Raw genomic sequence first — 143803 nt, 5'->3', positions numbered from 1 at the left:
GCTGAATTTTGTTAGGAAGTTGGACTTAAGCTATGCAAAGTTTAATTAAGAATTTCATTATCCTGCACACTTTTTTTACCTCATATCATGCTGCAGAGATGTAGGATGACACAAATATCAGAGAAATAGATGAAATAGACAGAAATAGAAAAAAATGTTTGTTAAATCACAAATCTCAACTACTTTTTCTCTTTAATTGTCCCAGATAATCAGAAAACTGGCTATTTTTATTTTTCCACAGTACTCTGGGCTGGTTAGGGGGAAATATTTGACTCACAGGGAGCATATCCTCCAAAGGGATTGAGTTGGTGGTACTTTAACCTTCTCTGTATTTTATTATATCTTTAGACCATTGTAGAGATGCAGGCAAGCAGTGTCCCTATTTCCTGGCTACCTCTGATGATCTGCATGGACATAGAGAATACAATATCAGTGGAAAGCCTGTGCAAAGGATGAACAATCCTATAGCAATCTATAGGAATTTGGTTTCTTTTGAGACACAGAGGGGTTTTTTCTTTAAATTCTGGATTTGTTAACTATGTTTATATATTTACAATACTGCACTCGGAAGATATTTACTTTGAAAAACTAAACGTGAGATTTCAGAGATGCTCTTTCTTTCTCTTCATTTTGGGATTCAAATAGGGAAAAGCAAATCAAAACCAGAACAGACATCTCCTGAGTACGCTTACTAAAATGAGAGTGAAATTCAAGCAATAGTAATGTGAAAAGTCAAAGATATTTTTGGGCTTCTCGTTTGTAAGGCAAGTACTAAAAAATCAGAGAATCCATAGAAAGAGTGCATGTTGATTACCTGGATGGAAAAACCACATTCCAGATAATGATCTAGATATTTTTGAAAACTTGTGGAAATGATTGTCATCCTGCATAGTTCTGGCAGGAACCTAAAGATCAGTGGTATCATGAGAAATTCTGTTAGATGGAGAAGGAAATGGAAATGGAACTAGTAAGGCTGAACATTATTGTCTCCCTAACTACTTTTTGAAAAGTTCATCAGAGACTCGGGAATCATGTTATGTTTTTCAGATAGCATTTTATCTTGGACCTTTCCTTTCCAGGACTCCATGCAAGGTGCACATGTTGGATACTTTCTTATGTTCATCTAAGTCTTGAACAGTGTAAAAAATGTTCATAGGTGTACTTAGTAAACAAAATATTCAAAACTGCTGAAATCCAGGGCATTACAGTACCTAATTATTTTAATTCTTGTGACTAAAAGGTGACCAAGGATGGGTTATCTGCTTCTGCTTGTTCATGTTGAATTGAGTTGGTTTTCCAAATAGCTGTAAAATGTGATGCTAACCCCTTTAGATCCTATTTCTTGAATCAAAAGAACTAGTTCCAGAAGTAGCACAACCCATAAATCCTAATTTTTTGAGATTTGCATTTTTTAGTTACTTGATTTTTTTTGTTAAATCAAAGCTACCTTGTCAACTCACTCCTTACTAGACACCAGTAAACAGATTACAGAGTAAATGTTTCTGGTTAGTGAAATATGGCTCTGACTTGAGCTCTCCAGTGAATAGGCAAGCAGCACAATCTCTATCCCATGTGCATCTTTTGCTGGTGTTTATGCAGCCTTTTCATTAGAGAGAATGCTGATAACTGAGAGTCACTCTGCCAGCCATTTTCTTGTTTTCCTAAAATGTGAAGCAAATTTCTATCTTCATTAGTTCATTCTCTGTCAAATTTGACTATAACTGGACTATGGGTTCAGAAGTTTTTAAAGAAAACACACGTCTGCAGCAGAAGACTGTTAAAACTTTGTTTCCCATAGGACATCACCAGGATACATAGACAGACACATATGGACAAAAGGGTTTTCTACTCCAAAGTGAGATACTTGGCATTTGGGCACACTTCCAGCTTCAACCCAAGCTTTCACTTTCTTTCCAGGCTTCATATCTTTATCTTAATCTGTCCTTGTAAACTCAGCAGTGTGCTCTGGACTTGAGTGCTGTTAAAAACCACCTGTCCTGTCCCCACCACTTTGCACACCTGCCTGCAGTCTCTTTGGTCAGAACTCCGCTCCTGCTTCCAAGAAGGAAAATTCTTGTGAACTGCCATTTTGGTATCTGTGGTATATAAAGTAACTTCAAGTAGAACAGGTGCACCACACTCAGACTGCAGGCAGCCTCATGAAGTTGTCATTGTGCTTACACAGCAGGTGTGCTGCCAGAGGTATTGAGCAAGAACACAAAGACAGGGAAGGGCATCTTAACAGTATTTGGTTGTAATGAGATTCCAGATAAATTTCAAGTGGATGATATCCTTTTAGCCCACATGTGAACGAATATTTGCACCCTCAAAATTATTATATCCTTCATTAGTTTCCTAGTTCAAGTGAAATAGATGAGGTAGCTGGGAGAAAACCTATGTTGAGAGAGAAGCTACTGGCCTCTTTTACAGGCAGTTGCCAGGAACTCCTCATCAGTATTTGTACAACTCACCATTCCTGTCTCCTGCTCCTCATAAACATGGATAATAAGGGGTACAGCACATATCTTATTGGAATTCCTATGGAGAGCAATTAAAACTTTGAAGATGTAAATGTTTAACATTGTTTATAGTCCACTTGGAAACAGGAAATGCCAGAAATTACGTAAGCTCTCTAGATATTAATAACTCCATGTAAGCATCTGCTTCTCTTCTTGATTGTTTGGCAGTACCTTGCACAGAGGTACCTATCAGAGAGCATAAGGCTCTAATTCTGAGTGGTAATCAATGGTGGCAGCCTGATTATAAATGACACTAAATGATAATCTGAACCATTGACATTTGTTGTGCATCCATAGCCAGGGCTGTAGTTCCCCATCCCCCTGGCATTTTTCTCTTAGTATGGGAATAGGGAGGAGGACTCTTTCTCTGGACATTGTTTGTTATTTCCTTATTTTATCCTCTAAGGAAAAATAAATACAATCCAGAACAAGTATGCATTTTCTATCAAGGAAAAACATCAAAAGGCAGCAGCAAAATTAGTATTTTGCTGCAGTTCTCACAACAAAGGAAAGGATATGCTGATACTTGTCTGATGATAGGGCATTGTCACAGGAAGAAGTGTTAAAAAGATGTGATATGAAGCTATAGAAATTGCTGAATGTTTGACAGGACTGTATGGAGTTTACCTAGGAGTTCTTACAGAAGTAAGGAATGAAATAGCTATACTGGCAAGCAAAATTATGCTTTTTATGGTTCAGAAGATCTGCTTGGCTACAGAGTTGCCCATGTTATGTTGTTTTTCTGAGGAAAACTTGTGAAGGAGATACTCTGAAGCAAATCATTAGAGGTAGAATTAAACAACATTGTGATGTGAACAGTGTAATAAAAGTTGAAATAGTCCTGCCTCCTTAAATCCTACTTCTGAAATTAAATTCTTAGTTAAACTAGTGGAGCAGATTCTTGGCTGCTAGGTTCTCAATCAGTATAAAAGAGCAGAGCCCCCTGACTTCTGTGGTTTGAGGCCAAGCTTCATAGGCTAGGGATGAAACAAACCATTCATGAAAAAGAAGTAAAGTTTTCTAAATATTCAAAATTTTTAAGGGCCTTGTTAGATGCTATTAAGTAAGCCTGAAGTCAGCCTGCAGAGGAAGTCCTCAGAAGGATTCAAAATTGGTTTCTAGCTACAGAACAAAAGTCACTTTCTTATTCAAGCAGCAAAACCTGTTGAAAACACACATTTAAGATAACCTGTACTAGGGCAAACTAGGAAAATTCTAGAAGAGCTAGGGTATGTTATATGATATGATATGATATGATATGTGATATGATATGATATGATGATATTATATTGCTTCTCCTTCCTACTGTTGACTGCACACTCCTGCAATTTTCTCTTGTGCTGACACAAGCAGTGACACAGCCTTTATGAACTGACTTGGCTCATCCATTATAAAAAGAGAAGACTACTCCAGCAGCAAATCCCAAATAATGATGGAGCAGACACGCTCTAACTAAGGCTTGAAGGAAAGTGATCACAAGCTGCAGTAAAGTTAACCTGTACATTTACCACTGGTGTTCAGAAGAAATTGGATGGTGCTCAGAAGAAAGCTTCTGTGAAGACATCTTTTGTTGTTGCAAGGTGAGAGAGGAGTGATGTGGGGAATTTTCTTCAAGAGTCACATCTGCAGATATGAATTACTTCACAAGATATCTGGCTGAGATCTACCAGCCTGTAAGACACAAGCTGTGCATGGTTACTAGAGGAGCCAATGGCCTCCAGCCTTCTCCTTTGCTTCAAAAGAGCCTGGATTTCCCTGTTGGTTTGTATCTCCAAACTGCTTCAGGATTGCAGTTTATTATGACTTGGAGTATTAGCAATAATCAGAATACAGCCACAGCCAATCCCAAACAGATGGTAGCCCTATTTAACCATTCTAGGTTAACAAGCCTGAGCCATCACAGGTACACAGTTCTGACCACACAAATCCCAGCTCTCATACACAAATGGGGAAAGTCCTACTTGTACTTTAAACAAAGCTTTCACAACTTATATGTCCTGCAAGTCAACATGGACACTGGTTTTTGAATGTGAATCATTCAATGGTAAGTGGATGCTTATGTTCTTAGAGAGACTGATCCTAACCTGCTTATTGATCAGCAGGCAGGCAAGACAAAAATATCACTGCTAGTCATTTTTTTGGTAAGATGAGAATTTTACAAGAAATAGTTACAGACAGTGCTCCAAATTTTGTTCTCCAAATACAATATTGGTAAAACCACCAACTGTCACAAGTTGAAAGCCCCATCCTTTCCTAGGCACTGAAAAATTGGCCCAGTAGCCAACAGGGATGTAGCTCTGTCTGCTTCTGTTGTGGCTCGTGCCCTGAGTCATACTGTGTACAGGAAAAATATTTAATCAACAAAAGAGATGCCTTCTTTCTGGTGTTGTCCTACCCATGCAGGATCACAAGCGCCTTCATTATAGTAAATATGTTGCTCAAAATCTCAGTTCTCTCACCTTAAGTTCTTTCTGAGAATAGTAGGCACCTAACTTTTTGTGTTTTTCTGGAAAATTAAGAGTTGACAACATTACTGAAGCTGAAGAAAAGGAAACAGACTCCATGACCAATTAGAAATTATTTTAATTTTTAAATTAATTTTTTAAAAGCCCTGCAGTGATAGCTTAACAATTTTATTTTTTCCCCTTTCTTAGCTTTACTGCTCTGTGTTCATGATATATATAGAACAATAAGTAAAACTCTAGTGCCCAGAACGTGAAGCTAAAAAATTAACAAAACCAGTCTGATTTCCAGATGTGTACATTTCCAAAGGAGGCTCATGACAGCTATCTGTAATCATCAGCTCTGGAAACCTGTCCTACATACAGAGTCATAAAAAATGACTTTATATTTTCAGTGTATCTATGTGTTGATACTTAAGCACACAGATCAGATATGTTTATGCAATCTTCAGTGTCTTTTAATACAGTGTTTGGGACATTGGCTCTTCTCTGCCAATTAAGTACTGTCCAAATTTGCTAATTTAGAAACATGAGCAATTTTTCAAAAAATATTTGCTGGTTAAAATGTCTTAGACTTAAAAATTCTAATAATAGTTTTAAAAAACCCCAAAGCCAACCATTCAAAGACATTTAAAAGACATTGAAAATTTGGTCAGTCACCTCATAATTGATGTACAAAAAAGAGATCAAAAGCATTGCAGCTGGGCTTGCTCACCCTTTGCTTCTGCATTTTGTAAATTCAAAATGACTGATATCAGACACAACCTGGATTAAACTAGGGGTACAGAAGATTAACTAATATTTTCTTTGAACATTTGCGTAGTCCAAAGACAGGTGAATATCCCTGCCATTGTAGATAGTGCTTCCCCTGTCAAAAGACAGATTATTGAAAGTTTGAAACTGAATTACTGATCTTAGAAGTATTTGTTTCCTTAGGTGTTTTACTCTTTTATTAGAAGCTCCATTGTAAGGAAATGGATTCAACACCAGAGATTATTAAAACAGCATTTGTATCAAAGTGTAGTGATAATTTTCTCTCAATGTAGCTGAGAAGATGATAGATGTCTTATGTTGGAACTAGGCTGTGGGGAGAAAGTGTCCACAGCAAAGAGCTGTAGACATAGATAAGTAGCTTCCAACAAACCAGGACAATACTCTTTCAGTCCTTCCATGTGTTACTCAAAACATAGGTTACAAGGTAGCATTGCATTGTGAGTTGTTTTGAAAATGAGAATGACCAGACAAGGCCCAACTTTAAAAGGTGTGTCTAGCACCAGGTCCAGTTTTACACAGGATTATTGCAGTGTAAACCCTTTTCTATTTTGCTGAACTAAGGTGCCATGAAAAGGTACAAAATTCACTGAAGTACAGTACCAGGTAAATAAAAAAGCTTATGAAAAATAAGGGAATAACCAAACCTTCAGGAATCAAGAGCCATGACCTGAGAAGTAAGTACAAGAAAACCCTAGAAATGAAACTAGAAAGCCAAAGAAGGGAACTTTGTGTTAGCCGTAGTCTCTAAATAACGTAATACGGACTATATGATTGCCTCTTACTCACCTAAGCCTCTTCCTTACAGAGTACATGCAGTAAAATAAGTGTGCAGTGTACCTTTCAGAAGAGATGAAAGAATGAAAGATTAGTGACTATGGTTCCAGGTTGCTCTGTATGTGGGAAATGCCAATGTTTCACTGTTCAAAGCATATAAAACAAAAGGTGTGCCAGCTTTGTCTTGCCAGAAAACTTGCTCATATGGAAGATCTATTCCACCTTCTCTTTGTATCAAAGCATTATAATATCTAGTAATTTTTACTGATTATTCTTTGAAGCTCAGGTCTGTCATTTGGCATTTGTCTCTGTGATGTTGTACTGTGTTGGGGATATTTGTGGCCAGGTAACACTGAACTGGAGCTCTCACCTAGTACTGACAAAAATAATTATGGTTATCAAGAAAAGAGTTCCAAACCTGGGTTGAGTTTGACGAGATACTTTGCCTAGAAAAACAACAGAAAATATTGGAACTTGTACTTTGCATTCCTAAGTACATGAATTTGCTAACTTACCAACATGCCTTTTGGCTTGGATTGAACCAGTGTGATTATTTCCTCAGTTTTTGGTGCGATCACTAAATAGAAAGTTCACTCCTTATTTTCCCTTAGTTTCGATCTCTACCAGTATTTTCAGTGTGACCTTGAACACTTCCATCCATGCTCAAGCCTCTTTTTATGAAATGAAGACAGTATTTAGTCTCTTTTATAAAAAGCTGTGAGATATGTGGAAGAACACTGTAGGAGATCTAGATTACATACAGTCATCAAAGCGAGAAAAGGATTCTTGGGAGTGGCAGTCAGTTTTCACTCATACTTTTTTGTAAAGATATTTACAGCTCTTTTGAGCTTTAGACAACTATGAACCAAATAGAATAGAAAATCACAGAAAACAAAAACACTGGTAAAGTACATATCATTAGCTACAGTCCTGCTGGGTACATCTCTGCTGGTATTGTTAATCACTCCTTCATTTATCATCCTTTAGAAAACTAAAAATAGATCACAGAGGGATTGCAATTTTTTTTTTCTTTGATGCTTTGAAGGAAATTGATCTGATGTGGACTGAATAATGTGTTCTCCATTTCCCAGGGAATAACCCTGTATCTTAGAGCAGGGTCTGTCTCTCTAGACTGACTCTTTCATTCAGACCTCCTTCACACACCTTACTGCAGGCTAACATGAACTCAAGTCCTGGAAGGTAGCCAGAAATACACCTTCCTTGCACTCTGAAAATAAGTTATCAGAGAGCTGATAAAGACTTTTCAATACAGTCTTTCAGGTCTTTATTTCAAACAAGACCTGACATACTCTTTCATCTTCATGTAAATATGCTTTTTTAAACATTATCTATAACTCCACTTCAGGGCCATCTTATTCTCCTTGAGATTACAGGTGTAGCCCATAAATCCCCACAAAAAAACCCACTTCCTCTTGCAGGAGCCATGTGTTGCAAGGGATTATTGCTGAAATGTGTGCTGTCAGTAGTACAGGCCTAGGCAGATTTCAAATTCAGCCAGTGAGGATCTTCTGGTTTTAGAGTATTACCTTAAAACCTTCTTTTCTCTTTACTTTTTTCCCCCTAATCTTATGGGGACCCTGATATCTCTGACTTTTAGGTCACTGGAATCTGAGAGCTTATCCCAGGGAATACCAGTGTATGCTTGTCCTCATTTTACTTTTAACCTTGGGCCTGCTACTGCCCTCCAGACACGGAGTGCGATGGAGCTCTGACCTTACTGATGCAACCATCCTAATGCACTTCTGCTATCACCCAGGCTTGGAGATCTTCAAAGCTCTGATCTGAACTGACCGGCACAGTAACAAACTAAGAGTTACATTTTATTTACTTGCCGATGGAATAAACCATATTCTGACCAGACCCACACTCTGGGTCATTCCACATTAAAGATAAAGCTAGCAGAACCAGGAGACTACAGACATCAAAACCTTGATAGTAGCAGCTGCAGTTTTATCTCAGTATGTACCACCTCAGTAAGTGTAGAAATACAACACTAAAGGAAACTACTATTAAGAAATGTGCTGTGAATCTTACTGCTTCCACTCTGCTCCAGCAAACAAGCCCCAGAGTAATACGAGACCAAGTTCTCATTTTTTCCTGCATAGAATTGGGGTAAGACCTGATATTGTTTTATCCAGAATATGGCTTAAGCTGTGAGACTTCCATTTCCTCTTCAAGCAGATTCTACAGCACAACACATAGTTCAGTGTTCCACTGACTTTATTACAAAAGCATTTGAGGTTACTGGTGAAGTTCAGTACTCAGATAAGCTTGATGAAGTGTCGAGTCAGTTGACAACGGGAAGAGTTTTGGCTGTTCCTCCTTGCTAGCTGCATCCAGCTCCCAGCCTTCAGTTCAAGTCATGTGGAGTTACGTTCACAGTTGCTGAGGATTCTAGAGCAGGGGGGTTATATCCACACTGCACTGCTGCAGTGCCCTGTGAGCATAAGGCAGATACTGCTTTCTATGATGGTCAGTGTTTTTCCAGCCTGACAGTATAGCAATTTCTTACATGCCACCAAAATTGTATGCTGCTTGCCTTAGGCAGTGTAAGTGCAGGTACAGCTGTTTTAAACATGCAAAACTTTCTTGGATATGACTAAAAGAGTATGTATGGCAAACCTGATGCTGTCTTATCCAGAATGGCTTTTGAACAATGAGCTACCATCAAAATTATGCTTTGTCTTATATTAGAGGGAATTGATTTTCCATCTCTGAGAAAAAAAACCCAGATGAAAAAGCCCAACAACAAAACCAACCAATCAGAGGAAAAAACCCAGCGTAAGACCAAAACAAAACAAATCTAAACCCACAAAGATTACATAAATTAATTTAATAGAGACATCAAGGAATCAGGAAAAGGAACTGGATAGGGAGCTGAACAATTCAGCCTCAATCAGTACCAGCTGAGAGTTTTCCCAGATATCTTTCTGGAAAGAAGAAATAAAGGAACAGTCTCTAGATGAATAGATTTTATATGGGACAATTTGTAAATACAAAAATACTGCAGTTATTCATATTAGTATAAGCTGTGAGCAGGGTGTACCCAGCCTCTTGACTACCTGAAACACAACACCTTTTATGTGGTGGAGAAACAGAAGGAATACAGGAGCAGCAAAGAGGATCAGGAAGGCGGAGTTTTCCAGGGCTGTTCACAGGCAGATGATAATGCTAATCGCCAGCAGCTATTAGGCCATTATAGGTGGAGTTAGGATAGGTTAGCCTATGGACCTCAAGGCAATTCAAAGCTCACTGAAACACTTCTTGGCTCATTTAATGCATTGTGTGTGGGCCTGGATACCCAACAGTCTCTACCTGTGCAATATATTACCTGTTAATATATTATCTGTTGTGCAAGAACTGCACTTAGAATGCACAGTCTGTTCAAGGACTTAGCTAGGCCACCCCTTGTTTAAAGACTTTGAGAGTAGAGGGGAGTCAGTTTCTTTCCTTATAATCAAGTCAGAGTAAAATCAACTCACCTTTTAAAATGACATGTATACAAATTATTAAAATGGTGGCTTTACCACAAATGACACCCTTAAGACAGACTCATCCCTGAGAATAGATTGAGGCAGGATTTAATTGTAAGTAAGATGTAAGTAAGTAAGCAAGATGACCCAATGATAGCATGTCTTCAGAGGGAAGATTATTATTTAATTTTTTATTTAGTAACCACCATTATCTCATGGACAACTTGCAGAAGGATTTATTTTTGACATGTAGACATAAAGTGAATATTCATCTGATATTACTACTCTCATTAAAATGAATTAATAGGTGATTAAAAATAATTGGTTTTTTTTCTGTGGTTATATAATTGTCTTTTAATGGACCTGATCAAATAATATAATGGTAAACTCTACGGTAAAAACAAATAGAATCAAAACAAAAAATTTCTCTCCCAATATGTTAGTTTCTGTATTGTATTTTGTTATTAAAAATTTTCAGGTTTTTGTGGATAAATTCTTCACTCTCTCTACATATTGTTTTTCTAAAACCGAGAGTTTACTATGTTTTACAATTTTATTCAATACTAATTTTCAGTTTAGAGTTATAAAAGCAGTATTCCAAAACTGAAGAAGTGGAATAGTTGATAGGCAGTATTAAATACAAAAGATAAGACACTGTTTGCATTGATCTACATCAAACAGAAGACAGGTATTGGCATATGTTCAGTCTAAATATTTGCTTTTTAGAGACAGACCAAAATTTTCTTAGATTAAGGATTCTTAAATTAAGGAATAAAAGCATCATGGAAATAATAATGAATAACAGGTAAAAGACAAGGCTTAAAAGGAAAAAAATTCCTAACTAGGCTGTCTCTATTTGCAACATGTTTTCCTCATATGATTCCATTTTATGAATCAAAAGAACTACCTCCAGTTTAGAACTTATTATGCCATGCATAATGATTAAAGTAGAAATATTAAAATAAATCACCTTTATGGAAGATGCTGAATTTTTTCATGGTTGTGACAATTTTTATTTTCTCGTTCTCCTAGAGAAACTGCAAAAATCTCATCAACCCATATTGTTCCTTCAGAAATTCTGCAGAGCAGTATGACAAAGTTCTCATGTGCTGGGTGTTCATACAGTTAAAGTTTAGGGTTGACTATGGCATGGAGCTGTGTCAGGAGACGTTCAGGTGTTATATCAGGAAAAGGTTCTTCACCCAGAGGGTGGTTGGGCACTGGAAAAGGCTTTCCAGGGAAGTGGTCACAGCACCAAGCCTGACAGAGTTCATGAAGCATTTGGACAACACTGTCAGGCACATGATGTGATTCTTGGGGTATCCTGTGCAGGGCTGGGAGTTGGACTCCATGATCCTTGTAGATCCCCTCCAATAAAGGAAATTCTATGATCCCATATTGCCAATCCCTATTCCCCTTTGAGAGTGGAATCCTGCACCAAAATTACTGTATAATCTCCTGGTGTTTATGGTGTCAGTATGGATTTCCAGTAGTTTTGTTGTCATGGTTCATCATTATTACACTGAAGTTTTCTTTTCTGGGTTTCGCTATCAGTAGCACTATGAAATAGTTGTTCTGGGCAAAGTAAGATACAACTTTATCCATAGTGATGTCACACAGAGCAGTAACAGTTTGGCCTGGTACCTGAGAAGAGGCCTTGACTCTTGGGTTCACAGGAGGCAGTAGAGGGGTATTAGCATGGAATGGTAAGAGCTGAGGCACAGGTTGGTTCTGAAAGTCCTAGCCTACCAATGATCAATTAAAGAAACAGAGACCTGAAGGTGGGCAAAGCCCTTTGCATGATTAGAAATGCGCCGAAATTGCAAGTATTTCATGCACATAAAACAAGTAAAGCATAGTAAACTCTGATTTAATGTGGAGTTGTTGAGATTAGGAAAGAGAAATCAAAATCAACATGGCAAAGGAATTTGAATGCTGATGATTTACTCCCTCTGTTCCCTGTCAACTAAGTGGAAACCATCTACTTTTGTATCCAGAGGAGCAATTGAGAGCAAGTGTAATACTGGGGGAAAGGATAAAAAGTAAGAAATGTATGTTCAACCTTTTAAACTGTGTTACTATGGAGAATTTTCTCCTTATTGCATTCTTATTTTTCTTTTTCATGGCAATAATTAGACTGGATTGATAAAAGTCTTTAATAAGTCTATTAAGATTTCATTTATACTATTGATAAATCCTTATCTTTATGTATAAGGCGTATTTACTTTTACACATAGGAGTTTGAGCTTAGCATGGGTTAGGCATGGCTCTTTAACAGAATTTCACACATTGTGGCTGGAGTTACCTGTTGGTAAACTCAACTAAGTGCCAGGGAAAAGCTGTGTTGGGACACAGCACTCCTGTGCACTCCTGGAACACCAGAATAAACTCCTTAGATAAAGGAAGAAGATTTTTAATTGGTGGCTGACAAATCTAACTTTGAATTGCTTGCTGTGACAACAAAGGAGGTAATTTACATATTCTCAATATCATCGTAATAACTTCCCACGTGACTCTTCCTGATTTCCACTATAGCTTTTTTCCCCTATCAAGCATTATGAAGGAACACTCCCTGAAACACATAAGGTACAAATCACAGAATCACAGAATCAATAGATTAGAAGAGACCTTCAAGATCATGGAATGCCACCCATGCCCTAACACCTCAACTAAACCATGGCACAGACTGTCACAACCAGTTTTTTTTTAAAACACAGCCGAGGATGGGGACTCCACCCTGATGAATCCAGTTCTTTACCACTCTTTCAGTGAAAAACGTTTTTTCTAACATCCAACCAACATTTAACTTGGTGCAGCTTTAGACTGACTGTGTCCTCTGGCTCTGTCAGTTGCTGCCTGGAGAAAGAGACCAACTCCCACCAGACTACAACCACCTTTCAGGAAGTCGTAGAGAATGGAATGGTTCATGCATACTTCTCTTTGGTACTGGCTCTATCTCTTAGAGTTTCCTCAGTTCTCCATTTAGTTGCTAGTAAATTCTGTTTTACAGGTACTATGTGCATGCATGTGTGAAGCATCGTGCAGGGATTTAGTAATTTGAGTTTCATTAATTGTGGCAAAAACAGTGAATGAGAAATAGCCCCAAAAATGAAAGTATGTCTTCATCCTAAACATTCAGTTTATTAATTTTTCACAAAATGTTAAACATAACTAGAAGAAGACTGAGTACTATTGTTTCTTTTATTATTTAGGGTTACTAGTAATACAGAGAGGCTTTTAATTCTTAATGGCATCTATTTCTGTGGAACATCTAGATGAAGTTAGTCTCTCTAGTTTTTTCTGTCTGACACTGATCAAAAACAATAATAAGACTATTCATACAGAGCTTTTAAATAAATGTTTATATATATCCTCTGTATATAGGCCCATTAAAGATGGCCAGTATAGAGAAGCCCCTTAAATAAAACTCTCATAGTGCTAGCTGCTGCAGAGAATAATTAGACAGGGCTAGGAGGAGATAGGTGGGATAGCAAACACATGTAAGAAAAGATAAGGCACTGAAGTGATATTCATGGAGCCTTTGGGTTCTCAAGGTGTAAAGATCTGTGCTCTGTATTTTGACATACCTTAAAAAGCCAGAAACAGTCTCACAGATTTTCATAGTGTAAGTACTAGCAAAATCTGTTTATTTGTTTATTTCTCACAATAGAAAATTAAAAGCTGGATGATGCAAGTAGTCTAAACTGTTCCTACAGAATATTAATGGGGCTGCTTACTCCTGATAGACATGGATGAACTTATTTAATGTGTATAAAATCAGGAATCTGTTATAATATCTGTCATAATGAGCACAAATCTGTGCTAGTCAAAAATCAGGTTCTCAACTAATTTAAGATTTGAGATACATGTTCTTGTTGCTTAATTGCAATTCTCCAATAGAACATGTGATTCCAACAAATATGCAAATAAAAATTATTTGTAAAACTAATCAGTGGTGATCATGCCACCTGCTCCCTCACCCTCACCCCCACCCCACCACTGCCCCCAAGTATTCTGGAGACTCTGAATAAAACTTTGAAAGATGACAATTTTTCAACAAGGTTAAGAACAGAAAATGTGCAGAAGCTGAACTCACAAGCCTATTATTTTTCACAAAATCAACACTGCTGGACTGCCAAAACCAAGTTGTTCTCTACTGCTCCTTCTGGTTGATCCTGCGAACCGTGACTTCAGGGAAAACACGTTTGTAACAGGAAGAGGAGGGAGGATGAAGCTTAGATGAAGTGAAGGGCAAAATGTGGAAGATAATGAAACTTCCTGAAAAGCCTAAGGTGTTACTTTCCTCTGGAAATAAATGATCCTGATGGGAGATGACATTCAAGCCTGCTGAAGTAGAACCTGCCCAGGACTAAACTTGACCGCACCCATGTCTTTAATGTATGATTAACGAGCCATGACAGACACACATCAGGTTAGTGAGGCTGCCTCTAATAAATGGAACATTTTCAACAAAACTCCCTGAATAATGATGTGCACATGATAAGTGCTGCAGATATTGTATTTAGATAAATGCAACCAGACATGAAGAGTGATAGGAATTTGCTTTAGGGGACTGACTCATTTATTCAGGAGAAGGAAATTATTATAATATATTCTTTTTATTTAGTATTCATGGACAATCAAAAAAATTATATCTGTGTGTTAGGCAAAGCTATTATATGCTTGAGACTTGTGAAATAAGCCAAGCACATGGTAGGGCACAAGACAGAAAAAGCACAAATCCATGGGAACTTGTTGCTCAAGGCAGCTCTGGTGTTTATGGTTAAGTGGACCTTTTTCTGGCTACCCTGATATATAGCTAGAGGCTCTGGCCCTGTTATGGCATGCTTCTATGCTGGCAGCTATGAAGGGTCATGTTAGAGAAAGGAAGGTTTTAGTACATGTTGTAATCCCATAATGCATATACATGAAATAGAAAAGTATCAAGGGAGCCTGCAGCAAGGGCCAAGCCTTCTAAGCCTTATCTTTGCTTGCAGTTACTTGGGTTTTGAATAAATTTGCTTTGTTTGGAATAAAGAGACTAACTACTTATCTCTGCAGTGGGACAGCATAAGAGATGTTTGCACTGTTCTCCCTGTTTCAACCTCCTGATTCTCTTACTTAATTATAAAATCCAGCATCAAAGGCCAGATGTACCCATGCAGCTCAGGCTGAAGGTACAAGGGAGTTCTTCATAGCCAAATTGCAACAGCATGCTGTAAACCCATTCTTAGCTGACAGGCAAAGATTTATGGCCCTTCTCTTTCCACCACTCATTAGTGTGTAAAGGTCCGCAGGGGAGCATTCCACTGTTTGGACTACTGGATATTGTCCTTCCACCATTTAAAGCAAGGGGGTTTGGAACTTGAAGGAGAGTGTTTGTCTGAGGTGTGGGCAAGAATATAGGTCAAATGCGGGATGGCACATATAAGCCTAGCTGGTAAAACCAGTCTCATCCTCTTCTGGAGACAGTGTGCCATGGTTGTTTGAATTTGACTTCTCTTTGCACTGTGAGTTCAGAGTCTTTGAACAAAAGTTTAGCCTCAGTCTCAAAATAATTAAGGGAATGCCTGTGACTCTTGCACTCTTGAACTTCTTGAAGAAAACAGCTTCTAGTTCCTAAACAAGGATCAGGCAGCTGGCTGCAGCATGCCTTCAGTCTGCAGAATTACTCTGCCCAGCAAAGCAACTGAGCTTCTCTAAACAGTTCTCTCCACAAATCCTGTTTAGTTTTCAAAAGGCTGTCCTTCTAGTTTGTTTGCAAAATCACACAGTGAGAAAAAAACACCAAAGGAAACAGCTGTTACTTTGATTTGGTAGGTCTCTGCCTTCATCAGGATTGCTATTAGAAAATGCAGTCAGTAAATTTAGGGCTAAAATTCTGCCTGAGGTTACATTACACGAACATTCATATTTAAAAGCCCTTCTGTTCCTATCTAGTTTGTTGCTATTGCAAAGGAGGCACTTCAAAAGCCTTGGGCTCCTAAACTAGTTTTGGATTTCATTGTACAGGAGAGCCTTTAAGACACTCACAGCCTTTACAGGCAAATGAAAACCTACAAGCTGTTGTGTCAGTAAAGTCCTGTTGGTTCACTCACTGCAAAACTCTTGTCAAAATTTGCTGAAAGTACTCTTAAGATGAGTATCATGACACGATACTGCTAGTACACCGGGGAGAACTACAGGAACACATTTGCCAGAGTATCTCCATATCCAGGCTGGAGAAACATATGTGCCTCTGAGAGGAACCACAGAGTGCTTAGGAGTCTGAAGAGGCCGATAAGCTCTTGGAGAGATTTTCCATAACACTGAAATAGTTCTCAAAATTTGGCTCTTTCTTCCTGGAAAATTCCTTACATTTGCATCTAACAATTAGATTGTTAGTTCCAAAATTATGCCAGTTTCAGAACTCAGCTGTCCCTTGCCCCCTCTAGCATGCACTACCTTACAAATCAGATGTCTTTTTTGGCTCTTTAGTGCTGAAAGCAGGATTTTGCATTTCCCTTTTTGGTTTTGGTTTTTTTTTTTTTTTTTTTGGTGAGTCAGGGTGGGGAGGTCTGGTTCTGCAGTGTATCTCTTCCAGCACTCACAATAATGAAAGAGTTCTCCACTGAGGTTACTTCAGAGATATTACACAAATGTAGCGTGCTGCTTTATTACCCAGCAGAATGCAGCCACTTCTAGGCTGAAATGGAGGAAGCTCTTTAACAGCAGAACACAGAGGATATATAAGAACAGAAGACAGCTGAGCTAAGAAGGAGAAATACCCTAAGTGCGCATGACAGCAGTGTGTGCCTTGTGCAACAACAGCCTGCCAACAGTGGCTGTATCTAGAACCAATAGAAGCTCAAAATCAATCTGTTCTAAAGCAGCTAGTACCTGGGAGTTTTGCTAAGGAAGGGTGAGGAAAGGCAAAGTCCATTCAGTAAAAGCAAATGCTCTCAGTACAAATGAGAACTCACAATCTTCAGGGGAAAGCTTGGAAAGATCAGACATGTACAATGCGAGGAGTGGTTTCAGCAGAGTGGATATCTGCTAGATACATGCTAGATCAATGAGAAGTACAGCTGCTTCTAATGCACAGGTATGTGAAGGTCAGGGAACTGCAGAATTCCCAGTGCACAGTCGTCCTTTATAGAACACATTTTGTGACTGTCTAACAGGACCTTCTGGTATAAACAGAGCCGCTGCAATTATGATACAAATACTTCAGGGAAAAGGTAGAGACATGCTTCCTTGAATTGTTTCCTGAGTAATGCTAAAGTGAGCAGGCATCTGGAAGAAGCAAAATCAGGGCAACAGACACTTTACTTAACACTGTCATCTCCTTTAGTTTGGTCACTTGCATTCCAGTCTCTTCCCTATTTAAAGTGTCATGGCATATGCCCATGTAGCTGCAGTACTAGGAACACTCTACATTAAAAAAAACAAACAAAAAAAAAACCCCAAAAAACAAAACCGCAAAAAGCAGATGACTCCAAGTGATATTTATTAAGTGGGTATTGTAATCCCCTTCTGCAGAGATGAGATGATTGTCTCAGCAAGCACAGACTGAGATAGACTGGGATAGACTGAGAAATATGAACTGCATGTGCTCTACCTATTTGTATCAGTCAGACTTCATCTCTTCATAACACACAGCAAGATGATGGTTTTGTATCTCTCCAGAACAGAACTACCTCCACCTATCTTTCTTTGTTATAAGCAGTTCACTAGAGATATGGGTTAAATCTGTCAACTAATGATGGTGAATCTGCTCCCCTGAGCTGACCAGGGTGTAGTTTTGGAATCTGGTTCTCATTTCTTGAAACTGTAAAAGATAAGGAATCCATTCAAGTTCTGGGATATGACAGATGACCATTTAAGTGTTGGCCTGCTATACTGCAAACTTGTCATGATTTTGGAGATACAGCTCTCTAAACAAAAGGGAGCTGAGGTGAGAAAGTAGCAGTAGAGGGGAAAGTTAAAGCTCCCCTAAGGTAAAAGGGATATTCAATTTCATCTGCTAATCCAATGGAGAGAAATGTTTGAAAGTAGATACTGCTACAGTAGTGTTGTTACACAACCGCCTGGTGTGAAAGCTTAGCCCTTTTCTCATGTTTTTGTATGTACAAGAGATACAGATCCACAAGAATTTAACCAAAGCACATGTAGCAGATGCATGACTCACCCCTCTTTTGCTACAGAATTAGTTCAGTGCCTGTCATGTGTCAGCCTGTTCTATGAAACCACTTCCTTAATTTACTTTGTCTCGATGTCACGGCTTAATCACTTGGTGTTGAAACCAATCTGGGGTTACAATAAGTCATTCACCTTATGTTTGAAAGCAGGCGGTATACTCAGAGCAAATTAGAGGCAAATTTTTAGCCTAGTATCCATATGACTTCATCAAGAATAATGTGCTGTGTTGCAGAACAGATTTACATTATGTAGGGCAGATTTTTTTAACAGCTCAGCACTAAAAAGCTCAGAGAAATGAAATCGTCAGACTTCCCATGCAGCTCAATCCCCACTAGGCATTTGCATGGTTGGGGGGATATGAAAAGAGCTGCACCCTCTCTTCTCATAGTGCAGTGAACAGAGCTCAGCAAGGCATGAGGATTTAGGCCTAAAATCTAGCACTTTTGGGTTGCCAGATGTGAATTGAGGCCTGTATTTAATTTCCATTCTATGACTCTCTTGCATGCTTACCTTCTTTTCTCATGTTTTTCCAAATATTCCTCTGTGACTGCCTGATTCAGTTGTCAACATAAAGGATATGTGAGTAGATCACGCTTACATTCCAGTGGCCTTCCAAAAGTCAAAACAGTGGGAAAAGCCACAGCAGGAAAAAGTAAGTTTGACAGAAGGTAAAATCAGCAGCACCATACTTAAGTAGCTGCACTGAGGCATGATCCATCATAAGGTCATGAAAACAAAGCTGTGCTTTAACTAAACACACTTAATGGAGGGTCTAATTTTAATGGGAGAGGTCAGGCCAAACTTTTGCTGTGTAACAAGGATAACAGGTCCTAACAGTAAAGTTAGCTTGCAACTTTACTGGTATCTAATTGGTAAACTTCAATTCCTAACAACTGAGATTTTCAGATGTAAATCGGGTGAGATTAACTCCTCTCTTACTGGTTTCAGTAAAAATTTAACCATGCATTCAAGGAGCAAAGCAAGGTGAAAAGTTTTCTGTAAACCCAATTCTGAACCAACATTCTGAAATGAAATGCTAATCTGTCTGCCATTTGCCACTTTGGACTGAATTTAACATCACCTGCTCAAGTTTAAGGAAAATGGATTGTAAACACTTCAAGCCAGAACTTACTTTCAAATTGTTCTGTGAGGTATCTAGCACTTCTGAGGGTGCTGTAAGACAGAAGTGGTATGCTTTTAGGAATGTCCAAAGGCCTGGACAAACATGACGGGTTTTTAAATAATACATTCTTTCCTGAACAATTTGAAGGTTCATATCAGCTTTACTTTTCCTCCTCTACCAAAATATACTTGCAGCCCCCTGTGCTGTCTTCTGGGGCAGCTGCCTTTGTTTCAATATATTCAGGTTGCAAGAGGGCACTTTGTTTTATGAGGTTAATCACATTTAACTTCCTTAGGAGTAGCATAGTACCTGGAACAATTGTTTCCGAGGCATCTGCAAAGAAAACTGGTAGACCCAGGAACAAGAAAATCCAAGTGTGCAGTTAACTTTCATTATAGAAGAAACACAGTCCTGTCAGTCTTTGAAAAAAGTAGATGATCTCTCTACACTGAAAGCAGAATATGGAGAGGATTCACATAGGTGTAATTGATACACAGGTTTAGAAAGCTCCTGTATTGAGTAATGGCATGATGTTTTTTACATGTGGTTACTGTCACCACACCTACTCTACTTTAAGACAGACAGTTAAATCAGGCAAAGGCCTAATACAGAGTCAAATGCATGTTTCAAGGTGAAATATGCCAAAAAATCTCTTAAATGTTGTGTTTACAAGGGGCAGAAATGGTGATGTAGGATGAACCCACAAAGATTTTCACTCATATAGCTTTATGTACATTTGTAAAGCAGCTGCAGAATTCCTGGCACTGCATTTCTGTTTGAGTATAATAATGACTATATCCTATCTCTTGACATCCCAAAGCTCAAAGCACCAGTGTTCTTTGTGCTCTGTAAACTGTAGTACCATTTGAAGCTTGAAATAGATGCAGCACGTTATTCACACTTAGTGGGAACTGAATTCCAGAGGAGGGAGAGGAGATGAAGACAGACTGTGAGATGCTGCAAGCATGTCTCTATTACAGCACCTGTGCTATGCCACTATTGACAGTAGCCACTCTCCTCCTACTTTACAAAACAAATGCCCCCTACAGCACCGCATGAAGGAAGACAGCAAAAAAACTGGAGATTTATTAGCGTCCCTCTGAGATTTTAAGTTCCTTGTGTGGCTGTTTACAGAGTAGGCAGCTGCCCAGCCGGAGCGCTGTGGTCCTGCCCGGGGTAGGATGCTGCATCGCCCCAGTCACACCTCTGCTGGCTGGCCCTGCTGACAGCACAGCAGCTGGCCCGGGGCACCCCTCTGCCCAGAATGGTTGTCGGTCCCTAACCACGGTCCGCCGGGAAGATGCTTAGGACTATGAAGTCTAGCACCTAAGATGCTGATTATACACATAATCATACATATGCACACTAATTTATGTGTATGAGCGTTGGTGACTCTTTTTCACACGCTGGAAACTAACATGGAGGTCAAAGCCTGTCTGAGTTAGCACCAAAATGAATTACCCACAGCTCCTTAAGGGAGATCGTAAACAACTAAAAAGTAAGTCTAAAGAGACGCCGTCTGTCACCTCAGAGATGAAAATCTGTTCAAATACCAATAATTTACTAAAGTTACTAAATACAGCCTTACTGCTAGTAATGAAGGTCTACACTGGGTGTCATAAAGGAAAGGCGGCCACAGCCGGTGCCGGGCTCGGCGCAGCGCTTGGCCGCCCGGAGGCTGGGGCTGGGTTTGGGATTGAGCGGCAGCAGCACATGTGAGCGAAGCACGGCTCGGGTGGGAGAGGCAGCGCCCGACACCCCCGCAGCCCGGCTGGCGGCAGGTCTCCCTGAGAGAGGGGCTGCTGGTGGCAAGGCGGTGGAAGCAGACCAGCGCTTCCCTGTGCACCCCCATCGCAGCAGCTGGGACGGCTGCGGGCAGGCAAGGGCAGGCACGGGGCTCCGGCCGGCCCGTCTCCTTCTCCCCAGCCAACGCACGTACCAAACAACTTTTTTCCTATGGACGAGGCTTTTCGGGAGGGAGAGGGTCCGGCAGAAGTTGGGGGCGCTGGCTCCGTTGTGCTGCGATAGCAGCACCCCCTGTTCCGCAGTCGGCCCATCCCCCGTCTCTGCCCGTGTCCTGCCCCCCCGCGTTTCCTGCCCCCACCCGGGCCGCCCCCCCGCGGGCCAGGCGGGGCGGGGGAAGCGCTTCCCGCGGGCGATGACTCCGAGTTACTTTTCACCTACTTGGCGGCGGCGCTGGCGGCGGGGTTACTGCCGGTCAGCCTGCCGGGCTCCGCAGCCCGCTCCTCCGGCCACACAGCCCGGGCCCATCTGCTGCCCCAGAGCCCCCCGGCCCTCAGCCTTTCCCCCGGGCCCTCAGCCTTTCCCCGGGAAGCCACGCAGCTGGCAGTGTCACTTTAGTAGGGGCGCGGCTCTCCCGTGCAGCAGGAGCGTGTCATGTTCGTCAGCTCTGCTTCCACGACCACCAGCTATTTTGCCAGCTGGAGGTAATGTGCTCGCAGTCCTCGCGCTGTGGATATCCCGGAGCTCGCTCATCCCGAGCGCTGGCACGGGGAGCGAGTGTTTTCGCTGCTCGCCGAGGGTGGCTGGAGCGGGGTTACTGCCGGTCATTGCCGCAGGGCGTGCGCCGCTCGCTCTCCGCTCCTGCAGAGCGCCTCCGATCCTGTAAACCATACTTCTGCATTTCCTTTAAACGCTGCTAGCAAAAGCCTAACGCAAGCCCGTCCTGCACCACAATTACCTTGCAAAGTAATTTTCAGTAGTCCCAGTGGTAACGCTGCCTGAATGAGTCTTCTGTTGGGGACAAAGCTTGCAGCAATACTGTATGGATTTTAGTATGAAAGGATTACTTCTACTGAGAATTTTGATCTTGGATCAACCAAAAGTGTTCAAAAGAGACTTACAAAACCTCCAGACTGACACCAAACCATTGTTTTCTGAGCTTGCAGTATAAGATGGAGAAAACAGTAAAAAGAATACTTTTCTGAGGTATTTTCTAGGAGTGAACTGAAATGTATGCTCACTGTGTTAGAGCTGGATAGCTCAACAGTGTTAAAACCACAGTGATGAGGCATGCACAGCAATTTTTAAAAAGAGCTAAGTACTTTGTAATGTGTTTACTGAGACCAGACGTGAATCCTGCAGCTGGGTTGAATTTTATGCTTGAGGAGGTTTAAATACATACTTCCTCTAGGTAAAACTTATCCAGTCTCAATTTGACCTTTTGTATTAATTCCTTAAATTTACCCTGTAGTCATCAGCTGGGAAAATCGGGTGAGGAGTTTGTTCTTTTGTATTGTATGTAGTTAGAACATAGCTGTTCCTACCTATGTTTCAGTATAAAGAATGGTAAAGGAGTTCCTAAGTGACCTGTGTACTGCAGATACAGATTAACCATGGGGACTTCTAACCTGGTGTTAGGAGTGTTTGCAGATATTTCTGACACTGTAATGGCTTTTTTCTTTTTAACTGTCTTAACAGAAGGATAAATTCTCAAAGCACAGCACAACAATCCTCCTTTTGGTCTCTAGAAGAGTCCAAATTGAAGGACATTTAATGCAAGCATTTGTAATACAACACATGTTCATGGTTTTTGTATACCACTCCATAGAGCAAATGTAAGTACAGTTTGTCATTAAACACTTAAAAAAGAAATTAACTAATATTTTTATTCTTTCATGAGGCACAGATTGGTCCTATTTAGCTGTTTAAGCTGTGGCATACACTTGCAGAAGCCATTATATTTGGATAGCAATGTAAAACGAATCAGTAAAGAGGTAGAATGTCTTCTCACTCTTAGAAGCAGCTTTGTGATTTGCTGTAAATGCTTATGATGTTCTACCTCGCTCTTGTGGAGTTTTTTTAGTGTGTTTTCCCTGGAATCCCCCCCATCCCACATAGAAAGTAAAAACTTTCTTTACTTCTAAAGCACTGATTGTCTTCCCTCTCCCTTTCTCTCTCTTAGTCCTCTGTTGTTACCAGGTTGCTGGATGATGTTTACTCGTCATCCCCATGCTGCAAAAAGGCACAAATACAATGAGGAGAAATAATTTGATTTGCTATAGGAAAGGAAGGGAGGTGGTAGGAATGTAACCATTCTATCAGCTTTACAGTCTTTGTGTTGTTTTCCCCTCCCCTTGCATTGCCCACAGCTATTGATGTAGATTTTCCACCTGCATTTGTTTTCTTTCATTTCAGGGATATTTAAGGGAAACTGCACAATTGCTGTTTACTAAGTATTGAACTGTCTGGGGGTCTATTAAGCATAAAAGTGAATCTTCTGACTTCCTCATGAATACAAAGTTTACCAAAGCTGTAATTTTTGTGTCCCTAGTGGGATAATGAGATTATCCAATTTACAGTTATTCACACAATTTTATTGTCTCCTGAATTTTGTAGTACCTGTGCACTTGCATGCATGCCAGTGAAAAAACAGTTTTCATATTTTAAAAAAAGTGTCAGCATGCTTAGGAGGACAGAATTACAAGCTAAAATTGGTGTAGATAAAACAATCTCTTGAAAAGGAGCATACCAGAGCTAGTATTACAGTCTCTTTCCAAAGACCCTACTTGTCATAAATTGTCTTCTGGGTCTGTGCTTGCAAGTGTTCATATTTTTTGTGCTTCTTTTTCATCTGCCCTTACTCTTTGTCCCTCCAGATCCCTCCAGATCTTTCTCTGTCTCCAGATCCCTCCTTGTGTCACTTCAGGGGTGGCTCAGACTTGTAGCTAGAAATTCCAGACTGCAGCAGTGGAAAATGTTGTGCTTCAGGCAAGTGCATCTCCTAATCTGTCTCACAGTGTGAAAATCAGGTAGACACATAGCACTTCATTCACACACACTCATTCCTCTCCTACTGTATTTTAAGATGGTTTTACATTTCTAATTTGACAGCTTAAAATATAAGACAACTGTTCTGGAGAAGGTTATCTTATTCCAGATGGTAGAAAGCTCATGCCCCTATGACGTTTCTGACACGACTGGACACGTCTCGTCAGCTTGGAAACTAAGCCAGTTGAGCTGGAATTTTATTGTAAACTGCATTGTCTTTAAAAATAGCACAGATTTCCAATTCAGTTTCCTTGCAAGTGTAATTGGATCCCTGTTTAATGGAATATTCATTTTCTGGCCTACATAGGCAAGAACTCCAATTATACCTCATGTAGAAGTCCTGTGCAGTAAACACAGCAGTTAGGGTCTTTAAGTCTTCCTTTTCAGCTTCCCTTTGAGAATTAAGAATTTAACATTAGGAACTAGAATGACACATTCTTGTCTCAAATGTGGTACTTTTTTGGTCAGATTTTTTTCCCCATTAGCGGGAATATCCCCATTAGCCTCTCCAGGCTGAAATTAAGGCTTCAGTCATGTAACTGGGATTCTATAAATGGATTTCTGAAATTATTTAATGAAATATATGAGGCTGAGTATGGAGCTAAAGGGACTTTATTTTTTATAAAATTTCACAGTCTGCAAATATAGTGCTTCAAGTATGAAAAAAATTCTTATATGCTGCAATAACTGTCTTCATATTTGGTGCTTACACAGTACATGACTACTAACTGGAAGTCCTATGCATTACTATAGTACAAACAATAAAATGTGTTGTGGCAGCTGTCACATGCAATAAATGAAAGGATAACAACTGCTTTTGCATCAGGATGGAGGTAAAATAAAGTAAAATATCATGATGAACATGAAGTAAAAAGGAAGATAAGTGGAAGTTAATTGTTGAAACATAAGTTTTGCTCTCTCAGAAAAATGGACTGCTCTATTTCTTGATTTTCAAATGGATGTCCAACATGTGATTAAACTAAGTGGTGAACATTTCTCTATATATGCAAGAAATCTGGGTACTTTTCTCAACTGAGCTCCCTTTATATTTGCTTTAAATGGTTAGACTGTCCTGCAGTGTGCACACATATGAAACAGATTGAGAGCCTGCAAGCACACATGCACTTGCATTTGATTGCAAGAGCAGAGCATTCAAAGAACGTCTTTTGGTCATGCCCAGACACTGTTTGGGATTTGTCAGCACAATCATTGGCCCTATACAGGTCTGAAATAACAGTGAGCTGCAGAAGCTTGGCTATGGTTGTGTCTTACCTTTTAAATAATTCTTCTATTAGTACTGTGCAGCTTTTCTTTTTTCATGCCAAAATGGTAACATACACTGATGACACAAAGAACAAGTTAATTTCTCTGACGTTAACTGTTCACTACAGTTTACAGTCTACCCTGTCTAAACAGCCTTGTGCTCCAAACAAAAGCCCTCCTATTGGAGAAGTAACTCTTTTTGACTTCAAGAACCATGCTGAACTCAATAATCTCTTCCCGTTCCGTGGCTGAGGAATGGAGAAGTTTAATACTGAAAAAAATGTAACAAAACAAACCTCTGCAGCATAGCAAGTTAAAAGCACATGGCTGCTTCAGTAGCAAAATGAACGTGGAGACCAGCCCTGTGCTTAAGGAAGCAAACATATTCATTTTTATTACAGTAAGAGCAGTATTATTACTTTACATCATATGTTCGCTATTTAACTTTCCCTTTGGAGCCTGTAGCATGCTCTGGGCACTATGTAAATAATTCTTTCAGTGTAAGAAATGCTGCTCTTTCTTTTTTTTTTTTCTTGTTTACTGTTGCTGGGTTTTTTATATGGTTACCTGTTAACTGTAACTGAAAGCCACGGTCTGGGTCTGAGACCTCGCTTTATAACCCCAGCAGGATGAGAATTCTAGGTAGTAAATAGATAATAAATGCATCTATTTAGGAGCTAGAAATGTGTATTGTATATGGGGTTTTTGTTTATTTTTTCTGATTGCTGTTAAAAAATATAAATTGGACATTTCAGTGTTGACTTGAATAAAATTCTGAATCATATGGCTGAACCTCTGCTCTTTTAGTTTATCCCAGAGGCTGCAATGCAATACAGACCCTATCAAGCAGTTTTAAGCCTTCTCTTTGTTCTCCTGATTTCAGTCATCTTGACACCAGTGCAAAATCATCACAGCTCATCACATTTTACCAGGAATCGTATTAGTTCAGCTATTCCTAAAGGAAATAGATGAAATCAAGGTAGAGTGGCCATGCCACAGAAACACCATGTAGGTTTAATGTATGCTCTTCCTTTTTCTATTCAGTTGTTGTGGTAGGGGGGGATACACATTATTCCTGCCTTTACATTACCTCATTATATGACATATGAATCTTAAATGTGGTGCTTGATCTAGTTAAGATACAGGATGTGGGTATTGGCTAGAATTATTCAATGGGCTGATGTCAGTGGCATTAAAAGAAAGGTGAAGCATATACATTTTTATAGGCCTGATATTAACACCAAATATATTAATGCAAATGGATGCAAGAACTCTGGGTTTGGCTGTTGAACTGCATACTGTGGTCCTATTTAATAAACAATGTAGAGGTTCTCTATTCATAAGTGATTTTTGACATTTTTCACTTGCTACCAAAGGGGTTCTCTGAACTGGCCTATAACACATTAAGAAGAGTTATGGTAAAGTGCACAAGCAGCCCTTACAGCAGTGCCCCCCTTGGAGTCACCTGGAACTTCGCAGAATGTAGGGCAAAATCCTGTTCCTGAAAAGAAGACAGGATGGAATGGAATGGAATGGAATGGAATGGAATGGAATGGAATGGAATGGAATGGAATGGAATGGAATGGAATGGAATGGAATGGAATGGAATGGAATGGAATGGTTTTGTGGAGATGTTTTGGTATCACTTCAACTTGTCTCACCTAAGCATGCCTGAAGGAAGAAACTGGGAAGAGAAGGGGCAGACACAGATCTTGTGTCTCTGGTGCCCAGTGACAGGACCTCAGGGAATGGCCTGAAGTTGTGTCAGGGGAGGTTTAGGTTGGGTGTTAAAAAAAGGTTTTTACCCAGAGTGTGGCTGGACAATGGAACAGACTCTGCACAGAAGTGGTCACAGGAGCAAGCCTGACAAGAGTTCAAAAAGTGTTTGGACAGTGCTCTCAGGCATGTAGTGTGATTCTTGGGATGATGCTGTGCAGGGCTAGGAGCTGCAATGATCCTTGAGGGTCTCTTCCAACTCTACTTATTTTGTTATTCTGTGAAGCTTTTTTCTCTGATTCCCAGATATTGGCTGGGGATACGATATTGATTGGAAAGGTTGTCTTTTAGGATAATTCTTCACTGACAGAGGGCCATGTTTCTGTTTCAACAGTAGCTGTATTTTGTAAGAGAAGTTCTGTCCAGTTCTAGGTCATAGGGCCATCTTAAAAAAAGTGATGCCCAAATCTTTGGTGACAATGTTTTGTATTTAACAGCACAACATTTTTTGTTCCATACATATACCAAACATAAAATTTATTTTGCTTTGCTTTGCATATCTTCACCCAATCTAGAAAGCATTCAACAGGCTTCTGCTCAGTCACTGTGAGAATAACAACAAAAAAAGGCTGTTAAAAATAATAAAAAATCCCACCCAAGAACAGCAGCATTTTCAGCTTTGTCTGCTACAGTGGAGTCTTTGTTGCCTTCTGAGTTCTGTAGTGCATCAGTACATGAAATCTCTGTGAGAAGGGAAGAAAGACCTACAGTTTCAAACTCCACCTGCACTGCCTCTGCTTTCTAAAACAGTGGCCTTGCCCACGGCTTAAAAGTGCACATCCAGAAGGGACAAACATCCTTTCATTTCTTCCTGTAAGTTATTTGGCGCTTTTTCTTTACATTATTTTTAAACTTCTCTTTTTTAGCCTGGGCAAAGTGTTGGTTGGGTGTTTGTTTTTTTGTTTTTGTTTTTGGGGGGTTTTTGTGTGGGTTTTTTTATGGTTTTTTTTGGTTGTTTGCTTTGTTTTATTTTGTTTTGTTTTGGTGGTTGTTGTTGTTTTTGTTTTTGTGAGGAGTAAGGGAGTAGGCGACCGAGGGTCTTTGTAAAGGATAGACCTAAACCTATCTTCTTTTACACACTGTTAGGGCATCTACACCATGGCTTTCCTAGCAGAAAAAATCAGATTATGTTCATTGTAAATTATATCAGACAGTTTCTTCTGTCCTTTTGCATCTAAATGTACATGCAAACCCCAGAATCACAGGGGCTCTGTGTGGGACTCCTCAAGAATTGTTACTAGTCACAGTCTAGCATGGGCAAGAGAGCTCAAGCTTTATCTTTCACTACTTACAGATCACTCAAAAAGGCAGCCCCACGTGCAAAGTGTTTATGACATCTGAGTCTACATATCTTGAAGCTGTCAGACAATAGTCCTCTGATTCCAAACCTGTAACTGATACAACTGCAAGAGAGGTATTTTCAGACCACGCTGCCGTGTCTTGAAATTATCCACTTCCCACTGAGTACAGGTCTTATTCTGTAATGTATCAGGAAGGTTTAACTGCCTGCCTTAGACAGTGTTAAGTCACAAAGCATGGGGCATCAAACTGGATATAAAAGAGAAGAGCTGATGGGTAGAACAGTTAAACTGAATACAGAAGAGCCAGACCAGTCAGAAGAGTTTGGGTGACAAAGACATCCTGATTTTAGGAAAGGGATGATAGAAGGCCAATTAATTTTGCAGCACATCATGGAAAAGGAAATGAAGCACGAAGAAGGCTTCATTTTCATTTTGAAAATGTAATTTTCGAATTTCTGTTAACAGTTGCTGGACTAATAGCAGAATGCACCTCGTGTGTGCCTGTGTGTCTCTAATATAACAAGAACTTTTGCCTAGACTGCTTAGGAGTTAACTTTCAAGCAGTTAATCTGCCAGCTGTTTGGCAAGCTGCAGAAGCATATCAAGAATGGATTACTATGGGTGATAAACATAACTTTGAAGGAATCCTAGGGTTTTATTGTAGCTTTTTTCTTCAGTTTTTAGAAACTGGGTATTTCAGAATGTTCAGCTGATTAGTCTTCACTAGGTCTCACAAGTCCAATTTACATTGAAATGAACATCCTTCAGGGGTTGAATCCTGAGCAAATATTCACTTAAAACTTGAATGGACAGTAGCTTATTCCGTGCATACTAAATATGTGCACAGAAGAATAGCACTCAGCTGTAAATTAACTTTCTTTCCTACTAAAAAGTAGCCTCCTTGTGTCGACAGGCTCTAAGTCAGTTTGCATTTAAACCAGCAGTATAATGGTCTATGGAAATGGAGGAATGTCTTGCAGTAATTAAGATATATTTACAGCCCGTCCCAGCGATTTAGTGATTGACTGGCTCCAAAAAGCAAACTCCCCATGTACATAAGCCAGGCTTTCATACTGATCTGGAATGATGAGATGTAGCTAAGAGCACCCTGGTTTATCCTTTCACAGACTCCACCTTTGTGTGCTGCTGTTAACTGGTGAGGAATGATTGTACAAGCTGGGCATAGGCAGAAATTAAGTTCATTTTGTAGGTAGGAAAAGTGTAGGAGAAAGTGTAAGGGAGGGTGAGGGTTGAACTGTCATAAACAAGAAATCATATGTTTACATGGAAGTTTGTTGATATTTCCTTTGGTTCTACATCTTTCCTGAAGATAAATATTGATTTGATGATTTAGAAACCAGTCTTGTCAAAGAGAAAAGAGATAAAAAAGGGTGCTCCAGGTAATTTGAATAGTTGCAATAACACCAACAGATGAAGAGTCATCCACTTAAAGCTCATTAAACATGTGAGTAATTAATTTAGCTTGTGAAAATTTTAGAAGCACAAACTTTGCTGTGAGAGAATAATTTTTAATTGTAGTTAATATTGTCCTGAAGCCATAGGCATGCAGGATTTGGATGCCATTTTTATGTCACAGAAGGAAGTTTTTCACTTAGATTGATTTGACAGGAAAGTTTGAAAAGGTTTTCTGTTTAGTACATGTATGTGAGGCCCAGGCTCTCCAGTGTAGACCCATATAGATCAATAGTAATGTTGGAGCTGATGGAATTGTTACTTCCAATTAGAAGAAAATACTGTCATTTTGATGCGCAAATATGTGAAAGGCTGAAATGAAGTTCACCAGTGGTTAGCAACTGAACTTGAACTTGGTTTTGTAGGAAAGATAAAGGCTGATTTTTTTTGTCCTCTCCTTCATTTTGTCTTTATACGGAGCTGAGCAAAACTTGACCTTTTCTGTAGCTAGTCTCCACCGAATCACTTCTCTTATCCAGATCAGCAGGGAGGAACTTGACTCAGAGATGAGTGACAGTGATCTGTGAAGTGTCAGAAATGGGGTGATATCTGTGTTGCTTTGCAGCCCCCTCTCCTATCCTAGTTGCATTCAGCCTTTGCTTCATGGTCATCCACAAGTCCAAGTTGGTGGGTACATCTTAAAGTAAGGAGAAAAGCCTGCCATCCTCTCTGTACCACTGCTGCCAAAACTCCACAGAATACAAACAGCAAGTCAGAGCTTAGCTGCCAGCAGCTTCCAGCCACCTAGGATGTGCCAGGGACTGTAAGGGAAAAGATGCAAATACAAAAAACTGGATGTCTGCAAATCAGTCCCAGGAACAAAATGCTGGAAGAACAAGGGCTTTGAGATTCCCAGTAAAGTACAGGTAAAATAAGTGTATGCAAGATTTGAATGCACTTGTGATAATTCAGAGTGTGTAGGGGAATAATATGCAAAGTGTATTACTACTGATATTTGAAAACACAGGTTAAAAACTAGAGTTTGCTTCACAGAAGATCCTGAGTTAGAAGGGAAGGGACACACAAGGATCATCAGGTCCAACTCTTCTAAGTAAATGGCCCATATGGAGATTGGAACCACAAATCTTTTTGTTATTACTACGGCACCCTGCTCTAAGCAAGTGAACTAATCTTAGGGTCATTTGCTTTTTTTCATAAAAGCAGCCTTATTTTTTCTTCACCAGTTTTCCTAGTGAACAATTTAGGCATCCAAGACTCAAATCTTAGACACATGCCAGAAAATTGGTCAATGAGGATACTCTCAAGAATTGTGGCCAAGAAATGTGGAATTTAAGTGACAAAAAGGTATGTTTGACTTCCGTTATTTGCTAATACCAAACAGATGGATTCCATACATCAAACTGGTTTTTTGTGCATGGCAGCTTATCTATCAAAACAGGGAGAGCACCTATGTACAGCACTGGATCATTAAAGTCTCCGGAATCAGATCTAGTTGGTGGGCGAGCCAGTAATTCCTATAGTGCTGGAAATTTTTAACCTGAAACACAGTGGTTTTCTTAAAGCTTTGATACCAGTGACAGTAAGCAGTCAATTTACTTTGACATTCTCAAGGTTGTAGATACTGTGAAAAAGGAAGAGGTGACACAAAACTCCTGACTGCTAACCCCCTACAAACATAGTTGGATTATTTTGCTGTATATTTTCCTATGAGAACAGGGCATTCAACCATGATGCCATATTTGGTTTGACACTTCCTCCAGCTCCTTTGTGGCAGTGTGTGCTGCTGAGTGTGATTCTGATATAGCAGCATGCAGGTGTACTTTATACTTAGGCTCTGCTCCTTTGCAGGGATCGACAGAATGGGAAGATTCCTTAAGAAGTAATTTTTTTTCCACCATGTTTTTCCAAATCAGGATCAATGAAACATAAACTTTTCCCAACAGAATAGTTAGCCAAATTTCCTCAGAGTACAGGGTGAAAAATTGCCAAGGGTTGACACACCAAGGAAATTAAAAACACATCAAAATAAAGGTAATGGTGTAAATCAAGACAGATTCCTGCTTCTTACTGTCATTCTGTGGAAGGTTGCAGGAGTGGCAGTCTATAAGAAGGGTTATAATCCAGCTGTAGCCTTCAGAGACACACTTGCATTGGGGCTGCTCAATGCATAGAGGATGCTCAGTTCTCCTTGAAAGATGACCCAAAGAAACCCTTGAAAAAATTTATGTGGTTTTCTTTTTTTTTTTTCCCCTCTGGAAGGAGTTTTTTCTTGCATAGGCTGGGTCACACTGCATACACTGATCACTGCTCTTTCTATGTGTCCACATGCAACAAGCTAATGAAGAACAAGCTAATTAGACAGAACTGATAAAATCAGTAATTATTTTCTGAAAGCTCTGATCTGTGGCTGATACAAAAATGAAGAGTTTATGTTTCTTGATGCATTTCCCGTTTGCTGTCTCATGTTCTTTCCAGCTCTTCCTAGATTTTTTTTGTTTGTTTTAAATTCCACTGAAACCATGGCAGCAAGGGCAGTGGAAGGAAAGAACAAAGAAGGTGGAGAAGATGGAATCTTTTCATACCTGAGTTTAGGGTAAGAATTTTTTTTTTTTTATTCTGTAGACAGCAGATTTTAATTCTTAATTTTTTGTCATTTTTACTTTGCTGGAAAACCCATTTTCCATTTTTAGAGGCTAGTTTGCAGGACAGCAAAACCTGTCACCAGGTATTTCTATAATCTTTGTTCTATCCATGCAGCCTGAGATTTCCCAGCTGTAATGTCCTACAAATCACACTGTATATAAGGTCATCATACATGATCTTATATACAGCAATCTATTCCGGGCACAGTATCATTATGCAGTGTTACGTGCTTTTATGTCTAAACTGTAATTGCACAGGGAAGTATATTGCATAAGCTCTCTGCTATCAGAGTTATTTATAATGCACACCAAAACATACATAAATGGATCATTAATATTACCTTGGAACAGTACCCTGATCATTGAGTATAATGTGTAGAAGCCAAAAGCAGGTGAGACATTGTGGCTCCAGAGCTGTAACTCTAGTGTCCCGAAGAAATTCTAGTAATCATTGGTAGCTTTAAAGGTACTCATCCATGAGAGGCTCATAAAATCTGGAACTGAAAACAAAATAGGGAAATGAAACCCGAATACCCAAACTCAAACACTTCCAAAATGGTCTTGGAGTGAAATTTTGAGCCTGTTACTCTGAATGGATTTTTTGAAGAGGCAAAAATTCAGACAAGCACATAATTGAGGACTAAAATAACTTGGCAGCATTTAAAGTCCATCCTTAAACTACTTTTCAGGGACAGTGAACTGCTTTACCTTTATGAGCTAAAGAGACTGCAGAACATGTGGGTGAACTGCATAGAATCTATCTATCCTGAGAGAAACACATTTAGCCAAATGAGTAGCAGGTTGAATCTGAAAAAGAGTCTAAACTTCTGTAGAAGTTTTTTTTTTCCTTTTAAAGTAGTAGAGTCAGTAAAGATAGCTAAGTCCTGTACAATTATGAGTTATACTTTAATGCTTAAGAAATGGAGGTAACAGCTAATACAAGAAATAAGAAGCCCCAGAATTATTACTTTTTGTGGAAGGTCTGTGTTGCACATCCAGAAGCATGTGCAGCAGGAGAGAATGACTGTGTAAAGACATGAGGACAGAGAAATGGAGGTTGATTGTTTTGTCCTTCTTTAAACAGGGGCAGGTGAGAATATACTGAAGCAGAGGCATCCAAGTGAGGAGGTCTTCTAAGGTGGAGAGAAACAGAAAGAACGTCTTCTGAAGGAGGGGCAGGATACGGATCAGGAAGTCAGTGAGTTTGGATGCTGGGCAATCACAAGGAAATATTTCACTTGGCCATGTCATGGTATAAAGAGGGAAACTGACCAAGAATGAAAAGGGCAGAACTTAGGCACTGGAGCCTCTGTGGAAAGGCATGATAGACTGTGAGTCCATTGAATCCCCTGGAAGTTTGTTGGTATCTTGACTAGTGGCTGTACAGATTCTGGCAACAACACTGGGGGCAGGTTAAAGGCAGCAAGAGCATTAGTCTCTCCAACTACCTCACAAAACGCCACAGTAATGCATGGGAGGGGTGAGGGTGCACTAGGGAAGATTAAATTCAACTTTGTCCTTTTGCTGCGGATGCTAGAGCGTTAGTTAACAGACAGAGAGAGAGAAATACATGTTCTTCACATAATGACAAAATGAGCAGAAGCAGGAACTGGCTCATCCTGAAGCAAAGAACAGGACTAGGTCTCCAGAGCAAGCTGTCTACACCCAAGATCCAGCCCCGGATGCCTGCAAGCAGCTAAAAAATGTAGAGGTCAAACTGACTGCCTTGATAAAAGTGCTGGGAATATTCAGAAAGTGCAGATATTTCAATGGGCCAAAATGTAACAGCTGGCAGAACTCAAGAGCTGCCTGATTTTTTATGTACAACAACAGTGCCAAACAAACCCCAATCTGGGCAATCAAGTTAGAGGAAAACAAATTAGGCTCTACAGAGCAGACTGAAAATCTCTACGTGTGAAATTCAACTGGCAGGTCAAAGCAGCTCTTGAAAAAAATTTGGTTTTAATAAAGATTCTCCATTTTGTATGATGGGGTTTTTCTTTATGTTTGAGGAAACCCAAGGCTTGAAGAATACCCCTAAAGCTCACTTTCAGACCACCTTTCTCCAAGTGCATAAAGAGAACAGAAGCAAAACCTCAGTATTTTCTCTGTAAAAAGGAAGCATAAAGGTGTTTCTTGCCTCCTGGAAAGCAAATCCTTGGTTGTAAGCATGGACGGAAATGATGAATTGCTGAATCCTGCAGAATTACTGAGCAGAAAAGCTTAGTAATGTGGAGTACTTATGAGCTCAGTAGAGGCAAGGAGATGGGAAAAGAGGAGGATATGGTTTTGGCAACAGCAAGGAAGAGTGACTCTTTCTTTGAGGGCACTTTAGTTTATGCTAGACAAGAGGCCTTTATCCTCCCTTCTTTTAAACATGGGCACAGGCTGCACAGAGACAGTGCAGATTCCTTTAGTTGGGGTATTCAGAAGTCATCTGGAGACATTTCTGAATGACAGGCTTGAGGGGACCCTGCTGGGGCAAGGAAGGTTGGACTAGATGACAACCAGTGGGGCCTTCCAGCCTAACTCATTCTATAATTGTGTGAGATGCTGCCAGAAGGCACTGCTCCAGCCCCAAGACTGCACTGCAGTGAGGCCAGGTAAAAGCCTCCCAGGGCCTGAGGATGGCTTGCTCCGACTATAACTTTTAAGGTGAGGGATAGCACACTTTCCCTCATGGCCTGTGGTCCTGCTGGGGCTGAAGCAAGCAGTACACTTACAGACTAGCTCTGTCCTGTCTCTCCTGGTTCACAGGCTGATTTTGAATGCATGATGGTGCATTTTCTTCCCTTCTGGAATGCCGTTATCTAGCAAAGGAAAAACATAATTTCCTAAAACTTATCCTCTTGCCACTAAAATTTGCACTGAATGTTGTCGTATGCAGCTTGAAAGCTGTGGTGAAAGTTTTGTTAATGAGAGACTAATCTCCATTTAAATCAACAGCTAGCACATCAAAATCCCAGGTACATATCTCCAGTGACTTAACTGGGGTACTCAAATCTATGCTGTTTATAAAAAAGGCTGAAACTTTTGTAGTAACAAACTCATTGTAAGAGTCCTGATTCAGGAAAATTGAGTTGCATAACAATTGATAAAGGATCTCAAACAGCCAATTTTTTTTTTTTTTTTTTTTAAAGTCTAAGAAACTAAAGTAATGCAGCTGATGTGGCATAACATTTGGCTGACCTCAAGGAAACTTTGGTAATTGACCATTTTAACTTCTGTCTTAGGGGCTTAATTTGGTGAAGTTTATATCCTGAATGATCATGAAGATTCACCCACCAGTACCTAAACTGAAGTTGGATGAAAACATTTTGCATCCTTTTATTTGGCTTTCTTTCCATTTGATCAGGCTCTATGTCTACTAGGCTTCATTTCTGTTTTGTGATGGAGTTTTTCCTCCTTGTTCCATGCACTGAGGATGCGATTAGCATATACATTTATAACTGGAGATATAAAGAGCAGAATTTTTGAAGCATTTCACATTGGACTTTAACATTCTGCATAGCTATCCATTCAGTCCCATGGCTGGCACAGAAACCCTGGCTCACACAGGACAGCCTATCCCAATACCCCTACCTGGCAATGGATATGTAATGCACTCTGAAACATTTCCACAGGAGTTCTGTTTTGGGCAAGTTTTTAGAAGATAGGCAGTAGCACAGAGGAAGGGTCAAACATTAAAAATACTTTTCCTGCTGCAGGCCATTAGGAAGTATACACCTGGAGAATCCGAGAAAAGCAAAAACCTTATATCAAATTAAAATTACTACCTTAGATAAACTTCCAGTAATTTAATTGTCAACTCCATATACTTTCCTTGCTCCTCAAACTATAGGTTAGGTCCACGGTTGGGAAAATCAGTTTATTTCTGTCAAAGTAAAAGAATTTTTACCACCTAAGTATTTAGCTGCATGTATATTTTACATCTAAAAGCAGTAATTTTGTTAACAGTGAGCTTCACAACCCCCTACTTCATATAGCTAACTGCAGATGTAATTTTACTCATATTAATGTTAAGTGTGTGTGACAAATTACAAGGTAATGCTTGTGATGATGGTCTCTCTTCTTAAAAAAACATCAGTCATGTGGCAACTAATCCACATGAGAAATGGCTTTTAAATCACCCTTCTTAAACTCAAGATAGCATCAAGAAGTGCTTCTAGTAATTGCTTAAACTGAGGCTTGCTCATATCTGAGCTACAATATATTTATATTTTATTTAAAGGACTTAGAACCATCTTATTAATGACTGCTGCCAGTTTGAAGTCTATGTTTATCTTGAAAGATGGAGAGGACAAGCACAAGCTCTTTTGTCCCTGTCAGGCACTGGGAGAAACCTGCAATATTCTTTGATTGGGAGGCAGTAACTTCCCAGATCCACTTCTTTGCATGGCACAGATAAGCACTTCAAAGCTTCCCCACTGCAGGGCACAGCAGATGATGTATTTAAACCTTCTGTTTCTTTGCAGGTGCAGTAACTAAACAGCAACTCTCTTACCTACTTTCTCCTGTAAATAGGATGGGAAGAAAAGCCTGTGTGGAAGGTTGCAGTAAACAGCATGTTGTAGTCACTTGCAGTCACTGGGCCATTAACCAAGCTGGAGTGATTAACAATCCCATGCTAGGTAATATAAATCAAAACGAGGAAGTTTGGGCAGAGCTTAGGTTGCTACAAAGTAAAAACAATGCAATTATTCTTTCTAGAAGTTAGGAAGCTCTTTCCAAGAAGACCTTACAAAAGCTGTTACCATTCTATGACTCAGACATTTCAAATCAAGGGAAAGTAAACCAAATCAGAACAGATGCTTGAAATACAGAATAATCTTCAGTGTGAGTCCCAAGAGGGAGGAATCTTGAAGCTATGTTTCTGTAACAAGAATGCCAAGTTAAAAAAAGAGGTGACAAAAGTTATTTGAAAAGTAATTTTTTAAAATGGAAGTATTGCTGATCTGCTGTCTTTCCTGCTTCTTGAATTTAGTCCAAACTAGATTATCTAGGGCTAAAAAGAACTTGGATTTCCAGATGAGATATCTTAAGAGCTGACAACTAAAGGTGTATTAAACTGTGGCTTTATTGCTGAAACCTGTCATAAAAGCCTTTGGTTTATACCAAGACATTTCTTGGTATGCTTGCCTAAGCCCACAGTCTTCTGTAGTATCCTGACATTAGGAAACATCAATCTTTCAGAGTTAACAATGGTGTGTTTTGCCTTGTAGAAGTTAAAAGTACAAAGAAACAACTTCCTTCTCACTTCCTCCTGTGAGAACACAGCGTGTTTTCCTATTTTCAGTTCCACCCCTTCATTCCACTACATAATGTCTTTTCCATGAACAGCAATTTACATGTCCTCTGACCTCTCAGTAACTGGTGCAGCTAACAGTCCCTTTGCAGGTCTGCAGCCCTCCCTTCCAACCAGCCTCGGGCCCTACTGTAGGCTGCTTGTCCAAAGGCAATGTAATGAGGGAATGGGATCAAGGAGCAGACTAGCTTTTGGAAAAAGACAAAGAATCAAGTCTTACCTGAAAGTGCATGTCATGTGAACTGCATATTGGGCATAACTGGAAGACCTTTAGTATTGGAAGCTGCAAGGGAAGAGGCCATGAACTCCTCTGTGCCAGTTACAGCTCCTGTCAGCTGGCCTGAAAGAGATGGAAACAACCCACTGCATGCCAAAACCTCTCCTAGGTGAAAGCAGCACATGGCACTTCTGCTCAAACATATTTGATAAAAGACCAGCCTCTAGGACAGGAGACACTGGAGAAAATGAGAATATCTCTGAGATGGAGGAAATGGAGGAGATAAATTGAAGGAAGAGACATGGTCTTTGAGGGAGCCACTCCATGCCAAAGAAGGGACATGCTGTAGGGAGCTGTGGAGGATTCACTGTGAAACAGTGGAATAGTAAGACAAGAAGCAAGCAACAGCAGAAAGAACCATTGAACACTGACCCCAACTGTCCACAATGCCCACCACCTCACAGAAAGAATTGGAGCACACGGACTGATCACTGATCATAACATCTATTGAAAGCGAGGGATGCCGAGACCAGAAAAAGGATAGGAGAGGTGCTTGAGCTTGGGAAGGAAGGAGAAAGGTCTTTCAATAAGAGTTTGCTTATGTCCGCCTTTTTCGTCTCTGTATCTGAATCAATAGTTGAAATTTTGTGTTAGTCATCAATAAATTAAGCAGGAAACCCCATGTGAGACTGCTTTATCTGCAAAGACCTATCATACCTTCCACAGCAGACAGAAGCCAGAATATTTGCTGTGCATGAAAGAGTCAGGAGGTACAAATGTCTTCGAGAAATCTATAGGAGTCACACATATTTGTCTGCCCTGAGATCTCAAACTACTCAAAAGTAAGAATAGTTATTCTTAGAAACTATTTTCAGGGTGGCTATTGACTTTGTACAGCCTACTCATTGGATCTAGCTGTGCTCCCTTCCCCTGTCATCCTTCTTGTACCATTTGCCAATGCTTGTCCTCTACTGACCTCACATCACTGCCATGTCACAAGTGGAAGCAAAACTGGAGAAACGCTATCCAGTGGTGTACAAGGATTCCCCACCATCCTCCAGCATTTTAACAGAACAAAAGAAATCAAGTGCTCTATTCACTTCTCATGAACAGCTGTATATTAGCTGTCTTACTGGAAAATGCTGTTCAAATGTTTTAACATTGGCACCAATTCCCAGAATTTAAAATATCCAGTGTTGCAAAAACTCACACGTTCCTTAGAGGAACCTAGGTTTAAATAGACATCAATAGCAGTGCAATTGCCAGCTCTTCAGTATTGATATAGCTTTGTTTCCACTGAAATTAAATCACTAATTCTTTTAAAAATTCCATCCAATATAACCTCTCTTTCAAACTCCTTTTTATGTGGGATGAGGCACAACTCTTTGTTGATTGTAAACTAAATATGCTCTTTCTCCCTGTGTTCTGACTATCCATGCAGAAATGCTTTGTTTTAGAATTTAAAATTACAATCCAGCAATGTTTGGAAATGTGTAAAATGCAAAGCTGTAGCATATGGTGAAAAACACACAGCTGCATTTATACACTAAATAAAGACCTTGTTTTCATTTCAGTTTCACCACCGGATGAAGGTACAAACAGAATGAATCTGTTGAAGTCAGTGACATTACATAGCAGGGTCACTGGGGAATGGTCAGAACCAGGAACTTCTTTATTTTGTCCAGCCCTTAGCCCATTTGTGAGATGTTGACACACAGATACAAAGGAAAGGAGTCAGGGTCGCTGTGAAAATGAATGTGTCATCTTTTATTCAGTGTGGAAGGGTCTGTATTATTAATTTGAATATTCACTGCTATCTATGATACTCCCATGCATTTTGTCAGATTACTATCTGCCTGAGCTCTCTGGAATTTGCTTTCAGGTGTTTGTATTTCTGTGCCACTTGAAAAAATACCATGGTGGTAGTCTGAGCATGGAAATAAAAGCCAGGAAACTCAAAGATACGGTTCCCTCAGTAACCATGTGTCATCCAGATTGCTCACAATAAGGCAAAGCATTAACAGCACGAACGATAACATCAACCACTTCACTGCAGAAGAGAAATGGCAGTGCATTATGTCTGTAGAGGGAACCATAATTCAGAGTTGCCTGCCTTTTGTGCATTACTTGTTTTCATTCACAGAGCTTTTTATACCTTGAAAATGCACTGCTATACTCCACAAATTCCACTGCATGATTTTACAGGGCTCCTGACATGTAACAAGCAAAAAAATGTGGAAGGGTTTGCATGATGGGTGGTTTCTAAGGGAGGACCCCACGTTGGAGGACACCTTCAGCCATCAGACAATATTGCTAAGACCAGGCCATTTCTCTGGCGGACAAAACACACTATCCTTCACTGTTTTTGTATTTGGAGCAATTCAGCTCGCTCACCGTCAACGGTTAAAAATAAACTGAGATTTGTTTTTATTAAGTTTGTGATTAGATGCAAATTTCTCCATAAACTGACACAACTGAGTTCATCCTTATTTGTGATTATCCAAGTGTTATCTTTCACCGTTCCTTGCCTTTTTATTGCCATAAGTGACACGGAGTACAGGACATCTGGTCCTGCTGAAACTGTTTATTATTGATTGATTGACTCCTTTCAGGCCAACACTCTTGGTGCACGCAGTACCTCTGCAGCTGTGCAGCTGGGGACGGACCCGTGCCCACTTGGTACCGGCTCAGCTCAGCAGATGCGGCAGCGGTGCAGCCCTGGAGAGGTGGGCGGCTGGAGCACACTCTGCTCGCAGGTAGCTCCGTGCCTGGGTTCTGCTCTTTCTTCCCACAGTCCCCGGGAACAGGAGCCCGGGGGGCCGGCGCGGGAGGCAACGCGAGGGGCTGGGATGCTTCTCGACGCACCCGGGAGCGCGGAGTTTCACAAAAAGCAGCGAGTGCTGGTAGAATGAGGAGCGGCGTCCAGCCGTGCGGGGCCGGGGCGGACATACCCATCCTCGCACTTTGTTTTTGGCAGCATTGTGCACGCCCACATGGAAATGGCCGCGCCCTTCCCCACACCCCCAATAGCAGTCGCTGCCGAAGGAAAATAAAAACAAACAAACAAAAAAATAAAAATAAAAAAGTGGCGCGGAGAACAGGATAAGACAAAAGGAAGTAATGAAAGAGCCAAGAGAAGAGGCGACAGCGACAAGACCCCGGAGGGAGGGGAGAAGCGTGCGGGGCGGCCCCGGCCGTGAAGGGGCGGTCTGGCCCGCCGGGGGCAGCTCCGCTCTGCGCCGCCCTATAAGAGGCACTGCGGGGCGGGGGCGCCCGGCAGCGCAGCGGGGCCGGCGGCGGGGCCGGAGCGGAGCTGAGGGGATCGCGGCGCGGAGCAGGCGGCGGCTCCCCTCGGGACCCACGGCTGCCGACCGGGGAGGGAGGTACGCGGGGGACGGGACGCATCGCGGGCAGCTGTCGGGGAGCTCCCCGCTTGTCCCCGCTCCGCCTGGAACGGGCGGCGCAAAGCGAGAGGGACGCGCGAAGGAGTGGTGGTGGGATGTTATTGTTTTGGGGTTTTGTTTGTTCATTTTCTTACTGCTTTACGGTTTTTGTCTTCCGACGTGGTGCTGCTCTGTGTGCCCAGCCTGTCGGCGCCGCGGTTCGGAGGATGGTTTACGGCGTAGCCGGGCATCGGGAAGGGGCTAATAGTGTTTGTGTGTGTGAGGGGCGTGGTTGTGCCTGCTTATTTTTAAAAGAAATAGGTACTTTATTTTAGCTTGTCCTGAGCGAGACGACTCTGCCTTGGCAGCGCCAGCGGAGGGTGGCTCACCTTACCGCTGCCTCTCAGCCCCGGAGGGTGCTGGAAGATAACGGGAGGGCTTTCATCCCTTCGCTCCTAAGCGAATCCTGTAAAGTGGGGGTGGGATAAGGGGAGGGCCTTGGGATGTGGGGGGAGTGTAAAAATAAAAAAATCGATGTGGCTGCCTTTGTGATGGGCAGGAGGCTCAGTTCTATGCAACAAATCGTGCTGCTGCGTGCCAGACTGTTGTGAAGTCTGGAGTGCTACACTGCAACCTATCATCAGACTGTTGTTACAACAGACGAGCTGCACAGCAGCCCAGATGCTTAAAACATGCCTGGAAAGATACTCGGATTCCAAATAAAAAGTTCTTATGAAACACCATTTTCCCTACTTGTATCCAGAAGTGCCCTCTTTCCCACAAGCTGTTGGCCTGGGAGATTCTAAAGTCTGTATAAAAACATACTTAAAGGATCAAAATTGATTTCAAGTGTATTGGAATAGACCTCGCTGAAGCCAGAGGGATGCAAGCATCTTCTAAATTAAGGCCTAAAATGAGTTGAACCTTTTTGAAAATTACCGCTGTAGATTAATGCATTAAAATTTATTTTCCCCTTTGAAAATGAGTAGGTCCTGTGGAGAACAGCCGTGTCTTGGGGATGTTCCATTAACAACAGATGGTCAAGCCTGCTGTCGAAAGGCTATTGTAAGGGAACAGTCTTGGTTTTGAAAGGGGGTCATGATAGTAAACATTCAATCCAAATGTTTTTCGTGCTTGGTGCTTGTGGCACAGCTTGACTCCCTAACAAGTGGAAATGGCAAGGTATACTGTCACTTTGCTGTCACTCAAATCAGTGTATGATTCTGTGATGACAGAGTAGGATATTAAGCTAAACGGGTAGTACCTGGGATTCTGCAGTGTTCAGCATCAAATAAAAGTGGTGTTGGTGGGTTGTCATTGTGCATATTTGAATTTTAATTTATGTAAGAATGAGTTGTGTGACGCAGTCTGTATCTGCTATGGGCAGGAGCTTGATGCCTTTATTCATGACGTGAAGCACCTTGTTCCTTGTAATCGTATTTAGTAGGGCTGATTATAGTAAAAATCAAAAGTTTGGTAGCATGGAACACAAGTGTTGCATAGTAGAATTTAAATTGAGCTTGTTGAGAATATTTAGCATTAAATAAAAAAATATTATGGGTTTTTGTGCTCATTATAGGTGATCTGAGGGGGTTACTAGCTGGCATCTGGACTGTAAGAAATCAAAATTTGCTATAATTTGGCATTAGCGTGTAATAATCCAGGAGCCAGCCCAAAACTATTCACCGTATCTTTCCTCTGATACATTGCTGCTGAAGGACATGTAGCCATGTGATAGTTATGAGACATAAGCACATTGGGTGCAGCTATATGTAAGACTGTAGTGTTTCCAGGAGTCATGGTAATCTTTTGGATATTAGCTCCAAATTTCCTCTGAACAGAGCTGCATAGGAGTGCTAGCAGGTATGTTGAAAGTTTCTTAATGGTCTCTTCAGGCACTGAGGCTGAGGCACATTTATAAATCAGTGTTCCATAGGCAGGTGCTAGCAAGCCTTTATTGTAATGCTAAATTTTTTTCAAACCCAAATGTCACTCAGTGCTGTATTGGTGTGATCAGAGACTTACTTGATCTGGCACCAGATTTGGTATCATCACTATGTATATAAAGAGTAGCTCCTGGTGCTGAACTATTGAAGATGAAGTGCTGTTAGCTTAATAAAAGGCCAGTAAATTTCTTTTGGCCCTTGTTCTAGGAGCAGCCTTTTCTCTAGCATTCCTTGGGCTGTATTTCTCCCTCCCTATACAAGGGTAAACTAGTCTGTGGTTCAGGAATATGCCTTTGTGATTTAAATAAAGTGACAGCAGCTCTTCTGTGCAGATTCTGTGTTGAAGCATTCTTACCTGTTAATCAAGTGTAATACATGTGTTTCAGAAAGGAAGTCTCCCCTTGCCTACATCTCTGCAAGGCTGTTCTCTCACCAGTGAGCTCACCTGGCAGAGTTAGACTCACAGAGACATAGCAGAAGGAGGAAGATACTGAACTCATCCATCTGTGGCCAAATACAATCTGCTCTGCTAGTGTTTATTAAGTGCATTGCACCACGCAGGCACAGTATTTCTTAGGGTGTGGTTTCTCCAGAACTTTAATCCAGAGTAATTGAAGGTTGCTAGTGAGCTAGTAATGGACCTGCTTCATTTCCCCTGGTCTGCCTATTCTTTTCTCTCCCTGTCTGTTTCATCCTTTGTGCAGACACTGGAGTTCACCAACCCAGGGTGAGTAATTGAAAACAAACTCTTTTTTTTGCGTGGTGGTTTGTTGTTGGGGGTTTTTTTTTCATTTTTTTCACCCCAACATCCTGTGTTCAGAGACTTCTCATGGCTTTGTAAGCACTGATGCCAGCACAAAGATAATGACAGAAGGGAGCAGAGAGGGACCCAAATTAACAGTTTGTTTGAGTAACCTTGAAGCAGGCACCCTCAGTGTTTGTGTAGGTCTTCTAGGCTGGGCAACACACCAAATCCTGAAATAAGTCCAGAGGCCATGGCTGACAAAACATCATCGTGTTTCTCTTTTGCTGGTTATTCTTGATGACTCCTGTGAGAGGAGCTAGAGTCAGAGTTTACTATGTTAGGTAAAACACATATATAAGATATATTTTCCTTGGTTATCACAGGCTGCTAAGGAATCTGCCTATTTTCTTCAGGTCTGGCATAGCAGAAATTCACTCACTCTAAGATAATGTCATATTTGTGTCAGCTAAGGATTTGAATCCTGAATGCTTGAAACTTTTTTTTAGTGAAGCTGATGAGCATGCACATCTGCAGTTACTGATACTAAGAGAATAGATAAAAGATACCATGGTAAGACTCTGCTTCTAGTGTTTAAAAGGTGATCAACCACATAAAACCCTGTAAGTTAAAATGTCTCATTCTGTAGTGGCATGTCTTGCTTATGTTGATTACACAAAAATAATACTGATAATTCAGAAGAAATATGGTGACTGAAACTACTCAGTGGGGTACCTGAAGTACCCTCTTCCCTTTCTTTAAAATATGTGGTAGCAAAGCTAGTCCTGTCTTTTTTTATCATTTTTGATTGGGAGAAAAAGTATTTTTGCTTGCTTCAAGGACCAAGAGAGACATAGTAGGATGGGAAACAGTTAATACAGCTTTTCTGACACAACAGGCTATCACTGTAGGAAAAAAGGGAGCATTCAGATCTTCATTTGTGGGTTATTAGCAAAACAAGCTTGATCATAGGTAATAAAAAATATATGTCAGTTTGAATGACATAAGTATCCACATACAAGTTGACCTTTTTCCTGTTCTGATATTTTTCTGGAGGAGTGTTGCTTAGCAAAGCTCTGCTTAATACAGTGAGATTGGTTTGCTTATGCTGACTTTGTTAGAGAACAATTGGAGTGGGACAGAAAAAGCAAAGAGCTCTCCTAAGATTGTTCTGGCTTGGGCAAGGTTTTTCTCTGTGAAAGAACAAAATCAGAGCCTTTTACCACACAGTTCAGAGATCATTCTGGCGATCTGGTTTCCTTGTTAGCAAAAAGCAGACAGGGTTGTATGGAAGCAGGTGGCCAAAACCTGTTAGCACTCTTCTTGCTTGACTCTGAAACAACTTGCAGTTTTACTAGCCTGTTTCCAAATGAGTGGCTGTTCCTGGGGGCAAGGAAGTGGGGCATGCATCTCATATCCATTAGCATAGTACCTGTTAGTTTAGTAAAGGTCAAAATCAAGCCATGTGGAAGGTCTCAGACCAACAGTCTTGGTGATGTAGGTGACAAGAGCAAGATTAGGGACCAGGAAAACTTGGATCCCAGCACCTCTGCCCTTCCTGTGATGACTTGAATGTTTTCTCTTATCTACTTTCAACCATTGTTCTAGTGATGGCATGACCAAAAATTTGTACTCTTTATGGTAGAAGTCAAAGTGTTTTTTCTCACATTCAGCATATCTCTTTTTAAAGACTTCAGGTTGTGTTGCTGGGTTTAAATCCAATATTTTTAGACATATGCCTGTTTTTGCAGTTTAATTTTTGTGCTTCAATAAGAAACCAGCAAATGATCATATATGTTCTTTGAGAGCTATATTCATGAGAAATATATTGATATTCTGGGGATCTATTGGTGGCATTTTTTTCTCTTCCTGTTATTTCAATTATGTTCCTTCAACCAGAGTTTGGCTGTGACTGCCAATTAAAACAGTTAGGACCAAACTTGAATGATTTAAAAAACCCAAGAACTCTCCTCATCCAAACTGTAAAGCAGCATTGAGCTTTTCTGAGTGCAGATCCATGGATATTTCTAATTGTGGTACTAGTACAGGTGCCAATGTTCAAAATTTCCTCTAAATGCAATGTTCTTATCTAATAAAGTGAATGAATGGATCCTGTACTTGTATTTTAATTCTGCCAATGGAAAAACTGTTTTTTAGTTGTTTGTTTTAAGGTATTTTTGATATTTTAATTATTCTTTATCCTAATAAATCAGAGTTGCAGTTCTTACTGCTTTGTTTCCCAACTCTGTCAAACCTATATTTAAATATTCATGTTAAAGTAAGCAATGAGTTTTTCTGTTATGTTTGGAGAGATCTAGACTTGCTTCTTTCTTTTAGCAAACTAATGCAATCACCTGTCCACCATAAGTCTTCATATTTCAGGTTTCCTTTTTCCCAGATTATTTTTTTTATTCTCCTGATTGCCAGCCTTTTCTCCCAGAGCTGCATTCCCTGTTCTTGTGATGTACTCTTCATATTCATCTCTACATCTATTCTCCCAGTTATATTGCTCTATAAAAACAAATACACTCATAAAATGCAGTTGTCTGTTGCAGTCTGTTTTGGCTCTAGTGGATCTTTCTCAACAACAGTAAGGATATTCTAAACTTAATGTAAAAAATTTGTTTTGGATCCTGTATCCATAAAAAACTTGCATAATTTCTCTTTGGTCACCTTGCTTTTTTGTAAGCTTTTTGCTTTTCCCACTTCATCCTACTTCTGCATGTGTCTGCTGCTTAGAGTAATTTAGTTGAAATTTAGTTTACCACATCTCTTCAGCTCTGTGCTTAGTCCCTTGAAACTTCAGGAGCAAGCTAAATGAGCTCTGTCCTGAAAGCACTTCTGAATTGTGAGGTGCAGCTTAGAACCTGAGCAAATTGTCATCCTTCTTTCCTGGATGTGCCTGTGCATGATGTTGAATTAGTCATACATTAGCCACCTTTGCATGGCTTTTGCTGCTGTGCTCACTCTAAGGATCCTGCTTCAGTGGCAGCAGTGCAGCTGGAGCTAAAGAATAGAAAGTGTGAGTAACAGGTGTTTGCTGTGTGGATCAGGCAAAACGGGAAGATTGGCACATGCTTTCTGGCAGTGCTCCGAGCTAACTGCCCTGTGCCACACCTGACTCAGCAGGTATGCGGGTTGCCTTATCGTGTCTGCCAGCTATTTTCATATTCTTCTATGAATAAATTTAGAGATAAGTGGTTATTGAAGTCTGTATGGGTTGCCCAGATTGATCAGAAATTCATTCCTCTTCAGCTGACACTCGCTGGTTTCAAAAGTGCTTGGGCATCTCTTTATCACTTTAGTGGATTGCCATCTTCCGTATCAGCACAGTTGGATGGTGGCCATGTGGGAGCTGAGGTCTTCTTGTGGGCTTCAGACTCCAGCTCTGCTCAGGCTGACAATGGCTGCTGAATACTGACCTTGCCAGTTTATTGCTTTCTTTCGTCAATGTCATTTCCTTTCATTGTGCTAGAGACTTTTTCTTGGCTGATGTTTTTCTGCCTGTTTCAGGGGATATTTTTGTTTCATCTGCTGTTACTTATAGCTGTGCCACAGATATTGTTGCGGTTGTGCAGATATCTGGCTTGACAGACAGCTTATTATTTATGCCTCTGAATCTCAAAGGCACCGCTGTAATGTTCTCTACTCTGTAAGCCATGTTGTGTTCTGGTCTGTTACTGGAAACATGCGCGGGTTTATGGCATGAGGTTCCCAAATGGCAGAGATGGAGAGGAAAATAACACTAGTTTCTTTTCACATTAGAGGGCAATTAGAGGGCATGCACTCAAACTGCAGTTTGGTCTTGTACTGAACACTGTTGGTGTCCTCATCTTGTCCCAAGATAAACAGCATGTTCCAAAAGAAAGTCCTTTCCAAAAAAGTACTTATGAATGTGATGACAAAGGCACAAGGCTTCATAACTTTGCTTGCTACAGGATAGAAAATGCGCCAGATGCTGCAGTTACTCTGTAGTACAATCATGGAGTATCTGCCAATGCTGCACTTTTTAAAACCAGTGTCTGGCTGATTAGTGTGACCAGGATGTCCTGTGGAAGGGGTGATGGTTGAAAGTGTTTATGTCCTAACATTGAGCACGTGGATTTCTTTTGGAAAAAGCTGCTTTCTTGGGGAGGTTGTGTCTTCCTTCTCAGCTTTGTGGTTGCTGCCAAGCAGAAGGTACCTTTTGCAATGTGAAATTCTTTACCCCTTTTTTCATAGTTGCAGTTACATTGTCTTTCAACAGGATGTGTCAAAAGCTGGAAAAAGTAACGGGGGCTGTAGCACAGCTTTTTGCAAACTGTGTGCTGACCGTACTACACTCGCTCAGAGATCAAAGCTTAATGGCACGAATTGAGCTCAAATGTCGCAATTATTATTTTAGCAGGATGTTCTATTATTTCTACATTCCACTAGAAAAGAGCCATTCTTTGAGAGCCAAAAAAAAAAAAGATCATCTGTTAATATGGACTATGGATTTTTGGACATTGGCCGTGATAAAGCAAATCACATTTTGTGTTTGTTTTTGCCCAAGAATGGACTACATTCTTGCCTTTTTTTTCTTCCATGGGGAAAGTAGGGGACACTCAGTGTAATGTTGGAAGTTGAAATGTTTCATGTATTTCACAACCTTCTAGTGGAAGGTATTCTTTTGTGAAATAGATGGCTGCATTTCATCTTGCATGTTATACTTTACACTTTAGCAATCCTCTTGCCTAAGTGCTTGCCACTGCCCTTTGCATGTGCATTCCTTATGGTAAGTCCAGCTGTGATGCATGCAAGCTTGACTTCTTCCATTGCATTTGAGTTGTGTTTATGTTCCTCAGTGAGCTCTCTATAAGCGTGCTAGAAGTAATGAGAGCCAGTTGTTGTGGTCATTCTGCTAGGCAGATACTGCTGACCTGTGACAGGTTTTTCAAAATTACTTGGCATGTTGTGTCACAAAAGAAGGTTGTAAACCAGCAGTCACTTTGGAAAATGTGTGTCTGTGTAAATGTCGTACTCTGAAAAATGTAGTCCAGTCTTTATTATGGAGCAGTTTGTAAGCTAGTGCTTTACTATGTGAGGAATTGTCCCATATATTTTGTTTCATGCTGGTAAGGATGGGTCCACCAGTATCTCAGAAGCACATCCTAGCAGTTTGGCTTTGACAGGAGAGACTAGTTAGATACTCTGAACGGTTTAGGACTAGAATTGTCAGTGCTCCTGGTATTAGTTTTGGGCCAGGTCTTTCAAAATCATCATCTACTCATCGTTCATAGTGGAGCATTCAGAGGAGCTCAGCACATAATATACTGACTTATGAAATACCCATTAGCTCAGTTCTCATGCCAAGGCTAAATAACTTTAGAAGCCCTTGCCGTTTTGCCTAAAGAATCAGGAAGCCAGATTTCTGCTCCTAACATGACTTTGTGTTGAGAGCAATTCATATCAGAGTAAGATCCAGGCTTGCTTCTCTGTATAGTACCTAGGGCAGCAAGTAGAACCTAATACTGGGCTTGGGTTCTGTCACTAGCTGTCTTCATAGCAGCAGTTCAAACAGGTTGTGAATAAGTGTTACATTGTTGACCTGTGCTATAAGGAGTCTTTTTCCATTAGTTGTGTCCAATATTCTGAGGTTGGAGCTTCCTTAAATAACAATGTGAAATTGTTTTTTTGGTGTTTTGCAGCTATGTGCATTCTGCCTTAAGGGCCTGTGAAAGAGTGAGAAGCCATGTGTCTTAGACTAGAGGTGGCAGGTTGCTAGAGGTATTCCATGAGACTGTTTCATCAGCTTCCTTGTATTTTGGCATTGTCCTTTAAATGTTGATTTTACCCAATTTTACATGCTCTCAAGGAGGGAAAACAAGTTCAACTTTATAGCTATGCTGAAAGCCATTTACTAGTTGCCTTCAGTATTAGTAAGCCCTGGAGAACAAGACCAGAATTTGTTTACTACCTAACTGTGGGCCAGGTAGTCAATGTGGGAAATAAACCAGTAGGGGATCTTGCCAAGAACTGCCTCTAAAATATTGTTGTTTGTTACCCTAATCAAATTCTTGTCTGCTGACCCAGAAGTCACTTCATTCCAGTCACTTTACTAGGAACAAGGAGTTGGTGTAAACTTTGTGACATGACCTGGGTGATTTTGAGGAGGAAAGCGCTTCTCACTGAAGGATTCTTTAGATGGAACAGAAAACTTTGTGTCCCATATTCATTTGGCAAAAGGGAGAGAAATGTCCTCTGTCAGGAGGTTGTGAAAGACCAGCTTTTAGTGTCTGTGTGCCTCTAGTGATAAGGATCCTGTGTCCCAGGCAGGAGCCCACAGGTCCAAAGCTCACACCTCCCCTGCTGATCCTGCACGGCTGTGACTGCTACAGGCTCTGGCAGTGCTTAAGCCAGGAGACGGACGTGTGGGTTCTGATGGTTTCACTCTAATCTCTGCTTTTGCTTGCTTGTGGCCTTAGGTGAGTTGCTTGAACTCTGTGTTGCTAATGCTTTTTATGGCACCTTTTTGTAACCCATTTCAGGTTCTTTGGGTTCAAAGATTACTTTAAAAGATCAGTACTGTTATTTGTATAAAGTTGACATTGCTCAGGTGGCAGTTTCCCCTTTTTCCTAGAGCTCCAGTAGATGTCATATGTTTTTTGACTGCTTGGAAATTTTAGAGATAGGAATGTCAGATTTGTTCCTTTGGGTTTTGCAAGCTTAGTGTGGCTTTAGATCACAGAATGGACATTACTTTTGGTTCTCTATGCGCTGCCTGTTTCCGCTGGGGATTTTATGTCTAATTAGGTCTCTAGCAGCAGGACAAAAATTGCTTGCACTTGCCCACAGCTGCTCTTTATCTAGCCTAATCTTAACATAATTGGGATCAATACTGTTTTTTTCCTTCTTGTTACAGCTATTGTGCTGGCAGGAGGGAAATCCTGGTGTTTGGCAGAGAAATGCCCAGGCACTAGACCTTGTTTGGGAAGTGAGGATTTAGTTCTGGGCTCTAAGGCTTAATTGCACCTCTGTTACACTAATGCCCATCCAGGCCACTGGTCCTCTGGTGGTTTGTCTTGTGTGGATCAGAATGTCAGGCCCTTCTGTCCTGCCTTCATATGCTGTCCTTAGAGGGATCTGCTCTCCACTGATGGTGTGCACATCGCTGAGGGACTCTAGATCTGGGATTTGCAGAATTCACATGGCTTATGATACTGTTTCCTTCACAAAATGCAGCTTGACACTACCTAAAAAATTAAATGTCAAGACATTTATCAGTGCTCATAAAGAGGACGATATTTCCATAGAAATCTGATGTTTATGTTTTAGTTCTTTTCTTCCAAAGCGAGTCTCATTTGACTTGATACTTGTGTAGACATGAACTATTGGAGTAAAGCAGATGTTCACATTTTTTGTCTGGGGCGGGAAACAAGTGCTGGGTCGTGTCTGCTTGTGAGAAAGGAAAGGCTCTTGTAGCCCATAAAGGCATCCATCAGATGCAGCTGTTAGATTGGTTCTTTCCATGGTCACTTGGTCTGTGGAGAGTTGCCAGTGGTGGTAGCTTCTGTTTTAAGGAAAAATCTAAGTGAGAGGACAGGGGCTGCTAGCTTAATTCATGTAGGCCACTGAGCCTTCCATCAACTGGTGAAAGTTTTTTAGCTCTGCTGACAAGGACCTAGTTTAAATTGTCTATAGTGTCTTGCCAGAGCCCTGAAATGTTCCAGTCTCATTAGGTTTGGTAAGTTCACTTTGTTCCCTCTTGAAATAGTGATTCAATTTTTTTTTCTCTAGGGGAAAGGTTTTTTTGCCTCCCCAAAGAAAGCAAACAGCTGCATTGTTTGCAGAAAGCTGCTTTTGAAGGCTATTTTATGTTTACTTAGTACTGACACCAGGCATGGGGGTGGGGAACTGATTTTCTGCCACTTGAGCTTTTTACTTGCTAAATATACAGATGTAGAAGTTCATTTGTTTAAGAGGGATTAGGTCTGGACACTGTTGGTGTACCAGCTAATGGACTTTGCAACAGCCATTCTGCTTTGAAATGGCAGCTAGCACCCTGCTAGAGAGAAAGGGCTGGCCAAAGGATGTGTTTCATTGTCATCATTTACAGAGGTTGCCCTGTAGCCTAACTTTCTCTTGAGTAATTTTCTGAATTGCAGAAAATGAGATGAAATTGCAGCTGTGTAGGCTGGGGAGGCTGTTCAGGGTTTCTGCAGCAGGGCAAAATGTCACGTGCAGGGAGTCTTCTGCAAAGGCAGACCATGGGACAAGTGTGTGGAATCTGTGCTTTAATTGTGCAGGTGGGTGTTGTGCTGTAGGGCTTTACGGGAAAACTAACAATATGGGGATGAATTCCTGCAGCTTTTCTTACTCTAGACAGAAAGCAGTATTTCTCCTTCAGGGAGCTCTGGATGAGTGTCAGGGGTGATCACTGATACCTACTGTTGGCTCAAACATTGACATCATCTTTTATGTCAATGATGACATAAAAGCCATCATTGGAAACTAAAGTTTTGGCACTGCAGTAGTAAATGGCAAGTTGTATTCCCCAGCTATGTTGAATTTATCAGACTGGTCTGAAGTGAAGATAAAGTGGCACTTTAACCAAGCTGGTAACGTTGAGTCAATCAGTTCTCTGCATCCCTGGCTTATGGTTCTTGCCTATTGTGAGCTGGAAGAACATCTGAAAGGATGCTCTGCCATTTCCCTCTGATATTAGTTTGGTGAGTGCTTTCTGATGGATTAGTAATTCAAGTGAACCTAGTTAACTTCTGTCAACAGTGAACCAAGTGTGTAAGCCTCTGTGGATGAAAATCAGAGGTGACTAGTAACAAACCTGTTCCCTGTTCTGTAACAGATACTGGCTGGGACATACAGTGTCACTGCAGCTGTCACCCAGCATGGCTGGAAGAACTGAATACACTTCAGGTTCAGGTGTTGCCTTCTTGGTAATTAGTCCACTGTTAGGCTCCATGCCCTTCTTTAATTCCAGGATTTAGCTGATATGCCTACATCTGGGCAGTCCTGGAAAGTCAGTATTTTTATGTAATTTGTAACTTTTATCCAGAAAGAACATGCCAGATTATTTGCTTTGTTCCCAGTCAAGTCTAGCTTAACTCCAGAGACATGAAGCAGGTTGCACAGCTGAATCTTCCTGGCTGTGCATTCTCCTGCTGGTCAGCTGAGATGAGTGAAATGATAAAATATGTGCCCTTAGCTCTCAACAGTTTGCTAACGTGATGTGAATGCTACAACCTCAGTATTTCCATGTTCTGGATCCTGTGGCAAGGATTCATTATCTGAATTTTCACTGATATGTGTTAAACCAGCTACCCTTTGATTTGGTTATTCCACAGACTGGTTGAACTTCTGTTTTGCCTCTGTGCAGGGTATTAAGGTGCAGGAGTAGAGTCTAATTCTATTGATGAGAACACCAAAAGTCCCTTTGACTCTCCATGGGATACTTTTTGCACTCTTCCTGTGGCACTTTATTCTTATGGGTTTTGATGTTTGCTTTAGTTTCTGGAAAGCATTGGAAATTAGGTTTTTGCAGAGATTTCACACTACCGGTGGCCTGAGCATGAAGTATGGAGTGGATATCCTGAACACCTTTCTGAAGGTGAAAAACACCTGTTGCATAACTACCAGTGACTGGAAGGCTTTACAGTCCCTTCCAGTCCTCTGCTTCTGTATGCCAAACAGTGCAGTGGCTGCAGGATTAGACTCGGGCAGCAAAGATTGTTTTGTGACATGGTGGGCAGCACAAAAAAAATCAGATGGAGGTCTGTGGCTCACAGACCAGTACCAATGTCCTTGTGGAAAAATGCTTGAAAAGAGTAATTATCTTAATGTTCTTAGAAGGATTTTTGTCCCACACTAGTGCTCAGTAAGAAGTAATCCAGGTTTCTCTTTAGAGTGAGTGAAAGTGTTGCCAAATCCCTTAAATACTATGCAGAAACTTAAGAGAGGAGGTAGTAGAGAGGAGGGGTAACAATATTCCATACTTAGTTTTGTTGCTAGGTTGATTGCAGCTTTAGATATTTCATATTGACATCGAGAGGAGGTGCTTCAAAGACCCCCCCCATATCCAAGGCTGTCTGCAAAAGTGTGGTCCATGAGCATATGTGCAGTCATTCAGCCAAGATTTTTCCTTGGAGATTCCCTGGAAAGGGTGGGCATTGTCCCTGCTGTGGATATGCCAGTAGCCTGCCAGGTGCCTTTCTCTAAGCATGTCTGGGAATTCATGGTCTGCCCGCCAGTGCATGCACTGGCAGCGTGCTAGTGTCAGGGTGTTCCAGCCAGCAGGATGCACTGGGCAGGGAAGGGTGGCTGTCCTGAGTGAGGAGCTGGGCATCTCTCTGTGAAGGAACATCTCTGGAGGTCCTGTCAGAGTTGGAGCAGCACCTGGCAGAAGGTAACGAGCCCATGCTGACTGCAAGCTCTGCTGCTGGCGTGTGGTATGGGGTTCAGTTTGCAAGGTTTGTAGGCATCCATTACCTGCTCTCTGGGTCTCTGTACTGGTGCTAAGAAGCAGTGTTGTCCTGTTGTGATACTACAGTGTGATCACCTACAGAACTCGCTGTAACAGGTTTATTTTTGTTAGCCATGTTAGAGAAATCTTTTTGTAAAACAGACCTACATTATTAAGACAAGTTTTTAATCTGCAAATCATTGTAATAATGGAATTTACTTTTGGATGAGACTTAAATTTGATAATGGTTCATCATCTCAAAACTCATATCCAGAATTTTTCGTCTAAGCTTATGTCAGTGTAGAACTGGTCAGAGCATTTCCTAGGAACGTTCCTAGCATGTTTATGGATTTTTTGGTAATCTTTTCAATACAGTTTGCAATCAGACATGCAGCCCTGAATCTTTGGGCTATGGTGCTGTTCCGTGGAACACCAGAATCAAAAGTGTGTGTGTTCCCAGTTTAACAGGTGTTGGGAAGAGTACTTCTCTTGGTGTGTGTTTGAATCAGCTGCTACTCATCCTCTTAATGCTGCTTCTGTCAACAGCATGTATTCAGGCACATAAACCAGAATTCATTTTAATGTGGATTAACTAAGTTCCTGTGCAGATGCTTACTGAGGATTCAACTGCTCTTAATTTGAAGTAGCCTTAAAATTCAGAAGTAAATTAGGATGTGCTGAATTAATTCTGAAAAAAAGGTTTAATGGCATTTAACTAATATAGTGAAAGCTCACCTTAGAGCCTAAAGATTGAGCTGGAAGGGTACATGTAGGAAGCCTGTACTATGTTCTTATCAGTTGCCACCGAAGAGATCAGTTTTTAGAAATTATTATAATTAATATTTTTAAATCCTGTTGTGGTCTCATACTGTACCAAGATGGTCACTTAGCACATCTAATTCACAACAGTCTTGGAGGACAGGTGGTTGTAAGACCTGAACACTGACTAAACAACAATTTTCTATTTACTTCATCTAAATGTTAACAACTCTAGCATCCTTCCTATTCACTTACCTTGAAGGGAATGGATATTTCTTCCTTGCCTGTTAAGTGCACAGCACTTTCTCCTACAAGCAATGTTGACTAGACTTCAAAACAAAAGCGTTCCTAATTTGGCAGTCAGTTTTTTGCCAGTATAAAAGTAAATGTGGCAAGAAGCTTTAAGAAAAAAAGGTAGGATCGTGTGCTTCAGTCTTATTCAGAGGGATCTTTAAATTGTTTTTCAAAACCTGTTATTTATTCTTATTCTCAGCTGTCCTTGCTATTGGAATTTCTGGGGCAGAAAATAAGAATTGTATTGAAAAACTCATTTTGTGCTTTGGAGATCAGAGATTAGAAACAGTGAGTCTAAATCTGAGTTTACTGAGACCCATGAAATGTGGCTGGAATGCATGGGGTAAGAAAGAAGGCAGTGGTGTGTTCCAAGGCTGCAAGGTCACAGAGTGCAGCCTCTTCTTTCCCTATCTTGTTGCCTCTTCTGTTTTGGATAACAGAACTCTTCTTTCAACTCTTTTCCTGTTTTTTTTTTTTTCTTTCACTAGTTAATGCCTGGCCACAACATCTGTACTGTACTGCTGCTGCTACACAAGGAGAGCTTCTAGTCTTTGCTGAAGGAAGATGGCTTTCTGGACACAGCTGGGATTGCTGCTATGGAAGAACTTTACCTACAGAAGAAGACAGACTGTAAGTATTAGCCCAAGGGTGTTTTGAGATCTTAAGTAACTGTCTTGTAGCTTACAAAACTATACAACTTTTCAAGAAAAACAGGGAAACATCCTGTATCTTAATGTTCCTCCTCTAGTGATCCCTGTTTGAGCAACAGGTCTGGCTTTGGAGCAACGCTATTCAAACTGGAGAGGGTGGTGGGTGTACAAGAACCAGGGGGTTTGAAGGTGCTCAAGACTTCTGTCCTGTGTTCCAGTGTGGGAGAGTGTTGGAGTACTGCAACACTGGTGTCAGATCAGGCAGTGAGGGTGCATGACTCCTGCGTGCAGCAACAAAGATGTGAAATGAAAACCCATGCTGCGACCTGCTCTGCTCTGTGGGTGAGGCATTGCCAGGCTGCAGGGATGTGCCCATGAATCTAAAATGTTTTGGATACTGCAAGTTGCAGCAATGGCAGAAGTGGCAGAAGCAGTAGCAGGCGTCTCCAGTCACTTTAATCATTGAGAGAATCCCAAACCTGCCATTTAACTTTACAACAGAAGATATAGATTAAGTGGCTGGCATGAATCATGTTCCTGTATCAGCATGAGGATAAACCCAGGCAACTGATGTTCTTCTGCCAGGGTGTGTTCTGAGTGGCTAAAGTACTGTCCTCACCATCTGTTAACAGTGTGGAAGTTTACCTGTTAAGAATAGTCAATACATAAGAAGAGTTCCTCCTTGTGATAAAAAGGGCACAGGAGTGTGGATTCAGTATGGTGTTCTTAAAATTTTTACCTTTAGATTGAGACCTCATAGGTTGCTATACCACTTTCAAACAGCTGAAAGTCTGAGAAAGTATCATATTGAACCTCTAGGGGTTTAGGGAGTACCTGTGTTGGCCAAGGACATGATTTGTGCAACAGGCTTATTCAGAGGATCTGCCCTGTTGGATCTGACCTTGAGGAGGTATCAGTAGGGAATGTGAAAGGAACACACGCTGCTGAAGTGGTGAGTGGAAAGAGGTCTCTGATAAGCTTTCTGAACCCTGCAAATGTCAGGATGCTTGCCAGCTGGTTGGGTTGGGTTGTTTTAGAAACTCAGTGTCACAAGGGAGGAAAGGCTATCATATTCACCACTGGTAATGGTCACAGTCCCTGAAGCCTTCACTCAGGTGTCTGAGGCTTGTTTTTATAGGACTTGGGTCCAGTGGTTTCAGAGCTGGAGTTAGTCCATTCTTAAATAAAACAGACAAAAGGGGCTCATGGCCTCTGTCTTTTCTTATGCATAAACAGAGCTGCCAATGATGACAAAATTTTTGTTTTGAGTGTCTTTGCCTTTGATGAATCTTGATCTCCCAGGACAGGACTGCCTACCAGAGGGGTCAGGAACTGTGACAACTACACTAAGGGAGGCTGTCTGCTCTCTGGATGTGGGTCACATCCTGGCCTTGTGAACAGCCTTGTAGTTTAGAAAAATGAAGCTGGGAAAGTAGTGTCCAAGCTGGCAATGACTCTTTAAGGTTGGCTCTTCTCAGCTATTGCCCATGTAGCCTAGGCCCTTAGAGTTAAAAGCACTCTTCCTGTCTTCTTGGAGGTCTAACTTTTGCGTATTACCAGACTGCCATTAGAAAATAGGGGAATTCTAGAATGTTGTGGGATTTTCTGGAGTGATGTTTAAATGAGGTAATTTCAGAGGAGGCTATTTCAGAGGAGCTGATTTTTACACTGAAAATGATGGCTTAGTAGTTTTTTGGTTTTTTTTTTTTTGGCAGGATCTTCTGAAAATAATAGAATGTTAGTCATTAAGTTTGGAAAAGACTTCCAAGATCATAGAATCCAGCCTTTGTTGAATACCACTATGTCAGCTAAACTCCAGCACTAGGTGCCATGTCCAGTCATATTTTGAACATTTCCAGGGTCAGCAACTCCTCCACTTCCTTGGGCAGCCTGTCCCAATGCCTGATCACCCTTACAGTGAAAAAACTTTGTCTGACCTGACCCCTGACACAGCTAAAGGCTATGTCCTCTGGTCCTGTCACTAGTCCCCTGGGAGAATAGCCTCCATCTTGCTATGACCTCACTTCAGGTAGTTGTAAAGAGTGTTTCTCCAGGCTGAGCAACCTCAGTATTGCATTGCATCAGGTGTGAAAAGGTCTAAGTTTAGCATGCATGTCATGTCAAGGTAGCTGTGGGTTTACTGGGCAGCAGAGGTGAATTCATGTCCCTTGGTGGTGCCAGAGAAGTGCAGTAGGGTAACATTTCTGGATCTGCTCAGCATTTTCTGGCAGCTGCTGTACTGGTTTCCCATCAAGTACCTCAGGGGGCATGAAACTGCTCATAATCTCGATTCTACATTTACTGTTAGTCAATGCGTAAAGGCCTGAGACATAGCTCATTTTTTTTGTGGCACTCCTTAGTTATGCAGCAGTTTTCTCATTAATGGTTCTCATTTGGGACTTACCTGAAGATGTCAGCAGGAGAAGCCCACTTAACAGGAAATGGCAGAGAAGGAGCAGAACAATTCTCTCACCATGCTGTTATCATGGCTGCACAGTTCTTTATCTCTTTGCTTTCCTGTTGGGAGACTGTTGTCCTTGAGTTGGGTTGTGCTGATGAAGTCTCTCTCCCAATTTTACTTACTTAGCGTAGAAATAGTTTGATCCTTACCCTTCTCATGAAAAATGTGGCTAGCCTTGGCTTCCCACTGAACCATCTCGTTGGCTGCTGTGAGTTTGGGCTGTGTTGCGAAAGCTGGGTTCAAAGCTCACCCTGATGTGTGCAGTTCAAGTGTTACTTTGTACTGGATAATTTCCAGCAACACTGGAGTGGGGGGAAGGAGCTCAAACAGGGAGAGAGGAAAGCAAAATCATGTTCAGGGGTCACTGTGTAAAAACATCTCTCTCCCTGGTTTCTTGCAAATCAGGAGACACTTCAAATTTGCATGGAAAGACTGGTCAGCTTCTGGTAGCTCTCTGCATTGAAACTGGACCATAAAGGTGGGAAGGGGAGTTGGCAGTGGGATGGGGTGATAGTCTGCTTAGTTCTTGCTCAACAGATTTCCTGTTGACACAATGTAGAGCTCAGTGTTTAATGGCATCCTGAATCAGGCAACTAGTACAAATTTGGCATGCTTTAGGGATTAACCTTGGTAAAATTAGGACAAATTTGTTCTTAGCTGAATTTACCAGCTGTGTGCGAATGAGATGTTTCTTCTTCAGCTCCAGATGGAGCAGAGATAGGTGAGGGGTTGGGTGCTTGAAGATTCATTTCATTATTTACCAGGCTGGTCACACAAAAGTAATAGAGGAGACTTGATTTTTCAATATCTACTTAGACTGAATCTCAGTGAGACATGTTCCCTTTTAGTGTCTTTGTGTCCTTGTCTGGAAAGGTCACAGTGGATGAAAAGTGCTGTCGCAGCAGGGTCAGGAAGCAGCAGGGGAGGGAACCTGCTGACCTTTAGGAGCACAGGAAGATAACTCAGGTTTTGTTGAGCAGCAGAAGAGACTTTCCTGAGGTGTCTCTGCTGACATGCTCCTGGCTCTCTGATCCTGTTCCTGTGCAAGCCTCTGGTGCAGCAGTTGCCAGCTGCCTCTCACAATGCTGCATTTTGGTGCCTGCTACGTTGCCTGCCTTCAGCTGTCAAGGTGCAGCCTGGTCAGTCTGAGCTGCATCCCGCCTTTCTCTGTCCTCCCTGAGGCTGTTGGTGTGCTAAGTTAGGTGTGTTGTGCATGCAGCCCACACATGGTTGCCTTTGTGGCTGTAACCAGCTGTGCAGAAGAGGAGCTGTGTGTGCAGGTGCCCTGCTCCCCCTTCAGCAGCAGGACTACTTGGGCACTGCTGTCCACCCCAGTGTGGTGTGGCTGGGGTTGATATTTCTCTGAGCAAGCCAGGGCTTGAGCTCAAGGGCATTTTCTCTTTGGTTCTGTAGCAGTTGCAGGGCTGTGATAGGCTGTCTGTCCACGCTGGTCACCCCAGGAAGCCTCCACAAGCCCAGCTGCCCCAATCAGTGTAGCAGCAGTTGTATCAGGGTGGCAGAAGGCTGTGACATGTGCTAGAGCATGACCTTTGATGCTGGAAGACAATGGACTTGTCCTCGTTTCATATCCACTTTTCTGTCAAGTGGAGGAAAAGTTCTGCTATGCCATCCTGGCAGCTGCTATAGGAGTATCTTGAAAACAGAAGCAGACTAGCTGTCTGTGTCCTAGATCTAAACATCTTTGATCCCTGGGAGCCAGAGCACTGTTTAATGCAGGTGGAAGCAGGTTGCTGATGTTAATGGCTGAAGTGTGTGCTGCCACTATATTGTAATAAGAGACCAAAGGTACTGAGGCATCTTCCTGGCACCTCTCTTAGTGTGGTCTCAGTGGAGTTTCTTACCCAGTAGTTGTACAGTGTGTGTTTGACAATAACAGATGACTGAATATTCTGAGTTCATGGCACCCACAAGGATCATCAAGCCCATCTCCTAGGAGGATGGTCCATATGGGGGTCTTGTTGGCAGCCCTGGTGTTATTAGCACCATGCTCTAACCAGCTGAGATAATCTCAGGACGCAGTAGGTAACAGTATCCAAAAATTATCTTGCAGTGACTGGCACTGTTACCAGGAGTGCCTGGGAGACTGATGCTCAATTTTTATGCCCTTTAGATGGGGTGCTTTTGGCTGTTTGATGTCAGCTACAAAGGGTGTCTGTGAGAAACCATCCTATGTAATTTCCTCTGCTGGAACCAATGGCCTTTGTTTCAATGCCCTGTTTATACAGTGTGAGCTTCTTTTGAGGTACAATAGTTACCTAGAAGTCTGACCTCAAAGTTTGCATAGAGTACCTTATGCTGAGTGTTAGAGTCCAATTTTAGCTGTTACTGATGGAACATGGAAAAACACGTTTGTGAGTGGGTATTTTGCCTCCCACTGGATTGCAGGTCTTACACTCTGAAATTTAAGGAGAATGATGTTGATATCTTACTAGAAAAGACTGAGATTTTCAGGACGTAAGTTGAAAAGGTTTGTCTTCATTTGACCAAGGAAACACTCTGTTCTCCTGCTAGTAATAAATGAGAAACATATGAAGTACCAGCATAAAAAGTTTTCAGATTTTCCTTGTCTCATAGCTGACTGAAAATACATGTTTGGGCTGTCCTTCTGGAGTGGGAAAGTATGGATTTGGCTAGTGAGGATCAAGTCTGGGAAACTTCAGCTAGTCTCAGAAGCTCTAGGCTGGAGAGTTGCTTTGTCCACTTGCTTCTGTGGGATGTGACACATCTCAGTGAATTTTTCTGCACTTCAATTCTCTGTCTAAAAAATGTTGTGTATTTAATAGCAGACCTTTTTTTTTTTTTTTTTCTTGTCTTGTCCCTCTAAATAATTGAGTTCTTTATTTATTTGCCTGATTCTCCCTGCCTTTCTGTAGATGATCTGCACCTGTAGGTGCTGCCTATCTTCAGGAAAAAATGTAAATTGGAAGAAAACAGAAACTAGATATGAGCCTAATCTTATCAAAAAAAGCTCTGCTTTCTAGATACCAGTATATTTCTGCAGAAGAGTTGGCATAGCATGCATCAGCACTTTTTCCATGCCTGATGTGTTAGGGTAGAAGCTTAATGGTCTACTGTGGAAGTGGAATATAAGTACCCCAAATAAATACCTCAAAATATGAGATAAAATGTTCAGCTTGTTGTCAGAAAGAATCATTGGGAGGTTTCTTTCAGTCAGGGGACAGAAAACCATAAAAAGTAGTCAAAAAACCCCCTTAAGCATGTCCATTTTAGTAGGATAACTAGCACATATCAATGAGATTGTAATTCTTTGCAGATTATCCCCTGAAGTTGGAGGAAAAAACTTCTTGATCCTGGAATGTGTAGGCAAAGCAAAGTGAGACAGTTCTTACAAAACTGTTTTGGCGTACAAGTGGATTGTCCTAAAATTTCTGTTCTGACCTTTATTTTGAATATGATGTCTTAATACTTTGCCTTTATTGTTTCCAGTTCCAGCTGCTGATCGAAGTGGCCTGGCCTCTGTTTATCTTCTTCATCCTGATCTCTGTAAGACTTTCATATCCGCCCTATGAGCAGCATGAATGTAAGTACCAAGCACGGCAGCTGCACCCAGAATGCTTGTTGTTTCATGGCTAGAGCCTAATAATGCAGCTGGCAAGATGCAAAGAGCAGTGGTTCCCTACTTCAGTCAGAAATCTGCTGCAAGGCTTAGAAACTCCTTTGCTTCCACCTCCAGAACTGCAGTTAGCTGGTGGTGTTATTCCAGGACTGTACATTGCTGCTCTTTTTCTTGCTGTTTCTCATTTTGCATTTATATTGACTGAGAATTTGCTGTACAACTCTGACATATCTGTAAAACCTGCATGGAATCCAAATCTTATTTTTGTTTTTAGATCTGTGTGTGACTTGGCATAAAAGAATGCAGTGTTCTGATCTCTAAGAAAGCAATCTTGTTTCCAGGTAGTAAAGTGCATTAATGTATCACATTAAAGATTCCATTACTTCAAACGATTACAGTGTCATCTCTGCATTTAGTAGATTCAGCAGTCATACACTGACAAAAAAAAACAATTCTACATTTTTCTTTGAACCCTAAATGGGCACATTTTTCCTTGTCTTTCAAAGGAAACTTGTTCTTGATAAATTACTATCTATAGTCCTCTTCGGTCACCATTTGATTTAGTAAGTGTGACTTGTTTATTAGCAACATGATGTCGTTTTACTGTGCTTGGTGACAGTTTCATACTGCAATTAACTGATTGTAGAAGAGCTCTGTTTGTCTTCCCTTAGCCTCATTACTGCAAGGTAAGGCTAAGGGTCAGCAAAACATGTTTCCAAAGGGTTCACTGAAGTGTTTTTCTTAAAATGAGGAAATAACTCCCTGTCTTTGCAGTAACTGGGGCATTTTGTGCTGTTTGCTGGATGTTCAAGCTGGTATCTTAAAGCTGAGATGTTAGTGTTTGCAGTTTCCCATTACACTTTGGACTCTGCTGATCCCATGTACTGCCTAACTCGCTTGTTTCAGCACTCAACAGCATAGTTGAAGCTTCTCTAAGTTAAATCTCATACTTTACATGGAATTTGAACTGCTTCTTCTGACTGAATGTTATGGTGGCATTAGGAGATTTACCTGTAATGTAGACATGAAGCTGAAGAGAAGCAATAAGCAGTCTACTCAGCTTTCATAAATAACCAGCAACATCAATAGTAATTAATTTCAGGTATGGCAGACCTGTATATAAACTGAAACATAGCAAGAGCTGTGATTTTTTGTAGAACTTGATTTGGTCTTGCTAGACAGTAGCCTTCCTGTAAAACATTTGCTCTGGCACCATGGTGTTATAAGCATAGTTTTGAGGCTTTCACCTGCAATCCTTTTCCCTTCCCATTTATGTTGACTGTTACTGCTTTGCCCACCTTCTTACATTCTACTCAGCAGTTATAGACAGAGCATCTGGTAACTTTCAATTCATGTCTGTAGCTAATTCCTCTTTGTTTTTGAAGTGTGTCTGGGAACAGGTTTCCAAATTGTGTTGTCTGGATTGGTTTCACTGAGTGTTCACTTATGCTGACAGATGTGGATGTGTTGTTAAGTGAAGTTTTTGCTGAGCTGTGAGCAGAGATAGAAAGAAGGATTTGGGGTTAACAGTGAGCTCTTTGGCAACCCTGTGGATGCCTTAAGGGAAGTAGGATTTTTATCTGTAGTGGAAGTGTTGTATGCTGTTATGAAATCACTTGTAGGTAATGCCTGGTGATAGCAGTACAGGCATGTGTAAGTGCTTTGTAGCCTCCACAAAGCCCCAGTATTTTAATGGTAGTGTTTTTCAACAAACAAGTAAATTTTTCAGTTTTCTTTCCTTGTTTGAAAAGGATTGGACTGTTGTCAGGGTTTCTAATGGCTTAGCTTAGTTTGAGGAAGCTCTCTTAAAAGGTGGAGGAACTATTAACTTTGAAGTGGTGGTTATGTGGCTTTCACCAGACCAGTGAGAGAAGACATACTAGATTGCTATTGGACCAGTGTGCTGTTTTCTCATGTAGAACTTTTCTTTCCTGTTCCTGTGACCCTTCAAGTTATTCAAAATGCACTTTTTTGGTGGTGGAAGAGATTCTGTCCATGATGTGAATAATCTCTTCTGAAAAGTTAGATGTTTGCAGGAATGTAATTGAAACTTATGGGCTGTTTTCTGTGTATCTCATCTGATTTAAAACCAACAGATTCCTGCTTTACTCCTGGAGAAACTGGTGTTATGTGCTTCATTATGCATGAAAAGTTACCATAAGCTCTTGTGTGCCATTCCTCTTTCTACATTGCTCTAAACATTTTGTTGGAGTTACTAACAATGTAGTATGAAAGGCATGGAGGACAGAGAAGGAGATTGTCTGGGAAATTTTAAGAGAAGAATGTGAAAGTCTTAGTATTTTTCTTCCTTCTCCCTCCCCTCCTTTTCCCCAAGCCCCTCAGCCAAGATGATCAAAAAAGTAAAATGAAACAAAAGTCAGACAGGTCAGGTAAATAGCTCTTCTATTTTAAACAACTAGGAGCACGAGTTCCCTGGGCACTAGAAACAATAAACCTTCATTTTCTTAACATTTCTCCTGCACAGAGACCTTGGCTTTCTCCAGGGAGGGCTGATAAGATTCCCATCCTCCTTCAGCCACCCACATTAATCAACCTTGCTGTAATTTTGGCTTTGATACTACTACTTTTTTTTTTGCTTTGGCACTTCCATTGGGGTTGTGGAGGTAGAGATCCAGTCCCCTGAGTGATTGTAGGCATGGTGGGAGGATGAGGTGGCCACCAGAGAGGAGGGGGTGGATGTCTGGTCCTCCAAGTCTTGAGATTTGAGAAACTGAGGAAGGGGCATAACCTTCCTCCAGGATCCCTTCCCTAGTGTGGAGGTGAGGAAGCAAGCTCGTTGCAAAAAGCAGCGAGACAGCTTGTGTAAGGTCCAGGATTATACAAGGGAGACCTTTCTTCCCCGGTTGTGGTTCACAAGTATACAAGTGGCATGCTGGTGGAGACCTGCCATGAGTAGTTTTTTACTGCTTTGTTCCTAAACAGGATGTAATCTCTGGCCTATGACTTAACTAGTTCTTCAGTGGAAAGACTCCAGCAGAAAGATTTGAAAGAACAGAGTGGAGTCTAATACAAGCTCAATCCCTCTTAGTGTTGGCCATTCTGCTCTTTCATAGGCACTTTGAGTCAATAACCAGTGCAGGGGTTAGCACTGCTCTTCAAATACAATGCTGTGTAGTAGAAGCTTGTATCACGTGTTTGTCTCCAAACTCCTGTGTTTCTGTTCTAGGTCACTTTCCAAATAAAGCTATGCCTTCAGCAGGAACCTTGCCATGGATACAGGGGATCATCTGCAATGCCAACAACCCATGTTTCCGCTACCCAACTCCTGGGGAATCCCCTGGTATTGTTGGAAACTTCAACGCCTCGATGTGAGTCTGCCTGCTTGTGCCTCATCTCTGTTCTTGGGGAAACATGGGGGAATGCCATATTTGGAGCTCACCTACCAGTTGTGAACTCTTACTCTACGTGAGGGTTTTGCAGTTTCTACCACCTCTGAAATACCAGATTTGCAAGCCACCAAGTTCATAGGGGCTAGCAGACAGCTGGTAGGTGTGCAGAATGCCCAAGTCCTAGCACCTGAAGCTCTTGGTGAGTGAAAAGCCTTGAGTGGCTAAGGACTGAGTCCATTTTCTTTTAATTGGGCTCAGAATTTGACCCATATAAAGCAAGGCTTTTTAAGATTCTATTTTTTCCAGAGCATCTTTTTCACTGATTAGTGAATGTCTGAACAGCATAGAATGGGAGGCAATTGAACAGGTTTAGTCAATACTCTCTGCTGTTTTTTACTTACTACTGGCTAACATGATGCAGGAAGCACGGTTTATGGCCAGCTTTCCTATACCTTCCCTTACTTGCATTCATGGTGTCAGGAAAGATAGGCTTAATGCAGAGCATAATACATCTGCAAACCTGGCAAAGCATTTGAAAGGAGCAAGGATATTCTTATATTATTGTGCTTCTAAGAAGCAGCAGTTTATAGGCAGCAGTAGGCTCTCTCCATCCCAGTCCTAAGAATGCTTTCAAATGCATGATGTTGGCAGTGTAGCTTAGATTGACTTTGAATTAGCAGAGATCTTTTATTAGGCTCCTTGGATTGTCACGTTGAGAGAGTTTTTTGTGCTGGAGTGACATAACTAAAGCAGATTAAAGTTTAGAATTGGTATATAAAACTGTATCTGTGGATGGTGGCTCATGGAGCTGATGACTGCTGGTTATTTTTCTGTGTTCCCGCAGTGTTTCCCGCCTGTTCTCAGATGCCAGGAGGTTACTGTTGTACAGCCAGCAGGACACGAGTATAAAGGATGTCCAGAAGGTCCTGGGAACACTACGCAAGTTGGGAAATTCCTCTGGCTTAGGTAACTGATAGAGTCAATATCTGGTATTTCTGGCCTGGTTAATCCCGTGTATGTGTGCAAGTTTATTTATGTGCCATAATGTGAATGTGTGTGATTATAACTTAGAGTTTACCGAACCTTTTTCAATCCTGCAGAAGTACCTTAAACCTTCCCTGTGTCACAGCTTTGTGTGCTCTTTAATTTATTTGGTGGAAGAAAAAAAAAGGCGTGGTGTGTAATGCCAAGAACAGCAGCTGTTTTGGATGTGAAATGATAATCCTGGGCGCACTGAAGTTATTTCAAGTGCTTGTTTTCTCAGAGGAGTTGAAGTAGTGTGGCTTTTTGGAAAGCACTAGTTATTTTGATATTTTGTGAAGCAATGAACACAATGTAGCTACAATTTGGTGTTCTACCCCCTGAGCTTTGAAGAGAAGTGTGCTGGAAGAACACAGATGGGGAAAAGCTGATGTTGGCCTCCAGTTTACAAACTCAAAGCTGGTTATTATCTGACAATGAAACGTCAGTTTTCCTTCTACTCTTTGGTTTTGAAGGGTGTTTTTTGTTCCTGTATGACTGGTTGATATTGTCTGGGCAGGATTCAAAAGAAAACTGGAGGGGGGGGCTTTCACATCCCTATTTCCTATGAAAAATTAGAATCCTCCCACTTTTAGCTTGTGTGAGAAGATGGTGTGCCTTCCTCTCCTGTGCAGATGAATGAGTGACTGGTGTGAGATCATGTGAGAAGCTTGCAGCAGAGCTGGGGTGTGAAAGAGCTCTGTCCAGACTCAGGAAATGTGGTAGATCTCTTGCCATTGCCAGGTCTCTCTGATGTGGCACCTTGTAAAAGCTTTTTGGCATATTCTTCCCTAAAAGATTATCTATCTTGGCTGCTGTGTTAGTGTGGCATGTGTCTAGTGGAAAGGATAGAAAGTGATGGTTTAGAAAGCAGAGAAATAGAAAGGGGAGCTCAGTCATTGAGGGTCTTCACCTACAGCCTTTATGCAGCATGTACAGCTCTTTGGACATGGGTGGTATTTTAGTGTTTTGTGAAAGTTGTCCTTGGTTTCATAGCAGTAGTTCCTCTTATCTCTCATTTGAGGATGGCTCAGGCAGGCTGCAAGAAGAAAAATACCTGTCCTGGTATGATGTGAGTAGTGTCACATAGTCTGATGTGTACTGAGCACACATAAAGCAGAGATGGTGTTTTTACATTCTTTTCTGTGTTGCTCAGTACATTGCAGGTCATCTTGGAATAATCTGTACTGTTCATGACAGGTTGGCAGGTATGTGCTGAATGTTTGTACAGACATGGACTGTGCAAGGTATTTTTCTTGGATATTTAACCCCCCTCTCTCCCCTTCATGGTTGTGCAGAATTTCGATGTGATCAAATCTGCATGTAATACTGTGGTCTGCTGACTCTTACCTTAGTTGATAGTTGTGTATAAAGGACATTCCTCCTTGCTGAGGAGCTCAGTATCCTTACCACCTGGCCTCCTCTCTTTACTCAGAGAGCTGGTGAGTGGCATCCTCGTGCTTTTACCTAAATCTCCAGCAGCTTCAGGGGGGAGAAGATGCTGAGTGAGCCTTTTGTGCAGAGATGGATACATAATGAACACAGCCAAAATGAATTAAGATGACTATTTACCAAGGAGAAGTTTGATTTTATTTTCATGGATATCTTTGATTGTTTAGTTGGATTTGCTGGGAGCAAGCTCTCTCCATCAGAACGATAGATATAATTGTTACTAGTTTTACACTTCTAATAGTAGTATTTTTTTCTTTAGTAGTACTACTTTTATGCTTGTATTGGCAAGTTTACTCTTCCAAAGAGTAGATCCTGGTTCTTGTGTGGTGTTTTGTATTGAGACATGCAGTGAATGTCTGACATGGACATTTACAAGAACACTGTCAAAGTTGTAAGTTGAAGCTCTTGCTGCTCGGAAGGTCTGAGGGGGAGGAGTGATTCCAAAAAGTGTTTTGCATGTGGAGTACCATGCAAGTTGAAAGACAGAAGGCTTGTGTTTCTCTCTACTGTAAAGACTAGTGGACTGCCTGTAAAAGCAAGCCTCAGACCCAGTCATCACAAATTATATTTCCATAATAAAATATTTCAAACGTATAATCAAAAAATCAAGCCTCTGTGTCATGAGAATAACAGAATGTTCATTGTTGATAAGGCTTTTGGAGAACAAAGCCTGTTTCTTTCTCATGCTCATTTACAGAGCATGAGGCTTTGGGGGGGGGACCCTGCTGCCCACTCCTTGGCTGTGTGAGTCTGACAACATGCATGAAACAGCATCCTCTAATCCTACAAGCACCCATGTATTTGTTATATCAGTGCATTGGCTCCTGTACAAGGAAGGTCAGCTCTCAATTGCTGTTGATGGTTAGATGGGAGAGATGCAAATCCTCTTCACTCAGGGACATTTCTTCCACTGATTCTGGGAACCTAAGGAGACAGTAGGAGTGAAAGTCAGACGTAAGTGCACCACCCAGCCTGAAAGCACTGCCTTTACACATGTATTTCCTTCCCCCAGTAGCAGGAGGGCTAATTTTCAATAAGGTAATAATTGAAAATGTTATAATATTCTATGTTTTAGCTCTGGCCTGGACCCAAAACCATGTGAATTGGTTGTGCAGACAGGTGCAACTTTGCAGCTTCCCCAGTGGAATGGACTGTATGCCCCTTGGTGTGTGGCATGACTCTCGAGTGTCTGCAGCTCCCTTCTTCCCTTGCACACTCTTCCCACTTCTGCCTGATGATTTTGAAACAGGCTTCCAGGAGTTGATCTCTCATTGCTAAGATGCAAATTGGAGCTAATGCTAGTCATGCAATGCATTCATATCTGTATCTGACTTCTGATGTCTGAATCTGTTCAGAGAGCATTTGCCAAAGTCCTTTCACTTGAACGTTCTTTGAAACCACCCTCACAAACTAATGTTCAAGGTGTGACTCTTAGTCATCTGATCTAAAGTTAGGCATGAGCTGAACCTTGAGGATGGCAGACCTACTTAAGATGGTAGACTGTTCACAGGTTGCAGTGGCTTGCACAGGTATGTTCAAGTCAGTGTTTTTGGTAAAGACAAGGAAGGACATGAAGGTTTTGTTCAGGCAACAGTATTCTCTCATTCCAACAGGTTTTGTATCTTAGGCACTTCTTAGGAGGAGGTAATTCCTCGTAACAAGGCTATTTGTGCAGGAATTTGAGGAGGAACAGCAGAGAAGAGCTCTCTGTTGGACAGGAAGGTGCTATCAGTACGGAACAGTCCAGTGTTGATTTATGTATCACCTTTTTTGGCCAGAATGGCAGGATAAAGTGGTAAGTGAAGGTGTGGCTAAGTGTAATTCAGCACATGCAGCTGTCATGTTGGGCACTGCTGCTGTGTGGCTACTTCCAGTAAGTCCCAAGCAGAAAAATCTACGTGCAGGCACACACATACCATAACATGATCAATTTTGCAGGTAGGTGCCAGGTGCCCTCTCTGTTCCACTTGTTGCATCTCTGTCCAGCAATGTCACCAAGGTCTTTAGCACGCATGATAAGGCAGAGTGCAAATCAGAACAGAGAGTCAAAGACCTTGGTGACGGCACTTTCAAGGGTATGAAAAGGCTGCTGGATTGCCAGCTGCAGTAGGCTTGGCTTGCTGCTTGCAGGCACTGAATTTGCAGCTGGCCTCAGTGCTATTTTATCAGGTTAAGTGTTTGCAGGAAACAAGCTTTTCTTCAGGTTTGAAAGATGGAAATGCAGCTTGCTATTGACTCTGAGGCACACTTTATTTCTTCCTTCTGTCTACAAGACTCAAAAATACTTTGTTCTGCAGTGCCCCAGGGTAGTAAATTAACAGGTATAATTAAAGCCATCTTCTTTGGTTATTGCTAAAAGTCACAGATATAAGCCAGCCTGGCTAGTATTTACTGCATTGCTTTTAGTTTTCAGTGATCCCAAAGGGCATGTTTCTATTTTTCTTGAAGTCAGCCCAACTAAACAAAAATGAAGCAATGAAATAGGCAGAGGGAAACAAACATCGCCTAAGAAATTGCATCAGATCTTGGGCTATTATTCCACATGTGCTCTGCTGTCCCTTGTTTGCTGTATTAGTATTGCTTATGCTAAAAAAGAGAAACATCATCTGGGTGGCATTCTTTGCAGTGCTGTGCTGCGCAGAGAGATGTTGAGACTAAAGGAGTTTGCAGCCTGTCTGGTCAGTGCTATTAATGCTTCTTTTATTTAACATGGTTGAGGGCTTGGGCTGAAGAACAGCCTTTGGAGAGGTTTTTCTGATGCTTGTGTGTTACTTCATGATTACAGGGTGCTCAGGGAAACAGGATGTCATACATTATCTGCTAGGTGACATTAAGGTGATGGCTACCTCCCTCCTCAGTGTCTTGTCCCAGACAAAATTGAACCCACGCCCTCAAGCTAAACATTCAGGTTGATTCTTAAACCTGCCTACGCGTGCCTAATTAAGCTGGTTTCCTCCCTGACTTCCTTTGGGAAGAATCCTAGCAAAAACCAGCCAGGCTGGAATGAAGAGTGGCAAACCATATGTCCAGGTGGCCTTCACACCCAAAACCACCTGCCAACGCCAGCTGTGGCAGGGAGCCATTCCTGTTGCTGCACACCTGGGTTCTCTGATAGTGTGCTCCACAGTGACATTCAGGTCCTTGCCTTTCCTTTAGGCCAGTGGAAAGGTGTTGCCAAAATCCTGCCTGTGGTATCAGTAGAGAGGTCTTGATTTATTGGGGTAGGTAGGAAGGCTACTTTACCTTTCTGTTTTCAGTACCAGTTACCTTGCACTAGCCCTCAGCAGAAGTCCCTGGGGCATTCCTGGCTGCTACTGCCTCCCAGTCCAAGGCATCTGTCCAGGAATGGGAGTCTGGGAGTGTGTGGGAACCACTGTGATTTCTACTGTGGATGCAGCTTGTCACAATGAGCAAGGGGAAGAAGTGGCCAATACTGAGTACTTGGATTGCACACAGATTGTGGTGTGGCACTTGGATATCTGCCTTTAATTAGTTAGGTGGCATGATATTTGCATAATTCAGAAAATAGTATCCTGGAACTACAATATAACTAGATAAAGATTTGCCACTTTCAATAGAGTCTGCTTCTGCTTTCCTTATTATTGGAATCCAAGGATGTGGTTAAACTAATAAAATTATCTTGATAGAGGTCAAGGTACAAAGGCCTGCTGTACTTAAAATCTGTTTCCAGGAGAATCATACTTGTTTTCCATGGGACTGTTTATGAACAGTCGTTAGTATGTCACTTTGCTCAAGATGGGTAAACACATATAGCCTAATGTGTATTGTTGTAGTCTGATCCTGTAGAACTGGGCTTTAGTGGCTTCTTTTGGTCTAAACTTCCTTTGTACAGAGGCAGTTTTGAAGACAGAAGTGTGGAATCATGCCAGCATGGATTCTAGGTAGATAGGCATGGATGTAATAGAGCAAGACAGAAATCTCTTTGGGGAATTGTAAAACCATATGCAGTGCTAGGTTAAATCTGGCCCTGTTGTAGTGTCTGAACTATACTAGGTGACAAACTTGAGGAACATTTCTGAGAATCCTGTTGCAGAAGACTGTGTGAAACCTGTTAGAAGCACAAGGAAAACTACAAGCTTGTCAGCATAAGGCTGCCCTGGCAGTGTGGTTACTTTAGAACCAGATGATGGTGCCAGTTCACGGTCTGACTGTGCACTGGGGAGTCAACAGCACCCATAGCTACAACTAGCAACAGAGCTATTCCAGTAGATGCAATTTCTTGGTTTCTTTCACCTTTATCTTTCTTAACTTGTCTAGATAAAGACACAATGATAAAACTGCTTGTCAGTAATTAGTGTGTGCTGCAGAGGTAGGGAGATCTCTCAATGTTCTGGATGTTTTCTTTAGTCTTTAGCCTTGTCTGTCCACACTGACTTTTATTTAAGCCAGCAAAAAAAAGTAGAGAGGGTTAAGTGAACAGTTAAATCTCACACCTTGCTATCATCTCCCTCTTTGTATGTAGTCTTGTTAGTACAGCTTTTAAATATCAGGACTATGTTGCCAAAACTTACGCTGTTTCAGCTTCAATTTGCATTTATTTTCTGTTTTCCACTCTGGGAAATTCTGCATTTGTTTTCATTGACTTCTTATCTCGAATCTTAAGAAATTGCCTGGTTTGTGGAAGATTGCATTGGGTTTATTTAAGCTGCAGTCTGAGGTTGGTTGAGACAGCGGGATAGAGCCTTTCCACATTGAGCTTAGCGTTAGTAGTCCCCTAGGAAATATGTAACACTGTTATCTGATGAAAAGTTCAGCATTCTCGGGGGATTTCCGTGGGCCTGAGCTCTCATGAGAGTGGAGATTATGAAATTGCCCCATTTGGACAAAGCCCTGTACACTTCTGTGTTTGGTACTGAGGCCAGAGTGCCTAATTCAGGTCTGACCTCCCATATCTCTCAAGTTAATATTCAGCTTTGGAGCTGTCTGTAGTAATAGCACATTTTATCTTCAGCGTGCATTACAAACACTTATTACCTAATTTTTACAGCATTCCTGTGAGCTAAATAAATAAACAGCTGTCCTCATTCTCAAACACAGTAGGATGTGGCAGTTTTCAATGCAGTCAGAATGCAATAAAAGCTGATGGCTTTTAAAAAATGTTGGTGGTGATTCAAGTTCTTTTTTACACAGGCAAGAGGACAGAGCACTGCTTGCCTGATTCTTTTGAAAATCCATGACAGCTCAATTTTTGGGCAGTCTTCTATGTTCTCTTTAAATATTTTGTGGTCATAAAATAAGTAAGTGTTAATACCAGGATCCTGACTAAAATGGAGCAAAATATTCTGCCACCTCTTTCTGAATTTCTTAATTAAGCTTTGTTAAAATGTGGCATTCTTCACTTCCAACCCTAGAGTTTTTTTCTCTTGGTGTGTTACTGAGCAGTAGCTGTGAAATGTTTGAAAGTTTTTAATTCACTTAATGGGTTTTATGCTTATATTTTAATATTTTCTTTTCAAAATTCTGGAAAAATCCATTGCATTAAATGCAACAGCTGGAGAATTAAAAAATAGACATATCCTTATGTATTTACTGAGTGTCAATAATTAACAGAGTTTGTTAAAACTACATATTGCTTAGGCCTGTGTATCAGGAATTCTCAGCTGATAAAAAGTTGGTGTAGCTCTGACAATTTAGTGGCATGTAGCTCATCTATTAGCTGAAGATCTTGCCCTAGCTTTCTTTTTATGCTGACCTGGCAGCACTCTGTGTGCTGTATGTGGGGGAGATTCATGCTGTTCTGTGACACACATCCTCTGTAAACAGCCAGAGTTTCCTTCCCTTTCTGATTTAGCTTTAGTTTTAAGAATGGTGCAATAAAAGACTCTTTAAAAGGATTTAAAATAGGACCCTTTCCTGTGAGTTTTGGTGTTTTGAGGTGTTTTTTTCCCCCTTCCTGAACCTTTCTGTTCTTCTAAATGTATTTTTGAGGTATGTACTACCTGAGGTATTTGCATGTGTTTTTCTTGACATTGCCAGGTTTGTGACCACAGACAGTCAGAACTTAATAAGAATAACGTTGGAGGTATTACTCTGTTTATTCTAACAGGTGCAGCTGAAACATAACTGGACTGTATCTGAGGCTGGCTGAGCATAGATATGTGCCAGAAGAAGATTTGCTGATGGAGCAAAGACAGCTTACTGCAAAAATAGCAATATCTGAAGTCTGAGTGTCTGTTCTGGATTGTGCCAGCCACCTCCTTAGGAAAGCAGCACTGCTGCCTACCCAACAAAAAGCTACTTCAGAACAGTAGGGAAGAAAAAAAAAAAAGTTGCTTCGACACTTGGGATGTGATTTGGACATGGAAGTCCATTATCCCAACAATGGTCTTTATCTACCTGGTGTTTTTCATGTTACCTCTGCTGCTACCTTAAAGTGCAAGGAATTTTAGCAATATACCTGTAGAAATAGTGCTTAAGACCTCTCCAGCTCTGCATACTTCATTTTCTTCAGGCACTTGCAGTTCTTTGTGACTCTGGTACACAGAATCAGGTTCCTAAAGTAGCAGGAGGCACTGTTCTTTTCTGTGCCTATAAGTAATCCAGTCCTCTGTGTAAAACAAAGTGGTGCAAATGCTCCAGGGTGCATTTTCAGCCAGCAAGTTGTATCAGTACCAAAGAGAAGGACTGGTTAGTATATTGACAGTCCAGTAGAAAACCATCTGGAAGGATGAGCTCCAGAAGGTACCAAGGCAGGGTCTGTTGAGACCATCCTGATGTTGTGTACTATAGTGTCACACTTACAATATGAGATGTGATTTCCAGCCAAAACTTAACGTGAATTTGGGCAATTGTTATCTACCAAGCATTTTTTTTCAGTCTTTCCCAAAGATTAAGAAAGTTCTTCAATTATTTTGAAGTGCTGTTGCTCAACAGCCTGATTTATAGCAGTGAAGAGCTTGAATAGTTGCAAAGCATGCCCTAAACTAGGCACAGAAAACATAATCTTTTCTTTAGTGCTGAAGTTTTGAGGCTTTCATTCCCTTCCATTGGACTTGAGACTCAAAAGCAAACCCAAACAAGTATCCATAAGGATAACTTTGTAGTGACCAACTAAATTGAAATGTAGGGAGCAATCATGGCAGGTTGAAATAATTTAGATGTAGGTGAGTTTTCAGTGGAAGTAGACAGGGTTCCTGGTTAAACTAAGTGCAGTATAATGATTGGCTTATTTTTGTTAATCTTCAGCATTTTTTGATTGGTTTTACTCTTTGTTCTGAAGTGCAGTGTGCTAGATAAGGAGCATTAGGACTTGGCACTAAATTCAGAAGTGTCAAGTCTTCTTAAATGTAGAAAAAGTAAGAGCTACTATGATCTGCTGACTGCAGACTTGGTATCTTGCTAAACTTTAGAGTAAGTCAAATGTCAGTCAGGTTCCCCGAACTTGTGACAAGAGGAACAGATATCTGGCAGGATGAGCCTTCACACCCAAGGGAGGGGTAGCTTTTTCCCTTCTCATCAGCCTCTCTGTGTAAGGAGAAACAAATATAAGTGCAGGACAGTCAGGGTGCTTTGATCCTGGAAAATATTGCCTGCTGTTTTGTTTAAGGTTCATCATTACCCATGCCAGTTTCATGGGAGAACCTCTTCAAACTGGATAGGTGGTGCTGTGATAATTTTCAAGTAGGAAGATACTGCTGGATTCATTCTACCTGCTTGTTTTGGGGGGTCAGAATGATTCTCATGTGTCTTCTCATTGCTCTAGTACCAGCAGTTGCATGGATGCGTGCTTACATAGCCAGCTTATGAAAACACTTCTCCTGTTAATAATGGTTGTTTGATGAAAATTTCCACCCTGCTTTTATCCTGTGATTGGAATTTCTGCTAAATTTATGGTCACTTGTTCAAGTGCAAGGAAATCTGGACAGGGTCCTTCTTGGTCACAGCTTACTCTTTCAAATTTTGCTTAGCTCCATGCATTTTTAATAGCACAGTGCTATTCCTTGCTTGCCATCAGAATTGTGGTATGTGACTGAATGTGACCATGACATTTAATTTTCAGTCTCTCTATTGTTTGGGGTTTTTTTTAATATGTTTTACCTTCTGAGTTGTTGTTTTGAAACATCTAAAATCTGCATATTATCCAGGGCATAATATTCCTGGTGCAGTGAAAATTCAGTCTTAACAACAAAGTATTACTTTCTGCCTCTGTAGAGGAGCCCATCTTGCCCTGAGCTGGCTTTCACCTTTGGAGGGCCTTTTCTGTAGTTTATATCATCCCTGAACGTGTTTTTGTTGTAATTTTGTTGTGATAATGAAGTATTTTATATTGTCACATCTGTCACATTGTGGCTGGCACCAGTCACATTGTGACTGACAAACTAGTTCAGAGGCCAAGAAATTTGTAGTTTGTCCTTATTTTGTGAACATTAGCAGGAGAATTTTCAACTAGTTACAATGCCGTGCAGTTTGGAGTTCTGCTAGGAATTTGCTTCTTAAAGCAATACAATGACTATTCTTAGGGTGTTTCCTTTAAGCCTACTTAATTTTTTTTGCACTGTTAGAAGTCTTTGTAATTTCTGTCTCCTTTTTTTCATTGGCAAGCCCTATTTCATGGTTGTCTGTGCAGATAACAGAATTTGCCTTGCAACGGGGAAAGTCACAAGAATATCTGTTTGAGGCATAGTGTGGGGCTCAGGGAGGTGGTTGGGTGTGCCCCTCCTTCAGCAGGAGCTCTGCAGGCTGTGTTTGCTGGCAGGGCTGTGGTGATCAGCCTGAGGCTTTTGCCTGTGTACCTCATCTTGGCTTTCTTGGCAGAGCCTTTCTCTTGTCTTGCACAAAGCAGCTGCACAGAGCGATGTATTAGCCGTGTTTGCTGCTGGCTTCCCACACAGGGCAGAGGTGGGATCTCAGCTTCACAGGCTCTGCATGCCTGGAGCCAGTCAGTGTACCCCCAGTGAAGGCTAGCTGAGGACTGGTTTGTGTGCTTTAGCACACACTGAGAGATGTGCTTTCTGCCACAGTAATTGTGCTGAACTATTTTTAAAGCAAAAATAATGACTTACAGAGGAATGGAGATGGTCCCAGTGTCACAGTCCCAAGATGAGATGAAGACCTGGGCTGTTGCACAGCATTTCTCTTTCTCTCAGGAGAGATGCTAGCTGCTGGAGATGGATGGCAGGCTTCCTCCTCTTTACTCACATCACCATTTGGCATGGCAGATATACGAAGATGATGGGTCCTGGTTAATGGGCTGTTCACTTTGGTGTTATCTAGTGTCTGCAGAGGCAGATGTGTGATGGTTCAGAGCAGAGAGCTGTAGCCTGCTGTAAAAACAGGTCAGGCCATGGCTGCAGAAGGAGCAGCACTTTGAATGTGAGCAAATTAGGCTTGTATTTTCACACTAGCCAATCCTGCACAACAGGCCTGCTGAGCTGCTTGATTTCTTGTAAGCAAATCAGGGTATGGCTGTCCAACATTTTTCCAGCTCTTGCCAGCATTAATAGGTATGTACACAGGCAGCTCTGAGAGCTATTCTCACTTCATGGGGGAAAGCTGCCCTAGAGGAAAGGAATAATTAAAACATAGTAACTGCTAAAAAGACCAAAACCAAAAACCTTAAAAAATATTACTTTATCATGCTTTCTGGATGTGTTGTTCAAGACTAGGAGTATAATGAAGGCAGGTAAAAACTTGTTACCTTACCCAGCACTGTGAAAAGTTTGCTTTTCATAGTGTCAGTCAGGGTCATTGGCTCGGCAGGTACAGTAGCATGGTTCACCATTAGGAGACTGCTGTTTCCTCTGGATGGTTGTCAGTTTACTCAGGATGGTCATAAAATTACAAGTCATTCAGTTTTTGGTTCTCTGAAATTATTTGAGAGCCCATTTTTATTTTTATGGGAAGTAGCTTCAGATATCTTTTGTCAGTAAATCGCAATGATATGATTTATTGACTCAATAATGAGTGTGATGAGTGAGTGATGCATGTGAAAATCAGTCCAGGTGTTTAAGTGCACCTGTCACCTATTCAAGAGAAATACTTCCCAGATAATGAAAAATAAATAAAAACTTCCAGTGTACAAGGTAACTCTTTGGCAGTGTTTGATTTGTCTGCCCTGGTCATGTCACCATGTGAGGGTTTCCTGAAAGACAGGTTTCTAGCCAGAATCTTTGTAGTGGTCCTGTGTGCTACCAATAAATGCAGTCAGCTGTTGGAGCTGGAAGTTCTGCTCTTGGTCTCAGCTTCAGCATCTCCATGGGCTTATTGTTGTCCAAATCTCCCATTGCTAGAAGTATGATCCGGGAAGAAGCAGTGCCCTGGCTGCAGGAGGCCTGTGTGACCAGAGTGCTTTGTGACCTTGTTCTTCAGCCACACCTGGGCACAGTTTTGCACAGACTTGATAGCTAGCTGTGCAGTCAGGCTGAGCCTTCCCTTCCTGTAAAAGTGCAGTTTTACCTGAATGGGGAACTGTGAATCAGAAGTCTTTGAACAGGGACAACAAAATACCTTGTTGGCTTGCTTGACACTCTTCCTTGCTTTGCTCCTTCAGTTAATTGGTGAAGACAGGTGCTGAGCTGGGAACCCACTTCTCTTTTTCGTCTCCTTTGGGCACTTGTGGAACCTTGCTGATTCTGAAGAATGAAACTAAAGTGTCTCATGCCTTATCCTATCTCACTGCTTCATTTTGCTGTGATGCCTTAGTTGTGGTTACAAGAATGATTGGGTTGCCCTATGAGCACTCTCTGTGGTAAGAAATGAGGGTCAGAATTTAATACCAGCTTCTGTGCTGTGTTGATATTTGGCTGTGATGAATACGGCCAAAGGCTAGCAAGCCTCCTCAGCTGCAATGGATGTAAAGAAAGTAATGTAATTGTTTTCACTCTTGCATGTTTAATCAGCAGAAGGAAAACTGTTAATGGAAAAAAAAAAAAAGAAAATGTCCATGGATCAGGCCTATTGCCCTGCTTTCCTCTTAGCTGCTGAATTAATTTAAGGCATGAAGCTCCTTTCCCACTTCCCTTTGTTTTTTATAGAGGTGTAAGGTACCTGAAGCTGGCAAGTAGATGTGACTGTCACTGTTTTTATTGAGCTTGTTAGCTTTAAAGTGACTGAAAACTTGGTATATTGCAGATTTTAGGCAGAAACCACACAAATTAACATGAGACCTGGTGAGCTTTGTACTCTACAGTGGTTTGAGATAAGGTTGAATACCATTTGCATGCCTTTTATTTTTAGAATGCAGTGTATCAGGATATGAAAAACATAGCCACAACTTCCTTGGGGTTCTGTTTTCCCACCCTGGTGTTTAATTTTGAAAGACATTGTGCCATTAAGTTTCTGGAGGAAGATATGAGGCTTCTTTGCTTCTCAGTGAAGGAAGAAAGAATGGGAGAGAAGTTTGAGAAGAGTCTTATCCTGTAACCTACCCCTAGAAGCTTTTCTTTTTTCACTTGTCTGTGGATCTTCCCAGTGCTGTTGCTAATTGTCACTGCTTACTATGAGACATGTTGTGATTAGTTACTTGCAGTAACATCAGCAAATTAATATTGATTCCCAGCCATGGCTTCTCTTGCATTTTGACCCCCACTTTTGAACTTCTGGAAGTAACTGGGGATGTGTTTCTGTAATGAGGGAACAAAAAAACCCTGTGGCTTTTGGACCACAGATACTTCCTTTGCTGCAAAATAAGTGTTCAGTTCTGGTCTGCATGGAACAGAGACCCCCCATGTAGCACTGATTTGCCATTTTTTTATAATGCATATTTTTATTTTGATGTTCATTTTAATCAGTAAATATAGCAAGCATAGAGGTTGCTTTTCTTCACTAATTCATGTGATTGTCTTGAGCTCTTCAAATACATTTTGGACTTAGGGTTTGGTTGTGGTTTTTTGTTTTTTTGGTTTTTTTTGTCACAAAGATTTAATTGTTAAGCAAGGACTGACTGCCTACCACTGTGCCCAGGCATGAAGGTGCCAGAAAAGGTTAGGTTGGCAGTAAAATATAAATCTTAGGATGTAAAAGTTTTACAGTAGGAGATGCTCAGTGACAGGAAAATCTGAGAATTTCTGGTTTTGATGCCCAGAATGCAGTCCCCCCAGGTTTGTTTGAACTGTGTGGAAATGAAGGACAGCTGTGCCTTTTGTGAAAATAATGTCCATGAAATGCTGCCATGTGTGATTGTCTAATCCTGACTGGTGACTTCAGAGAGGGAGGGATGTTTTGTGGTTAAGGCACAAGAACTCCAGGTCTGGGAGTTCTCAGTTGAACTTGAAGCTTCATTATATGTGCTGGAAGCTTTGTGACCATATGGAGGATCTTTCTCCCTGCCCTGCATGGCTGTGGACATCTCTTCTGCTTGTTTCGTGTGGATAGGGATGGTCTCTTGTTGCACTGCCATACTCTGCCCAAACTGGAGAAAATTGCAACTGGAGGCATTTCAGCCCTGTTGGATCTGTTGGTTTTGAGGGTTATTTTCATGGTTTATAAGCAATAGCATGTATTCTCTGCTCCCTTGGTATCAGGACTGAAACTGCAAAAGTAGTCTGCCATTGGGAAAAACTGTCTCAGTACTATTTCTGCTGACTATCCCACCACTGAATCAGCAAGATGGTTCACATCAGATTTGACAGTCTTTGAGTGCGTTTGCTCAGTCTGACCTCAAGTTTATCTCCCCACTTGTGCCTAGGGCTTGGCTTGTTTGCTGGGGCCTATGTTTTCAGCTGGGGGTGAGGGAACCAGCAGGGCTGCAGCTCCCTCGGTTTTGGAGATGAAAGGGAGGGGCAAGGAGATGTCTGTGTCCAAGTACATGGAGAGGCTGGTCTGCAGTGTGCTGCCTGGCATTGCTCTGTGCCCACCAGCTTGCAGAGGCTGGCTGTAATGATGCTCTTGGCCACTCTCAAGCAAGAGGGGAGACACACAAGTTATATCATGTTTGAGCTGACATTTTGTCTCATGTGTTTGAGTAACTTGATAGTGTGTCTAAAATTTTATGGCAGGAAAATATTGCAGTAGTAGGCCTGTGGTGGTAAAGTGTGTTCTTCGACTACAAGTGTTTGCATTATTAAGTAACCTTGGATTAGCCTTCAGAAGACTTGCCTGTTTCTTTTGCTTTCTGTTTTTGGAGGGGTTTTTCTAAGCAATGCTCTTTTATTTCCTTAGGCCCTAGTGGGCAAGCAGTCATCTTGGATGTGAATGGTTGTTTTAAAAAATTAAAAGTTAACGTTAAGACGTTTCCTTTTGAAGGTATCCAGAGTAAGAATTCAGATGCATTGCAGTGTTTGGTGCATTCTGTGGTTTCATGTGCATGCCTCCATGATTGAGAGGGATTGCCTAAGACACTGACCCACAAGTCCTGGAAGTAGGACCAGATGGGGTGAAGGAGAAAATGCATGGTACAAAAGGCTGGCTTTGTGCTTAGGGCACAGCATCCAGGACTGTGATGTTGGGATTCAGTGCCTTGGTCTTGCAGAGCTTTCACTGTGGTCTTGGGTGGTGACCACGGCTTCACGATCAGCTGTCTGGGAACCAAACACTACCACACAGTTCTGGTAACCCTGTTCTACTTCCTTCATTGTTTACTCCAAATTATGATTAAAAACTCATTCAGATGTTTGTAGGATTTCCTTGGAAGGCATCATTGATTTTCAGTAAATTCCAGTGCTAAGCAAGTCTGGCAATGCTCAGTGTGACAAAATGGCTGGTTAATTAGAACTGTGGAAGATGGTGGCTCTTTGTTACTCTCTCTCATGATTACAGGCAGGTCAGCAGGAATCTCAGTATAGTTCAGGTTGGTTTCCTGCAATTGCCTGTAGAATATCTCCCTGACTAAGAGAATTATGCCTCCATATGGCAAAAAACCTCCAAGCCAAATGCAGATAAAATAGACTAGCCAAACCAAAAAGGAACATTACTGAGGAAACAGAAAAGTGGAAGAATTATTTCTTTGCTAGTTTTTTGGGTTTTTTTTATGAGGCATGTGGCCCTTTAAGTGAAACTTGAAAGATATCTTAAGTAGGGGCAGATTCAATGAAAAAGCTTGCAAACATCTGATCTCTGCATGCCAGTGTGCCTTCAGTCAGCCACCCCTTTGTCCATCTGACTTTCTGAACAGTTGATGATCTCACCAAAAAATAAACAAGCTGCAGAAGTGTTTAGGGAGTTTGGCACATGTAGGACGTATCCAAGGAATCAGGGTGGGGGAAGTTTTTCCTCTACTTGTGATGAAGCAGAGTGCTTTAACCTCTGCTGGAAAGAAAAGGGCAGTTCTGTGTTATTGCCGGAGCCAGATCTTGCCCCGGGCAGGGAGAGGGGGGATAGCGGGTTTTGCCAGCGGGGTTCGAGTGGGGGGTTTGCAGGGCGTGCTCCAAGCCAGCAGATTCACGAGTGGTCCTGCTGCGTGGGAGCGAGGAGGGCGAGGAGAAACTCGCCCCGGAGTAACCTCCGCGCCGCCTCAGCTGAGGCGGGTGATTTACTTTTTGGTGCGGAACAAAAAGGCAGCGGGGAATTTGTAACTGGATCTGTGGCTGAGGGAGCAATGACCGTCAGTAACCCCGTGTGCTCGGCTCCTCCGCCAGCAGCGCTGCGAGCCGCAAGTGCCGCCCCGAGCGCGCACACCCTGCCTTGCCCGACCGGGCCCGTTCCTGGCCATCACCTGCCCGAGATCAGCCAAACACACCCCCTGCAAAACCAAAGGGGAAGAAAAAAACACACGCACAAACGCTTTAACATCAACAACCACAACCCCGCCCCGCCAAAAAAAAAAAAAAAACCAAAAGAAAAAACTAAGCCAAACCACAAACTCCTGCATAAGAGGTGAGGAAAAAGGCTGTAACAGTTGTCCCCTATAGGAGGGGGAAGGTACAAGCCCCTGGTTCTTCCTATCATTACTTTCTCTTCAGAGCTCATTGTTTTCCGCTGTTTGCTCTGGGTTGCAGCACCCTAAACTTGGACACTGAAGTACAAGATACAGCATGATGCCTAGCTTGTTGTCTTACCTCGGTCTGGAAATCTCCACTCTGGTAAATCCTATAGGACTTGGTCTCTCACCTCCTCCTGGTTTACCTGCTTTCTTCATCACTTCTTGTTTAAGCATTGTGGAGACAGAATTCTCCTCTCTGTCTCTTTAATAAAACAGCAGCAACAACAACCAAAACTAAACACTGCTCCCTGCTCAAAAAAAACCAAAAAAAACCCAAACCTAACCAAATCATAAAGTAAAACCAACAAACAACTAAAAAACAAACCAAAGAAACCCCAAAAATACCCACCAAACCACACACACACAAAAACCCAACACAATCCCCCCCCCGCCAAATCCACAAAAACCCCCGAAATCCCCCAAAAAACTACAAAAAACAAAACCAAACCACCTCACCCCAAGAACATTGTCAGCTGTGAGACTCAGCTTCTAAATATCCAGTTTTGTGGACTTGAATGGTGTTTGGATTATAATTTCCAGAGGGTTCCCCTCTTCTGTGGCGTAAGTACAAATTTGTTTTAAAGTCAAGAGCTGAAAAACCGATGGCTTAAGAAGGTGAAGCACTTGGGAAAGAAAATGGAAACAATGCTACAAATGTATTTTTTAATTCCAAGTAGCTAAGATTTTTTTCCTAGATTTGCATGCAATTCTGTATCATACCTGTGTCTGCATATGTCAGAATTTGAAATTAATGAGAGAGTACATCAGCTGTTAACATAATTAACTAAAGGCTAGTAAATCCCTCAGTGGTCAAATGTACCAGCTCAGTCCCATGTTCAGTAACAACACAGGGATTAAGTGCTAATACTGCATTAGGTTTCAGATCCAGGGAGCAACTTGGTGTGCCTTGCTTCTGTGTATCTATGAGCAAATTGACCTGAAGTAATTGTGTTAATGGGAGTTGGTTTTGAAGGTTGGTTGCTTTTTCTGTTGTTGGTTGGGGTTTTTTTTTTTTGAGAATAAGAGATCATAGATTGTTTCTGAAGCCTGCCAAGTTTCAGAGCACTTTACCAGCAGCTACTCTTCCTTTTGTGCTGTGGTTTGTCTAATTCCCTCTCCCCCATTTGTCAGCTTGACTTTTCCTGTTCAGTGCTCTCACGTGAGTTTCCTTTTGGCTTTGCTGTGACCAGAATTTTGCTTGTTTTGTCATTTTCCAGACTTGAAACTTCGGGATTTCCTGATTGACAATGAGACATTCTCTGACTTCCTCCATCATAATATGTCCATGCCATCATCTGCAGTAGAGGAGCTACTGGATGCAGGGGTCAACCTCCAGCAGGTGAAGAGTACTTTCAACTCCTAACATAATGCCTGTGTATTGTTTGTTTAGCTGTAGTGCCAAGATCTATAGTGATGGACCTCTTTGTGCTAGGTGCTGTCCAAACACAGAGCAAAATGTATTCCCTGCTTCTCTCTTCCCTCTTACAACTTCAAATCAAATAAGACAGTAAATTGAGGGCAAAAGGGTACTGGGAACCCATGAGCAAATGTTTTGACCTGTGTAAGAAAACAGTACCCTCAGGCTAACTGCATTTCTTCCTTCCTCTTTTTTTTTTATTTTTAATGGAAGTAAAACATTAATTAAGCTGCTACTGCTGTTCTGACCATTCTGCTGTTCAGTCACTCAGCTGGACTTGAGCAGGATTTCTAGATCTTGCTCTGCCTTACATTCCTGTGTAGCAGAAGGAGCTCTACTTTTAGGTTTGTGGCCAAGGCATCAGGACAGACACATTGTAAATTATGTAGTAGAAGAGTCCCAGTCCCCTGAGTGGTCCGTGATTGCAATCATAAACATGGCTGGTGGTGACAGTGGGCTAGAGCCCCTTCCTGCAATGGCTGTCTGTCACTGCCAAGCTTGTAACATGTTTTTTGCTAGGCTTGATGAATTAGTCCAGCAGCATCCCTTATAATGCAGAAGTCAGAACAGACTTCAAAGGAAGATCCAGGGTTCTCTTGAAAGAATGAGAAAGATGGTATGCAAAAGGAGAAGGAAATCTGTTTTGATCCTTGGCTCCATATCAGATCTTTTCATTGAAGTGGTATGAATTAATTGTCCTTTTAGTCTTTTTTTTTCCTTGTAGTTACACATGCTGTTCCTCTTTGCACACATTGTCTTGTTCTTCAGTGAATGTTTTCAATTCTTTCTAGTTTAATGCAGTTTGATAAGTTATCCTGCAAGTTAAGGATACATTCTATTAACAAATGTAAAGCAGAGAAAAAATTCTTACCCATTTTAGGCTGCAAGTTTTGTTTTACTTGCAACTAATCAGATTAAGACATAATCATGCTACAGATGATTCGGGGAAGGTAACTGGAAGACTGCAGCAACAGCATTCTCATCATTCTCCCTAAGTTAGTGGAGAAGCAGAAAGATTTTCAAACAGACAAAAAACCTCACCATACATTGTGTGGCTGCCATACTGTATCAGTTGTATATGAAAATGGAAGGAGGAGAAAAAGCTTAGATTTTTATCTACATAATGTGTCTGAAGGACGGTGAAAGGCTGTCACCTAGTTCGTCCTTGAATGCCTCAAGCTGTGCTCTTGTGTGATTCTTGAGCTGATTCTGCTAAAGCAATGGGAGTGATGCTGCCAAGTTGTAACAGCATTCTGTGCTCAGGGGTGGCAAGAAAGGGTAACCTGATCACCAGGACACTAAGTTGTGGAGCATAGAGGCAGCCCATCAAATTTCCTTTAAGCACTTTTCTAATACAGATGCTAAGTAGTGATGCAGACCTCTCCCTTCCTGCAGAATGACATTTTCTGACTCACAAAGTGGATGTCTTTGATTTTGCTGGAGATCTGGTTTGGAGGTCTGACCTCACTGCTGAGCTGACTTGTGACTTCAGTATTAATAGGCAGTATTTGTTAGGTGTCTGAATGAGTGGGCCACAACTTCATTCAAAAGTCATATACTAAAAGGGCCTATCCAGAGTATGCCAACCTTTCACAGCAAATACAGCCTTCTTCTGCAGTCTGTTGGTGTCCTGTTGTTCAGGCCAGGAGTTATGATACACAATCAAGTAAGGAACTGAAGTCACCAAGGAGACGGGACTTTTCTTTGGGGTCACTGTAACAGCAGCACTCCAGCAGGGCTGTGTATCCAGCATACTGAAATTAGTGGAAACAGGTAAAAGCAACCAAAGCCTTGTCTTGATGGGCATGTTGCTTCCTGGGGCTGAGTGGCTCAGCCTTGTGTTTTTCCAGTCTTGGCGGGTGTTCTCAGAAGGGTGTGGGATTTGGAAGGTGCCTGGGTCAGCAGTGGGCAGGCAGGTATGTAATCAAGTCTGGTATGCTGCTGTTGTCCAGGTGTGGTCAGACAGCTCTCATGTGGCTTGGAGGCAGGAATAGGTCCTGTTCCTCCAAAAAGTTGAAGGCACAGTGTGGTCCTGGGCCAGTGTGGCAGCATGATACATTGAATAGCAGTGAGGAGTAAATAGTAATGGCCAGTGCATATTCTGCTTGGAACAAATCTCTGTTTCATGAAGCAGGAAAAGTCCCAAGAAGAGAATTATATGATGTGTAAGGACAGAGCAATTACCTATGACTACTTTCAGGCATGAGCCTGGCACAGGCGACTAAACCTGTCATTTAAGATGTATTTTTGCCTGCTGAAGGCACCATAGTTTCAGATGACTGCAAGTAGTTAGAGAACTTGCTGACTTGGTGAGTCTTGGGTCAATAGGTAGAGTGTTTTTTCTGAAGTTTAACACTATGGGCCTCATTGCTTGAACACGACAGCTTCTCTCCAAAAGATAAATAAAATCTGGGTGAAAAAGGTGGACATTTTCAGGATGGTGGAAGGTTGGTCACCTTGGATCAGTGAGTGATCACTGAAGCACTGGGAGACATTGGTTTTTCTATATGTCCACCCAGGGAAGCTTGTTCTGGGAGTGTTATTTCAATGACCCACAAATATCAAAATATCACAAATATTTTCAGCATGGCTTTAACAGTGGTAGAAGTATGTCTGCTGGCAAGGAGAAATGCACCCCAGATTTTTAAAAGGCAAGTCTTTTAGATGTGAGAGCATGATATGAGAGCTGTGTAGCATTGAAAGATCCTATTTTTGGCATATGGATACAGACCAAAGTTAAAGGTTTGCATAAGTATTACATTAAAAATCTCTTCTCTCTCCTGTCGGTTCCATTCCTTGTTTCTTGAACGTAACACACTTTTCCCCCCAGATTGTGCATACCCCTTTGGTATTGACAGACAAAAAATTTCAGACTTGCCAGCCTGGTTCAGAAGCTGCTAACTCTTCTGGAATGTAGATCAATCCTCTTTAGTTGTTGTTGTAAGTTAGGCAATGCACACTGGGTCTTACGAAACGACAGAAAGAAGAAATTAAGTCTGACTGTTGTTACCTGTGCATTTACAGAAAAATGGTTCCATCTGTCTAGCCCCAAGGCAAACAATAATTTCTTTCCAACAGTAGGCTCTGGATTTTAATTTGTTTATTACCTTTGAGAAGTGTGCAGCTTTTTGACATGGACTTTGTTGCTCAGCAAATATGAAGCTGATAACTGACCTTATTAAAAGAATTTGTTTATCAGGCCTGAAACAATCTGGTGATAACTCAGAGGGATTTTATCATTTTCGTTAATAAGATGATTGCATGTGGATTAGGAAATATTATTGACAAGGAAACCATTACCTTAAGAAAATTATGCCGTGAAGGAAGACTCTAGGGTCTTATCTCATTTGTTGCTGCCAGTAAGATAACTTTTTTTTTTCTGATACATTATCTGCTCAAAAACACTGCAAAATGTTTGTCTCAGCAGTTAGTGAGTAGATACTTCAGACTTAAGGGAGATGATTCTGAATCATTACTGCACAGAAAATGGATGGCAGATATGTGTAAGCAGTTTGGGACATAGGTCTTTTGCCCTTCACATAGATTTGCCAGACTTGTGTCTGGTCACAAGCCTTGTTTTTCTCTGTGGCTCAGTTCCCTGAAGACGGAATGTTAGGCAATGTACCCTTGGTTGGAGGAAATGGCTACTGAGGAGGACGGGATCACTGGTCCTTTGTGCATATTTGCGGGGAAGTAAAGAGAGAACTGCCTCCCCCAGGACTTCTCTCCCATGTTCTCAGCAGGGAAGGGTTTTTCTTGGAACTGAGTTGCATATGAATTAGGGCTGCTCAACCTGTAGAGAAGAATGCCCCCTCACCTCTATCTGGAAATGTTATGGTTTGCTTTATCTGAGCAATAAGCAATGCTTTTGTAGATGGAGTTAGACTTACATGCTTTTCCCATTTTCACAGGTCATTGTATCTGGTTATCGAATGCGACTGCGAGATCTCTGCAATAGCTCGACATCACCTGAATTTCTTACCATCCAAAATCAGACAGCAGCCATGGACTCTGAAGCCTTCATTTGCAACTTGTCAAAGGAAAAACTCCATGCAGCTGAGCAAGCTTTTCGTGCTAACCTGAATCCCCTGAAGCCTCTTCAGGTGAGTTCACTGGCCACACCAGTGAGAGTCTGTCATTGGCACAGTCACATTTTCCACGTCTTTCAGCCTAGGAGCTTATCCCTGTGTTTCCAGAACTGCTTAGAGGCAGTTAGAAAAAAAGAAAGATGGTTTGTCTTTGTCACAGGAGTATGAGCAACATTGCTTCTTCCTGTCATTCTTACCCTTCCTGTTCAGCCTGCTACTTGCAGAGCATAAGTGTGCATGGTCTGCTGTTCAGTTTGTCAAGAGGAAAGTCTTTATGCTGCACAATAACAAACAGGCTCTTGGTTGTCCCTGTGTTTTAGTCAAATGTTGTATCTTGGCTGGAATGAGCCCAGATATGAGCCTGGCTTGTGCTGAGCTCTAAAACTACCACCTTCTGCTCTTAGAATGGGGCCACCAAGTACAGAAGTATCTAGCCACTGACAGGCCACAACTTTAAGCAGGTTTAAATCATATGAAGTAGAGTCTGGTTTTAAAGTCCTGTTTCAAAAATTAGCTTTAACCATTTGGAATGAGATTGAAAGAAGAATTCACTGAACTTCAAGAAAACACTTTATTTACAGGGTGGCTGGAGACTAGAGCAGACTTGGATCTAGGAAAATCCAGTGACGTTTGCTACAGATCTGCACTATCTGTTAAAATATGGAAGTTTGAGGAATTCAATGCTGGAAATGACAGTAGAATGAAGAAAAGACCACAAAACCAACACTGTTACGCACTAAAACAAATATTCTATATTCTGCTGTGCGAGTTTTCACATTCGATGAGCCTTTCAGTACTCAAAGTCATGTACCATTTGCTTGGCTTTATCCCCAGTCAAAGAGGGTCATTATCGAATGTTGGAATCATATTATGCTCCTGCACACTATGCAGTGGTCAGTGACTTCATCTCTCCACAGCTCATCTTCTGTTTTCCACATGTCCTCCATCTGTACTTTGGCTTTCCTGCTGGAAGAGCAGGACAGCCCATAAGCATTAAGAGATGGGGTAACAGCACTAAAATTGTAACATAGATGTGCTGTTTGGAGAGAATTCTCTGTAATTTGTTTCTTGTCTTCAGTTGTATGTGCATGTAAAACATTCAAAAATGCTAGAATTTTGGGTCTGAGGGGGTTGAAAATAGTTGTACCACTCAGAATTGGTTTTCTGGGCCCTCTGGAGACTCAGTCTTGCTTTTCTTATTTTTGGAAAGTTCTGCAGCTTAGCTGGCAGAAGCTGGTACTGAGTGTCTGTGTTCTTAGGTCTATATTGTTTGTTGGTGAAAGGAATCACTCATAAGCCACTCCGTGCCTCTTGGCAACAGCACTATAGATTTAAAACGTTATGTGCAGTTTTAGGGGGCTTCTGGGAAACTGGCTCATGATCTTTTCTTCAAGGGGGAAAAAAGCTGGAGTCCAGAAGCCAGCAGTTCTAAACCTGCTGTGCACTGTTGTCTGGTAAAGGTCCGCAATTTTCCTCAGAAATGTGTCACAGTGTACCTTGTAGTTAAGCTGCTGTAATGCATTAGTGAGTGAAACAAACACTAACTGGCTTCAGTGTGGCCGGGCAAAATGGATAAATTAACTGTAGGATCACAACCAACACATTTGAAACTTAGTGTCTTTAGAGGATAAAAAGTGCCCTGACCTGCAGTAACATCTTTGAACAAAGAGAGAACTTTCTGCTCATGAACAAAGGAGGCTTTTGAGACAGCTTATTGAAGGCATTGTGTGGCAAATCTTGGGCATGCAGACTGAAGATAGCATGCTCTGTATCTACTACAGAGTCTGTAAACCAATGCCAACAATTTGTCAAGGGATCAATTTTTTATTTTTTTTTTCATACTCCCTTTGATGTACTTCACAGCAAGGCATTTCGGTAAGCAAAGTAAGGGCCAAGTCATATGCAGGTGCAACAGCAATTTGAAGACAGGTTTTTAGCTTGTGTAATTGGACATAGGCTTCACTGGTTGCATTATTTTGTGATTTATGGAGAGGCAGCATCCTAGTACAAAAAGGTTAGTATAAGGGCTTGGAACTGTTGCAAGAACCCTGCAAATTCGACACCAAGGGCTTGAATTGTAAACTGGAAATTTGTGCCTCTCTGATATCTGGGCAGTGAAGTGGCTATGGTTTCTTGAAATGTCTTAATACATACGGCTTAGCCTGACATCCACCTGCTTGTTTTTTTCCCTCTGCATTCCTGTTTGTTTTTCCTTCTGCAAGATGGTGCAGTAAATTTCATCATGGAATTGATCCGGATTAAAAGTGATTGACCTGATTGTATGTTTACACAAATATTAATGCTAAAACATGAAGGGGAGGGTGCAAGACTGAGAGCCCTATGATCAGGGAGTGAGTGTGTGGGCTGAGACCCTGATGATAGCACTCAGTTCTGTTGGCTTACAGTGTGTGTGCATTTTCAGCCTCAGTGAAACTCTAGGTGTTCTGAGCAGTTCTCAAAAATGCAGTAATTTACTAGCAAGTTATGGACAGATCAAGGTTTTTAAAAAATTAAAGTGCATACCTGATGAATGGCATGAGCTCTAAATGTCATGGCACTGTTAAGTTCTTCATAAAAATAAAGGCAAGGAATAAACACTTTACATACATGCTCCTCAGTTCTATCCAGACCACCTTGGGTATTTCCAAAGGGCAGTGATACAGTTAAGATTAGCACTTCTTATTTAAATTTCACAATAGGATTCTAGATCTGTTGCTGATCTTTTGTATTACTTCAATGTAGCCTGTTCTATAGAATGAGAAAACAGCCATATGCATGGAGGTATGGTAGGGAGGTTAAAGTCTGTCCTTACTCTTTTTCATGTAAGAACCTACTTGAGACAGGCTGTTTAGATCAAAACCCAGCAGAAAATCTGGGTGTGATCATGGGTCATCAATGCGGAGGATAAACTTCCCTTCTTCTCTGAGTGTTCATTCCACTAGATGAAAGAAGTATTTCAAAAAGTCAAATTATGTATTCCATGACCTATGTCTTAATCAGCATCCATTCTTTGAAACCTTTTGACCAACAATACTATGGGACACAGGACATGCTGTACAAGCTCCTTGTGGATACATCATCTGTTCTTGAGGCTTGCCTTGCACTGGGTGATGAGAATGAGGCAGGAGAAGCTTGGTGAGAGCAACAGTGAAGTAGTATATCTGACTGCATGCACGTGAATTTCCTTCCTGGCTTTCTCCTCATGGTAGGCCAGCAGTTGTCCCATAGAGGAACTACACAGTTTGGGAAAGGCTAACAAGAGCTAATGGTAGCAATCCCAGCCATTACAACACAGTCCAGTGGGGCATTTCTGACTGTTTTACACCATGGAAGTACCTATTTGTATTATCCCTCTGCAAATCTCCCCAGTTTTGAATGTGATTGGTGGGGAAAGGTTTAATGATAATTCAGATGGCTCCTGTGGGATTTCATCTCTTAGACAGCACTGCCTAATAAGGGCTTTGCCGTACTCACTTCCAGTGGTATGGATCTGTAATAACCCATGAATATGCTGTGGCTTGTGTACTACAGTGGTCCTTGAAAGACTGTGGGTGAGCACATGAAAATCCAATTGTTTTTTCTCCCTCCGTAATATGGGTGGTATTTTGTCAAATGGGTAGCATGAACTAAACATTAGATAATAAATGCCTTGCAGTTGAAAAATGGCTTTTAGAAAAGGTCTCCTAATGTAAATATGTGCTGCAACTGAACTCTTAGCTTTTCTTGGTCTTTTGAAAGTGTTTTCAGTCAAGCACAATGATATCATCCTTTTAAGCAGCAGTGGTTTGAGATTTCCACTCTCAGGAAACAAAAGCAGAAGCCTAAAGCACGTGATTTTTCTGCCGAGGCCAGTGGAAAATTTCTGGCCTGTGGAAAGTGGAAAAAATCAGTATGAAGTTGTAATAACTATTTCAAAGCAAATGTGGCAGGGTCATCTTTATTAAAGAGAAATAGTCAGCTGTGTGATGCAGACTGAATTTTGACTAAATGTTTTGACTTCCCTACACTTTAAACCAGTGCATTCTCATGTATGTTAAAAAATCAGATTTGTCTGTCGCCCATAAGTCTCATGTGAATTTATTCAAGGTTTGTCTATCAACTCCAGCCATCTCAAGTATTTGTCACTAGAGTAAATCTTGTAGCATGTACATCTGAGCACACAGTGTGTGTGCTGAGTCCCCCCACAGTGCACTCAGTACCTCGAGAGTGTTATGATGTTGGCTGCTCCAAAAGACAGATTTAGTGACTTGCTAGCCACTACCACAGTAATTGTAGAGGGCAGTTGTATTCAAAACCTGCTATAGCTTTGTCTTTCCACAGTGTGCCTGGAACAGACAGGTGATGTTTTTGCAGCACATTGCCAATAAATGAGTCAATGCCTTCCCCAGCCCCTAGGTGTAGTGCAGATATCTCTAAAGACAGTCTCATAGCAGGAGCAGTCTTCCTGGATCTACCCTGAATCTAAAGGTTTCTTATTAATGTAATGAACTACTTAGTGAATCACTACAAATTTGTGTATTACAGGGAAATTAATGACATGCTCATCTGTTCAGGGAAGACTGGCCCTTGTGACTGATCTTTTGTTATTGTCTCTGGAGATGACTTATGAGAGGCTTCCTGAGTGGGCTTTGAGGTTCAAGAAGTGGTAGAGAGAATAAAGTTTCCCCCATATCAATGACACTGTTGTAAGTTCTGGTGATAAATTATCTTGAAGGGGTAGGAATTTGTTAGGGAAAAAGGTCAGGGTGCTGTGGTATGGAAGGATGGGTACTCCTCAGGTTTCAGAGTAAGGTTTGCAACTCCTTGAATCACCTAAAACTTATAGACAAGGTCAGCTTAACTGTCCTGTTAAGCTCAGTGTCCTCCACTGATAATCCAGCAGTGGCCCTTAATGGAGGCATGTGAAAGGATGCAGCCACTGGGCAAGTACAAAACAACTTTTCTTCAGTGTGATGTCCTGTTCCTCAGTAGGTTGCAATGCAGACTTTCTCACCTGCTCCTGGGATCTTCTTGTTTAATAGCATTTGGCAAGATTTTTATGTTCTGTGAATTTTTTTAAGTCTTTCTCAAACTCACAATACTTTAAGCATTGCATAGAGTCTACTGATTTTTTCTGTTTTGACTAAATTGCTTATGCAGAAGCTGCTTTGGTCTTGTTTTAAACTGATCATTTCACTGGAAGTTTTCTAGTCCTGTATGATAAGGCATGATCATTTCACTGGAAGTTTTCTAGTCCTGTATGATAAGGCACAGAAGGCAATCATCACACTTCCATTCCCCATCCCACTTGTAAGTCTACAGACCTTTGTCATAACCTCTGTCTGTCCTCACATATCCCACTGGAAGAGCTATGGTCTATTGCTCTTCCTTCAGAAACCATTCCTGCTGTGAATCGTGGCCTTTGTCTGTATCTGAGCTCCTTCAGAGATGGAGAACCCAAAATTGCACATAGTACTTGAGAACCAGGATTGCATTGTGGATTTATGTTGATGTTGATCTGTTTTATCGCTGTTTTTCTGAGATCTCTTTTTTTGAGTAGCATTAGCTAGTTTAGACCCTACAAAGGGTATCTTAGGGTAGAACTGTCTTTTTCCTATGTATTTTACTTTGCTGTGCTGAATTTTTTTTTTGGCACTTTGTAACAGTGTATCAGTAGGAGGATGTTCACTAATCCTTTGCAATTGGATTTTGATTTTTCACTGTACTGAACCAATTAGTGTCTTCAGAAAACTTTTTCTCATCCACCCTGTCCCTGAATCACCTCTGAATGCAGTGAGCACAAATCATTGTGGAGATTGATGAAGTATGTGGAGCTGAACAAGCTCCAGCTCTTGTATGCATGAACCTGGAACTTTCTACCTCATCTTGCTACGGAAGTTGTAGTGGTAGAGTAGATATACATATATATATATATAGATACAGAGTAGTGGCTTTGATATTTGCTGGCTAAATTTCTTTTAATATGGACATACTAAAAGAAGGTCTAAAGCTGTGGGGGTTTTTAATTGTTCTTACTCCTAGATGATATGTTTTTATTTATCCAAACCTTAAGGACTGCATTTAGTAGAGATCCATAGATGTTAGAGAGTCCTCCCTGAATTTGCAACTTGCTTTGGAGCAAAGACTAACTGTGCACTCAGAAATTTAGCTGAATTTTAAACATGCCAGCAGATCAGCAGAAAAGTGCCCATTTTCACCAGTACTGACCATCTTGCCCATCTCCAGCAGATCGAGTAGAACAAATGAAAACCTCCAGATTTTGTTTCCAGAAGTTGAAAAGATGTGAAAAGGAAGAGATTCAGCTCAAAAGATGTGTGCTAAAATCAAGGGCCTTGGCTGTTCATCTCCATGTTGCTATGCTGTAACTTTAGTGTGGTTTCAAATGCTGCAGCATGGAGCTACTAATGTGAAATCTTATGAATTTACTTTGATCTTCATTCCCTTGAAACCAGGATTGGGTTCAAATGTTTTCCATGCAAGATAATCCAGATACGTGAACGGAAGGGAAAAAGAACCCCGCAAACTGAACTCCAGACTACCAGTGACACACAGAGCAATTGGAAACAAGGAGTTGTCTTCAATGTGACTTCCTGCTAGAGCAAATAGTTTCCTGAAAGCTATGCTTTCCAATTCTGGAAGCCTATCAGTCTTGCTCTTTGGTGACAGTGCATGCCAGCTACTTCCTGGAAGCTGTTTGTTTTAAAATACATCCTTGGTTTGGATAAAGAGCATCAAGGCCTGATGGGAGGACTTGAGTGATGATAATGTATACTGCAGCAGGGAATTCTTTTGTGTCTGAGCTAGTATCTGTGTAGTCTCTGGTATCTGAAAAATTGTACCCACCAATCTGTCTTTTCCTCCAGTATAATGACTTTGTATTCACTTCTTAGCACTGGCTTGCAGGATTTCATATCCTGTAGACAGTGCTTGTTTTGTGGCCTGGAATACAAGCCATCCTTTGCCATTGTAAGTGTATGCGCATGCGTTTAACATTTTGTAGTATGGTTCTGATTATGGCATTTGTGTTCTTAACCTGTGAAAAGCAAAAGGGTTGATCCTGTCATGCCCATGGTATTTTGAGCTCAAGGTTACACAGAAAGTCAGCTTCGTCTTCCCCACCAATGTAAACAGTCCTAGCTGCTCTGTACAAGAATGTTTACAAGAGTTTAATTTCATTTGTGCTTTGCAGTAACTTCTAGTTTTGCTTTCTGTCTTGTTGCAGAGACAGCTTTCTTTCAATTCCTCCTTGTGGGATCTGTCAGAAACTGTGGAAACTCTGAGAGAAAGCATTGGGAAGCTTGTCAAAGAGGTAAGAAGAGCCTTTGGAGAACGCATCACTGGGGTTGTTATCTTAGCCTGTGATCGAGTGCAAGATGCAACTCCAAGTCAAATCCTTGGCTTGTTTTGAAACTTTGTCCCATCCTACTGCTGTTTTCCTTGTGTCAGTGCAGGCAGTGCACTTTGCAACCTCTTGGCACTTCGAGTCACAAATACCAGAACAGGAATTAGGACATTTTCTGTGGTGTTTTGCCTTCTCAGCAGTGCACAGCAGTTGGGCTCGCAGCACTTCTGCTGCCAGGTAGTGCCTTGCAAGCTGCATGTTGAGGCTTCCCTTTATGTTTTTTTCCATCTGTTTTCCAAGTCACGTCAGAGTTATAACTTGGTTGTATCTACTGGGTTTCCTGTTGAGTGAGGGTATGGCATGTGGAGAAGGTGCTGTGGCTGTTACAATTTAAATCAGTAGCTCTAGACTGCTGTTTCCTCGTTATCTGTCTGGCTTTTTGTGCCAGAGATTGTTTTCAAGTCTTGTGGGGCACTCAGCACAATGACATCACATCACAAAACATAGACAGCGATTCGCACAGTCTAATTGACATTCTAGAGACTGCAAGTATTAATTTTTGCAGGTGAAATGATGGATTATGAAAAAAGCCTGGTGTACCTAAGTATGAATGGGAAGTCCAAATCTGAGGGGTAGAGTAAGGGTGATGAGCCAGAAACTTATCCTAGCTTTTTTTTTTTTTCCTTTTGTCTGGCTCTGACTTTGAAGTGCTGCTATTAGTCAAAAACATTCTCTCCCTGGAGCAGAAATCACAACCATCTAAGCTAAACAGTGCCGCCGCCTCCGTGTAAGCTAAACAATGCGGCCGCCTGCTCCTCCCTCCGCTCGCCTTCCGCCTGTGCAGCAGGGCGAGGGTGAACGGCAGTAACCCCGGCAGCGTGCGGCAGAGCGGGTCACTGCAGGCCAGCCCGAGCCTCCTCCCACGGCGGCAGTGCCTGGGCTGTGCCCGCCCCGCAGCCGCTCCTGGCGCGGCCCCTCCGCGCTCTGCCGGCGGTTCCAGCGCGGCCGCGCCCCGGGCCGCCGGAGAGGAGCTGCTGCTGCTGCTGCGGGCCGCCCCTCCGAGCCTGCCTACAGCTGCTTCCTGATACGTCACTTAAGCTTGGCTTTTCTTCTTGTCTGGGATAAAAATAATTGAAACCACGTGATGCTCAGTTTGCTGATGTGGCCGAAAACGTCCCAGGGTAGCGTGCCTTTTGCTTGGCAGCTGTTTTGGGTAGGACTGCCTTTTATTCTGCCCTGCTGTGCAAACAATGGCAGCTTTTTACTCTGTGTACAGCGTGAGCTGCTCCAGATGGCTTGACCGAAAGTTACTTCTTATTGTCTGTCAGGCGGATTTCTGTGTGAAAAGGAGGGACTCGCTCCCTTGTTTCAAAGGGCAGCAGCTTGAGGGGGTGGAGAGAACTATTGTTTGTGCCGTGTCTAGGAGCCTTTCTAGCAGAGAATTTTAATTAGAAAATGGTCTGAACAAAATATTTGTCTTGGTGTATGGGGATTGATTTTATCTGTATCCTTGGACTCTTTAAATCAACTTCTAGCAGGGCAGACTTAACACCGAGAGCAAGGACAATTATTTAGAAATACTTAGGGAGCCAGGTCTGATGCCTGGGAGAAGAAATAATTTAGTAGCCCTTCACCTTTGACATATATGCTTCCAGAAGTGTAAAAGATCAGCTCTACATGTAAATTGTAAAGATGCTGGTGCCAAAGATGAAACAAAGCTCCTTGCTCATGCTGTTTCAGAATAATATGTAGAAATGCATTTGCAAATGCAATCCCTCTTTAAGATGGTTGGTATGCACTTTGTATGTTCATGGGAATTAGCTGCACTTCCTATTTAAATACCTTTGCTCATCATGTTAGGGAATATATGGTATTTTAGCTAAAGGAGCTGCCTTTTTGCTGAGCAGAAATGAGCTATTTTAGCTAAGATACCAAATACTTCCCAAGGGGTCCCTTTGAATTGCACACTCAAACTGTCACACCTGAAATGCAGCCTTGGCCTTTTGGGTGAGGAATCATCAAATGCAAAAATCTGCATGAACATATGTAACAAACAGAAATGGCTGTGTGGCAGTTTTCATTCATGTTCCATGACGTGTCCTGTAGTTCACCCTGAAACTGTGGAGCCAGGGTGAGTGGCACCAGGCTGCAGGCAAAGGCAGCAGTGAGTAGCGAGGAAATGAAAGCACACTTGAGTCAGTCAATCTGGACATTTGCACTCAGGCATTTGCTGTTCTCACAGCTGTCTTCCATTATAGCAGTGTGTCCTGTTCTTTTAGGCATCTGAAAATAGAGGCTCCTTGTCTAGGTGACACACAGTAGCTGTTGTTTGGCATCAAGAATTTTTTTTTCCAGATGTCGGCACATCTAAAACATGCACAGTACTACAGATGGATCACACAAAGGGTCAGGTTTACCTCCTGCTGTAAGGCCAAAGACTCTTGAATGTGCTCTCCTTGGGTGAACTTGGATTGAATTGTTCCAGTGCACTGCTGCTTTCAGCATTGTTGCTGGCTGGCTTTACCAGCTGTCTTAGACTTTGGTTATCTGCATTTTATTTAAACAAAGGTGACAGACCAATGAGCAAAAGTGGCAGATGGTCGTTGACTCTGCTATTGTCTCTGAAAAGAGGGCAGTTGGAGCACAGCATCTAAATATTTCTGAGATGCAGTCAACGAGCAGTTACAAATAGGTCTCAGCAGCTCTGCTTACCCTCTTAATGCATGTGCCTGTTCTGGACAGCATGGTAAGAACATCCAAGTTAATGTCATCTGATATTTCAGCTGCAGTCAAGAAATCAGATAAAATTCTAAAAACACTTAAAAAGGGATAAAGAGCCAGCTGTAGCATTTTTCCATGATACTACGCAAAACTCTGATACAGAACGCAGATCTAGGCTCTTGTTCTCTGAAAAGTGATGGCATAACTAGAGTAACATTGAGAGAAGGCCAGATAGGATGTTTCAAAGTATAAAGAAGGATGGCTTTCAATAAAGGAACAAGGGAACAGGCTGAGACTGTTCAGCTTGCAAAAGAGATGAGTTGGGGATATTATCTATAGAGACCTATAAAGTTGCATGGCACATGAAGAAGAGGTAGGGATTGAATATTCACTGTCTCTTACAGTAAAAACAAAACCACATGACACTAAATGGAGCTAACCATAGCCAGATAGGGAGGGAAAAGAGGTTCTTTCCTGTGATCTTGCGTGTTATATACTTGTGGATGTTCTAAATTCTAGGATTTTATCATAGATGAAATTATTTGGGGGTTAGGAAATATAAGTTCCTCTAGCTGAAACTAAATGGAAGCTGGAAGATTACTTAGAGGAAGTATCCTAGATTCTTGCCCTTATCTTATTTCTTCATAACATCCGCTTATGGTCACCATCAAAGAGGTGATGTTCTGACACCTCAAAACAACACTCCAGTGTATCATGAAACCAGTGCTCATGGAGCTGGGTTGTTTTTCCTGGTGTGGTGAACTTGGTCATGGCAGCATTAATACAGTGAGTATCTCAGACTGAGGGCAGGGTGCTTTTGTTCGTGACACATTGCAGGCATGTTGTCTGGCTTATGCCACTCAAATTAGTCTGGAGGTACTGCTCCAGACTGGCTGGTTTTCTGTTGTCACCTCAGGCCTGTGTTGGGTCAGATGGTCAGGAGAAGGCTCCTTGCTGTGTCTGGTTGTGTGCAAAGTTTATGCTGTGATTCAGGCTCCTGGCTGCAGCAGGGCATGTTTTCATGGATTTTCTGGGAATGCTGTTGACAATAGGGCAAGGAGTTTCTGGGGCAGGGATAAGTGATGCCAGTCTGAGAGGTCAAACTGGCTGCCTGATGTAAATCAGTAGAGGCTTGGTGAAATTGTGCCAAGTGACACTGCTGTGGCCTGTGGCTCATCCAGTTTGTGACCTGTGATCTTCAGTCACTTGGTGTTGTTCCTTTAATTCCTATTCTGACTTGATGTACCCCACCCCACCTATCCTTGTGAGGGTACTCCACTGGAATGTAAGCCATTGTGCAACCAGGAGGACAAGCAGCTTCCATGTTAGAGGGCAGGGAGGCTAGGAACCACCCACTGCACTGGAGGAGAAAACTCAAGAGTAAGGAACTTGGCAAGGATACATTCCAAGTACTTGCACAGAAGAGATTTCCCTCTACAGTCTTCCATTGCAGTGGTGGTAGGGAAGTGTTTTCCCTGGTTCTTACCCTTGATGTTGTATTCAAGGGGATTCTCATCTGTTCAAAAATCTGTTCTGTGTTTTGAAGGTGCATGGAAAGAACTTCTTTTACTAATCCTGTTGGATACTTGCTTTTCTCTGCCCTTCCCCTCCAGCTGCTGAGCATGAAGAGCTGGAGTGACATGAGGCAAGAGGTGATGTTCCTGACCAATGTGAATGCCTCCAACTCCTCTACGCAGATCTATCAGGCTGTGTCACGCATTGTGTGCGGCCATCCTGAGGGTGGAGGGCTCAAAATTAAATCCCTCAACTGGTATGAGGATAACAATTACAAAGCGCTGTTTGGAGGCAACAGCACTGAAGATGATGTGATTAACTTCTATGATAACTCCACAAGTAAGTGTAACAATGTCATGGTCTGAGGTCCCATCTGCTTCATGATTGTCATAGCTAGTGTTTTCCAAACTTCCACAGATGAAAACAGGTGGCCCTGAGGGACATTATTAACTGCTGTTTCAGAAAGGCATGCACATATTATCCTGCATATGCCCTTAAGGCCAGTAAGTTAACAACCTGCAGAGTCTCCCCAAGACCTTCTGTAGAGTCCATAGAAAGCTGTTCAGTGGACCCACTTTAGTGGGAGAGGGAGCACAATCACACGCAGCCTCTAGAAATCTGACCTTCTCTGGTTTTTCAAATTTTGTTTATGCCATGCATTGGGGTTGTGGGAGTGTTGCAGAACCACTACTGTGTCTCTTAGTGTTGGAGGCTATCTGGTTGCCACTTGTTCACTGGGCAGACTGTGCAGGCTTGCACTAAAAGGGCTTTTTGTCTATGGGGTTTGTCTGAAAAATGCTTCACTCTCAGCTTTGATTGTTCTTGAAGCTCTATGCCTTCTGCAGTTGTCACTGTGGTGTTCAGCCACTCACCTTTGTACTCTTCCTCAGCACCCTACTGCAATGAGCTAATGAAGAACCTGGAGTCCAGCCCGCTTTCCAGGATTATCTGGAGGGCTTTGAAGCCCTTGCTGATTGGGAAGATCTTGTACACTCCAGATACACCAGCTGTAAGGAAGGTCATGTCTGAGGTAACTCTAGCCCTGTCCTCTGATAATGTAGCATTAGCTGTGTCCTCTGGCTGTGCAGCTGATCCTCTTCAGTTTAATCGGACCCAAACACAAGCCTAGAAAGGATTGCCTGCAAAAACACAGCTTCCCTAATCTCTCACTTCCCATGCACTTACTGTTGAGGGCTCCATGCACCCTCTCAGCCCATGATGGGTCTCTGCCAGCTTTTGGAAATAACCGTCCTCTTCTCTTTGTGACAGGTGAACAGGACATTCCAGGAGCTGGGTGTGTTTCGTGACCTCGGGGGAATGTGGGAGGAGATAAGCCCAAAGATTTGGACATTTATGGAAAGTAGTCAGGAAATGGATCTCATTCGGGTCAGTATTCTGTCCTTGCCAGAACCACCACTGTTGTTTTTTGCAATAAGTGACGAAATACTTATTTTAGATGGTCCTTCAGTGCTGAATAGGACAGATAAATATTATGGACGGCACCTATTCTTGAAAGAGATCTTGATTGTACTGATCTTGCATTATGCCTGGCATTCCTTCCTTCATGTAACAGTCTCCTGCAGACAGGAGCAGGGTAATTTTTACAACCAGTTCTAATCTGCCTCTTTTGGAAAATGTACTTTTTTGTCCACAGTGTTGCCTTAATGTGTCATGTGCCCATGTCTTTGGAAGCACAGTGATGTAAAACTGGCATCAAGAAACAGAGACTGCTGTAGAGTAGTTTTTCCAGCTATCTCTGCAACACGGTTTGTGGGATATCACAGTGCACCTTCTTGTGTACAGCGACTTCCCAGGTCTTACAAACCTTGAAGTACATTTCTTTTTTACCCTAGTGTAAAACTCTGCTCAGTAATCTGTGACCTGCCCTGTTGTACTTCTCCATCAACATGGCATACTAGAGCACCAGAGACAGTTGGATAGATTGTTACAAAGTTCAGGCAGAAAGTTGAGGTCCAAAACATCGATTTGCAGTGATGTCCTCTGAAAAGTGAATGTTGTTCCTGTTTTGGTTTTTATTTTTTCATTTTACTGAGCCCTGGGCTTTAATGGTTTTATATTTTATGTTGCTTGTTAACCCTGTTGCCTCTGGTAGTTAATTATTGATCTCCCCAGCAATCTAGTCTTCTCTGCACCAGCACAGTAACAGGGCTACCTGTGTTGTCACCTGTTGGCATCCACACAAACAAGAGTACTTCCTTGCCAGTGCCTTGGCAGCTCCCAGGCAGCATCCTCTCCAGCTGCCATGCTTCTGGCTTGATTTGCCATCACCTCTCAGCTTTCTGGGCTGTACAATCTGTTTGGCACATTTCTTCCTGCTGAGGGAAAGTACTTTGCTTGCCCATCACTGCCTCTTCTGCCTCATCACTGCTTGATGTTAATGTCCTGTGAGCTTCAGAAAGGGCAACATGTGCCCCTAGGGTTGAGGGGCTTTAATGTTGGATTTAAACAAGATGAAGTTGAACCTTTTCCCCTGCGGGCATGGTGGCAAAAGTTAACCTTGAAGACCAAATGAGAAGAGAGCACAGCACATGCAATTCCTGTTTACTTTGATTTCCTTTTTGTATGTTTTCCTTTGCTAGCTTGGTCTGTTCTGTTTTTCCAGTTTGCAAAGCTGTTTTTTAGCTGTGACCTACTACTTTCTGGTTTGCTGGTAACAGCAGAGTATGGGGAAGCTCTTTACCTTTTTTCATTTTTGCTGTGGCTAGAAATCCACTTCCTGTTCTTAATCACAAGGATTTTTGCAGTTTTCTTTCTTGTGCAGGTTTTTCTTTTTATCTCCCTGACTTCAATTCAGCTATATCCTTTACAATTATTATTCCCTTTCTGCCTGGCCTTATATTATCTGCCTAGTGGACTCGTTTCTGCTTCAGTGTATTTGTGCTAGGCATTGTGCATACAATAACCCATCCTCAGAAAGCTAGCAGTTAAACTGGGTGAAGAAACCACCGTCCCAGACAGGAGAACAGAAGCAGGACATCATGGCTGCAGAGGGCTGCTTCAGCCTGCCCTGGGGGCACAAAAGCAAAGTACAGAAATTACCTGGCCTCTGGTGCTGGTATTTCTGCTCAGCACAGTGGCTGTTGAGCCTTCAGCTGTGTCACAGTCTCTCTCCATCCCAGCCAGGAGGAGAGATTTTTCTGGGAGAAGAGAGCAGAGCTAGGCAACCAGTACTGGGCAAATGCATTTCTGCTGAGCAAGCATCTCCCTCTTCCCTGTTTTGCATGTGTGGGGTGCAGAGCTGTGCATGGCACTCTGCTGCCCTCTCCTTGGGACAGGGGTGGCAGGACATGGAGCCAGCCTGCAAAGCACACCAGTGTGGTATAGCTGTACTGGGGAGGCACATCCTTCTCAAAGGGAAGGGTGGGGGGAAGGATGCCATTGTGCTGCTCCTCCCAGTATGGCAGAGGGCCTCTACCTGCACCTCTTTAACAGCTGTTTTCCCTGTAGTGCTTGTTTTCATTATGAGAGAGGAATCTAACATTACTTCTCACAACTATTTCTTCTTTGAAAACACCTGCAGACTTTGCTGAAAGGCAAAGCCCTCTGGGACCTGCACTTACCAGCTTCCAACTGGACAGTGGAGGATGTTGCCCGTTTCCTGTCAAACAATCCAGAGGACTTTGGGACAGAAAATGGCTCTGTGTACACCTGGGTGGATGCCTTCAATGAGACAGACCGGGCTATCCAGACCATCTCCCGCTTCATGGAGGTGAGATCCTGTTAGTGTGGGCAAGGTGCTGAGGGAGGGCAGCAGCTTGATTGTCACTCAAGCAGCTGGGTGCTCTGGAAAGCATAGATAGATGCTCCTCCATCCATTTTCTGGATACAACCAGACAATAGTAGGCCTGAGCAGCATGTCAGAAAATCATGATTTATTCAGATTATATATTATTGAGTATAGATGTAGGAACCTAACTCTAGGCCTTGTTTTTGAAGATTTTACTTTCGTCATTGCATGTGGTTTCCTGCCCTTCTGTTACTGGGTGACTGAAAGCTGCTGCTGCTGCTGTCTCCAGCAGTGTAGCAGCTTCAGTCTGTCTAGTGTAGTGTAGTCTGAGGTTTATCTGGGGACTGTGGTGAAGCTAGCAGGTGCTTTAAACTGAGAGAAAAAAATTAGTTCTACTTTTTGCCTCATGAGCTTGGGAGATGAGTGCAAAAAGAAACAGGCTGTGGCCTGTTAAGGGCCTGGTCCAAAGCCTTCAGGTCTCTCCACTGATTTTTAGAGGCTTTGAATCACGCTTGATTTATTGGTAACAGATGAAATAAGTGTATTTATAGAAATTGATATTTGGATGAGATCCTGTGGGTAATACTGCAGTGCTAGCCTCTTATACAGAAAGCACCTTTGCTGGGCTATTTCTCGGTGTTATATATTTGTCTGGTAGGTTGACTGTCAAGCAGCAAGCAATGACAATTCTTGCAACTTGCTGGACTACAAAAAACCATTGCAAAATAGCCTGATGCTGTTGTCTTTTTCTTGGGAGTGACGTTACCATTGGCATGTTTTCTTCTTTCCCTCCACCCCACAACTAAACAAAGTATGTTATGATTTGGCAGTGTATCCCACAAATTCTTTCAATTCTGTTTAGTGTGTCAACTTGGACAAACTGGAGGCTGTGCCCACAGAAGTCCGGCTCATTAACAAGTCCTTGGAGCTTCTGGATGAAAGGAGGTTCTGGGCTGGCATAGTCTTCACTGAAATGGCTCCTGAGAGCACAGACCTTCCTCAACATGTGAAATACAAGATACGCATGGACATTGATAATGTGGAAAGGACCAACAAGATCAAGGATGGGTGAGCCCTGACATCCTGCCTTATGATCAAGTTCTTATAAAGGATGGGGTGAGGAGGATTTCTAATGGAAAGGTCGTGTTCCCTTGGCACAGGTACTGGGATCCTGGTCCCCGTGCTGACCCCTTTGAGGACATGCGCTATGTCTGGGGAGGCTTTGTCTACCTGCAGGATGTGATAGAGCAGGCCATCATCAGGGTTCAGACAGGCACGGAGAAGAAGACTGGAGTTTACGTGCAGCAGATGCCCTACCCATGCTATGTGGATGACATGTATGTATGCAGGCTGCTTCAAAATCTCCCAGGAGGAGGAGCTTGGGAGGCATGGGCTTTTGTCACTCCTCAGGCATGGTTTATGCCCCTATTATCATTGTGGAGGCAATCTCCACAGCATTCCGGATCCCTAGAATTAGGGCACCCACATGGAGGATTTAGAATATGTAATGACTTGCAGAGTCCTGCCCAGGAGAGGGACTGTGAGTAGTGGAGTTGAACACGCAAACTAGCTTCCTGAGGTGTGACCATATCCCCACACCTGATGCAAGCAAAAACAGCGCTGGGGAAAAAAGCAGGCAGATAGGCACAGGAGAGGAGAAAGAGGGCAATTAAGAGCAGTCCCCATGCAAGGCTGCTCTTTGCACCCACTCTTCCACTGAGTGACAATTGCAGCTCCAGCTCACACTCCTAACTGGCAATGTGCTCTAAACATATCTGCCTCACCTCATGGTGAGACATGGAACCTTGTGTCAAGCTTTGCACATCAGCTGCTTTGTGCAGTGAAGCTCTAGCTTTAGCTGTCACCATGCTCTGATAGCCCTTGAAGAGGTATTTGAAGTTGCAGTGATGTTTCTCACTCGGTTCTCCTGGCCCCTTTCCTTCATTTTCTCAGATTTCTGCGTGTCATGAGCCGCTCCATGCCTCTCTTCATGACACTAGCTTGGATCTACTCGGTGGCTGTGATAATTAAGGGTATTGTATATGAGAAGGAAGCCCGGCTGAAGGAAACAATGAGGATTATGGGACTTGACAATGGCATCCTTTGGTTAAGCTGGTTCATTAGCAGCCTTGTCCCTCTCCTGATGAGTGCAGGACTGCTGGTGCTGATCCTGAAGGTGAGTTATCTGGTTTGGCCTGTGGAAGAAACTCTAGAGCCTTTAGAGCCTGCTAGGCAGTGGTCTGCACTGACACACTGGGCAAGAGTTTGTGGGTATGTGTTGACCAGTCATTTTTTGGGAACAGGATTTTGGAACAACAGGACTGTATGGCTGAAAACAGCGGGAGGGAATGTTGTAGGTTCCATTGAAAAGATGCCTCTGGTACTGCCTCACTTCTGGGAAGGCTGTTGTGCAAATTGCAGGAAGCCCTGCCTTGCCTGAGCAGTAGCTGTGCAGAGCTGCCTCTAGTAGAGGTGCCCTGGAGAGCCCTTTCAAAACCTGATGCATTTATTGTTCTCCTGCCAGATGGGGAATCTACTGCCTTACAGCGATCCTAGTGTGGTGTTCATTTTCCTCTCAATCTTCGGCGTTGTGACCATCCTCCAGTGCTTCCTCATCAGCACAGTGTTCTCCAGGGCCAACCTGGCAGCTGCCTGTGGGGGCATTGTCTACTTCACACTGTACCTGCCCTATGTGTTGTGTGTTGCCTGGCAGGACCACATCAGCTTCTCACTCAAGATTTTTGCGGTGAGTCTCAATGAAACTCTCCTGGGCATGGAGTCTCCAGCAGTATGGCACTCAGCAGCTCTCTAGCTGTACATTAGTTACAAGGGGAAATGGCAATGGGAACTTAATTTTCACTGTAAGAGTCTGTCAGGGTTGGGCTTAATAAAGAGGTTTACTGAACCTGGTAGAAACTTCTGGAAGGGTTTTGTTGACTTTGGTAGTGGAAGTAATGCAGCTGTACTAAGCTGCCTTGATCTCTGTATGCTGTGATACTGTACCCCCAGACACGCAGGCTGAAGGAGACACCTGCCCTCCTCTGCACTCCTTACCTGTCTGGAGATGGTGACTGTTAGCAACCTGCTCCTTTGCAGGAAAATCCAAAGAGTAAGGGAAAGAAAATAGGGAAACAAAACAATTCTAGATGGAGGTCCAGTAGAGATTTCATGCCTTTTGAAACCTACACCAAATCTGCCACTCTGTATCTGCAAATATAGTGATGGTCTTGGAACTCTGACTTTTCCTATGGACAGTGTTCCTTAGCCTTGTGCTACACCTGCAATGACTAGTTGGAGAGTAGATGTAAAAGACTCAGTGCTTGTTCATGCCTCCCATTTTCAGAGCCTGCTGTCTCCAGTAGCCTTTGGTTTTGGTTGCGAGTACTTTGCACTGTTTGAGGAGCAGGGAGTTGGTGTTCAGTGGGACAACTTCTTTGAGAGCCCATTGGAAGAAGATGGCTTTAGCATCACCACATCAGCTGTCATGATGCTGTTTGATACCTTCCTGTATGGAGTCATGACCTGGTACATTGAATCTGTCTTCCCAGGTGAGGTCTACTTCTGAGAGATAATCGTGTCTTACAGCTTTTAAATAAATCTTTTTGTCCTTTTCACTTGCTAAGGTGCAAATTTGGCCCATTTTTAAGCAGATCTGTGTAAAGGTAATGGAGCGTCAGAGCAAGGCTGTTGCTTGCTGCTAGCAGTGAGTGTTGCCCAGCACAGAAGCATGACCCCATTGTGGCTGTGGCTGATCTAGCCCCAGAAGCTTTGCTGTACTTCACTTGTTCCCTCCTCTGAAGTTCACAGAGGAGGAAACAAGTGAAGGGAGGAGTTAAGAGCATCAGTACCATATGTGCTACTTAGCACCTTTCAGCATGGGGTTTTTAACCCTAAAGTGAAGTTAGATGTCTCTTACCCAGAGTCTGTCAGCATCCTCATATAGAAAGATTTCTTCTTAGTCCTGCCTCATCTGGAGGTTTACTGGGGGTGGAGTACTTCCTTCTTGTCAGGAAAGATAATGAAAAAAAAGGGACAGATGCATTCAAGCTCACATAATGCTTTTCTTTTTAGGCCAGTATGGGATTCCCAGACCCTGGTACTTTCCTTTCACCAAGTCCTATTGGTTTGGGGAGGAATCACAGGACAGGCAGCACCCCCATCCTGACCAGAAGGGGTCTTCAGAAGGTAAGTGTTGGACACAGAGCCTTTCCAAAACAAAGTGTTAAGGTCTGCCTTTCTCTGAAATGAGAGTCCAAGGATAGCAGGAGCAATACTGGTAGGTGAATCGCTGGATAGGTGAAATGGGTCATCCTTTTGTTACTGGTTTAGGTATGCTTATCAGGTGGGTGCATCCAGATAATCCCAAGGTACTTTGCCCACCTTAGTGAAGCTGGGGACTCCAGGCTCATGGAATTGAGAAGTCCTTGTATTTTTGCTGACCGTGATAACATGGGAGGTCTCCAGCTCTCAGATTAGCCCAGGAGAGAGAAAACAGCTAAATGATAACTTCTGTGGAAGTTTCCTGTCCCTGGGGAAGAAAATGTGGTCAGTTCTTCATATATCTCATTTATTCACAGGCTTGAGGGAAAGTGATGCCTATTAAAATTCCCATGCAATTTCTGTTAAAACCTATCATATCTGTCTATTTTGTTGTGTTTTCTTCCAGTCTGCAAGGAGGAAGAGCCGCTGCATCTGAGTCTTGGTGTTTCCATCCAGAACTTAGTCAAGGTTTACCGTGATGGCAAGAAAGTTGCTGTAGATGGTCTTACACTTAACTTCTATGAAGGACAAATCACTTCCTTTCTGGGACATAATGGAGCAGGGAAAACCACTACTATGTAAGAACAAAATAATGATTTAGGACAGTAGGGAAGTGACTGAATACTGCAACTCCTATCCATGTAGTTAAGGTAGCCACAGAACTGCAGTGTGCAAGCTGGTGCAGACTAGAGTGCCTCTGTTGATCTAGTCTAGTTATGCTGCTGCCTTACAGGTACAGGGGATTTGAACCACAGGGGGTTCAGACTGAGGCTGGGTCAAATGAATCTGTAGGTGGCATTTTGTAGTAATGCTATTTGTGATTCTGACTTACCAGTGAAAGGAAGCAAGTTGGTACTAAAAGAGCAAGAAGCTTTTAGAGGAAAAAAATGTGTGTGTGGTTTTTTTTTTTCTAGCAACCCATGTGGGTGTTCTTTGATCACCACTGGAGCTCATTTATGCTTTGGTTTATTTAAAATCCATTAGTGAGATGTTTTTTGTGCTACTTTCTTGATACGGGATTTCCCCAGGGTTTCCACCTACTCTTAATTCATCCATCCACTGTTTGCTAGTGGTAGAGCCTTCTATTTTTCTTCCAGGTCCATTTTGACTGGCTTGTTCCCCCCAACTTCGGGTACAGCCTTCATCCTGGGCAAAGATATCCGCTCTGAGCTTAGCACCATCAGACAGAACCTGGGTGTATGTCCACAACACAATGTGCTGTTTGACTTGTGAGTATCATCTGGGAGACACAGGACTGGTGCTATCCAACAGACATTTGGGTTCTCAAGGATACAGCAGTGGGCTTTCAGCTTTGACAGTCCTTTTGCTGTGTGTACATGGTGTGAGATAGTGGGGTGGTATGAGATCTGTACAGGAACATTCTGTTTGTTAGCACATTCCTAAGTGCCTGGGAATGATCAGCAAGAGCTTGTACTTTCATCTTTCGTGTCTGTTAATAATCTACTCTGCTTGGGCCAAGTGTTTCCTTGGTGCCTAGTGATTTGGGTTGTTTGTGGTACTGTCAAGCACCCTTAAAAAAGGATTATTTACTTGGGTGCTGAATAGTCACACCCTGAAGTCAGGCCCGTGCTGAGTGCATGCAGTCTGTGGCTCCTTCATGAAACCTCAGCCTTAAAAGATGCTTTTTCTGAGCAAACAGAAATGCCTGCAGTAATGCTAATAAAAGGGATGAATCCCAGCATGGTGCTTTCAACTGTGCCCTGAGGCTGCATTTGTTCCCTAGGCTGACTGTGGAGGAGCACATCTGGTTCTATGCTCGGCTCAAAGGGCTGCCGGAAAAGAAGGTGAAAGAGGAGATGGAGCAGATGGCAACAGATGTTGGTTTGCCTCACAAACTGAAAGCTAGGACAAGCAGGCTCTCTGGTAGGTTCAGATCTTTTACGTTTTTCAGCCTCAGAAAGACTCCATTAGTTCTTGCACAGTCTGTGTTATGGACCTTGATGGGATCCTGCAATTATATGTAGGCTACTATGCAACTAAGCATTTGAGGAAATCAGTTATTTATTAAGTATCTTAGTAAACATCACAATCTCAAGTCTCAAGCTATCTAATGGCCATAAGTTATTAGCTTTCTCTGAGTATTTTGTATTTATTTCCATCATGAAACATGCAGTTCAGCTGCATTTGCTGTGTGTTGTCCAAAGCTTACTGTTATATTTCAGGTTTATGAGTTTAGGGGAGAGTGGCTCGTACCATAGTCTCCAAGTCTCTTGCTGTTTGTGAACCATACATGCATTCCTTATGCTGACTTCTGCACCTTCAGCTGGTGACCTGGAGTGTCCTTCTTTGTTCAGGAGGGGCAGAATTCCTGTATCAGTCTGTACCAGATACTAGAGGGATCAAGATGCCTTTGTCTTACTCAAGTATCAGTACAGACTGCACATTTGACTTTGGGGAGGGAGAGCAGATGACCATGGTTGACTTTAGTATTGAGGAATGCAATGTAATTCCTTGCTTTTGCCTCTGGAACACTTCTGTGGAAGGGGAATCTCATGGGGATTTATTTCTGCAGCTCAGGCTCTGGAGACCTGTGTTCCAGATCCTCAGATATGCTTAGGTCTCCAAGCTGGTGATTTGCTACCCCTAGTGCTGAAACAGTATAATTCACTTAAGGAAGGGCATGCAAGGTGTGGTTCCCTACTGTAGGAAGAGAGTTAGGCTCCACTGAGGAAAGACTATCCAGATGAATTATCTACTGTCTAGAAAGTGACGGGACCCTGAAGGCTTGAAACAGCAGCAGTACTTGTTCTCCTTGGTCTGTTTACTTTCAGGGAGCTTATTATCCACCATGATGTGAATATTGCTATTCCACTTGTCTCTGCATCAGCTGAACACCTTTCTCCTTGTGCCTGACAGGTGGCATGCAGAGGAAGCTCTCTGTTGCTTTAGCATTCGTTGGTGGCTCCAAAGTTGTCATTCTGGATGAGCCTACAGCTGGGGTGGATCCTTATTCTCGCAGAGGAATATGGGAACTGCTTCTCAAGTATCGGCAAGGTATGTCATCTTTTTCTCTACTCTTCATAAATGGATTGTGGAAGGCAAAAGAAAATCAATCTGATTCATGACTATTGTCAAAACATCAATGGGTCTTTGCAAATTTGTTGTTGCCTGCACCAAGAAATGAACCAGACAATGCAGGACAAGGACGCTCAGATCTCTCGTCTGTATTCCTTTCTTCTCCTATTCATGTCATAATTCATGAACAAAGTTTTTACTGGGTTGTGAGAGAGGGCAGGTGAAGTCAGAAATCACCCTTGGTGTTCAGCAGTGTCCTGTTCTGCTCCATGCAACCAGCCTTGCAGACATGAAGTTAAACCTACCTTTGACCACGACAAGAGCCAGCAGACAATGGGGAGACTAAACCCCGTACAACAGTTGTGAATCTTCTCCATATCCCTAGTCTTGTTCAAAGGAGCCAAACTTGTGGCACCAACTTGGTGGCAAGATGCAAGTGATTGTGGCTCTGGCGTGGCAACACAAGTTTGTTTGACTTACCAGCTGTGCCTTCCTTGCTGTCCTCCAGGTCGCACTATCATTCTCTCCACGCACCACATGGATGAGGCAGACATTCTGGGGGACCGGATTGCCATCATTTCTCACGGCAAGCTCTGCTGTGTTGGCTCTTCTCTCTTCCTGAAGAACCAGCTGGGAACAGGCTATTATTTGACCCTGGTCAAAAAGGATGTGGATTCCTCTCTGAGCTCGTGCCGAAACAGCAGCAGCACAGTTTCCTATCTGAAAAAGGTACAGCTGGCCTTTTCTGCTCATGTTCATTCTTTCTTCATGGAATCTTAGGCTTTTTGGAAGCAGCAGCTAAGATTTTCCATGGTAGAATGTCTCAAAGAAAAATCCCTTGTTCTTTGAAAGAAGTGTTACCCGTTCCATGGGTGCTCATCAGATCTAGTTAAACTGTTGCAGGGGACATACATCTGCATTGTAGTTTGTGTCAGTGACAGTGGTCCCAAGCTGATCAGAGAGATACAGAATAGGTCAAGTACACTGTTGTAACACTCACTCCTATACCTGTGATCTCTTACTTCTGTTTTAGCCCTTTGCAGTGCTATGTCACTATCTGCAGCATTTGGTTGGACTTACTTAGAGTGCAGCATCTGGTGGATCCCATTTTGAATAAACAGCAGGAAATAATGTTTGTCCTCTCTTTTGCTCCCAGGATGACAGTGTCTCCCAGAGCAGCTCTGATGCTGGCCTTGGCAGTGACCATGAAAGTGACACATTGACAATAGGTGAGGCTTGGAAAATAATTTAAGATTGAATCCCAGTTGACATTGCCCTGTAACTCACCTTGAACAGCTGCCTTAACCTTGTTGCCCCTGTGTAGCTACAGTCTTGGGACAATTATTAAATTCACAGTATTTTAAACATTGGAATGCTTTTCCTGAGTGAGCCATTTTGAATTCAAGTTGTCCTGAGAGTTAACATGCAAATATGTAGTTGCTTGGCCTATTAGCAGTAATAGTGTTGGTAAGCTGTGCATCAATGAATTGTTTGCAGATCTTCCTGCAGTACCTACAAGCTCTCCCAAGTTGTGCACATAAAAAGTATAGCCAGGCTTTGGTCCAGGCTTTTATCCAGGCTTGTTTTACATTAAAAAGAAATTAGACTTTCATGAAAATGAGCTTCTTTCCAAAGATGTCTCATTTGTCCTCCTTTTCTTCTGGCAGGATCTTTAAGGCTGTGCTCTTTTTTCCACATAATGAACGGTAACCAGAACAGAACTGTCTTTTACATCTGTTTTTTCTAGATGTCTCTGCAATTTCAAATCTCATTACAAAACACGTTCCTGAGGCGAGACTGGTAGAGGACATAGGTCATGAATTAACCTATGTCTTGCCATACAAAGCTGCTAAAGAGGGAGCTTTTGTGGAGCTGTTCCATGAAATTGATGACCGTCTTTCTGATCTTGGCATTTCCAGCTATGGCATCTCTGAAACTACTCTAGAAGAGGTTCGTGAGTTACTGATTCTTGTTTGTCTATTTATAGGCAAAATTAATCATGGCAGAATTAAGAATGAGATGAAGCCTTATTGCTTTCTGTAAAAATTGACAGAACAGGCAGCTTTGCATTCCTCTCCAAAATAGATTGTCTTCTCTCTTGTGTATGTGCTCATAGAGGTGTGCATTAAAAACTGAAATGTGGTACAGCTGAGCATGGACAGCTCCTGTGTACTCATCTGCACTTTGCTGAGATATCATGTGTAGGTTGGCCCCTGATTTGGCTTCTAATGTCTGAGTTATTTTTGGGGGTGCTTTGTATTGCATTTAGTTCAAAACATATATTTCAGTACTGTATACATACATTATGTAAACATTTTAGACATATGCCTTTGTCAGGGATTCTTTTAGGGTTTCAGGTTTGTTCCATGTGACTGTGTTCCAGCTGCAAATTTTCTTTTTAGTCATGGAAGTATAATGCACATTATCTCTATGTGGAATATTTGTTTATTTTTGAAAAATGATAAGGGAAACAGTGTTGTCACTTATTGAGGTTGCCCTCTAACCCACAGCTGTGAAGACTTTGGATGTTATCTACAATTTGAAAGTGAGTTATTTCTGGTTTAGGAGACTTCATGGGTCAAGCTCCATGAAGGAGCCTATTCAAGCAAGAGCGAGATCCAGTTAGACATGGAGAAATACGAGATTCACTGAGTTTAGTTACTAGGTCTATTTCTGAGACACAGGGAAGAGCTCATGTTTGAGATGGTCTGAGAACTGATATTGGAAAGGGGGAACATGTGGTAGCAGTCCGGCTCCCAGAAACTGGAGAGAAGCCACAAATTCTGTATCTCTATCATGCAAAGGATAAACTCAGTATCCTCATTCTCTTGTTGCACCTGCATCAATCTCACATGGCATCTTCTGAAGCAGTACCCACAATATCTCTCCTCTTTTGATTTTCACTGTCACTTATCATTCCTTTTTAGATCTTCCTGAAAGTGGCTGATGATAGTGGTGTGGATGCAGAAACCTCAGGTAGGTATAGTTGTCCCCTGCAAAAGTGACATATGCCAAGGTGTGACAGATCTTGGTTGAGACTGAACTTAAGCTCTTCTGTCCTAGTATTTCTAATGACATGAAATAGCTGGGTTTAGTGTATTTAATACATGCTTTTATATATTGTAAAGGTTAATTGATTCAGTCAGTAGCATGTTTATTTTGCTCTAGTGAAGAGTTTCTTGTGTTTGAATATATTGCAAATTACTTGACTGACATTCTTATCTGCTCTGAAGAACTCCTGACACATCAGGCCACAACAGGGTCCAAATTACTTTCTCTGGGAGCAGATCACTGCACTGAGTGCTCATAATAGCAAAATTGAACTTTTAGTCACATGACTACATATGATTCTTATGTAGCAAGTGAGAGTTTTCTTAAAATGAGTGCAGCCTGCTGTTCACCTGGGAAAAAAAAAAATTGTGTCAAGTGCACTAGAAAAAGTTTATGGGACATCACACAAAGTATGATACATAAAACATGACCCATTTCAGAATGACAGTCCTGGTTTTGCTTCTACCTGCACTGAAGTCACTCCAGATCAGCTCTTCAGTTTGCAAATGGAAGACATGTAAAATGAAAATTATATTGCATTGTTCTTTTCTGGGGCTAGCTGGAGATTAAGTGAAGCAGTTCAGCTAACCATAACTGCATTATTTTCAGATGGTACATTGCCAGCCAGAAGGAACAGACGTGTATTTGGAGACAGACAGAGCTGCCTTCGTCCATTTACAGAAGATGATGCATTTGATCCCAATGACTCTGACATAGATCCAGGTATTGCTAGAGTTCAAGCCTGTTTTCTTCCTGTGGATTGTCTCTCATATTATAAGTCCTGCATATCTGAAGGCTGAGACTGCCAAAGGAGTAGTGATGTATTTTAGGAATAGGGGACAGTGCAGTGTGCACAGCCTGTTCAAACCTCCCATTCAAAGCTAGAGATAAGGGAGAAAATGCATTTATGTAAATTTTTGTTGTTATTGCTCCTGACTATGAGGTTCTTTTTGTGAGTAAGAGTGGCTACTCCAGCCATCACCTTATGCCTTCAGCACAGAGAAATTCTCTGAACTTTGAATGAGGTTAATTTCTTCTTGCTAGCAGAATCCAGAGAGACAGACCTTCTCAGTGGCATGGATGGGAAAGGCTCTTACCAGATGAAGGGCTGGAAGCTCACCCAGCAGCAGTTCATGGCTCTGTTGTGGAAGAGGATGCTCATTGCCAAGAGAAGCCGGAAGGGCTTTTTTGCCCAGGTGAGAACATCTAAAACCAGCAGAGTCCTTCAGCAGGGACAGCTCTGGACTGTGTCTTGTAATCTGAGATCATGGTGGGCTAAAAACCTCATGGCAATGCAGATAGCCAAAATTAGTCTTCACTACACATGTGAGCAGAAGGAGCGTGAAGTGTGCAAGTGAAAGGAGTTGCATGATAAACTATACTGTAGTTACAGTATTCTTGCACAGCAGAATGTGATTTTGCCCTTGAGAACAGCATTTGCAAGCTAAATCCTCTGCATCTGAAGTGAATTCCCTGATTGAATACCAAGATAGATGTTGTATTGGTGTCTAGCATTGCTTTGGCATAAACAGCAAAGGTGTTTCTAGGAAACTTTTTCAAAGTTTTGATCCAATAAATGATTCATGTGTTACTCCGGAGGCCTCTGGAAAGATTTGCTTAAAAAAAAGACTTGATTTTTCCTTGTAATTTCAGATTGTGCTGCCAGCTGTCTTTGTGTGTATTGCTCTCATGTTCAGCCTGATTGTTCCTCCTTTTGGGAAGTATCCCAGCCTGGAATTACAACCTTGGATGTATGATGAGCAGTATACTTTCATTAGGTATGTTTTGTGGGGCCTATAAATTATCTTCTTTGCAAACTTCAGGTACTGAGTTCCCTAACAGATTGGTTTGGGTTTTGTGCTTATCTCAGAAGCACTTTTTAAAAGAGTGTTGTGGACTTTTCTTCTTTGACCTTTAAATTCCAGCTCTGAGTACAGACAAGGCCATATCCCATTTTGGATGGCATTATGACTCTCCTAATACTGTGTGCAAAGACTTGGAATGTGTGTGTGCTCTTAGTCCAAGCATTCTTCAAGCGCAAATCCCCGCCCACATCCTTTCACTGTGCTCTTGGCCTTGCTCTGTTGCTTCTTTTGCTGTGTGCTTGTTACCACATTCACTGATAGTGTTTTTCTGCTGTTCCCATAGCAACGATGCTCCAGAAGATGCAGGCACTCACAAGCTTTTGGACGCCCTTCTTGATAAGCCGGGGTTTGGGACACGCTGTATGCAAGGACATTCCATCCCGTAAGTCTGGCAACAGGAAGCACATCCCTGGTAGCTCCAGCTGACTTTAGGAAATTGCAGTAATGCATGGCCAGAGCATGGTTTAAGCCAGAAGAGTTGTAATTATATTCAGTTTTTCTGCTCATAACTTTTTTAATAGTTGCTAACACTCAGTCTGGTGAGGAAGTGAGGTTTGAGTGCAAGTCCTTGCTGAGAGAGATGGAAAGGAGAGAGCAAATGACTCAAATTACTGTTTGGTCTTGATCATGGTAAAGGACCTATTTACATACCTGTATGTTGTTGACTGGAGTTATTCCCACTCCATAATCCTTTATTTCCAGCTGCATTAGAAATCTGAGTTAGCACCCAACATACATAGGAGTGGAGACACAGACAGCATTTGTGTTGTTTCCTAACTTTGCCACCTGACTTGGTGCATGGCCTTGGGCAAGTCATTGAAGATCTAGTCTATGAATGTAGAAGAGGTTTACAGTCCAAAAGTCTGAGATGCTGTGTCCAGAAGACCTGCAGCTCAGGATGATGGGGAGGAAGGCAAGGTGTCTGATATGCTGGCCAGTGGTGGAAAGCAAGATGCATCCTTCATAACAGGCATGAAAGCTGTGCTATTCCACCACTGGGCCATGGGGAAAAAGCTGCCCACTGCTGCCTTGGGGAAGAGCAGTGTTTTGATGCCCCCAAAGGCAGAAATATTATCCAAGGAGTCACCCAAGAAGATTGTCTGCTGTGATCTTAAAATCAAGCAAGATATTTTAAGTTGGAAGAGACCCATGATAATCACTGAGCCCAACTATCTGTTTCTTGGAGGACTGCTTCGAACTAAACCATGTGTCTAAGAGCATTCTCCAGATGCTGCCTGAACTCTGGACAGCATTCCTGCTGAGACTAACTGAAACAAAGCATTTCATTATAATGTGAAGAGGGGAGTGTCTGGCACTACTCAGTGTTGGCCAGTCTCAGTTTCTTTGGCAGTGGGATCTGTTAAAAGCTGCAGTCCGATCTGTTGCTTTGAGCTGTTTGTCTCATTGAGGTCAAGCTCCTTTGAGAACCACACTGCCTCTTCTGGGGACTGTGGAGTTTGATCTTTAAATGCCTTGTAAACAAAGGCCATCTTATTTGTCTTAAATTGCTTTTTTCTTGCCTCCTTTGAAACACAGAGATACTCCTTGCACTGTGGGGCAGAAAGAATGGACCACTGCTTCAGTTCCAGAGTCAGTCCTGGACATCTTCCTGAAAGGCAACTGGAGCATGGAGAATCCTTCCCCATCTTGTGAGTGTAGCAGTGAGAAGATCAAGAAGATGCTGCCTGTGTGCCCCCCTGGTGCAGGTGGCCTGCCACCCCCACAGGTAGGAGGGAGCTCAGTGGTACTGCAGTGAGGAATGCTCATGAGGAGCAGAGTGGCTAGCTGCGATTCTTGCATGCAGCATTGCACAAGATGTGTTCCACTCAGCATTTGTGTTTTCTGATGAGCATTTATCTGTGTTTTCACTGGTGACACCAGCGTGAGCAAGACACGACTGACATTCTCCAGAATCTGACAGGCCGCAATATATCAGACTACCTTGTGAAGACCTATGCCCAGATCATTGGGAAAAGGTGGGTGTTGAACACTTCCCCTTCCCTTCCTGACAGATACTGCTTTCTCTGTGGGTGATGCACAGACCAGGCAAATAAGCAGCCCAAACTCTTCAGTAGTGAGCCAAATACACTCAGATTCTCAGATAGCCCTGATTCCCAGCTCAAAGTCATGTTTCTGCTTGGTCAGTGATTCTGTTTGCTGACTCATGGACAGATTATGGGGGAAACCTAGGGGTTAAACTGAAGATGAATGGTAGGAGCTCTATCAGATGTGAGAGGTTATTGCACTCTTTTCCCTGGCCATATGGATGCAGCTTTGTGAGGTCTGTCTCTCCTCTGGTTCAATGTGTTATACATCAACTCTCTTTTTTCTCTCTGCAGCTTAAAGAATAAAATCTGGGTGAATGAGTTCAGGTGAGTTACTGCCTTTTCTTTGGCTTCTATGTGTCCACTAAACCTTTAGCCTAGTATTTAGCAGGACACATCTACCCTGCTTTGCAGTTTGTATTATAGGACTCTTAAGTGCCAGATGTTGGAGGAAGATGTTTAAGGATAAACTGGGACAAGCCCAGAGCACTGGACAGCATGTCTGCCTTATGCAGAGAGCAGTCCTGAAAAGATTTGCATGACCAGTGTGCTGGTACTCTCTTCTGGGAAGTGCTGCTCTTCCAAGCAAGAGCAGCAGGGAGATGTCCTGTTTTGCCTGCATCAGAGAACAGCTGCCTTTATTAAATGGACAGCATGCTGAGCAATCATGATATGAGTATTTAACCCCAGAAACAAAGAGCAGAACACATCATGGCTAAGCAGTCATGTAGGAGAATAAGTCATCCCTTCATGTAAGAGTGGAGACATTAGCCTTGGGTGTACTGCAGGAAGAGGAGACACATGGAGAGGGATGAGGAGTGGCATTTTCTGGAGGTCAGTGAATAGTCACATCTTAGCATCACTTTCTATCTGAACTTTCAGGTATGGTGGCTTTTCCTTGGGAGCCAGCAGTTCCCTTGTGCTTCCCCCAAGCCATGAAGTCACTGATGCCATTAAACAGGTGAAGAAAATTTTGGAGCTGGCACAGGTGAGTAGTTGTTCCCCATAAGCCCAGGATGCATGAATATTGAGTCTTGTTACCTGGGACATGACTTGGAAGCCATAAAATGAGGAGCATGTGTATGTTAGCTGTGCCCACTGACTCTCCCTGCTGCCTCTGAGCTGGGATCTCCCAGGCTGTTGTCTGGGGGTAGCAGAAGGCTGGAAGACATGCTCAGCTAAAGCTTACTCAGCCCATGTTGCCAATGTGGGTTCTGCCCAATGCCAGTTGCAAGCCAGTGGGGATTGCACACATCTTAATGTTTTGTGGCAGCACAGAGTGGGTTGTCTTGGGGAATTAAGAAGTGGTTTCTGCCATCTTCAAAACCTCAGATGAACCTTCCTAAGCTGAATCTGCCCTAGCTCAGAAGAGAATTTGGGCCACTGTTTTCTTCTGAGACTTCCAGCCTGTGGACTGCAATGTCTCTGAGTTTGCATGCAACTTTGGGTAATACATTTTGCAGGGGAAAAAAAAAACAGGAATAAGACTGACCCTTCTTACTGGTGAGACTATAGAAAGGAAGGGGTGAAGGGAGGCTGCAATTACTCAGCCCTCCAACCACCTCCAGTTTAGGGGGTAGAGGCTGTTAAATTGGCAGAAAGCTGTCAGAACTATGAAAAACATTGTGTAGTCTCTGCCAGACCCCAGGGCATGAATAAACATATTCTTAGAGGGGAAGTAACTGTCTCTTTACTGTTTGCAGGGGAGTTCTGGGGATCGATTTCTCAACAGTTTATCAAGTTTCATGAAAGGCCTAGATACAAAGAACAACGTGAAGGTAAATTAACCAATCTTCATTTCTGTGCCTGCTATTTGAAGCTCTGGTGACTTGGAGTCACGGCAGTTTTTCTTGGAAAATTGTGTAGACCATAGTCCCTTGTATTTGCTAGTGGAGTAAATGTAGCTTGTAGTTCTGTGTGGGCTTTCTCAAAATCCATTTTTCCGGTGGAATCTAGGCCTAAATGCCAAAAGGAGTTTAGAGCTGGATCAGTGATAGCTTCCAGCTGCCTCTTGTGCTTATTGATTAAACTGTGTTCTGCCCCTCAGCAAGCTATCTGGAAGGATGTGGAAAGAAATAGGGCCTCGACAGAGGAAGGGGTGTTCTGCAGGGCTTAGGAAGTTTTGGGTAGCTGATGTACCTGTACCTTTCTGATGCTGACATGATGTCTTGTAGGTGTGGTTTAACAACAAGGGCTGGCATGCCATTGCATCCTTCCTGAATGTGATCAACAATGCCATCCTTCGGGCCAACCTCCAGCAGGGTGAAAACCCCAGTGCTTATGGGATCACTGCCTTCAATCACCCACTCAACCTCACCAAGCAGCAGCTCTCTGAAGTAGCTCTGTAAGTTGTGACATGAATATGGATGGGTTTGGGCTCATTGCTGATGACTAGAAACAGGCAACATGGGAGGTTTTGGACTCACTATGCACAGTCAGTGGCCTCTGCCATTTAGGCTTTTAACATGCAGGCCTTATTTTCTCTGGTCTGGGCAGGTGGAAACCTATGCTGCTGAGAATTTTCTGTTGAACAGCACTGCTGTACAAACTTTCACTGTCTTTGAGTCCCTGGAAGTTGCAGTTTCTAAGAACCAGTCCTTTTCAGGGATCAGACCTTCTGCAACTCTAGGAAATTCCTCTCAGCTACCTTCAGAAAGGTGTTTTACCATGAATATGTTCATTGTTTTGTCCCCACCATTTGACTAGGGATGACTAATATGTTGAGTTTTGCTCACTGTCTCAAGCTGGGGGGCACACAGTAATACACAGGATTAACTTCACTGAGGCATTAACTAGTGCACTCCCACTACAATCAGAGTCAGGACTCAGAATCTGTGAGTTCTTCAATCCATAAAACAGTGGCAGATGATGGGCAGGCACTTCTGAACTTTGAAATATCACCAAAAATGACAAATCCCATCAACTCCAAGAAACTGATTGTGTGGGAAACAAGGTGGTGATGAGTAAAGCAGAAAGCAGTCTACTGTGCTGAAGCTATTCACCAGTCTGCAGGTTGTGATGCTAGGCTTGAGGTACCAGCAGACTCTGTATGTTTCCTTTGCTACGTGGCTGGAGAAGAACTGTGCAGTTAAGAGAGTCTTGCATGGTAATCCTTTACTCAGATTCTGAGTATAATGACAGACTAACAACAGCAGCAGAAGAAATCATTTCTGCCCTGTCCTGCATGAGCTGCATCATTTCATCTCAAAGGAGCCAGTACAAGCATACAAACAATTTGCTTTCTTCCTTTTTTTTATCCAGGATGACCACCTCTGTGGATGTCCTCGTGTCCATCTGTGTGATCTTTGCCATGTCCTTTGTTCCTGCCAGCTTTGTGGTTTTCCTTATTCAGGAACGTGTCAGCAAGGCTAAACACTTGCAGTTCATCAGTGGTGTGAAGCCTGTGATCTACTGGCTGGCCAACTTTGTGTGGGATATGGTAAGGACTTCAGCTGGGCTAAATTATTCTCCATTCTGTTTTTCCAGGGTATCTTGAAGTGTGCAGTGTAGTTTGGGCCAGTGGGTACCACATTATTTCAATGAATAACAACTGTGTAAATGACTTTGTATTTACTCTCATGGAGGTATGGTTCATCTCAGTGGGTCAAGGAATATGACAGAGGATGGAAGGACAACCAGAAGCTCAATTATTAGCATTTATTATCTCACTCTAAAATACTTGCCCAAAAATTCTTGTTTGTGTAGCTCCCTGTTCTGGTCTGTCCAAAGCAAGTTTTCTCAGCCTGTGGTATCTGAAACCTCTGAGAGTCTGACTACTTCTAGAGGCATCAGGAAATGTAAATTCAAGTGTGCTGTTTTATGGTTCACACATATGACACTTTTAAGAGTCTCCCATTGAAAACAGCTTTGGGAACCCTGAAGAAGTATGAAAAGTCCTGGATTAGAGCAGAAAAACATCTTTTTTTATGTCATCTGGAAAGAACTCTAACATCATGTTTTTAATCTTCCAGTGCAACTACATTGTTCCAGCCACACTAGTTGTCATCATCTTCATCTGCTTCCAACAGAAGTCCTATGTATCTTCCTCCAACTTACCTGTGCTGGCTCTCCTTCTGTTTCTCTATGGGTAAGGGATTTCTCATCAGAGGATCACTGGGAAGGCTTTTGGACTTTAAAAGTTCTTACCTGATGTTGCTGCCTTTTCTCTTGTCAGGTGGTCCATCACCCCTCTCATGTACCCAGCCTCCTTTGTGTTCAAAATCCCTAGCACGGCATATGTTGTGCTCACCAGTGTGAATCTCTTCATTGGCATCAATGGGAGTGTGGCCACCTTTGTCCTGGAGCTCTTCACCAACAATGTATGTTTTTCTAGAGGCTCCTCACTGTCTTGTGCTGCTGCAATGTAGTTCCATGTTGGGTCCATGCTGCCTTTAGTAGCCAGATCTCCAGAAAAGCAAGGCCCTATTAGCAAGAGTTTAAACGTGGGTTCTGGTGGAAATGGGTTAAAGCCTCCTTTAGAAAAGCTCACAGAGTAGTTAAGCTGGGGAAGGAGCTCCTGAGTCCACCTCAAAGCAGGATCAGCTACAGCAGTGCATTGGGTTTTTTGTAGTGGGGGGCCAAGGTTGAATTGCTACAGGCAGGTTGCTCAGGGCCATTTGATTTTAACATTCCAGGGAGAGACTCCACAGTCTCTCTGGACAACCTTTTCCACTTTTCAGTCATTCTTAGAATAAAAAAGAATAGAATTTTCTTATGTTCAAATGGAATTTCTTATATGTTCTTAATGAAGGCATTTTCCCTTTGTGAAGGCCATTTAATCACTCAACCATTTAGTTGCCCTGGGGAGCTTACACAATCAGTTTTTCAGCACCAGATGCCTCCTGGGGAAGGTACAAGTTCCTCTCATGCTTGCAGACAACATGACATGTCTTGGCAAGCACAGTTTGAACCCGCAGTGGTGTGAAGTGATCCCTGTGGAAGGAGGCTCAGGAGACACCATGGGAGTTACTTGTTGATTGTACCTCTTCCTGTGGGCATAACAACACAGTCCTTGATGATGGTTCCTTTTGCTATGAAACCTGTTGTAGCTCAGTAAAAATAAGTACATAAGAGATGAGTACCTAGCAGAACAGAAACTCAAGGTGCTATCAGTTCAATCCATGGACTAAGCCAGCTGGAAGACAACAAAGGAAAAGTGTTAGAGCTCCCAATAAGGGATAGGGAGGAACTCCCTACAGCCACTGGCATAACCACTCTGTGCAAATTCAACTTTCCTGTGTCCTCAGCCAGTAGTTTTTTGCGTATCATTGTTTGTAGACTATCTTTTAGACTATGAGTGTTTGCAAAAACATTTTACGGCACTTTTCGCATGTTAATAGCAACGTGAGCAGCACAACAATGACTGTCCAGAGGAGCTATGACCCTGGCTTTTGGGAGAATAAATTGGGAGGATTTCTAATATGTGGATTTTTGTGGGGTTGCAGTGTTGGGAAAGGGAAGGAGAGGTCAGTGATAAGGTGGGTCACTCTTGGCTGCTTTCTGCTCAGCTGGCTCACTGGCACTTGATTTTTTTCTTAACAGAAGCTGAAGGACATCAATGACATCCTGAAGTCTGTCTTCCTCATCTTCCCCCACTTCTGCCTGGGCCGGGGACTCATTGACATGGTGAAAAACCAGGCTATGGCTGATGCTCTGGAGAGATTTGGTAAGTGAAATTGTGTTATCACAGAGACAATGGCCTGAAAGGAGCAGAGAAATCTAGAGTTTGCTCCAGATGAGCTCCTCTAACTTCAGGAACTGAAAGTGCACAATTTGCAGCACAGGCCTGGTCAAACATGGCAAGTCATCATAGCCTTCCACTCTAAGTTGTTAGGAGAACTGGTATATAGATCCAAAAAATTTTGCATAAAGAACATTAAATGAAAACGCATAAAGACAATTATATGGAGATCATTAGGCCTTGTGTAAGGACTGGCTGAGGTTCTGGAAAGCTGGAATTTTATTTTTTTTCCTGGCATGCAGATACTAGGACTGAGTCACAGTCTTTCTGTGCTTCACTAACCTTTTGTAAAGGTGAGCTAGCTCTTTGGCAGACAGAATTCTCTGGGCCTGAGTCCCAGTACTGCTGCAGTAAAAAATGTGCATGCAGACACAGCTGGCTCCTTGTGTGGTCTAGCTGTCCCAGTGCCCAATTTGGTGAGCTGTGCTGGAAGAAATGCTGGCCTGATCCCCTTGCTCTGGAAGAGTGATTGTGCTTTTAATCTCATTTTGGCAGGAGAGAATCGTTTTGTGTCCCCTCTGTCATGGGACCTGGTGGGAAGGAACCTCTTTGCCATGGCAGTAGAGGGTGTTGTGTTTTTTCTCATCACGGTGCTCATCCAGTATAGGTTCTTCATTAAACCCAGGTAGGTTGTCCTCTCTACTGCACTGCTACAGGCAAGTGATGTTTTCATTTGTGTCGCCCATTAAATGGGGAGAATATTACCTGTGAAGGCCCTGTCATTTTCTGCTAAGGCTTTATCATGTCGCTTTCTTCAGGCCTGTCTATGCCAAGCTGCCTCCTGTGAATGATGAAGATGAGGATGTAACCAGAGAGAGGCAGAGGATAATTAGTGGAGGAGGACAGAGTGACATTTTGGAAATCAAGGAGCTAACCAAGGTGACAGAACTTCTGAATTCATACTCTTTAACACAAAAACTATGCAGTTCACCGTGCCTTACCAGAGGAATTTAATGGGGTCAAAACTGGATCAAGTTGGGAGTATTGAATATGTACAGCTCTAATTAGAATTATTAGACATTGTCCTTCTCAATCTTTTTCTTACGGCTTCAGATTTACAGAATGAAGAGAAAGCCAGCTGTTGATAGGATCTGTGTTGGAATTCCCCCTGGAGAGGTAAGCTTATTTGTTAAATGCATTGTTTTGCTATTACTGCAGTATTTAGGAGCCACAAGACAGCATGTAAGATGAAAACCTGATGAATGTTCAAATTGCACCAGAGGAGACTAGAAGCTGAAGTAATTTCTGTTTCTGTGTGTCTCTGCCTTTGAGGAAGGTACTTAACTCTCAGTGTCTGGGACCAGAAGCCAAACTCCAGTGTGCACGGTTTGGCACAAATGAACTGTGGTGACAGTCTATCAAGGTGACACCACTGTTTGTTAATCTTCATAGCCTGAAGGTTTATACTTAAAATAATAGCCTAGAAGTTCTTGGGTTTTTTTCTGAAAATGGATTTAAGAGTCCCTCTAGCTGTCCTGAAGGTCAAGTTTGCTTCTTCCCATCTTGTCAGCACTGAAAATGATGCAGCTGGATCCTGTTCTCAAATAACACTGCTCATTTATATCCCCAGTGCTTTGGACTTCTGGGAGTAAATGGTGCTGGCAAGTCATCCACTTTTAAGATGCTAACTGGTGATACAGATGTGACAGGAGGAGAAGCTTTCCTCAAAGGAAACAGGTGAAAGACAGTGCATCTTTTCTCTGCTTTCTCCTCCAGTTTTAACAAGATTTCTTCCACATCAAAACTCTCGTCCACTTTTCCTGTTGACAACTCCAGGCATCTGTTTCAACCCTTGCTTGAGTCTGGTTAAGTATGTCAGTGGCTTAGGAAAGTTGTTTTAGTCTGGTAGTCATTGCATAACAGCTCTTCCATGTTTAAATGTAATTTTTTTTTTTTTTTTAATGAGGTGAAAAAGGAGAAATAAAAAGTAGGTTGATCAAGACAGACTTCTAGGATCCTGTATTTTTGTTAGTTCAGTGAATCCAGAAAGACTGTTTCACACTGTTTTAACATCTAAAATAGCATATTCTCATTAAATCCTAACAATGGCTTTTTTCTTTTACAGTATCTTGTCCAACATCCAAGAAGTCCATCAGAACATGGGGTACTGCCCACAGTTTGATGCTGTTAATGAACTGCTGACAGGGCGAGAGCACTTGGAGTTCTTCGCACTCCTGAGAGGTGTTCCAGAGAAAGAAGTCTGCAAGGTAAAGACACCATAGGACTCACCCCAGTGACCAAATTCTTGCTTGCATGCACCCTCCCTGCAACTCATGTAATGCCATGATGTGAAGATACCATATGGTAAGATCTGCTCCCCTTTCCTTCAGGGAAACCCAAGGTTTTTTCAGTGTTGCTTGGAAAAATGTGCTAAATGGAAGAGCCGATAATTTGAGTCTGTGTTTTCTCCAGTGAATAACTTCCTTCCATTAAGAACTTAAGGTCTGTGGAGCTGCAGGTCATGCAGAACTTCACTTGCTGTCAAGTGTTAATTCTTTAAAGTCCCCAGAAGCAAACACACTACAGCTTTGCAAAAGCCATATGCTGAGTTTTAAAAGCTTTCTAGTTGATCATGGTGCATCATTCGAGTGCTGTTATTTCAGCATTCAGACATGAGGTTACAATAACAGTCTTCAGGCAATTGATGATAGCTGCTAGTACCATGCAGCACCCTTTTCAGTTCTGTTTCCTGGAATTAGCAGTTTTTACTTTATGAGACCTGAGTGTTCTAGGCAGGTGATATCTAGGGTATGTCCACGTAGCCTTGAATCCTTCTGTGATGGTGGACATGAGTGGAAACTGCAATCTCCCTCTAAACTTGCTGCCAAGTTCTTCCATGTGATGTTCTCACCAGCTCCATATAAAAACGAACCCAGTTCTGGGTGTGGTTTGAGTAGTACCTGACTCTCTTCCCCATAACACACTTCAGTCTGCAGGACAACAATGCCTGCCTGTTGGCACCATTAGGGACATTAGTGAACAGCAAGCCAGATTCCATCCATCCAAGGGGCTAAGATGCACCACTGTCAGTGCTGCGGTCAGCAGTGTCCCTGTCCCTGCTGTAAGCCTGCAGCAGCAGGAAAGCTCGCTGAAGCTGGTGCTGCTAAGAGCACTAGGTTGTTGGTTAGCGTGGCTGAGCTGATGCTGAACTCTTGCCCACTGGCTGATAAGCTGCAGCCCTTTGATTTTTCAGGCCTCCTGGGGACAGGAGTTACATGTATCCTGATCCAGAGGTATCCAGGGTGTTTCAAAACCTGTATCCATGCCACATGAGATCCTCAGATGAATGGCTCTTCTGAAAGCTGCTTTTGAAGCCAAAGCTTGTGAGAAGAATCTTTGTGTGGATGTTGCTATGCCTGATTGAAGGTGGTGGTGTGCTCTCTCTCACAGGTTGGCGAGTGGGCAATTCGGAAACTGGGCCTTGTGAAATACGGAGAGAAATATGCCGGGAATTACAGTGGAGGGAACAGACGCAAGCTTTCCACAGCCATTGCCCTCATTGGAGGGCCACCTGTGGTGTTCCTGGTGAGTCTGCTACCTTTGCTCATCAACAGAAAAACCTGTTGAAATGGACTGATTAAAAATCCAATGCATAAATTACTTTCTCATTTTAGAGAATGAATCAAACTTATTTTCAATGTTTCCATAATCAGGAATGGACAGATCATTTCAAAGATGAGGTATTGTCAGTAGAATGTAGAGGGGTAATCTGTTTTTTGTATACATTTTGCAGGATGAGCCAACAACAGGGATGGATCCTAAAGCACGTCGCTTCTTGTGGAACTGTGCTCTGAGTGTAATCAAGGAGGGGAGATCAGTGGTGCTCACATCTCACAGGTAAGTAGCAGTCCACTTGCGTCATACCTTGGCATTTACATCTGCCAGGGCAGGATGCTAGGCTCAGCCTTTCTACTCTGCTCTTCAATGCTGTTTGCAGTACTAATAGAGTTATTTCTGCCTGCAGCATGGAAGAATGTGAAGCCCTGTGCACTCGAATGGCGATAATGGTCAATGGGCGATTCAGGTGTCTGGGCAGTGTCCAGCACCTAAAGAACAGGTAGGTATTTTATTTTCATTTACGTGACAGAGTTAGCATTTTTAGGGAGATAGTTATGCTTAGTTTGTCATGAAGCATTTTTGTTGCTATTCTGACTATCAGAAATGCTGCTAGATTTTTAGCCTCACTTGTATTTCAGAAGCACTTAAATCTTGTACTGACATTTTTGTTCACAGGTTTGGAGACGGTTACACCATAGTAGTGAGAATTGCAGGGGCAAACCCGGACTTAAAGCCTGTTGAGGAGTTCTTTGGGCATGCCTTCCCTGGAAGTGTCCTAAAGGAAAAACATCGGAATATGCTGCAGTACCAACTTCCCTCTTCACCATCCTCCCTGGCCAAAATATTCAGTATTCTCTCCCAGAATAAGAAGAGACTCCACATAGAAGACTACTCCGTTTCTCAGACCACACTTGACCAAGTAAGTTTTTAGTAGCCTGGATGCTAAAATTTCTTTTGCAGAAGTAGGAGTACATCCACCAATTTAATTGACCTATCTTACAAGGGCATTTAAGCAGAGTACTGAATCCCAGGACTATATCAGGATGTCCGGTGCTTAAAATGCTGTGAATTAATGAAATACTATGGTGGTGTGTGACGTGGCCTTTTTTTCTTGTAGGTTTTTGTAAATTTTGCTAAGGACCAAAGTGACGACGACCATACTAAGGACCTGTCATTGCACAAAAATCAGACTGTGGTAGACATTGCAATCCTTAACTCCTTCCTGCAAGATGAGAAGGTAAAAGAAAGTTGTGTGTGAGCCAATTTCGTCAAAGAAATGATGAGCAGAATGCAAACTTCCTTTTCCTGGGATAGTATGCTCCCAAAGAAGCTAGAGGAAAAGCAACTGGACACTCTACTGATAACCATTCAATGCAATGCAATTCAATGCAATGAAAACAATTCCTTTACAGGGGCAGTGCCTCATGGAGTCGTCTTGTACTGTTCTCCAGTGAAAGACTTGAACTTAGCTCATTACAGTGTAACTCTGAAGCTGTGGTAAAGCACCCACGAGATGCTGTGGGCTTTCAACCATACTGTATCTTGTTCTGTATAGTATGTTTTTATTAGGGTTGCTAAAATAATTCATTCAGGAATCATGGCCAGTGGTTATCTACAGATATGTAGGACATGCATGTTTTAGTCTTTAGAACATTCATGTCAGGAGTGGGAATGTGCTGGTGCTATATCCATTGCTGGCAATGAATGCACCAAAATAGTCAGTGGCAAGCAAAGTCACCACCAATGTTGTAGCCCTGTGTTATGAAAACCTACCTGACCAGCTGGCTTTCTCTAGGCTGGTGTAGGTCAGTGGTGGCAAAGCTGAGGCCACAAAGCAGTACTGTGCATGTGGGATGGCAAGAGACAGGCCATCATAACCGCACATCTTCATCAGCAAGTGGTGATACACAGAACTGTGAACCCTCCAAATGCATGATTGTCCCACCAGCATCACAATCAACAACATACTCTGACTAGGTGTTTGTGCAGTTAAGTACTTTTCTGCTCCTCTGAGGTACTGTCACAGCTCCATGAACATCTAGTTGGAAGAAGTGGGTGAGAAGCAGACATAGGGTTTGGACCACAGCAGCAAACAATAGTTGTACAAGCTGCTAATGCCAAGAGCAAATTCTAAATCATGAGCTGTCACTCAGATTTGTAATATCTGCTCTTTAACCCCTGCTTTGCACCAGAAAGGTACCCATCGTCTGGAATTACTGCTTAGCACAAGCATGTTGCTGTTTCTGGCTTTGCCAGATAAAACTAGAAACAAGATGTAGATTTTTTTTTTTAACAGTATTATTTATGACTTTAAATAGGTAGGTAGCATAATTAGGGATTGAAAATGCTTTCAGCTGATCTTTGTAGCCACAGTATTTCTTTACATTATGCCTGTAATGCCATGCTCTCTTTCTGTCCATATGGTGGATAGCTGCATTCACAATCTGACCATGTTCCAGATTCTAGCAATCAGCTGCTATCTGCAAACAACTGCAAGTTGTTCACCTAAAATTCTCCTGTTTGGAAACTGGTATATTATTAATGTGTAAGTTTCTGCTTCTATTGTGCAGTGTAGTTTCAGTCATTAGGTGATCCCTAACTGGAGAATGCACCCTTACTATACATGTGACAAACAACTGTTTCATTAAAAATCCCCCTGAAAAACAAGAGAGTTCAAGATAAATAATGCTACAGTTCAACAGTGAATTTTTCAAGTTTTACAAAGCCAGACTAATACTAGAGGGGAAATTATATAGTAACAACAACCAGTTCTTGTTCACATTGTACAACGGTCATGGGAGAGAATGCTTTTAGGGCCCCTCTGTGTTGCTTTTACATTTGAAAATTGGTTCAGTAATGTGGTTTGAACACAAGTGCAGTTCCTGAGCTGTTCCTGTATGCCTCTGCCTTAAATACCCACAGAGGTTCTGCACTGGTTTTGATGCTACTCCATGAATCAATCATGGACCATTTTCTTCTGTGAATAACCATAGCAGCCCAGCAAAAACTGAAAAGGCTGGCATGAGCCTGATGAAGATTGATTGATTATATATTTCCAAGTATACTTGGTAACACTGACCAACTCAACACTTTTAAACACAGTTAAAACAAGTTCCTTGTTCCTCCGTGTTCTGCCTTGAGGTAAAGTAAGAGCTCAGTACAGGCTCTGCTGAAGTGCCTTTTTCATACTTTTTTTTTTTTTTTTTTAATCTGTATAATTCATTGCTAAGGGGATTGAGAAATGGAGTGTAAAGGGGATTGGTATACCTCACTTAAAACATGCTTTGTTATTACCTTTATGACATCGTCACTCTATGGGGATGAGTTACAGGGTGATGAATACACCAGACTTCCAGGTGCAGAAACAGCAGAGCTACAGCCATGACTACTCCAGAACAGTCTGCAAGTATGTTGCGGTATCATTGAAACAAGTAGCATGTACTGGAGGCTTGCCACTGCTAAAAGTCACTATTACAAATCATCATTACATCACTGAAGTGAAGGGCTAACGTTTTGCACTGTGCCAAACTAGTGCATGTAGAACTAGAACGAGTTCTAGGAGGATTCAGATTTGGTCCTGAAAGGGTTTGCTCTTGGTAACTGCTCGTTTAAATTATTAATGTATCAGGAAACAACATGGTAATACACTTTTCTTAGCCCACCAAAAACAATATTGATTTCTATTGCCCCATGACTGTCATGCTTACAGGATCTGCTACCTGTGACAAAATGTTGCAGTAAATGTAGATATTAACCAAACTGCCTCACAGCTCTGATCTGCATTGTTTGTACTGAACAGACAGCATAATGCAACACTGGCATGAAGATTTGTCATGGAATACGTTCAGCCAGCCAATGAGTATGTGTTGGGGAAAAATCACTCTAGAGTCATACACATTATATGAACCACTCTTGATAATGAAACTACACTGAGGTGTTAACTTATTTTAAACTTCAGTACTATTGACATGTTGCATCCCTCTTTGTAGTACATTTGTATTTCAGTACGGAGTTGTTGTACTTTCCCCATGGTTAAACAACCACTTTTGTGCTTATCTTTCCCTCCTGAATTATAGTTGGTCCTTCGTTCCAAGCACTTTATGCTATCTGTAATGGGATCTATTTTTGCACTGGAATATCTGTTAACTTTGCAAAAATCTAGAGAGATTTCACAACTGAAATTTCTAAGTTAAATCCTTAAATGGACATTTTCATTAAAAACAACAAAAAAAGTATATATATTTGTATTTGCTAATATCTGTTATGTGAAGTATTAAAAGGCACTCTAATTGCCTTGTATTAAGTAAAAAATAAAGCTGGTATAGCACCATTGGTCTTCACAAGTGTAATTTTTGCATTTGGTATTTCAAGGAGTACTGCTAGAAGCTTTTGTTTTGCCTTGTTTTATTTTGTTATTAACTTTGATACATGAGATTTCAGTAGCTCAAAAAAGTAGTATGAAGTAGATACCTTTATATCTCGCATCTCCTCATTTACCTGAAAATAGTGTAAGTGCTACATTAAACTTCTAAAGTTAGTAAGTAAAAAGGTCTCTAGCCAGTGATTGGTTAACTGTCAAATCCAACTGCAAAGCATGACGAACTTCTCTTGATGTTTAAATCCCAACTCAAGTACCTGCCTCTGAATTTTTATTACAGAGATGAGAGTTGCTGATTGTTCCTCCTTGCTAAAAGCACCCTATATGCTCAGTTGATTCTGAACAGCAGTTTACAAATGAAAGCATGATAGTGGTATGATTGCTCAAGGATAAACAGATACTAAAATGTTGCTGCTATTGCCTGTAGTATCACCATCAACGAAGTTCCAGTATCCAACCAATTCCTGAAGTTACACTCATCAGGAAAATTCTTCCTGAGACAATAAGCCAATTAAAATTTCACAGAATCACAGAATATGCTGAGTTGGAAGGGACCCTAAAGGATCATCAGGTACCAATCCTGGCTTGCATAACATCATCCCAAGAACCACACCACATGCCTGAGAGCACTGTCCAAACACTTCTTGAACTCTTGTCAGGCTTGCACCTGTGACCACTTCTGTGGAGAGTCTGTTCCATTGCCCAGCCACACTGGGTAAAAAACCTTTTTTCTAACACCCAACCTAAACCTCCCCTTCAGGCCATTCCCTGAGGTCCTGTCACTGGGCACCAGAGAGACAAGATCTGTGTCTGCCCCTTCTCTTTCCCTCACGAGGAAGTTTAACTGTGATGAGGTCTCCCCTCAGTCTCCTCCAGGCTGAACAAACCAAGAGATCTCAGACACTCCTCATCTGGCTTCCCCTCAGGATTTTTTGCCATCTTTGTTGACCCTCTCTAATGGCTTAATACCTTTTTTACATTGTAATGATGTAAATCCTTAGGATTTCAGCTTTTATATTTTTCATATATTTATAATCCTGAAATTCTTTAGTGTATAACTCTAAGCTCCATATAGTGTGTTAGCTCCTGTTTTCCCATTTTGGTCAGACAAAACAATTCCTCTCCAGGCCTGGGAATCAAGGACACCTTACTGACTTGGGCCCCCAAAAAAGTAAAGTGAGTTGGTGGGGAGCAAACTTGGGGTAAATTACTTCATTATCTGGAGCTGCGATTGGAAGATTAACCCATAGACTTACAAAAATATGAAAGCCTGTGACCTGTTGCCCATTTTAGGTGTAGCCCCTGGCCAGGGGCTTCATCTGCCTGAAGGCCCTTCAATTGCTATAACTGCTTTTTGTTCCCCTCAATTTTGTCTGGCCTCTGTTTTTAGGTAGTCCCAAAAGGCATCAGTGGCACCCAATTCTGCCCCCAGCACTGGAGGTGAGGCTGCCCCAGTGCAGAGCAGAGCAGGACAATCCCCTCCCTTGCCTGGCTGGTGATTCTGTGCCTGATGCACCCCAGGACAGGGCTGGCCCTCCTGGCTGCCAGGGCACTGCTCACTCATGGTCAACTTGCCATCCCCCAGGACCCCCCAGTCCTGCTGCTTTCCAACATCTTGTGCCCCAGTCTGTCTACACCCAGGGCTGCCATACCCTGAGTGCAGAAACTGGCACTTTCCCTTGTTGAAATTTATGTGAACTTTGATGACTGCCCAGCACTCTTAATTTCCTGGGTTTTCTGTTTTGATCTAGCGTGCAGCTGGCACCTCAGGATAAACCACACTTCTAACATCTTGAATGTCCTTTACACTCAATGCTGGTGTTGAGAAAAATAGTTTTAATTAAAAAAAAAACCAAAAACAAGACAAAGAAACCCTAGTGAAACAATTCTTGCAGTCAAATGAAAAAAAGTCTTTTTCATTCTCTCTCCCCATTTTTCAGCCCATGTTTTTGTTAGTATAAAAAAAAATCTTCCTTTGAAAGAACTGTTTTAAGGCAATGTTCTGTACAATATACTGGTTGATCAGCTCTTTGTACCTTTTAAGGGTCTCTGAAGTACTGTTTTTTCCACCCTGAGAATGCTAAACATGGGTTTGTTGGAGGAAGCAGTGGATGAAGGCATGGGTACAGCAGCTGGGACTTGTTACACTTCCTTAACTACAGCAGCCACATGTCACGCAGCTGCCTTGGACACAATCATAATGGCCTAGCTCTCATTTTAGTGCTTTCTGTGAGATCCTAATGCACTTTATAGAAGCAATAATCATTAGGCAAACTGCACAAAGATACTTTTTTGAGTACTCAATTGCTCATTGCAGATCCATGATTAACATGCAGAAAAGCCTCCCAAGTGCTCTGTAATTTATAGTCAATACCTGTAAATTGCAGAAGAGGGTGCTCTGTACCACTGTACACAAAATAGAAATTTAACTTCCCAGCCCATGAGCCCTCTGCCCTACTGCTATTCACTTTAGTTTACTGGTTCTAAAGCAATTTGTTACTGACCAAAAGACAGGACCTACAAAATGAATGCTGTACTTGGAGAATGGGATTTATCATTTCATAGTTTAAGAAGAGTAAGAGCTTGAGCCATAAACTCCAAAAATTAATGCTTTATACTCATTTATTTAGCTTTTAACAGTCTGACAAAAAGTATTTCAAAGAATGCCAGCACATGTAAATCAATTGAGTCTGATGACATAATTGAATAAGGGCTAATCAGCTTTAGCACCCTAAATAAATATTAAAATACCCAAGGCAAAGTTTGTAGGGATAACTCACAGTTTTGAGGCAGTGTTTAATGAACAAAAAATAAAAAAGCTGAAATGAACCATAACAAGTTATTAAGTAAAAAGTCTCATGGCAGAGCTCATTATGATACACTACCCAATCAGCCCCACTGTTGCACTTAAGTGCAATTCCAGCAACACTGATGATGTACATTGCTCAGAATTAATATAGACATCCCAGTGAGAAGTCTGATTAAAACAACTGGCTAAGGCATATGTGGGAATTTCCTTCTTTGATGACCTATCAGATTCTGTACTGTCTTCGTGTGTGACTGAACTTCATATAAAGTGTTAGCAAGTTTAGTTAGACAAGTAAGAACCAAGGGCACGGTCACAGCTTCAGGCCCAAAAAGTGTAAACAACAGTGGATTGAGGAGAGCAAGCTGGGAAAATGGGACTTCATAACCTGAAGCTGTAATTGGATAATTAACCCAGTATGTAAATGTACCAAAACTTATAAAAGTGTGAAAACTTGTGACATGCCATCTGTCTTGGGTAGAGCCACAGCCAGGCTCTTGTACTGCCCAAGGTGTATCCCCTGAAAGCCTTTCAATAAATATCTACTTTATTCCTTTAAAACTGTCTAGCCTCTGTTCCAGGTAGCCTCTCCAGGCATCATCTTAAACTGTGTGGAATAACTTGGATGTGATAATTATAAGAGGCATCAAACTATGTTATAAAAAGGATACCATCCCTGGCTGGAATGCTGCACAAGAGCACTTCACTTACTCAGTTTGATAAGTGAGCTAGCTATGCAAAAATTATGAAGAACTTAGGGATAAAATAGAAGATTGGTGAGGCATGGTTTTGGTGATGATATGGCTAAGTTCTTTGTCCTGGAGATGTAGGAATATCATCATAAAGTTCTTGTTTAACAACTGGGATCAAAAGTGCTGATTTACATTGCTAATTTGCATCTATTTTTTTTGTCAACAGAAGAACAGGTCAGCTCATAAGGGTATGGGAATCCATGTCACTTGCTGATAACACTTCCATCTTATCTCTTCTGCCATTAGTTACATCCTTTAGAAGAAGGCTACTTCAGTGGTGAGCATTGCAGGGGAATCAGAAGCACATTTTGCTGGGACTCCAAAAATCTGACACTGTCACGCACTAAAATAAAATGCATGTTTAAGTAAGACAGTATACCAGTGAAAAGTAATACTTTTCTCAGCATGCATGCAGGTAACACAAGTGAGTTCTCTGGATTCATTTTGTCTTACCAGCTGCTACAACTCTGGCATCTTCATGGGCACTGTGTCTTCCTGCTGCCCGCTGATCTGGGCTCTCATTCCACCATAACACATGGACTGAGAAAGTACAAATAAAATTAGCTGAGCGCTACTGTGCTGCAATACAGCACTTACTCTAAGTCCTAGCAATCTGCCTTCATCTGTTACATGCCTTGCAGTTATCAGAAACAATTCTCCAGGCATGCCAGTGGTGGGATGATGTTTCACTAAGCATTGCATGGTTTGACTTTAACATCAGATCTGAGAGTCTTTCAAGATTGTGGCAACTGGCCTAAGCCTATAACCCAACACACAAAGCTGGGTTCAAGAACTGTTTACATGACTTTGATGATCCACACCAATATTTTCATCAAGCTGGCCAATTCTGATCCAGGACAGGGTCTTGTCTCTCTGTCCCTTCCCATGACAAAGTCTGTATCAGAAATTGATGAGTACCTGTGTTAAGTAATCCATATTCTGTGTGGAAAACACCAATCAACCTGGTATATCCTGTGTTGATGTGAGCACTGATTGCAGCTCGAAATGCTTCACCCCACAATGCTGGCCCACCAGGCTTCATCTGGAAAGTAACCCATTCATATACACCTAGAAGAAAAGGCAAACACTACCACAAGGAAAGACATACAAACATATACCAGATCTTGAACTGTGTCTCATGGCCACAGTGTATTTGCTGTGAAATCAATATAACATTTCCCTGTCATTTGGGGACAGCAGGAAACTGCCCCTTCCTTCATGCACAAGAACTCACAGCTTCCAGAGGCTCACAAGAGTACAGGTTCACTAACTGCAGTTAAAGTAAAGTGTAAATCTAAGTACCAGGGCCCTGAAGAACAGAAGGCTTCACACAAAGCCCAACTTTGCAATTTGCAATGTTGCATGGAAACTTCGGGACATTCAGACTACACTGCAGGTATCACAAATGATCATGCTTGTTTGAGGGATTTGGGTGACACAATGCCAGGTGTCTTTTCTAAGACTGGTGATGTTTTCTGGCATTGAAGTGGTTTATGACATTACAAACCCCTTTGACTCCTGGCAGTTGGTCACAGTAAAATCTGACAGCATACCAACACAGCAGGAATAGTTTAGCACCTCTGCTGTGCCAAGCAATCCCCCTTATTTGTAGAGAAATGGCATAATTTGCCAAAAAAAACCTCCAGTCCCACTGAAAGTTACTTGTTTTCTTTCTGTTCAGGTAGTTAGTTCAGATCACAATTGTTGACACAGTAATAGAAAGCCAGACACTTGTGTCTGGTGTGACTTTCCAGCAATGGGCTGGAGATAAACTACAACAGTGTTTGAAGTAATCTCGCCAGATTTTAGAGAAAACTAGACCACTTTCAAATTCAACAGCAGTAGCACAAAATTCCAAATCCTGGGGAAATAAACAACAAAGATTATCTATACACGTGCTGAGGGCTGAAGCAAGGTCTGTTCCCTGTATCTTCACTCAAGAAAGTCTACTAATGTTCACAAATTGGGGAACATTAAATATTATTAATATCAAATTTGCTACAGAGAGAAGTAAAATACATAGAGACATTATTTCTACACCTAACCTATGATTGTTACAGAAGGAGACATAAGGAAGAACTGCAGAACTACAGCTTCGTCAGTCTCACCTCTGTGCCTGGCAAGGTCAAGGAGCAGATCCTTATATTTGACTTCAATGTATCTTTAAAAAAGTAGGGAAGCTTTTAAATTTTATGTGAAAGAAGCAGTAACATCAAAGCAAATTGATAAGAGGAAAATTGCTGTGAAAGAGAACAATGATATCCAGGAAATGCCCTCTCACTGATGGACAGACAAAGGAAGTCCAGGATGACTGCTCTGACCACTATTATGGCATTGTCATTTTGCATGTTCATTTAACAAGTCACAATTCTGGTCATTAACAACTTTAATGATCACCACTCTAGTCAGTTATTGACATATGTCAGTGTAAAAAATCCTTCCGAAAACCTCTGTCCCTCACCTGTGTTATGTCACCTTTTCCACATGGGTGCATGTACACACATTTGTTACATAAAGGGTCATAAAACTATGCAATATCTGGTTTAAACTTTAAGCCATTTTTTGTTAGTGTCGGAACTTTAATCAGCAAAAGAAAAGATAAGCTCACCCCCTTCCTTTGGAGGCTTCCCAAGTTGACACCAGGGCACCAGATAAGCAACCTCATTGTGCTGCTTCTCTACCAAGGGGAGAATCACAGAGATTAACTTTTCCTGCCATTCTTTATCATTTGCTAGTGCATGCCGTACTGCTGCTCTGTGGGCAAAATTATCTGTAAGAAATGAAGAAAAAAAACCCATGAAAAATGCATATGATATCATGTCAGGCTCAATCAAAATGTATAATCACAGGAAGACAAACTACACTTATCTAATTTTGAAACTGGTATTTTGAGACATCATATTAGCTCAAAGCAGATGTGGTAAGTTTCCTTTAAATTGTGCAAAACTACCTTTAAAATCTGCGTTTGCTCCGAAATTAAAATGCATTCAAGCCAAAAGAAATTTTCCAAGAAAGTTTACAAAATAGTTAAAGTAAGTTATGCAATTTTATTGTTAAAAATATTTACATATGGCAGCTGCAGGGACTACTGGATGGGGCAACAGTTACCAAGTATAAGATTTGGAGAAAGCACAGTGGATACAGAAATGAAGTGGAAATAAAAATCAGGAGAAGTAATAGCCTACTAAGAAAAAAATTAATAAATGTGGTTTGGCTTATATAAAGTGACATTAAAAGAACAGAATTAATGCTTGTGTGTTTGTAATGTTTGTGTGTAGTTACATAAAAAGATCTTAAATGCCCAAAAGCCAAACCTTTTCTTCTTTTTCTTTTCCTTAATGGAAAACAAATCCACTTAATTAAGAGTGTGTATTTCAACTGCTTAGGCTACAGAGGCATCCTAAGCAATACATTTATGCAGACAGCTCCCAGTATTACAAAAGAAAAATCCAGCATCTGAGAATAACAAGAACCTTGAGAAATATCAGTATCTTGGGACTAACAGATAAATATAGCAATTATGTAAGCAGGGGTCAGATGAATCAAGGAGGAAGGATGATGTAGAGTTTGTTCACTTCTCAGATCATAGTTTGGTCTCAAGGTGGGGGGAGGAACCACCACAATTTGACGTGTAAAACACTCTCAGGAAACAAAAGATATAGGTTTTCCCTTAGTTTTGCATTTTAAAGGTTTCCCACAATTTTTTTTTTTTTTTAATTTGGCAATAGTAACAATAGCCAAGACTAAAATGTTCTGAGAAGCAGGACAATTTATAAATGCAAGCAAACCCAAAATATTGACAAATGAATGGCCCTCTCTTGAAGGAAAAGAAAGACATGACTGCCCAGGTCATGAAAGATGTCCTTTTTTGCCTTGGTCTCCTGGCAAGTGCTCCAGCCAAACCATGTAAGTGACAGAAGGCAAAGGCAGGGACTGTGAGAATGAAGAACCATCTGCTGTAGGAAAAGTTCATATCTGATACCATCTAAGGGACATGCAGGTGCACAGATCAATGGGATTCAGTGAGATACATCCATGGGTCCTGAGGAAACTGTCAGAGGAAGTAAATAAGCCACAATTTGTTGTATTTGAGACGTTATGGCATGCCATTTTCAAAAAGGAACTTTCAATAAGGAAGAACTGTAGAACTATAGCTTGGTCAGTCTTACCTCTGTGCCTGGCAAGATCAAAGAGTAGATCCTTATGGAAACAATGCCAAGGCTCATAGAAGACCATCAGATGTCTGATGAGAGCCAACATGGCTTTCCTAAGGGCAAATTGTGCCTGACTAATTTGGTGGCCTTCTGTGATGGGGTTACAGCTTTGGTGGATGAGGGAAGAATGACTAATATCAGAGGAGGTGATCATCCAAGTGCTCAAGCACCTCCTCTTGTGAAGACAGGCTGATAGAGTTTGTGCTATTCAGCCTGGAGAAGGCTCCAGGGAGACCTTACAGCAGCATTCCAGCACATAATGGGAGCCTCTAAGAGAGTGGAAGAGGCACTTTTCACAAGGGCATATAGTGATAGGACAGGAGGGAATAGGTTTAAACTCACAGAGCATAGATGTAGAACCACAAGATGGTTTGGATAGGAAGGGACCTCTTAAGCACCACCTAGTTTCAATCCCCCGGCCATGTGCAGGGACACCTGCCATGAGACCAGGTTGCTCAGAGCTCTATCCTGCCTGGTCTTAAAAATCTTCTGGGATGGAGCAAAATTTAGATTAGATTTAGTGAAGAAATTCTTCACTCTGAGAATGTTGAGCCACAGGAGCAGATTGCTCAGAGAAGTTGTGGACACCCGATCCCTGGAAGCCCAGGCTGGATGTGGCCCTGAGCAACATGGTTGAGAGGAACCAAACAATTCTTGCACTCTATGATTCCATGATTCATCCCTCCAAAATAAAAGGGGCGATCCTTTAATCTAACAGTGCTGTGATCGTACTGGACTTCAACGAGCACACTGTCTCAATATGCAGACAGACCTGGACTGCAGCAGGTGTCCAAGGGGAATTATGCCAGCGTGCCATCCCACCCCTCTGTAACTCAACTATCACTTCCCTTTGGCTCCACAAAAAGCACAACCGACACACCCAGTTTTTACCATAATACTAGCTTCTTATGGCTCACCTGCATCCTCCATGTCAGCACCAACTCCAACAAAAAGTTGATCATACTGCAAAATTGTATTGCTAGCAAGGTTAAAGCTGCAACAAAAACACTCCGCAAGCTTTAGAAGTCAGACTCTGTGGAATGGCTTCCTACCTCAGTAAAGGCCCACTGCTGAAAGGAGCTTAAGCATGCAAACTGCCTGCTCAATTTTTTATGGGAGTGAGTGGTACTCTGAGCTAAAATACAAGAACAATTATCTGTGCATATAAACACAAACAGACTGCATATGTGTGCATATTTCCTTTTTTCCATTCATTTTGAAAGTTTCAAGACATTTGTGGAACTGACCCTAAGCTAAAAATATTGACCATGAATGAAACTCTGACACAGTTCCTCTATCACTCCTGTTTTGAACATAGACTGCTGCTCAAAAACATTTGTAAATTTCTCATCTCAACACATCAAAGTTTTCCTGACAAGTTCTTGTCACTAATCAGTACAGGATCAATGTTTTGGGGGCACCTCCTTACAATAAGAGCAACAAATAAAAGCCAGGTAAGCATTCCCCTCACCTTCTTGCCTAGGAGGCAGGGGACACACAGAGAGCAGAGCAGTGCAAAGGGATGCTGACCGTACCGTACTTCCAAATGTGGAACACCTTGTTCATGGCTCCCAGCTCCGAGTACCAGAATCCCACCAGCTCCGAGTGAGCTGTGCGGATGTGCAAGTGCTTGTCAATCACTCCCAAAAACTCCTTCATCTTTGCTGGCTTAATATCGTAGGTGCGAATTTCGTAGAAAATGCCATTTTTTTGTCTGGGCCCTGTAGCAAGGCGTACCTGAAACAAAATAGTAAGAAAAAAAAGGAAAAATAATTCTCAAGCCAGAAAGTTGTATTCTTTAACAAATGTAATACTACAGAAGAATATGTTGCTGCACATTGGAGAGTGGTACTTCCTTCATGATGTCCACTACAAAGAAAGTAACTTTCGACATTTTTCTTTGGAAGTAGTTCCAATATCCATTATTTGCTGCCACTCCTTTTGGCACTGCAACACACTGCATCTTTTATTTGATGCAATCAGCTGTTTATTATTAGCTCATAAAAAAGCAGGATTTTTCTTTTCTCAGCCTCTTCCTCAGCAGCAAGATGTATTTGGCTAAACATGTTACTCAAAAGCAAGGCTGCTGAGATGCCACCAAAGAGAAAGCAACACCAACATCTGCCTTACCCAATCAACTTATGCTACTGCATCATGTTTTCTACTTACAATCTAACACCACTACTAGCTAATTACATATTATTGGCAAATCAAAGAAAAAGATACCAACAATTAGGAAAGAGTGATTCATTTCCAACACAAGATTGTTGAAGTCCACATCCCACCCCTTTGCTGACTGCTTCCCAAGGGCTGATCATGAACAGTTCTTCTCTTCATATTAGATAAAACACTTTGGGAGTCCCAGACTAAGTGTACTTTTGCAACTGCCTCAATAGCCTAGCACATGCTACTCACCTCTCACATAAAACATGAAAAATTAAGGCCAAAACACTTAAAAACTTTAGCCCATGTTTACACAGAGGCAGCTATAGGATGGATTTTGAACACGTCCTATTTCACAAGAATCTGCAGGCGTGGCCATTATGCAACTCAAGCCACGGAAAAGAATTGTTTTTGTTTAGAAATTACTTTAAGATCATCCTATCCACTGTGAATCCAGATGTGCCATGTCCACCACCATTAAACATATCCTCAAGTGACATATTTATCCATTTTTTTAACACTTCCAGGGATGATAACTCCATCACTCCCCTGAGCAGACTGCTTCAGCTCTTTATAACCTTTCCAGTAAATAAATTTTCCTAATATCCAATTAAAACCTCTACTGGTTTAGACAACTGGAGGCCACTTAATCTGTCACTTTTTACCAGGGAAAAGAGCCTGACCCCCAACTGGCTGCACTTCCAAATCGTTGAATACAGAAGGTGAAAACCAAAGGCTTTGTTCCTCAATGGCCCTTTGCAGTTTGACACATCTAGTACTGGCTGCCTTGAGTCACAGCTCCTTGGGGCTGTTACAGACCCCTGCAGGATCCTGACTGAGTGGGGAGAATGCAGGAGCAACCCATGCCACACTGGAATACCGTGTGAAATAAAAGGCATTGAAGCTTTCCGCTGCTTAGGCAGATACTGGGAAGCTGCAGGACCACTTCTGCTCCAGAGAAGGGCAACGGAGCTGGTGAAGGGTCTGGACTACAAGTCTTATGAGGAGGAGCTGAGGAAAATAGGGGTGTTCATCCTGGAGGAAACAGGCTCAAGGAGGAACTTATTACTCTCTACAATTGCCTGAAAGAAGGGTGCGGGTCGGCCTTTTCTTGCAGGCCGAGGACAGTGACAGGGTAAGAGGTCATAGTCTCAAGCTGCAGCAGGAAAGGTTCAGCTCGGATATCAGGAAGAAAATCTTGACTGAAAGGGTGATGGAACATTTCAATGGGCTGTCCAGGGCCGTGGTGCAGCCGCCGTCCCTCCCTCCAGGTGTTTAAGGAAAGGCTGGACGCGACAGTCGGCGTCACGCTCTGGTTCACGGGGCGGTGCTGCTCGAGCACGGCTTGAACTCGCCGATCTCAGCAGCCTTTGCCAACCGAATCGATCCCTTGACCCGGGGATGGACCCCAAAGGACCCCACACGACTGTGGGCAGCGCCCGTGGCTCGGCGCGCCCGTCCCCGCACGCAGGCTCGGGACAGACGGTGTCGCGACAGCCACAGGCCCCGCCAGGAGGGCACCGCCCCCACCCGCCCGCGCCCCGCCGCTACCTGGGGGCCGGAGCGCGGCAGGGCCAGGCGGGCGGCGGCGGCGAGCGGGCGGCGGAGCAGCGCCAGCGGCAGCATGGCGGCCACGGCCCGGCCACGGACAGACACCGACACACAGACACACAGACAGACAGACACCGCCCCGCCGCCGGCCCGCGACTGGGGTGTCGCGGGGGAGGAGCAGGGGCGGCACCGGGAGGAGCGAGGAAGGAGCGAGGGCGGTGAACTGCCCTGCCTCCCGCTGGAGGGAGGAGGGGGAAGGGAGGGCCGCTGCCTCTGCAGCCCGCCCGCCGCCTGCGCACAGAGCCTCCCGTGGACGGGCCGGCATGGCAAGGCTGCTGTGGTTTAAGGCTCAGATGGTGATGGAGCGGGCCGCCGCTCGACTTCCCCGGGCCCCTTCCATTCTTGTCTCCTCACATTGGAGTAATGCGGAGGAGAATCGAATTAAAATTTGAATGTTGACGTAAGAAGAGTTTAATAATTGAAACAACAACAACACCAGCAAGCGCAGCAGTGCAGTTCCTCCCAA

At 42.2% G+C, this 143803-nt stretch overlaps 2 protein-coding genes across 4 annotated transcripts; one reads left to right on the top strand and one right to left on the bottom strand.

The window, feature by feature from the left end:
• Positions 1-41283: 41283 nt before the first annotated feature.
• On the top strand, positions 41284-131743 carry ABCA1 (ATP binding cassette subfamily A member 1). 3 transcript variants are annotated; one of them, XM_079331265.1, is made up of 50 exons: positions 41284-41439; positions 56107-56248; positions 62198-62291; positions 65515-65656; positions 66522-66643; positions 84245-84366; positions 88356-88547; positions 95755-95841; positions 100209-100449; positions 101001-101140; positions 101380-101496; positions 103652-103840; positions 104721-104926; positions 105019-105195; positions 105812-106034; positions 106383-106604; positions 107202-107406; positions 107930-108043; positions 108525-108696; positions 109216-109347; positions 109863-110002; positions 110996-111133; positions 111663-111883; positions 112311-112383; positions 112902-113104; positions 114082-114130; positions 114815-114928; positions 115253-115401; positions 115859-115983; positions 116354-116452; positions 117607-117796; positions 117952-118046; positions 118410-118442; positions 118998-119103; positions 119819-119893; positions 120290-120459; positions 121377-121554; positions 122087-122202; positions 122290-122434; positions 123657-123780; positions 124351-124480; positions 124614-124734; positions 124909-124971; positions 125426-125532; positions 125921-126062; positions 127246-127380; positions 127589-127692; positions 127820-127912; positions 128089-128332; positions 128531-131743. In XM_079331265.1, exons 2-50 carry the CDS (start codon positions 56183-56185, stop codon positions 128669-128671), a joined length of 6786 nt encoding a protein of 2261 aa, XP_079187391.1. In that variant the 5' UTR covers positions 41284-41439; positions 56107-56182; the 3' UTR covers positions 128672-131743. The 3 variants fall into 3 exon arrangements, with proteins under 3 accessions (XP_079187391.1, XP_079187389.1, XP_079187390.1); XM_079331263.1 differs by having other exon boundaries at positions 115250-115401; XM_079331264.1 differs by lacking the exon at positions 41284-41439 and adding an exon at positions 50438-50573 and having other exon boundaries at positions 115250-115401.
• A 2652-nt stretch (positions 131744-134395) lies between these two features.
• Positions 134396-143462, bottom strand: NIPSNAP3A (nipsnap homolog 3A). Its single transcript, XM_079331314.1, has 6 exons — positions 143278-143462; positions 141099-141300; positions 137958-138119; positions 136268-136417; positions 135803-135889; positions 134396-135692 (listed from the first exon to the last, which is right to left on the bottom strand). The coding sequence occupies exons 1-6, from the start codon at positions 143350-143352 to the stop codon at positions 135616-135618; spliced, it is 753 nt and encodes a 250-aa protein (XP_079187440.1). The 5' UTR covers positions 143353-143462; the 3' UTR covers positions 134396-135615.
• Between the last annotated feature and the right edge of the window lie 341 nt (positions 143463-143803).

The sequence above is a fragment of the Erithacus rubecula genome (genome assembly GCF_903797595.1).
Source record: "Erithacus rubecula genome assembly, contig: SUPER_Z_unloc_2, whole genome shotgun sequence".
In the NCBI taxonomy this organism is placed as follows: domain Eukaryota; kingdom Metazoa; phylum Chordata; class Aves; order Passeriformes; family Muscicapidae; genus Erithacus; species Erithacus rubecula.
This window is presented reverse-complemented; position numbering and strand designations above follow the sequence as displayed.

Coding starts and splice junctions, on each gene's coding strand:
- ABCA1 (XM_079331263.1), top strand. CDS start 56,183: ATGGCTTTCTGGACACAGCTGGGATTGCTGCTATGGAAGAACTTTACC. Junction 118,443..118,997: donor ATCTGGGTGAATGAGTTCAG/GTGAGTTACTGC, acceptor CTGAACTTTCAG/GTATGGTGGCTTTTCCTTGG. Junction 127,693..127,819: donor GTGGTGCTCACATCTCACAG/GTAAGTAGCAGT, acceptor TTCTGCCTGCAG/CATGGAAGAATGTGAAGCCC.
- NIPSNAP3A (XM_079331314.1), bottom strand. CDS start 143,352: ATGCTGCCGCTGGCGCTGCTCCGCCGCCCGCTCGCCGCCGCCGCCCGC. Junction 141,301..143,277: donor TGCCGCGCTCCGGCCCCCAG/GTAGCGGCGGGG, acceptor ATTTTGTTTCAG/GTACGCCTTGCTACAGGGCC. Junction 136,418..137,957: donor GAAGCCTCCAAAGGAAGGGG/GTGAGCTTATCT, acceptor CTTTTCTTCTAG/GTGTATATGAATGGGTTACT.